Genomic DNA, 126425 nt, shown 5'->3' with positions numbered 1-126425 from the left:
ACCCTTCACCAGCTTTGTTGCCCGTTTTTAGACATGGTCCAGAAAGAGAATGCAAGGCTTGTTCCTCTTACACCAGGGACTGGAGCAATTTGTCCGTCACAGCCCTGGCTGTGATCCCAAGGCTCCCATGGGGCATGGGGCTCTCACTGATGCCTCTTGAGGAGCTGAGGGACACCAGCCCCTGGCCACCCCTCCACCTGCCAAGACCCACATTTTAAGCCCCTTCCAACACTGCCAAGCTCAGGTATTTCTTCCTGAGTGTGCCAGAGCCAATATCCATGTCCATGGTATTCTGTAGAGGAACTTAGGGGTGCTGATGGATGACAAGCTGTTCATGAGTTTCCTTGCGGCCAAGAAATCAATGGGATCCTCAAATGCATTTGGAAGGGCATTGTCAGCAGGTCAGGGAGGTGATGCTGCCTCTCTGCTCAGCTCTTGTGAGGCACGTCTGGAATGCTGTGTGCAGCTCTTGTCCTCAGGACAAGAGAGACACGGAGCTCCTGGAGCAAGTCCAGTACAAAGAGGATTAAGGGATTGGAGCATCTCTTTAATGAGAAAGGGCTAAGAGAGCAGGGCCTGTTTGGCCTCTAAAAGAGAGGACTGAGAGGGGATCTCATTACTGTATATAAATGTCTGTGGGAGGCTGCCAAAAGGATGGACCAGGCTCCTCTCAGTGGTACCAAGCAATAGCTCAAGAGGCAATGGGCAGGAACTGATGCATGGAAGTTCCACCTAAACATGATGAAGAACTGTTGTGTGGGTGACCATGCACTGGAACAGATTGCCCAGAGAGGATGTGGAGTCTCCCTTACTGCAGGAATTCCAGAAGCATCTGGATGCATTCCTGTGCTGTGTGCTCTGGGATGACTCTGTTTGAGCAGGGAGGTTGGCCCAGATGACCCCACTGTGACCCATTCTGGCATTCTGTGACTGGTGCCAACTTCTCTTGGGGCATTTCCACCCTCACCAGCGTTCATGACAAGGTGATGCTACTGCTGGGGCCTGTGCCTCTGCAACAGGTATGCATCCTCCTGGCTCTGCACAGCTGGTGACAGCTTGTCTGTCATCCATGTGATCAGAGGAAATTAAATGTCCCATGGCAGTTTGCTGCTGTCAGCAGGAAAACCAATTGGTCAGTCTTATTTTTAGTCTGTGCTGTGCTCCAGGCTTATGGAGCCTGCTGGGTGTGTGCCAGTCATGTCTGGCAGATGACTGGAGTTCCCCCAAACACTGAATTTTCCCAAGTTTCATTGAAAACTGGCAAAGGAAAGAATTTCTTGGCTGTACAAAGAGCCTCAAGATGAGCCTAGACATTAACAGACATGAGAAAAACACAAGTGAAAGCCAGCACACATGAACCAGTTTCAAAAAAAGAGTTGGTCTTGAACCTGCTATGGGGACCAAATCCAGAGGAAGTCAGGTTCCATTTTCTTTGTAGTGGTACTCCTGACCTCTTTTGGACAATGAAGTACTGCACAGGACTTACATTTTGCCTGACAATTTAATATGGCTTTATTACTCAGAAGATTATTTTTGTCTTTCTGTGCATGTTTCCATATTCTCTGATTACATCATATGTCCTAGGTGACCCGTGCCTCAGAAATTCAGCTTTCTCAAGGCTGATGCATAATGAATCTTTCATCCTCACTGACAAAATATGTTGCATTGATTTGTCAAGGCATTCCTTTTCCTACATTTTTAACTATATATTATGTTGTAATTTATTGCCAGGCCACTCTTTATTCATGCACAGACAGCTCACATGCATTTTGCATCCTATTTATAGATTTATTGATAACAGTAATCCAGCAGCATGCCAGAATGCAAGATAAATACAGCTGAATATAATTTGAGAAAATATTAGGTGCTTTTAGAACCCTAAGATTTGCATCTTCCTTGTGTCTAATAATGTAATTTGTTAGTCAGGAAAAGAGAGCTTTCCAGTAATGGGAAATTTCATGTATCTTCAAAGAGAGAAAATGTTGTTATTTGCCTTCTTCAATAATTCATGTCACAAAGCAAAATGTGAAGAGCATGTATTTTGCTAAACCCCATAATCTCAAATTTGGGTCAAAATAGTCATGTTACTTTTGCAAAATGTATGAACAGAATTATTATTTCCTGGTTTTGAAGTAAAAATACTTTCAAAGAATTAAAACAATATTTCAACAAAGTATAAATATCATAGTCAAGAAAATGTAATATTTAAAGAAATACCAATCTGCTTAATAGGCTAATCCAGCATTCAAATGCCAGCATTTTGATGCCTTATCAAAATAAATACATTACAACAAATATTTCAGATCCTCTCCCAGATTAATGTGGTTTATTATTTTATATTTACCAATTTGACTTTGAGTAACTGGTAAAGACAGTCTTCTTAATGTCTCAAATGTGAATAAATTAGAAACTCCTACCAAGGACTCTTCCAACATTCCTGTGTTGTCTAAATACCAGAAAAGGGAGGAAATCCAGTTTCCATTTCATGAATTTCACTTTTAGATCTCTGCATCATGTGAGCATCACTTACCAAACAGGAATTTGGAGCTGAGGGTACATTTTGTAATTGTTCTTTGTTTTGACAGTGATCCCACATCAGAGAACAAGCCACGAGGGCAGGCTTCACATTTGCAATGAAATTGAGCATAATGGCATGATTCACTGGAAATGCAAGTTCATATAGAATTGTTGCTTCCTGCTGAGATAATCTTTGTTAGCAGGTTTCCTTTCCTATCACTTTATATTAATGGATTATTATTTCCCAACCCTCAGCAAAATGAGCAGAATACAATTCCTTTAGCTGCCAGTCTGCTGTTGTCTTCTGATCCCCTCCCACATGCCATGAAAATGTGCCTTAGTGACTATAATGCACATAGGTAGCTTCTGGCTCTTTTGTAATTTGCAGCTATTGAGAATATTTATCACCACAGGAAATATCAAAGCAGCACCAGAAAGACTTTTAGACTGAGCTCATAAAGGTGGCTCTTTGTTCTCGTCAACGGAGAAAACAACCTGATTAAGGTAAGAACATGGCTTTAAATACAAAGCCTTTTTTGACTCTACAGAATAAAAACTTCTGGCCAGAATGAATTTATTCTGAGCAGAGAGAGCCTCCAAACAGTGCAAGTGACTCTGCTATGAGTACCCAGCACAGCAGCCCCTCCTGCCTCTCCCCATGCCATACTGTCACCACTGGGATCAGCAGAACTGAAATTTGCTCTGCTGGGAAAGATTGTCTGGGGAAGGAGACTTTTCTTCTGGAAAGCATTTTCCAGAGTCTCAAGGCAGTACAAAGTTGCTGGTTTTTCAGGTGTGTTTCAGTCCCATCTGTTGCAGAAGGTATTGGTAGGTGAAGAAAGTGGTTTCTGTAGTGTTTTAAAGATACATCCTTGTTGCTCAGAATCTTGGTGGGGGTTTTTCTGGTTGTTGGTTTGTTGAGAGTTTGGATTTTTTGTTCTTTTTTTGGCTTGGTTTTGTTTTGTTTTTTTTTTTTCCCTGTGTGTATGTGCTAAGCAATTCATGCAGTCTTGGTCAGTAGACAGCTTAGCCAGGCATGCTGAAATCTGACTACACAGAGTCTAGAAAAATATCTGTTCTGGCACTTTCTCCCACATTTCCATCATCTTTGTACCTGACCTTGGGCTCGTCATTTATCTTCCCTCTGCTGCCTTTGTACAAAATGAGCTTCCTTCCATCATTCTGAGACTAAAGCCACACAAGTGGATCCTTCTGTGTCTCCAGGTTTGTTGGCTGAGGAAGTTCCATCCACAGCACCTCCCCTTGAGGTGTAATTTCTGCCTCTTCTCTGGGGCTGCCCCAACATATTTGCTGAGTTTTTAATGTAATTTCTCTCTTTTAGTCCCTGAAATCAATGTCATTTGAGTCAGTGCTCACTGGTGATACTCTTTAAAAGAGATCTGCCATTAGTTTGAGCTCATTTAGGCTGTTTGATTGAGACAAATTAGAAAGTAACCATGAGTATTTCACATGAGGATGTCTGGAGCTTTCCCCCTCCTCTCCAAAAAAGCAGAAGATGAAAGTGGAAACCTCAGCTGGCAAAACTCAAGTAGGGAGAAAATACATATTCATTGATTTTAATCATTAATATCTTTTAGCTCATTGGAAGGAAGGAGTGGATACTAAAGGTTATTATTTAGATAAATGATCCAAAAGACAAGCATAAAAAAGACAGATATGCTGAGTGAAAGCAGAAACCCATTTCCCCAATCCATTAGCATTTTTAGTTTTAAACTATAAGGAGATTATCTAATATGTTGCACAAGGATGACTGAAAAAATGCAGTCAGATTACTTTCTTGCTATTAAAAGGAAGAGGTAAATTTCAACTAGAATGAGCTTATAAATTAGTGTTTTGTGCCCATCATAGTTAAAAAAAAAAAAATTGTAAATCAGAATAGAACCATTGATCAAAGTCCCACATCATGGCACTTTGCATTTTTCGCACAAAATTTATATAATCAAAACTTCTGTGCAAAGAATTGTTTCTGTGGGAGACTTAGCTAAACACCAACCTTATCTAATGAACACTTGTATTGTCATTTAGAAGGCAGTTTTCATCAAAAACCTGTACATGCATACCAAGGGATCCTTTTCCCTCTGTTCTTTCTCCTTTGCTGTTAATTACTTAGCTTTAACATCCCAGTTGAAATTCTGTTCCCTGAAGATTAATCTTTATTAGCTATTTCTTTAGTTCTGACAAGGCAACTTTAGAAAAGAGAACACTTAAAGCGACACTCCAGAACAAATACCTGGGAAGGCTTGAATTCAACAAACAAATTCCCTAAACTTAACAGGCACTGTCACTTTGTTAAAGTCACCTTTTACCTGATTGTTTGTTTATTTACTTATAAGAGTGAAGACAGTGACAATAGTGCTGTGCCACTGAAACAGAAGCAGTAGCAGCAGTAGCAGTGTGCAGTGCTACTGTTCATCCCGTCTCTGGTACATGGTGTAAGGTGATCATTTCCAGACAATCTGCACAGCTTTTTCAGCTCAGTGAGGTCCTCCTAGCTATTAACAGAAGTCTTACTGCATTTTTCCTGAGGCTTTGCTAAACATGCAAAATATGATGTGTGTCTGAGCCAAATACAATGAAACATTTGGAGGTCTCTCCAGGGCGTACTGAAACAATGATACAATGTATACATTTTGGCTGCCATCCTATATTTTAATCCCAGTTGTTATAAAGCATGATGTTATTATCTGTAATACAGTATTGATTTAAGGTACTGTTCCTGATCAGGAGCTCTACTTACATGACCATAAGCAGAGTGCAGCAGTGGACTGTGCCTGCCACATCTCTAGTTACAGACCCTTCTCTCAAAGTACTTTGAAATAGCCACACTGATCTAAGCCTGACAGGCAACAGAGACCTTCTCCCTCAGTTTAGACATACACCTACAGCTGAGCCAGTCTCCTTGCTCTGTTTGTAGTCAAACAGAGAGAAATAATGACTTTTAGAGAAAAAAACCCCGCATCTAATTAATCTTAGGCTTCTGCATCAGGACAAGACGATCAATGCTTTAGACTCCCTTAGCCCAAGGTGAAAAGGCTGCCTTCCCTGACTGGCTTAGCTGCAGGCAATGGCCTTGCAGATGCCTCATTAGGTGACTCATGCAAAGGTCAGAGCAGCAAAACAAAACCGTACTCACATGACCTTAAGTAACCTCGTGTTTACACAGTTTGTGTCTGGCGCTAAATACCACCGTGATCTACTCCTTCACTTGATGACTTCCTTTTTAAGTGACTGCCATCAATCAAACCTGCAGTTTTGCAGCTACTTTAGGTCAACCTCGACAACGAATTTGTCCAGGTAATGCTTATCCCCATGTTAACACTAGGAGTCACAGGATAATGCACCAAATTCAAGATTTGATCAGATAGAAACTAAGAAGTTTTTAAATTGGACTGGTTTTATTTTGTTATTCAGCTACACAGAGAGGTAGCTAGCTGTGGGAAAGGGAAGAGAACTTCTTCCAGCAGCAGCACAGAGCAAGATCACTCATAATCAGTTATGAAACTACACTATTAGCAGATTAGAGAAATTACTGTGTCAGAGTTATTTCCCATGCTGCTTTAAGGGAGAATTCATTATTCAACAGCTACAGCTGGCCTTTCTGTTGCCCAATCTGAAACAGGTTTTGAAACACAGGTCAAAACAATCACTAACCTCTTTTTTTGTGTAATTACATCGTCATGAAAGGGTTTGTCCTTGCTTTTCTTCATAATTTTCTAACAAACAAGTAAGTTAATGTTAAGAATAAAGCCTACACAACTGTATGTTTTCGCCTAGGGAGCTGGTTGAGTCTGTACAGCTTGAATTTTTGTTTCCTCAGTGGAAATTTCCTCCTTGTTTACTGGTGGCAAAGGTAAGAAATCTATTTTTAGGACATCCACATTTGTCTGGATGCACTTTCAGAATGTCAGTGTTAAACTTACTGCATATTATTCCTCTAAGTCATCATGGGAAAACACACACTTAAATTGAGGCACATGTTAGTATTGTTTGGAATTTTATGATTACAGAACTCAACTGAAGAGACAGTTCTATTCTTCATCTTATAATTGCAGTTGTAAGTTCTTAACTGCCGGTGTGATATTTTCATTAAGTGTTTAAATAAATCCTCCCAATGTGGGGCCCTCATCCCTGATGTGGGACTCCTGCAGCCCTGTAATGAAAAAGAAACAACAAAAACAAGAATAAATAACTGTGCTCTTGCTTTTAGGGCATGTCAAGATGTTGGTTTGAATTCTGAGCTTTTTAATTAGTCTTGAATCCTGCACGTGAGTGGTTCCAGTTCTAAGATCTGTTACCTTTGTGGTGACACTTCTACCTGCTTTTGAGCTCTGCAGATGAAAGAGGAAGCTTGAAAGGAAGAGAAGCATATTAGCAATTTGACCATATATATTTTTTTTCTTTTTCCTAGTAGAGGAGATAGTTTAATGTTTAATGCATGGCAATAGTAGTGATGATGATGTCTGTCTATGGATGAGCTGCCCATATGCAGGACTTGTTTTCTTCTCTGGCATTCACAGAAGGAGACACCACCAGCTGTGTCATCTTAATGTTCCTTTTCATGGTAAATTGATCATGCCTTCTTTCTGTTTCAATTTGGGTATTGAAGGAAACTTGATCTACACAGGACCAAAGACCAGATGTAACTGAGTTTCAGTCCTGATGTAGTAACAACCTTCTGTAGCCTTGGGCAGGTCACTTGATCTTTGAATTTTACAGCTTCATATTTTGTTATGCAAATTAATGATGAAGATGTTGTGGTGTTAACCTGAGCTGCATTAGTGATGGGAGAACTGTTCAGATGTTCTTCATACAGGATGGTGAAGAGGAAGTTGTGCTAGGCAAGAAGTGTTATGAGAAATACACCTGAGTAGCAAAAATTCAGATACTGAACCTAAAGATGAAAAAGCACTGTGAGCTGGGGTTCAATATAACATTGACTATTTTTTAACTCACAGGATCAAGCAGTTGACTTGTTTTGTTCAAGACTGGAATTTTGTATTTTCCATACCTTTCACATGCCTAATTTCAATTGCTTTTTCCCATCAGCAGGAAAGGTCATTCTCATTAGGAGACAAATAAGGCAAATTGGATGCATTCAATTTGCATGTTTGAATATGCGAATGAACACACTTCCCATTTTTCTTCCCAAGGACTGACCTCTCAGTCAAACAGAATTTATTCTACTCTTAGCTGAAAGTGAACTTCCTTACAATAACGATGGCTGGGAGTCACAGGGCATCTGACATATTTTAGCTAATTATGATTCCAGATATTTAATGGCAGACAGAAAACCTGCGGCCGGATTTCACAGGAATGAAAAATTAGAAGTCAGCCTAGTTTCCAGTTTTTGTGTAGAAACAGAGGTGATTAAGTGAAATTATTAGACTTGTTCAAGGCCAACATCAAAAATAGTTTTAGAGACTCGTGTATAAGATTGATGTTATCAGCAGCCTCTTGATGCAGACTGGGAACATAGCCATGGAACAATCCCAACCTCCAGCAATAAGGAAGCAGATTCAAGGTCACTTGCAAGCTGAGATGCTTTATATAGCACATCTTAATGCTTGCTTACATTCTGCAGTGACCAGAGGTTCTTGCAGTACCAAGGATTGTCCTTTTATTAGGTAATCACTATGAGTGATTGTCAGATGAGAAAAACCTTGCCATCATTATCTGTGATGGACAATACACCATTATTCTGCAATAGAATTTCAAAGTATCACCACACTTTATTCTTTAGTAACTAGATTGAATAAGGGTGTGATCCAGTATTACTCTCCAGTTCCTTCAAAAATAATTACACACTAAAAATTGTAATACATCAAAAATTTAATTACACTAAAAGTGCTTACTAATGTTTTGTTATTACTCTGTTTAATCTTGGCATCTGCATGCCATCCATTAATTTATTTCAGTAAAACTGTAGGTCACATTGTGGAATTATTATTATATTTCTATATAGTCAAAACTCCTATTTTTTTCCAGAGCATAGTTGAAGTGAAGACATTGATTTGAGCTACATGACTTTGTGCAAGCAGTAATGCATCTAACAGGGGAAGATAACAAAGATAATGATTTAGTTTGTGTATATTTCAGATTTGTCTATAATTTTTCAGTTTTTAACACTTTAGCTTATTAGTTCTTGTATTATATTAAGCAGCCATTTAAATATTTAAATATTTAGTCCATTTTAAAATTAAGAATTTATTTGGGGCACAAACTTCAATGCTCCTCTTAAGGAAATAAAATATAAACTGCAGAATAAAAGGATAAGCTGAAGAGGCACTGCATAACAAAATGATAAGCTAAAGAGGCCCTCCAACAATAATTAACCTATATTTTTCTTTCCTATAAATACTCATACAAACTCACATGAAAGAATAATATGAGCTTCTGCTTCATTGTAAAGGCAAAAATACCATTTTCACAAAAGTTGCTAGACCATGATTATGTAACAACACCAAAAAGCTCATACTCATACCTTTAGTGATGTTAACTCAGCATACAAATGATGTAATTTGGCTCTTGTAAAGAAATTCTCTAGGGGACACTACCCAATGATCTCTTCTGTACAAGCTTATTTTAGTACTATAGCAGAGTAACTATATCTTGGAGAATTTTAAGTAAAAATAAGCACACATACCACAAATAGACACATAAATACACAGACCCACACTATGTGTAAGTATGCATACAATATATAAATTCATTTAATTATGTGAAAATGTACACTTTAAAATCTACTGATGAGTGAATCTTTGAACAAACTCTTAAAAAATGCAATAAACTTGTCCTGCTGGCATTCTGCATACGTATTTCTTATTCCATGGCCCAGGGCAGGAAGAACTGTCTGAAATTTATTGGTCTGTAGTTATATCTGGACTCATAAATCCTTTATGAGGATTGTGATTACAGAGCAAAAGGACAATATAGTTCCTCACATTTTCTATTACTCTCAGTACTACAAATGTCATTGGCCAAACAGAAAAATATATTTGTGATTGTTTTACATGTACACTGAAGCTCACAAGCATTTCTCTCTGCAGCAGTGATGGCTGGAGTAGCTCTCTGTGCTCAGTTTACTTCACTCCTTCTGTTGTGTCAATGCAGAATGAACTGGCTCAGAGAATTCATTCTGATTAAATTTTTTATTTTTGCTCAGTTGTTTTCCCCAGGTCTGATCAGCCACCTATGGCTGTACCAGTGCTGCTGAGGGGTAGTGGGAATAAATTGAACAAGAACAAAGCAGGACTGGATCAGCACTACAGCCCAACAAGTACTTGCTTTTACAAAGTGCTCAAATGAAATTCTCACTTGGTTTTTTCAGAGGCTCTGTGGAGATTATTAGTCTGCAGCAATATAAAAATCAATTAGATGTAGGGAACTTGGAGTTGTACCATGTTTGCTGCAGGATTCATTCAAAAGTGCCAAATTATGTGAAAATTTTAGAACTTGAATAGACAAAATAGTTTTTGATTCAGAATTTCTATAAGATGCCCTAGGCCACAGAGAAGGAATCTCAGACTTCCTGCAGAGCTGTTGACAGGAAAGCTAATGTTCCCTCAAACCTGGCATGACTCAAGGTCCATGGAGAAAATATAAAGGGATGCATCAGCAGATCCTGCTGCATGGTGATGGTGTTAAATATGGGAATCATGGGGGGGCTGCAAGACAGAGAAGAAGGCAAGGAGCAGGGCTGGAATTTCATCTCACTGGGGTGCTGCTGGTATTTTACTGTGGGCTGTGGGTGAACCTGGAAAGACGATGAGCTCACTGGGGTGCTATCTCTGTCACTACAACAAAAAATCCAAATGTATGCCATAGCCCATAGTGTTATTTAGGATGAGAGCAATGTTCAATAATTAATTCCCTTACAGGTTTGCTAGCAGCCTGAATGCATTCCAGACTAACTATCACTTAGAGTCGAGTTGTTTTCTTACTTTGTTGATGATTTTCAGGTGTTAATACACAATGAGACAGCAAATGGGTCTGAAAGTATATTCTAATTATGCTAATTTTCAGGCATGTGTCTATAAATGCACCAAAAGGTGCTGCAGGCTAGGATTTAAAGGTGGGGATTATGTCAGGCTAGCATATGCCCAGGGTACTGGCACTTGGATACCCCCAGTGAAGACAGGACAGAGTTTGGGGTAGGAAGATGGGCTGTCAGGCTACAGAAACAGACATAACTGCATAAATAGCAAAGCTGTCATATGCTAGGCAGCATTAATGGTACTGCAATGAAAACTACTTCCTTGCAATGCTTTACCAGTGACTACAAACTGCAGAGTTATTTCTCATGGTTTGTCGCTTGTAATATTCAGGATGAAGTGACCCTTTCGTATTCAGGTTTTTCCATGTGCCTTATATGACTTCTAATGTACTCTTTTAATTTATGTTTAGCTATTGGCAATTTAAAAACCATGCAAAAAAATATTGTTTCTGTAAAAGCAAGTAAGTTTTGAGGTATCAATACACATCATGTAAAACAGTATGAATATATCCTATGAAACTTTGTTGACTTTGTACTATCTCTGCAGTTTAAGTAGGTAATTACAGAGTAAGATGAAGTATGTGGACAGTAGTGTTTAGACAAACCTTGGATTCAGAGATTTTGTAGAACAGCCACATGCTTTTCTGTATGTTGTGTAGATTGACCTTTCCTCTTGCCCAGGCCAAGGGCTACAACTCAATAAAATGGGAAAAAAAAAATCAAAGGGCACAGTGTGATAGTGACTTTCAAAGAGGTGCCTTATGGAATGGAATGAGGCTGTCGGGGAAATTCAGGCTGGACTTCAGTTAGGAAAAGGTTCTCCACTGACAGGGTGGTGGAACAGGCTTCCCAGAGAAGTGGTCATGACACGAAGCTTGTCAGAGTTCAGAGAATATCTGGACATTGCTCTTAGTCACATGGTTTAGTTCCAGGTACTCCTGCAAGGAGCAGGGAGTTATGGATGCCTTCCAACTCAAACAATTCTGGGATTCTGGGTGACACACTGCATGTAAAATGTGGTCAAATATCCCATAAGGGCCTTGTAGCACAGACAGAGATGGAATATCAGCATGCAGCATCTCTGCAGTTGCAATCACTGGCAGGGTGGGTATCATTTGAGTTCAATGTATGGTGCACAGGATCTAAAATTAGAAAGATGAAAATATTTCAAGGAGTTGGATGAATCACAACCTATTCCTTGTTCTGTCCTCCTACCATCAAGTGAAACGAAATCTCTGGAGTCCTCCATTCAGATACTTAGATACCCAAGTGACTAGAGATGGATTTTGCTTTTATATGAGGGCCAGAGAACTATATATCATCCCAGGGGCTGAGGATCCTGCCATTTTTTTTTTCTTACTTGCAGGTGTAATTACTGTAATGTAATATCTACTTGAGAAAGGAAATTAAACTCTCAAGAACAAATTAGCTAATTTCACATCAATGGCATGATTTTTGTTAAAAAGCCTGCTAGAGCTGAGTCCAGTTTCTGAAAATAAGAAACTGGACTGGTCTTATGTTATAAAATAACTTGCTCTCTTGATGTCAGCATTTTGTGATGGACCACTGGTGGAATGGATGAGTGTAATGTCTTTGGTGGATCAATTACTGGACACTGGAGCTCTATGAGGAGTGTAGTCTTTGATGGGATAACTGCATAAAATTCTCCTAGTCAGGAGATCACACTGACAGACCTTTTTGGTTTTCCAGGCTTTGGTGGCTTTTACAATGGTAATAATCTTATACAGCAACGAGCAACTGGCAGATGCTGTAAAAGTGCCTTTTATATATAACTGTTGCAGGAAGGAATACCTACTGAAATTTATTTGCTGTGTCCTTGAACAACATTGAATTCTCCAGATTAGGTGGTGCCTGTGGAGCAAACCTATTCATTTTGCTAATGAGACAGAGGAGGAAGATAAAGATTTAAAAAATGCCTGGCATCATATTTTATTAGTTACCCAATATAATTATTGACAGGGATCGAGGATGTTAAGTTCCAGAAAAGGACTACTTATTATCTTAACACTCCTGAGATGCATTAAACACATTTGAATTTAATTAGATAGGAGTATCCATGATTTAAGAATAAATCTTGCACCTATTAATTTAAGAAATTAAGATGATTAATTTCCTTTAAAATTTCTAGCATTTTGGATAAAAGTCCTTCATAAAAAGTGCATGGCTTACTTTCAAAGACTAAATTTATATGATGTGATTTTTGTCACCCAGACTGAAACACGGTTGTAGTTAATACTGGATAGATTTTTGAAATGCCTTCCATGTGGTATTTAACAGTACAAGTATCTTAGTCATGATGAGTCAGATGCTGAATTTAGAGAAAAAAAAAATATTTAACTAATAACAAATGTTTTTATTATTATTGTTTAGGCACTTCACAGTGCAACCTCTCTTCTCCAAAAATGGCAAAATTTCATTTCTCAAAACTATGTAACTAACAAAAAAAAAATAGCTTGAGGAGAGTTCAGAGTAAGCACAGATGGCCCAGCAGATTAATGACTTAATTTTTTTTAAAGGACGATGATTACAGCCATGTTAAGTAGTCAGGAACTGATCATACAGGTGGATATTTGCAATTTCGTCATCTATAATACAGCTAATGCATGATCACATCTTTTAGAATCAATAGCAGATTGGCAGACTCAGATATCTAATGCAAGCTGTTGACTGGCCCACAAATCAAAGGAGAATATTCTGAAAGGACAGAGAAATGCTGTAAGTAACAAGGTGAGTGATCAGCAAAGCTGTTGGAGAAAGCCCCAGGGGCAGAATCTGCAGCTCTGTGTAGATGTAACGTGGAGCCACGTGCACAACAAACCAAAGGGCAGCGGGGCCTGGGGTCACCTGAAATGGGACCATGTGGGCACTTAAGAGTGGAAACTAAACTGAAAAAAAAGCACAGAGCGAAGAGAGCATCTCTCCTGGAAGAAGAGAAGAATTGTTTGTGACACTTGGGTTTCAGGGACACATTTGGTGCTACAATTCAGCCAGTGGTAAAACAGCATTAAAGCTTCTAATGATTATTTGCTAACACAAATAATATTGACTACACTCGCAGATAATTCTTTTAATCCCCTTACGGTGTTGCCATGGAACCAACCCATGATCTTGGCAAACTCCTATTATATATGGGCAAACATAACACTTGCAACCTGTAAAATAATTATTTTATGTACTTAGTACATCAGGAACTTTCCAAAGATGAGGAAAAAAAGTAAGAAAAACTTTAAAAAACCCCACAGAGACAGTAATGACTTTTTTTAAAGGATGTATTTATTCTGGTTGACAAATCACTAATGCTACTGGCAGATAACACAAAAATGCTGGCAAATACTGGAAATAGGAGTGGTAAATTACAAAGATGAGCTAATCATACAGAGCAATCTGAAATATTTGGGAAGCAGAAAATAAAAGAGACTTGAATTCAGTCCAAAGCTCATGAATGCACCAGGAACAAGGGGCTGAGGTCCTTTCTGCAGAGCCAGGGCTGTATCTGCAGGGCAGTGATACAGAATAGAAATTACAGATTTCTGCTGGTTGGTATAAGTGAAGTTCAGAGGAAACCACTAATTTCTGTGTCAAGGAAATGATTGCTATAGCATTTGGATTAAAATGTCCCTAAAATTGGCTTTACTCTCTGTAAGGAAATAAGTGGACATGGCAATCAAATCCACAAGGGAGACTTTTAACTACAGCCAGGTCTCTGACAGCAGGAAGACAGCAGTAGATACAAGTGTCTTCAAATGCACATTCCATTTAATTCTGGGAAGCAATCATGTTTTTCTCCTCTGAATCTGTGTGCTGTTTTCCTCTGTAATGATTAAATGATCTGTAGCAAAAGCATAAAATAAGGTGATTTTACATCTCTTCATAGAATTGCTGAAACTGAGCCTAGAATGCTGCTTTCAGTTCTTGTGTCTGCATTTTAATAAGAAGGTTAAAAGTTTGGAGACAATTCAGGGATGAAAGGAAAAAAAAGAGTTCACGGTTAAGAAAAATCTTCAAAGGGTAAATTTACTTAGAGTAAATCTTTTTAACTGACTGAAAAGGAGATTTTGAGGAGAATTGTGATTAGCAGGAATTAAATATTGAGCACACCATAAGGAGAAGTAATGAATTTTCACTCTTTTCATCCATCTGCTCTAGCTGAACGCCTTTCAGAGGCTGAGTGAGTTTAATACTAATTCCTGAGCTAAAAGCAGACATGAACTGTTGAAAGGGATGCTTAATTTTTTTTCAAGTTGATTTAGTTCTTTGGTTCTTCTGTAACAACACTGACTCAGACAGCAGTTCCAGAATTTTACCAAGAAACACCTATTTGAAGAATGAGCCCAAACAGCCATGGGTACACAGCAGGGAACAGATGACCCTGGCCTTGTTCATATCTACACAGCAGGTGAACTTTGGCTTGCAGATGCAGCTGCAGATCCTTGAATATTACCTTTTTTATTCCTAATCAAGTTGAAGCTGCAATGTGGTGTGAGTTTTGCTTTGTTTTGATTTGAGGAGTGCTTTGGATGCTCCCAATGGGACATGAAAAACCCATTAATGGTGAATGGAGGCAAAATGAGCTTTTAGTCACTTCATGCTGCCTAGATATGGAAGAGAAACTGTTCTAGCTTCATAAAGTGACTTAAGCTTCCTTTACCTGACAGCACTGAACTCCTGCAGGCTTTATGCCTCTGACCATAATAAACTCTGCAGGTTTTCTGACTCTAGGCTCCTATCAGTGAAGGAAACTTAAGGATTAGAAGGGGATTTATTCATTCCTAAATCCAGTTCCTTGTTATTGAAAGCAATTTAACTTAATTTTTTACAAGTGGATCAAGCTTTAAGTTAGAAATAGTGCAGATTTTTACTCAAATATTAATTTTAAAAGCTTGTTCAAAATGATAATACTTTGATTGTGCTTTTTTCTTCTTTTTGGGGGAGTATATATTCATCAATACATTTATACATTTATATATATATATAAAATCCAGCACATACCTATGTGAGTCTATACTAAACTAGTTTATATGCTCTTTTTTCATGCCAACATTGTAATTTTTAATTTAAATTTCTTTCCCTTGGCTGTTTCAAAAAGTTAAAAAATATATATTGTGCTATAATACAGCATTTAGCTGGAGAGTTATTGTTACTGGGTTGACTCAATGGAAATTTGGTCTGGAAGTATTTGGAGGCAAAAAAAGGCCTTTTTTGTTCTTAAAAAAAAAAAAAGGCAAAGAAATAAAAAGTATAAGTTATGGATAGAAATGAAATGTCAGTCCACAACATTTTAAGCTGAATCCAGATCCAAGACTGTAGGGCGATACAGTATGGGTAAATCAAGGTGGTATAGAAGGTAATCTTATAGCCCCGTGAGTTGCATCTGGACCAATTACTAAAGATTAGAATCAGGCCTGATCTTAAAAAGTGGTATAAAATAGTGGATTGGTAAGATCTGGGGAGAGGAGTCAGATGACTGCTGCAAGGACCAGCAACAGTCAGTGCTTAGAGGAGCTGCCTGTGAGAGACATTCAGGAGGTTTGAAGTTCTGGCAATATGAAATCCTTGCACTATAGTGATGTTACAACTCGTGCTATCTAAGACAGCACAAGACTGATTGAGTTGGATTACTAAGGTTATAATGCAATTATTGCTATGCTTTAGCTTACCACATATAAGACACTGAAAAAAATCACCTAATAGATAAACTTTATGTACATAATGTACATAAAGTTTATCTATTAGGTGTAATGTATGATAGCATTATGTTTGTTTTATACCATGATCAAGATATTTTAACTTTTGAATCTTTCTTTTTATCTTCCATAACTGGCTTTTGAGTGTAAAGTGCTGGCTCTAAACCATGGCACATGTGTACCCAAAGTTCTCTTAAAAGTCAGAAGTCATTCTTGCAACCATATTAAAGTGGGCTTTGGGCTTCAATCTGACCAATTCTTTGGTAATATCTTGAATATAAGCATGTAAGTAGTCATACTAACTGGGAGAATAACTTCCTATTTTCTGTTTAGTCCAAGCTTCATTTGGCTGAAGGATCATTTGAAAAAAAGGTATCACCTACTCAAATGTGGTGAGATTAAATTTAGATTTAAAGGCATGGTGCAAATTTTGTATTTACAGTTAAAGAGTGCCTTAAACCCATTGGCAAATTCTGAGGGAACCTTCCTAGAGAAATAGTTCCTACTTTAGAAACTTCTATCTTTGACAATTTTAATGAATTTTATTAACTTGAATATCCCAACATTTTTTTCTGGAAAATCTCAGAGGTAACCCTGTGCACATAAAACCCTCCTTGGGCATTTGGGGTTCCAGTCACTTACTGGGTCATCCTGGAGATGAAAAATGGTGTTAAAACTACACTGAAAAGCAATGAACTGAGCAAAATCTCATAAATCATCTCAATTTTTATGCCGAGGGATTAGGGATCACCAAATATAAGTTTAAAAGAAGTCTGGGTTTTATTACTGCTTTTGCATGTGTGTATCTGTACATTACCAGTGTGAGAAAGTTTTCTATTTACACTTAAATCATGTATAGCTTACACCAGGTCCCATAGGGTTACTGAGGAGGTCCTAAGAATGGCTGAGAGCAGCACCTCCAGCACTGTCTCACTTGTCTGGGATATGGATGAGAAACACCTAGAGGTCTTTTAACCACTCTCTGGTGTAAAGTACCACAGACTTGCTTTGGTACTTTTACATCTAGTGTGCTTCAATTTACTACTTTTGTACTCCCATCAGGTCAATACATGCATCAGTTTGCAAGAGTTGCCTACTTTAGACTGAATTTCCTGTGGTATAAATAGATTTTGCTGTGCTGGCTACTCTGACCTTCCTTTGTGATGTAGATATCTCAGAACTGAGCATTAACTTCTGCCCAAGAAAGGATCAAAGCTATTTCCACCCCTCCCCTGCCTTTTCAGCAAATATAAATGTGTATGTTGTTTCTGATGATTCATCTGCTGGAGCTGAAGAAAAACTTTACAGTCCACAGTATGAGACCAATTATATATTATATCTCTTCCTTAGGTTTGCTTCAAATTCAGTAGATTAAAAAGAACACATACTGCCCACGTGGGATTGGAAACTTCAGATTTTCAAATCTCAATTTCTATAAGCTACAAAAATACAATTAATTTTTCTTACAATCTTCCAGTGTTTAACCTGTCTGCAGATAAAATTAGAAATGCTTGAAATTCTGTTTCTTGACAGTGGGTGAGCAATTTCTCAGGTAGCTGAGGAACTAACCCTCACCTCAGGCTTGGACTGCTGGCTGAATCTCTGCTTGTTCTTGTTCTTCCTCTTTGATTGGGCCATCTGATCTCCCAAGTTCTTAGAACAGGTTTGCTCTGGTGTCAGCATTTCTCTCCATCACAAATCCAGTGAAGGCCTAACACTCAGTTCCTAACAGCCTGGCTCCAATACCATTGTCATTTATTGTGTGAGTCTTTTATAAAATATGATGAAAGCTGGGATCCTGTCTGTTCTGTTCCCATACTTTTGTAGGCAGCTCTAAGAGAATTTAGTTTCCCTGGGGTCAGGTTGGCACATGCCAGACAGTTGTCTGTCCTTGCCAGCTGTGTTTGTTATAATAAAAGAGATTTTTGTCCACCTATAACCTTGCCTTCAGTAACACTGCTCAGTCTGGACCAGCTCCTGAGCAGAGAACAGCACTAGCCTAATTCTACTCAAGATTAGAACTAGGCTTCAACTAAAAGCCTAATTCTTTGTCAAATTCATCTTGGAAACCAGGGATGCTTTCATCATTTTCAGCATCTGAAGTAGAAAAGGAGATTGAAGATAAATGGGAATAGGCAAAGAAAAAAACCCCAGACAAGTAATAATACCAGACAGAATCAAGTGCTGTGCAGAAAACAGCTGTAAAGTAGGGCAGCTTTTCCCAAGAAGCACCTCAGAGACTGTGCTCCCTGCTCCTTCAACTCTGTATTTAATGGTATCCTGTTCCTACAGCCTCAGTGAACACCTAAAGTCTCCCTCCTTGAGCAATGGGCTTCAAGAGGAGAGAGCACAGGAACATTTCTAGTATGATTCCTGTCACACCCCTGGTATGATTGTGCCTGCAAATACCTTGTCTGTGTCTTCACAACTATCAAAAGAGCAAGGGTGGGACTGTGGCCATACTGAAGCTGCAGGACCTTCTGCATCCATTCAGGACTACAAGGAACACATCAAAGATTACTTTTTCTGACTCTAACTAATTTCATAAATACCATCTGCTTTTAACCAAGAAAATGGGCCAGAGACTGGGGAATTAATATAATTGGAATTATAATTGGCATTGACAACATGTATAATGTATCAAGAATTGTAAATAAGCAAAAAATGATGATTTTTTTTGAAACTTCTTTAGACTAATGATACATACCTGGATTGAAATAACAGTTTGAGTTGCTAAACCACAATCTATAATTTATAGTGTGTCCTAGATTAATAGTCTTCTGTGTGTATTTAGACAATTGATCTACTTGCAAACTCAGAAGAAAAGAAGATTCCCAGGGCATGTAGAGGGAACAGGGAATAATAAAATTACACATTGGAATGGGCTGCGCAGGGAGCTGCGGCAGTCACCGTTCCTGGGAGTGTTTAAGGAAAGGCCACGGTCCCGTTGATGGTGGTGTTGGGACATAGCCCGGACTCGATGATCCCGGGGGTCTTTCCTGCCTGAACAATTCCCTGATTCTGTGACCCTGCCCGGCCGGTAAACCCAGCCCCACCCCAAGCCCCGCCAGCCCCGCCTCTTTCGCTACCCGGCCCCGCCCCATCACGGCACCGCCTCACTCCTCCCCATAGCCCCGCCCCCTGGGCGTGACTTCGTCGCCATTCACTGAGGCCTAAGCCACGCCCCCAGTCTGACCCCGCCCTCCCCTTTGCCCGCCCCCGCCGGGGTCGCTGCGCGGTGACGCAGCAGGAGGAGCTGGGGCGGCGCTTCCCGCCCTTCCTCCTCCTCCTCCTCCGCGCCCGCCGGACGGGGACAGAGCGACGGAGCCGGGGCTCCTCAGCCGCTGTCGGGGCCCGGGGGAGCAGCCGGGCTGCCTCCGGCCATGGTGGCGCGCTCGTCGCCGGCGGGGCAGGAGCAGGCGCGGCGGCGGCGGCCGCCATTGCTCGCGGGGGCCGCGGTACTATGAAGGATGGAAGCGGACGAGGTGACGATCCGGGAGCAGAACTTCCACAGCCAAGTGCGGGAGTACACGGTAGGTGCCTCCGAGGACCCTCGCTGAGCTGTCACTGCTCTCTGCCCCAGCCCTGTCCCCAGGCGCGGGCGGGTTGTCCCGCTCTCTCCCGCTGTCCTTGCCTGCCCCTCGCCCCAGTATCCGGAGGGACTCGGGGGCCTGTCTGGGGTGGGCAGAGAGGGGAGTGCACCTTCGCTGAGGTGCCCCGGGAGCTGGAGGATCGCAGTGCTGACCCCCTGGAGGGTTTTCCTCTTCGTGTGCCTTCAGCGGAAGATGGAGATGCGGTGTATACACGCAGGGCGCCGGTGTGTTCCATAGAAGTGCTCTGGGTGCAGGTACCGGTGCCACAGCCTCGTGAGCAGTGCTCAGCTTTGCTAAGGGATGGCTGCGAGCGGACATCATTTATGTGCACAAGTATCTGAAGGTGAGGCACCAAGAGGATGGACCAGGCTTCTCTCGGTGGTGCCAACCACCAGGAGATGAGGCAATGGGCAGAAACTGATGCTCAGGAAGTTCCACCTGAACATGAGGAAGAACTTATTTACTGTGCAGGTGACCGTGCTCTGGAACTGATTGCCCAGAGAAGCTGTGGAGTCTCCCTCACTGGAGGTATTCAAGAACGTCTGGATTCAATCCTGTGCCCCGTGATTTGGGATGACCCTGTTTGATCAGGGAGGTTGGACCAGATGACCCACTGTGGTCCCTTCCAACTGTGACCCATTCTGAGATTCTGTGAACACCTCAGTCCTCAGGTGCAGCCTGGTTCCCGTCAGGTGTGCATGGGACTTCGTGGTATCACTTGTCGTACTAGGATTCTCCTACCTTGCTGGGCTGTTTGCAGTGCTGTGTGTGCTTCGGTGTTTCCCTGACTCCTCATGCTCAGTGCTCTCCCAGTGGAGCACACGGCAGTGCCTGTGCTGTCCCATCTCAGCCCTCCATAGGCAGGTTCAGCACTACACCCTGCGTGCAGACAGAGCAGTTGCAGTTTCCTCTCTGACAGCCTCATAATTGTTCTCAGGACTGTTCAAATCTGATAGAGGTGTTTTGATGGGGCTCGTGTCTCTCCTGCTTCAATTCCAGGAAGGAAACACAGTCTGCACAACGGAGGCATGCAGCATGGTGTCCTGTGAACGTGCTGTCCTGCCTCAGCAAGGGAATTGTGTTTTCTTTGCCATCCCTGTTGTCTGGGGGGGGAAAAAACAGATTTCTTGAATTAAAATAAAATTTCACAATTTAGCTTTAAGTGTTTTTTAGCCTTGTTGGGAGACTCTAAAATACCGTGGTTAACTGGTTTATGTGACACTATGGCTAGGTCATTTGGTAGCAGACTTGCTTGGAATGTGTTAGTTACTCTTCTATAGTATACAAATCCATGTTAAGACCTTGTGAAATATTCTATTCCTGGGACCTTTTTTTCTGAAGAGTGCAAAGCAAGCCTGTATGAGGAGAACAGCTATTTTATGGGATTTTTTGGAATGTCTCTTCTTTGTGCATGGATGTAGTGTTTGTCCTGGAAGCCGTGACTAGTGGAGGGGCACTAAAAGTAAAATACTTCTTTGTAAAGAAGGCTCTAAGTATTATGTTAATCACCTTTGTGGTATGGAAACATGAATGTATGTACAAATCTTCTTTCTTTTCCCTCATGTCTGTTTTCCCATTTGTATTCCATTGTGTGCCAGTTATCTCCTACTTACTTTCACCAGAGTCTTGTTCCAATAAATTGGATGCTACATATTGTGGTTTCGTTCAGTAGGAAACAGATTTTTGAGTCTGAGGAAATGGCTGTGTGCAGCCTCTCTGGGTGCCATTACAAGTTATGAAGTCTATTAAATTCTTAAAGAAGTAGTTAATCTGTATTTCAGGTACTTCTCCAAAGTTAGAGGGACTTTTTCAGCCCCTTCAGAGCAATTGGTAAATCTTCCTACTGGTGTAGTCATGTGAGAAATCACACAGGACATCAGTAACTCATATTTTAGAGGTGCAGTGTTGTTTTGTTTGGACAGTGGACTCAATATTCTTGCTCTTGAAACTTCACTTTGATGTTAATATTGATCACAGGCCAGCTTTGTTATTGTTTATTTAGTAGAAGTAATAATAATAACAATGTTGCCTTCTTAATCATACCTTGGTATAGTTGTGATCTTGTCTTTAATTTATGTTGGAACACCATAAGGTTTTATGAGTGCCTGGAGTGCTGCCACCCCCATCTGAGTGTGCAGCCTCCTGTGGCTCCCATGTGGCTGCAGGAGAATCTTGCAGATGTGAGTGCATTTGTGGTTAGTCTGAGCATGCTGGAGCACCCAAAGGATGTTGCTTCCATGTGCAATTATGTTAAATCCTCTCCTTACCAGTCCTGCCCTTGCTGCTCATGAAGTTATATGGGAATAGAATTTCTTAAAATATGTAAATAGACAGTTGTGTGGGCAGTGGGTGTATTCATCAGCCCCTCAGCTGGAGCAGGGAACATATTCCACTCTGACACATGCATTGAACCTTGATTCCAGCTGCAGGTGGGCTGGGGGCAGCAGTGCAGTTAAAAGAGGTGTTTGATATTTAAAGGTGTAGTGGCTTTAAATTGGGGTAGGGTAGGTTTAGATTAGATAACAGGAAGAAATTCTCTGATGTGAGGGTGGTGAGGCCCTGGCACAGGTTGCCCAGAGAAGTTGTGGGTTCCCCATTCCCTGTCAGTGTTCCAGGCCAGTTTGAATGGGGCTTTGAGATACCTGCTCTAGTGGAAGGTGTCCCTGCCCATGGCTGGGGGTTAGAAACACTTGTTATTTAAGGTCTCTTCTGACCCAAACCATTCCATTCCAGTTGTGGAATATTACAACAGCAGAGACCTCTCTATGCCTGTTAGAAGCAAGAGAAATTTATGTTGTCTGTTAGAAGTACCTTTGAAGAGCTAGTTGTGTGGCACAGCCTTTACTGGAAGATAAAATGATACAATCATGAGAGAAAAGAAATCAAAGTAAGCTGATGTACTTGAAAAGAAAATCCTTTTTACTTTTCTCTTAAAAATTTTCTTTGAATACATACAGAATTTCTATATTGTGCTCTCTGATGGAATCAGAGTCCTAAGGGCACACTGAGTTTAGCTGCAGTGTAACGCTTTATTTCTGTTTCATGTATTCTCTGAACTGGCAAGCTACAAAGTTTTCCATAAAGTTGTGTAACATAAAAAAAATTCAAGGCTTGTTATGCTTTTCCTGGTGGTGTCTGTCTCTTTCTGCAGGTGCCAACTTCTGCTAATTCCACCTTCAAAAACCAAATATTTTTGACACATGTTTATAGATTGAGCAAGGGTAGTAAAAGATTATTTTTTAAAAAATACATCCTTCATCTGCTTTTGAGGTGACTCAGTGGTTTAATGCTTAATTTAACTCAGGACTGTTTGCTCTTGACCTCATTTGGAGTGTCTGTATGGCACCTGTTTTTCAAGAGAGTGCCTTTTGTTGCCTTTGCAACAAAATCATCTGCCTTGGGTTTTGTTGCTTCATGAGGATGATCTGTGCTACTAGAAGGTGGTTAACTCCCTAGTCAGGCATGGCTCTTTCAACATGAATCTGCTCTGAAGAGGATCTGTTGTTTTGAACAGTTGTTGAAAACACCAAGACTCGGACTTGGTCTGATCAGAACTTTAAAATTCAGATGCAATGAGGTGAATGTGGAGACTGTGAACTGGTGACCAGTGTAAGAGATGGCACAGCCAGGAGTTTGCTTGGAGTCAGTGAGATCCTTGACTTCAGCAAAGCCAGACTTCAGCAAAGCCTTGACTTCAGCAAAGTCATCCTCAGTTCTGGCTGAAGGGGGGTGTCTTTCTGAAGAGCAGCTTTAGTTGATAGCAAAGTACAGAAAAGGATTTTGTTCTGCACTTGGTCAGTATTTGTATGAAAGAGTTGAAAAAGCCAGACAATATTCTGTTAGTTTAACCTTCTTGGTCCTTTAGATTCATTTATAATTTGCTGAGATCTTGCACATCCCTGGAAAATATTTGAACTTCTAGGGAACTGCTTTTCCCTTGGGTCCTGTTATTATGCCTGTTTATAAAGTGCTCCATGTTCAGCTGGTATTGTTGTGAACTGTTTATGCAAATGGAAATGGAGCAAGTGCAACGCTTGAGGCTCTCTGTGGTCCCCTGGGTTTACTTTTTAGCATATTAACTTCCTTTTTTTCCAGTTTGAGTCTTCTATTCTGCAGTATTAGCTTGTATTTTTAAAAATTCAAGCTTAATTTTTTGTTCTCTTTCAGCTTAAAAAAGTAGGCTTTTGAGTATGTTAAAATATATACATATACCTGGTTATGAGGGTTCTTTGGCAAAATAAATATTCTTGCATTTGTAATGTGGGGAAAACTCTGGAAGAACACAACAGAACTACTAGCTTCTATTATTAGCACCATAGAACTATTAGTTAGGAGTAAACATAGTATATTTGGAAATAAGTTTATTATATTAAATATGTAATGAAAAAAAAATCAGTCCTGGTAGAATAAGTTCAACTACAAAAGTGCTGGTATAACTTTTGAGTGTTCTGTGTGAGTTCAGGCAGATATTGAAACTGGTGTAATATGGAGTTTTATGTTAAATGTGATATGCTTCCGTTTGAAGGACTAAATGTTTTTAGGGGTGCAGGCTTCAGATGCTAAATGTTCTGAGAAGCTTAGTTTCTTTATTTCTTCTCTTAATTCAGTGTGCCTTCTGCTGGTATTTGTCCTCTGTAAGGCTGTAAAATGAGGGAGCTGCTTTGAGCACTTGACTTCTGTTGGTAGTGGACTCTTTTCTGTGACCAGCTGTGCATTCTTCACAAACTGAGATTTTCAGACTCTTTTTTTCTGCCAGCAGTGATGATATTCTGTTTAGAAGCGTGGGTGATTTGTAAGAACAAACCTATTAAATATTGAAATGTTTTTGTTTGAATGCTTATGCAAGTTTATATTTTATTAAAAAAATGATGCCTTTTAATTTTTTTTCACCTGTACACTGAAAACTTGAGGGCTACTTTATATCTTAAAGGGCTTCTTGTATTTCAGAAAATAACTTTGTTTAGATTTCTCAATATTGCTTCTTTTTTTCCCCCCTTAAATATTTTGAGAAAGATTTGTGACCGAATAAAGAAGATTTGCAGCAGTGATGTGAGACATAAAGCTGAAAGATTGGTGCACATTTAACATAATTAAATATATAAAATGTTGGCATAATTCTGTCTTAAAAGTTTACCTTTACTTGTAAACAGGGGTGCTGTACTGAACTTTAAGAAGTGATGAATCATCTTCTGGCTGTTGGTCCTGGGGATCAGCACTGTGGATCCATCTGGAATCAATAGGCATTTCAAAATACTTGGCATGGACAAGTGCAGAGAGATACTTATTCCCAAAACAGAAACGGCTTTTGGAGAGTTCCACTATTTCTGTTTACATAAAATAAGCATGAAAAGCTGAAGTGTAAAAATTTGCAAATAGTTACAGTTCAGAATAATTCCCTTGAGTTACTGGTGTGTTTCTTTGGAGGAGCAGTTGACCAGAAGAGCAACAAACTTCATGGAGGGTACAGGCATATGTTTAAGAAAATTTAGTATTACGGTATAATTAGACTTGAGAAAATCCAATGAAAAGAGGAAGAACTGACAGTAAACAAAACCACCTTTTCATAATGTGACCTAAACCAGGCATATCCATCCTGGGTTTTGTTTGAGTGGCTGGGCACGGAGTAGAGGGAATGGGTAAGATGGGGGTGCTGTAATAACAGCTCAGTCTTTGCTGTGAGGAGGTTGCTGAGTCTTCCTGAGTTTATTAGCACAAGACCCCCTGGAAATAGGTGTTTTCAGAGAGGTTGAAGAGAGCTGAGGGTGAGCAGGTGACCAGAGTAGCAGAGGAGATGGTGGTAAAGTCAGAGTGAGAGAGAATATGAAGCACATTGCCAGTGACATTATGATAAATTCAGGGCTCAGTTCTGTAGACAGAGATGGAATTTTGGGTTGAGGAACACTAAAGAAAGCGTTCCATTCAGTGTAAGTTTACTGGTTGTATGTGAAGATGATGCAAGTGTCTTTTTCTTTTCTTTCTTTAAAATGAAGTGCTTTCTCCTTTCCAGTCTTTCAGTCTTTCCTATTTAATTTGGTCTTTATTCTCATTTAGGAGGGCAGTGATAACTTTTGTTGAGAAAGTCTTAACTTCTGCATCACTTTCTACTCCCACACTCTTCCCCCTTACCTTGAAAACCACTGACTCTTTCGTGTGTGCTGTCAAATGACTTGGGGCCCTGCCTTCTTAAGAACAATCTTGCTCAAGAATTTAAACAACTTCTAACACAGGAAGAGGAGAGACTTTGAAAGTCATGACTGGAGTTTGTTTTTATGCATCTAACGACAAGCAGCCTTGGTTGTTGTGTTGCTCTGAAGGGTGAGCATAGAGCCAGGCAGAGGTGACCTGGAATGAGCTGCTGCTCTAACCCCCTGATTAGGTGTGACAGGTGAGATTGCTTCATGCTTTCAGCAGCTTTGACCTGTGCTCTTTGGGACCCAATTGACTCTCAGAAAGATGGTTTCAAAACTCATGTTGTTCTTTTATCAGCTGGGTGTTGAATGTTCATATATAATAGTGTTGCTCCCCACACAGAGGTTTCTAGTTTTTTGGTTAGCTGGATGTGTTAAAAGCTGTTTCTAACTACCATCAACATGATTTCAAGAGAGAGCCCTGGGCTTTGTACGTTCTAATATTTGAACACTTGAATAATATTTGAAAATTTTGATTAACTGGAAAATACAGAACTATGTTTCAGTTTCTCCATTTCCAAATCATGTGTGCCCTGCAGCAGGTAGTGTGCATTGATGGCACTGAAGTTGGCTCATGGCTGGGTTAATGTACACAGGATAGAAGCAGTGTACTGTGTGTTATTTTCCCCCTTTTACCTTCTTGTGTGGTTTCCAGGATAGGCTTCACAATTGTCATCAAAACATGGTGCTTCAGTTCTACTGATGTCTTTAAGTGCCTGTTTAGGCCTTGATTATCCAATTTTTCCCATTATCTAACTATAGTTTCTGTTTTTAAAGTGGTTGTGGGAAAAATTGATGCTGATGTGTTTTAGTTGAATTTGATAGTAGGAACATGTCTCAAACATTTGCTGAGTTTCAGACTGTGGTAACTTATATCCAACAGAGAGTCTGCATTATTGGTAAGAATTGTGAAAACATACAGCTACTGCTGTTTAAGTATGTTTGTGTTTTGGGAGTGGGGGTGCCACTTAAAAAGGTTCCAGGATATATATGTGAGAAGACAAGGAAGAGTATTTTTATGTGTTAGGATGAGAAAGTTTATTAGCTCTGTCTTCCAAGATTTTCTGCATCTTGCCCTGAAAATTAATATTATCAAAGAAGCAGTTTTAAATAAATTGTTTACCAAGGAAGCTTTTTGGGTTATTTTTTCAGAAGTGAAATTTTTAATGCTATGACTCTGGAGTTTTAATATAACAGATTATTACAGCCTGACTTTCCAGTGTTGAATAATGCCTCATTCAGGGACAGAATGTTAGAATGATCTAGGTTGGTGCTACTGTGTTAATTCTAGAGAGTGTTTTTAAATCTTGGACCTGTGCTGAAGAACATTTTTGACTAAAGGGCTGTAGAAACTGGTTTTTATCTTCAGCAGAATTTCTAGTACACAGAAATATATTTATAATATATTTATGACTTATATTTATGTTTGTAATATATTTATAAAATATAATATATTTTTGAGTATTTCTTACTTTCTGTTGGATCCTGGGTGTTTATTCTGGATGAGCAAGTCTAGGCACCTGCCTCTGAACCATTTATAATTTCTTCATGACTTAGGAATCAAAAAAAGTGGGTCAACCTCTTGCAAATGTTTTAAGCCAGGGAGGAGTCCTGAGAAGAGGCTTTACATGGAGGGGAATCATAGGTATGGAGGGCAGTGTTAATGAGAAAAATTAATCTATGGTCATAGACAGCCATAGAACATATTTGATGTTTTCTTGTAAGATTAAATTTAGTGTGTCATGCCAAGTGTATAAGGCTGGCTGGTTTAGAGTGAACTTAATCTAATCACAGCAGAGTTAATGTCTCATTTGAGAAAAATGAGATTTCTGGAGCAGATGATACAATGAATGCCAAGGTCAAACTGAGACCATAGACAAAGATTTCGGTTTTCTTTAGTGTGCTTTGTTGGTTTGTTACTTACTGTTGACACATCCAAAACAGGTGGAATGCCTTCTTTGCTTTTTAGGTGTCAGTGGGATAATTTAGTTATTAGAAATAGACCAAACAGAGCTGTTTGTCTCCACCTGTATTTTCTTGCTGTTTATTCCTGCCATCTTTTCTGTGAGTAAATAAAAGCAGTTGCCAAGTAGGACAGTAGGAGGAAGCTTTTTAGTTGCCCTGTGGTGTTGTAATGCACATTAAAATACTTCAACAGCATCAAGAGATAGATGTATGATGGTGTGTTTGTTGTTCTCTATTACAGAAATTAAAACCCAGAAGGGCAACACTATTATTTTCTGTAGATAGTAATCACAGGCAAAATACTGACTGTTTCATTTTCAACACTTAAACATGTAAATAGACATATTCTACATGGTGATATTACCTAGAGTGATCTCTGCCTTCTCTTTTCTCTGTGCTGATTTTTTTCTGTTTAGAGAAAAGGACAGGTTCTGTAAAGTAACAGCTAGAAGTGGAGATCTTGTTATGTCTGTAGCCTTGTTTTGTGTATCATTTGCACAGAAATGCTTGTGGATGTAATAGCAGTGACTTTATTTTAATACTGACACAGCCACTTCATTTTAAAATTATTTCCTTTCTTCCCTTACATTTTGGAGCTACTTTTTGGAGCTTCTAGATCTTTCATTTCATATATGGCATAGTAAAATGTTGTTAGCTGCTTGTCCCTTGCTCCTCCAGATTTTCCCTGTTCTACTGATGCTAGTATGCAATCAAGTTGGAGGAAACAATCACTTATTTGCTTTGATGCTTTTCAAGTGGAAATGAACCTGTGTTGAATCTGTGTTTAGTGCTTGGAAGTGTTGTTAGATTAAAGAACATTACTAAGTGTGGGACATCTCTCTGTGAAGTAGTTCTGTGGTGGTTCCTTGCTGCTAAGAGTTGTTCTGCAAGATGTTTGGCTCTTTCACAGTGGGAAGACATCCCTGACACAGCCCTACAGGGGCCTGTGCTTACACTTAATAACACATTCATAAATGACCTGGAGAAGGGTATAAATTATGAAGTGACTAAGTTTGTAATGATGCTTGTTGGGTCAGGAAGGTTGAAAATAAGGCTGAGTGGGCTTTAGGCTCCTGCTGAGGGGAGGGTCAGCTATGGTATCCGACTGCTTGGGGCTTAAAAGCCCCTAGGAATGGAGATTTGTAGCCTTGCTGGGCAACTTGTTCCACTGCTTGGCTCTCCTCATGGAGAGGATTTCTTCTTAACTCCAGTCTCATCACCACAGTCAAGAGCTCAGCTCTGTGTTTTTACTGACCTCGTCATAGGTACTGGCAAGCTGCTGTCAGGTTGCTGAAGCCTTGTTGTCCTCAGACTGAACATGGTGAGGTCCTTCAGCCTGTCTGCACCAGGCCAGTGTTCCAGCCTCCTCACCACTGGTGATCATTCCTTCTGTAATTGCCACCTCCTATACTGGTGGCTCAAAACTAGACACAGCAGCTCCATGTGACAGGGTGAATGCTGCTTGGAGAGGGAGAATTACTTCCCATGGGTTTTTACTTTGCTTCAGGTAATAGAGCCAGGGATGCTCTTTAAGGTGTGTGCTACCAGGGCACACTGACTGAGGGTGATGAACAATTACTGGACAAGGCACCTATATGCTTTTTTCTAGAGTGAAATACAGCTCCCTCACAACTCTTGGGAATAATTCCATGCTATATAAATAGAATCCTGTACATAGAAATGCAGCTTTTAATGTGCACACACACAAATTGCAGTTTTAAAAGATGGTTGAATCTTGTTTGTAAGGGGGGGGAAGAACCTAACACATTTTGAGCATAGTCTTTCTTAGCATGAAAATGTAGCTCTTACACTTGCAACAGAAGATGCTTTCCCAATCTGAGCATGAATTTCAGTGCCAGAGTTTTAAAGATCATCCACACGGACAAATTAGTGTCAGCTGATCTTCAGTAATTGCCACTAGGATAACTACAGTGTGATTTGACCTGGTTCAGACTGTTACTGCTCTTGTGACCTTCAGTGCTGGCCCCTTAGAGGCACATGGTATGCAGGTGATTCTCACAGGAGCTGGGAGATGTGTGGTACAGATCCAAAAGTATGGTGTGGATCGTACTTGGATGCCTTTGGATGAAAGATCCAAGGGTGTGACACTGTGGAAGAGTTGGTTCCAAGAGACATAAGAATGTAGTGCAGTATGTCTCCAGAAGCAGCCTCTCCTGGCATGTCTGGTGTGTAATCTAAGCAGGAGCAGAAGGCACTTCCTTTCCTGAATAAAGATTAAGGGCTTCAGGGGAAGACAGGTTTCTTTTTGCTTGTACTACCAGAAGTTGTGTTTAGTCTGTGGGAAGAGATGTAAATGGATTATATGCTTGAGGTTTGAAGATTTCTTAACGTGCCGTCTGTTAAAAAGGAACCCTGGGATGTGGCACAGAGTCCATGTGTCTTGTTTTCAATTGCACAAAGACTTTACAAATTATTAAGTATTGCTTTGGGTGACTGTTTGGCTATAACCACGGACAAGTCTTGGGCTCCTCGTAATTTCCTTTATATTTTGATCCACCTGGTCAAACATGGACAGTGTATTTCCCCTGTAAGGTCAGGATGTACCCTAGTTGTGTTTAAAGTAGCTTCCCAGTCTGATTATGGCAACAGATCCACAACTATTTTGTCCCTCAAACGTTGAAAGAATTTAAGGAAATAAACTTTAAGATTGAAAAGTATTATTTCTTGTGAAGTGGGGTATGTCAGAAATTCTTATTCTTCACAGCTGGGTACATTTTCTGCACAGTGTCTTGACTGTCTTCTCAGGTAAAACCTGGAAAAAGCTTCATTTGAGCTCCAGTGAAAAACTTGCAGAGAACTTGGGGATCTGAGGAATGCAGCTCATCCTAGATTTGCTGTATTTGCAACATCCTTTTGTGAGCTGTTATTGTAGAGATGGGTGATGGCATTAATCACTGCTTTTTGGTTGGGAACAACTTGCAATATAATTTGCATTTAACATTGTATTCCAATGTTGCTTCCAATACTGACACACACAGTAGTTTCTGAAGGAGAGATGGAATTAATGGAATATAGGCTCTTTTAAATTTTTGTTTTTACTGAAGGTATCAATGTAGTTTTGTGTATGATGTTCTTTTGTGACTAGTGCCCTATTTCAGTATGACTACCTGTGCTTTTTAATAAGTGGTTAGAAATGGAATTGATAGATGAACTTGATTGTATGTAGTGTGACCATTAAGGTGTGGTTTAAAAAAAAAAGAAAGACATGGTCATGAACTTGAACCCTAAAACAAAATTTCTGCTGAAACTTGAGAGCTACTCTGCTGTAAGCAATTGGGGAGGACAGTGCTGATGGATCCAGTGGCAGGAGGTTAATGCTGACTTACCAGCATGGTTCTCAGGCTCATGCCTTAAGCAGCCAGAATGGAGGCTAGACAGAGTTAAGGGGAATAAGGTGGATATTTACTGAAGAGCCTTCAAAGGCCACACCACAGCGTGGCTCTGCCTGGATGGCTCAAAGTTGGAAGCAAAAGAGGGCTTGGTCACAAGAACTCACATTTTTATAAGTTTTGGTCCATTAGCTTATTGGGCTAATTGTCCAATTACAGCCCCAGCCCATGAAGTCCCATCCTTCTTGTTTTTCTCTCCTCAGTTCACATTGTTTATACTCTTGGGCCTGAGATCCAGATTGGCTGTCCTTGGGTCCCTGGCTAGAGAAGGAATTGTTGTGTCTACCTACTCTGTGAAGAGAGCTTGCCATCCCCTAGTATGAAACCCAGACCCACACCTTACCATCCCCTAATATGAAACCCAGACCCACACCTTACCATCCCCTAATATGAAACTCAGATCCACACCTTACCATCCCCTAATATGAAACTCAGACCCACACCTTACCATCCCCTAATATGAAGCTCAGACCCGCATACCAAAGCAGCACAAAATCAGAAAAAAAGAAAAGATAAAAAGCTAAAACCTGAGGTATCAGTGTGAGTGTGGAGAAGCATTTTAGTGCAGCAAGAAGGACTTAGTGCTGTTACCTACAGCTGTAAAATCTTACCTGGAATGCTGCATACAAGCCCAGCCACTCATAACTGAGAAACATGAACTTGAAACTACAGCAAATACAAACAAGGCTGGATGGTTTCTTTTCCTAATATAAAAATATCCTGAAACAAACAGCAGTATGAGGAATTGGAGCTCAGGGTTGCAGTGCTGACAGGACAGTGGAACCTATTCTTCAGCTATCATAGGCAACACATTCCTTTTGCCCAGCTTAACTGAGTTCTACTCTAAAAATAGTTGGGATGCTGACTTGAGCTGTTTCCTTTAGAAAGCTATTCAGAATGCATGGTTAGAAACAGTTCAGGATCAGAGGTTTCACAGAGTGGAAATTGAGACTGCAGTAATGTTTCTGAGTTTGCTGTTAACTTGTTTTGGTCAGTAATGAAGGACTTTTAATCTGAATTCTTTTTTAAGATCATAGAGCTTTCACTTAATAGATTTTGTTTAATTTCTTGTCAACAATTTCAAAGTTTTGTGAACTGTCAGTAATAAACAGTTTTATCAAACATTTATGAAGTTGTTCTCAAATCTGACAGAAGTAAAAGGGGAATTACACCAGGCTGTAGAGTTACCCCTTATTGCTGGGTTGCAGAGTAGCTGTTATCTAAAACCAGAACTCCAGCATTTGACAGTTTGTGTTAGTGGACAGCTTTCATCTGCTCTGCCCTCAAAATACCTGTTATCTCAGTGGTGCCTTGTGAGTACAGACCCACATTTTCACTGTAGCCTTGCTATCACAGATAGAATAAAGGTCAGCTGTTGTATTTGAAGGTGTAAACAAGACTGCAGTAATTTTTATTCTTGTTTTAAATGAAATTAAACAAAAAATGAGCTTAACTTTTCAACTATATTTCTTTTACACAGGTCACACTGTGTTATTTGCATCTGACAGATTTTTAAAGAATTCACTTACCCTGTATATGTGATACCTGATTTTCAGAAGTGGGTGCCTAAAATTAGATGTCTCTAGCTGTAGCCTTGGTCTAGTTTTCAGAGGAACTGGAAGCTTAGAGAAGGATTCACTTTCAGCACTGGCAGTGCTTTTTCCAATACTGACAGGATGAGCTGTGTCAGAAGACTCTGAAAAACGAAGGCTGTTCTCAGTTTGTTTTGTTCTTCCTGTTTCAAAAATGTACCAATTTTTAAAAAATTAAATCTTAATAACATTCTTTAGAATTACTTATTTAAAGGGCTGAATTCTTTATCAAAACCATTTCTTCTTTGAGGCATCCTTAAGAAAGTTGGGAGTGGTAAGCTCTATTCAGATTAAAGATTGGAATTCAGAGATCTAGTTATGAAATCTCATTTTCAGTGCCTGTGTTTTGGGTGTTGCTGCTGTGTTTCCTGCACAGAGAATGAGCTGGGTTGCCACTTTCAGACTTAGAGCACTGTTGTACTTCTGGGAGGGACCTGGAAGTCACCCAAATGCCATACTCAGATACTTGGCTATACTTGGGTTTTTAAAATCTGAAATGTCTGACTATACCAGAAAAATAACCCTTTCAGTTTATATTTATCAGTATTTCTTACAAAGTCTGTCTTTCACGAATAATACATTATTTTCCACTGTGATTTGCTGTTTTGGATGCAGTATTGTTATTTAGATGCAGATTTGTCAGGGCTACGATCACTACCTTCACTTTCACTTTTCCCTTTCTCTTAGGGTAGCCTTTCTGCTCTTGATTTTTTTTTTAAGACAGTGAGTCTTAAAGGTAACAAATCTACAAATGATAGCTTAAAGAAATGGGTGAGCTATTGTCCAGTGGAGGAAATTTCCAAAACAGAATGGCATGCTTGCTTCTTGTTGCATTTCTGACTGACTCATGTGTTTAATAGGCATAGGCATCCAGGATTAAGGCAGCAATGTTGAGCCACTGATGCTTCATTCAGGAGCAAATAAAATATGTGGGGTTTGTTTTCGTGTTTTGTTTTTTATTTTTACCACACAAGGGCTTGGAGGGTTAGAACTTTCCTGCTGTTTAATTCCCTTCCTATAATATTTCCAGCATTTTTTTAGGTATTTTGGTCTTATCTTATTGTATTGTTCTTGTAGTGCTAACTCTTATAAACAACTTGGTCCAAGGCACTGTGGGCTGAAGGTGTATCTGACCTAAATAAACCACCAGCCTTGTGAGAGGGGAAGTTGTGCCCTTGGCTTCTGACTGTGAAGGAAACACAGTGTTTGATGAGCTCATGCTTGCACATCCACTGTAGGCACGAGTCTTTCTGTGTGTGTTGTCACCTGGAATTTGTTTGATTCAAGACAGGATGCAAATAGTAAACATGTTTGTTTCTTTCCACATGTGCTGACAGCATAGCCCAAAATAGATCCTCAAGAGCCCATTATATAAAATACAATTACCCTTAGGGTATTTTTGAAGGGGATACAAAGCCTGATAACTTTTACAAATCAAGTGGATTCAAACTTCAAAAATTGCCCAATCCCAGTCCACTCACCATCCCTCAAACAAAAATCACACTGTGAATAAGTCTTTTCTCTTAATTTTAGAGTAAAACTTGCTGGCCATATAATTGATGCAATACCTGTTACTCTAATCAAGCTGTTTAAATGGGTTTAACTTTCTATTAATAAAGATATAACAGTCTTGAAATTTGCATAAAATATGCTGATGTTGATCTGAATTCAGTTTTAAATTGTTTAGACTAGATTTACTGCTTATTATAATCCAGGCATTTTTTCATGACCTAATAAATGTAATTTTTTTTTCTAGATCTGTTTTCTCCTATTTGCTGTTCTCTACATCGTTTCCTACTTTATAATCACAAGATACAAAAGGAAAGCAGGTAAGCATAGAATTTTTAATATGTAAAAAAAAATGTTTTTCAAATAAATAGATGATTCTTTTCTTGTCCATCTCCACAAGGAAAGTGGAGAAACAGAACTGTTTGTTAGGCTCCTGGTCTATGGCAGCCTGAATTGACCTGGTTGTGTATGGCAACCTACATATTAATTGTTTTGAGATGGAAGAAAGGGGTTAATGTCAATGTAGGTGCTTCTGCCTCCCTTGCCTTGAGATCCTGTTGTTCTCCTTTCACATCAGCTTTTCCAGGAAAAGTATCTTCAGCTGTGTTTTAGCAGCAAAATCAGGTTCTGAGCTTTTGCTAGGAAAGTGAAAGGTTGCCAGTGCTACAGAAGGGAAGTAGCATTGTTTCTCTCAAAAAGTCCTGCTCTGATCAGGTACAGTTATTATTTCAGTTGTCTTAACCTGTCTGACTTCATCACTGAAGTTAAGAAAATACCTTGAGATAATAATCTGTTTTTTTCCCTTTGGGAGCACTGTCTAGTTTCCATTCTAGAACTAGTCTGTAGGAAGCTCTCTCATTTTCTTTGGTATTTTTTCTAAAGACAGCATAAAAATGAGTATAAAGTCACAGAATCTTTGACTTTTGACAGCTTATCCGGAACCTTGGTGCTTGACAATAGTCAGGCTTTAAAAACATTCTTGTGTATGGTGATTTTGGTGCTTTGAACTTTATTGGAAAGTGTTTATTGAGTGGCCTGTGCTATGATAGAGCTGCTGTCATGGGTGGATTTGTGTTTGAAAAAGTAAACTTTTTGTGGAATTTAATCCCTTGGAAAAAAAGGTACATCTCTGTAAACAAAGGAAGTGAGACAGATACTATCTTCTGATCCTGATATGTATTTTGGACATTAAAAAGCTGCTACCATTTGGAGATGGAAAGAACAGGAAATGGAAACTGGTTTGGCAAACACTGTGGGATGCACAGACACTTTTATTACCTTTTGTTGGCAGTTATCTCCTCAGCTGGGAAGAGGAACTGCTCTGCAGCTGCCCTGACTTTAGGAAAGCTTTGTGAGCATGTACTTAGGCACACTTTGTAGCCTGCTATGATCTTCCTCATGAGAAATGTTTGAAGACTTAACTCAGCTGCAACTCTTTCAGGACAAATTGTTCACTGCTTTTCCAAGAAGCTTTTTAGCCAAAATGATTCATAAGAGACCTTTACTTAGTCTTTCAAAACACCATGAGGTATCCATCAAAAAACCAACACCTCCAGGTTCTTTCACAGAAGAATTTCAAAATAGCAGGAGGTTATTGGCTATGTGTTTATTTCAACTGTGTGCATGACTCTTAAGAACTTAAATTTATTTTAAAATTTAAGAATAAGTAAAGTCAGTTGTTCTATCTCCTATGGAAAATAGGAAGACCTTTAGAATGCTGAGTGTAAAATTATTTCAAAATGCCTACATTATTTCAAATTTAGAAATGCTTACATTTGTGTACTGATGTGCTTAGAGAAGGGTGTAAAGAATAAATGAAGGATGTGTTAGTGATTCATCTGAATTAAATGTTGATGTTGTTTGAAAAAATTGTTTTAGTGAAGTATTAAGTGAGGAGTAAGTGAAAAAAAAAAGGTCAAAAATGTGAAGTATCGGAAGGAAGTCATGGCATCTTATATGCAAAACAAATAACAAGAATATATCCACCTCTCCTTCCTCCCCTCCCCTGAATCCCCAGGAGCTGGAAAGAGGGGTAAGCAAATGGAAGCAGCTGAGTAGTCATCACTATTGTTCTGGCTATGCTTTCTTGTTTTTAAAAGACATTTATACTGCAAATAATTTCTAGCAGTATGCTAGCTTAGTGTGGACTCAGCCTGTCCTGTAGCTTGCCTGCCCTCTGTGGTTCCAGAGATGCCAAAGGGGCAGTTTCTAGCAGTAGCTGTGGCTGTAGTAGTCTGAAAGCATGTTTGCCATTGAGCCCTCTGGAAGAGGTCTCAAAGAAGTTCTGATCTCCATATTTAAGTAAAGTGAAATAACTTTGTTACATTGATTGAAAAGAGTCTGACTACTGAAAAAAACAGGGAGAGAATATTTTAAGAAGGTTCCTTCCAAAAATGAATATTGATGCTCATGAATTGTATCAGTACATCTGAATTTGAATTGTAAATTAAAATTAATCCTATCTGTATACATTTTAGCCTGAAGAAAGACAAGTGAGTATTGAATATAACCTGATGTCATTTAATTTTCAGATGAGCAAGAGGATGAAGATGCCATTGTTAACAGAATATCGTATGTATAGCTCTTCTTGGCAGAACTTCTTCTCCTGAATGTATTGTTATGATAGGAATCTTCTGTGCCTCCAAATAAATATGAATCTATTTGAAATATTTAAATGTTTCTTAAATAGCTTGCTAGAGGGTCAGGGAAAAAGATTTGGTATAGTGGCACCTTGAGTTATGAAAAGTGTTGTGAAAGTTTGGTCTAGGCCTTTTTTCACCTGTAGTTCTGCTGGTAGGTATGAAGTTGGCCAGACCATTTCATGAGGACCTGATGCAAGAGGTGGAATTGAGTGCAAGACCTTCATTTAAGGGCTCCAGACATGGGTGTTTGGATAGGAGGTGTTGTAAGTGGCCACAGCAGTCAGTGGAAGGGAGGCAGTGGATCCTGTGAAGAAAGTTAGCTCTCTCTGAAGAAGGTCTCTTTGATCAGTGTAAAAAAGCTGCAGAAAGGTTACAAGTGGAAGACAAGCACTTGCCAGACCTACAGGTCTGCCAGCAGCTCTTTCCTTATCCTCTTGCTGTGTAAAGTTAGATATGAATATCTCCTTTTGAGTATGCCTCAGGATGTGCAGAGCTGCTGTGGCTGTTGCTGCCCTCTCAATTGGCTGAACTGTGTGAATTGGCTCCTTCTGTGTCCCAGTGTTCTTGGCTTCCCTGGTGCTGCTGGCATCCCCTTGGAAGAAGAGCTTGGAGAAAAGCATTGTTGTAAATAGAAAATGTTCTTTTTTCTTTCAGCCTGAACTTCCTTAAATGTGCATGTTATTTTCCTAAAAGCAATAACTCTCAAATATATGTAAATAGATTTTTCTTCATGTGGCGTAATTGTCAGGACTTGAGGTGTGGAGGGATGAGAAAACAAAGGCAAATGGCTGGAGCACTCTGCTGCAGTTTGTTGGGTTTCCCAGTTCTGGCTTAGAATACCTAAACATCCTTAAATAAAAGAAAAAAGATCTCAGAAGCCAACAACAACAGAATATTTTTAAAGTTAAAATTACTTACTCATGCTTTCTTTTCAAAGTATTGTATGAGTGAAAAATGGATTTTTTGACTATTAAGTAAAAGTAAGATTGCTGCAAGGAGCTTACAGGTGCTGCTGTTGTAGGGATGTTCTGTTTATTTTGTCATGCAGTTTTGCATTGAGAATTATTTCTAGTTTTATTATAGCATTAGATTAGTTCTGTAAGAAAGTTTTGTTGATCTTATTTTTTTTAAGGACACAGTTCTTATTAATGCCACAAGATGGCATTTGGTGTAAGTTGTATTTGGGATCTGAAAAGAATAAGCTTAAGTATTTGCAACATTTCTGACAATTTCTGTATTTTGACTTTACATCTATGAGATGAGAACCTGAATAACTCCTTTATGAAGAAAACCCAACAACTCCTTTGTGAAGAAAACCCAACTTCTTTTTTTCAGTTTGGTGTTCAAATATTTATGTATAATTGTACTCACTCTTTAGTTGTTAGAATGCTGCTCTGCTTTTAAAAATTGTGCTAAGAATGTAGAAACTGAATATTTTTTTATTGTGTATGTGTCTGTGTGGGAAATTAAGACAGAGGTGAAAAGATATTTAATGAACTCCAGTAGTTTAACTTCTGTATTACAAAGGAATTGAATGCATGCATGTGCCAAGAGACTAATCACGGTAGTTGGTAAAAGCAAATTATTTATATTGGGTCCTGTAAACTATTTTAAATTTGCTTTTTGAAAGTTAAATGTTTTGGAAATCCACAGTTCCTCCTGCCCATTTACAACAGAAGAATGTATTGCCTTTAGATGCTGATTACCAGGTAGTTTAATTACTTTTTTCCTGCTGTTCAGAGCTTGTTGGTGGTAACAGTGGTACATTTCTTTAAATTTCAGGCTGTTCTTGAGCACCTTCACTCTAGCAGTTTCAGCTGGTGCAGTCCTGCTTCTACCTTTCTCAATAATCAGCAATGAGATCCTGCTTTCTTTTCCACAAAACTACTATATTCAGTGGTTAAATGGCTCACTAATTCATGGTTAGTACTCAGCATAATTTAATTAAAATGAATGTCTTCATTATACGTGCACAGATATGTCCTTATTTTCAAACTGATAACTCATTTTCATTTAATATGCTAATTGTTAATGTGCTGTTGGCTAGTTGGTTTCACTGCTGTGTGATATATCACAAAAGTCTGTCTTAACTGTTCTGTTCTTTTTCTATAGAATTATGCAGGCTTGATGGAATTAAACCAAATTCACTGCTTTGAATAATAATGTAAATAAGAGCTACTAGAAGCTAACTTGAAACATGCTGTTCACACTTCTTTATGTTAATGCAAGATTCATATGCCTTTCTCTTTATGGTGATACCTATACATGTAAAAACATGTTTTAAGAAACTTGCTAGCTGTGGGCAGCTCAGATGAGATAGTTATATTCAGCTGTTGGTGATTTATATGCAAACAATGAAAATTGTGGAATATAAGTGTTGTGATAAAGATGTGCAATAAAATAAATGGTGAAAACAGGACATTCTTTTCTAGGTTTGTCTGCAGAAAGTATGTTCACTATATGAAACTTTAATCTGGTACAAATAATTCACAGGTTAACTGGTGTTCTCTTGAGTCTTGTGAAGAGAGCAATTTGGCTTTGGAGGCTTTTTCTCTGAAAAGTGCTTGCTTTTTGCTAAATGTCTAATAATATTCACACATAGCAAATTCATGAATTTCCATATCCCTGGAATTTCCAGATCCCTGACTTGCAAGGATTTTTTTTTGGGGTTTTTGTTTTGTTTGGTATTTTTTATGAAGTGAGAGGAGGTGAGAAGTGATGTTTGTAGGACATAATGGAATAGTTCTTCATAGCAGGGATGGTTGAACAGTGAAAAAGGCACTGGGAGATCTTGAGAGTTTTCCAAAACTCAGGTGGCCAAAGCCCTGAGCAGCCTGATGGCACCTGCAGTTTGGCTCTTTAAGGGCAGGTCAGGCTAGGTAACTTTACAACTGAACTCTTTCTAGTTGAGTTATTTTGTGATGTGTTTTGTGACATGTCATGAAGAATTGCTAATTTGGTATGTCTCCTACATGGGAGGAAAAAACCCCAAGCTAAATAAATGTTTTTACATGTATTTAGCTGCTCAGACATTTATGTTCTTTATTCCCAAACATGAGAAAAAAATTATCGGAAGACAATCCTTCCTTCTGAATCATCTTTGGGAAAGGGCCATAAAGTCCATCAGAGGCTGAAAATTATATAATAACCACTTCAAAAATTTTTACTGTCACTTGTTGCTTCAGAAAATTTGGGTTAGTAAGAAATCTGGAATAGTTGCTGTTAAATAGGAAAGACTTTGGATTTGCCAGTGACTATATTTTAGTGTGATGATGTTGGAAAATACCTCTTTATGGACACACACTATAGTTTCTATTTGGTAGAACAGAAATTCTACCCCTTGTTAGCAGTTGCTGACAAGGAGGGGAGTTGAGGATGTTGGCGTGTCCAGGTGTGCATTGCGGAGGGCGAGGTGCGGTGGCGGTCCCTGAGCCCCGGGCGGGTTCGGGTCGGGGCCGTTCCCTGCGCTCGGGCTCCCCCGCGTGGCCCTGGCCGGGATCGCCGCGCTCGGGGATCCCGCGCCCCGCCCGGCGGAGGAACCTGCGCGGCTCTGAGAGATCCCAGCAGCGGCAGCCGAGCTCAGAAACGCTCCCAGCCCCCTCATACTCTGCCTGCACAGCCTTCACCTGTGGTTTGTGTACTGCAAATTGAAAATGTTGTCAAATCGGAGCATTTGCGTTGCTTTAAAACACTTTATTTTTTCTAAATTTATTGTTTACAGCTATCATTTGATGTAATTGAAGCTGACACTGAGGGGTTTTATTCTGTAGGTTGTTGCATTACATCTGGCAAATAAAAAAGCGGAAAATACATGCCTGAGACTTTTGAAGCTAGGCAGAAAGGCCAAACCTGGATCCAGTACAAACACACTTAGCTAATTAATACATGCTGAACTAAACCCGGACTAGTTCTGACAACGGTGTTCCCTTGTGCTGCTTTTGGGTACAACCACCAGGTGGGGGTAAAACGTAATGAAACTGCCACGAATAAGAAAAATGGAAAATTGCTTAGGGTCTAATCTGTTTGCCAAAGACTGAGAAATTTTTAATTTTTGTTTTATGAACATGTTTTATGGGGGACAGTCTTAGGTCACTAAAAATGCAAATGAAAAAATTCTAATTGCTTACAGATTTTCTATATGTTGATGTCAAGTGTCTTATGCAATTTTATGATGCAGTCAGTATAGTAGAAAATAATTATTTTTCTGTGTCTATTTTAATTTGATTTCTGAACTGTCACCTTAGGATAAGAAGTAGAGAAGATCCTTACTTTGAGGAAAGTGCATGTGTCTGTCAGCAGCAGAACCGCACTGCTCTTGTCTTAGTCCTAACTTTATGTGCATATTGTAACTCTGTAGTTTAATATTCTGTAAATGTGTTTCCTATATACTACTAATGTGTAAAATTCTGGATTTTAACTTTTTAAAAATCACCCTGGATGTGCACCAGTCTCCCCTCCCTTAAAATGCTCAATGTTCTCTGCAGCTCCTAAGCACTGTTTTCTGATGTAAGATACTCATGTAAAAGAGCTGCTGAAATTAGGACAAGCAGGTATTCAGCTTTGCATTAGGTAACCGAATGCACTCTGTCTTCAGTTAGAGAAAACTGCTGAAATAAAGACTCCTACCCCCATCAAGTTGTATTTCTACTCTTCCTCTGGTGTCTTTTTTAGGGGGAAAGAAAAAAAGTGCAGACTGCTGGAGTTAATGTCCCCTTGTAAGGGCTGTTAATGACATTCCTGCTGATGTTGCTATGCCTGAATGTTTCTCGAATGGTAACAGGAGCTTCCTGGCAAAGCAAATTGAAAAGGAAAAATCCCCCTCTTTGTTAACTGGAGTTTAGCCACCTTTAGGCACTCTGTTTTCTTTAGCAAATGAGTGTTATATTTCACGCATCTTTTGGAATTTTCTTGTTTTGTTGTCTCTAGCCTGTTTGGCTGAGTTTGCTTGCTGGTGTCCTGCTGCTGTCAATTGCTGAAGTTCACTTGGCCCCCTGTTCCCCTCCACCTTTTATTTCTACTTCAAATTTGAATGCTGTCATTTAAGAAAAAAGGAAATGTATGGTGGAAGCATTTTTCAGAGGGTATAGGCAAAACTCACTGCTTGCTAAGTTTTTTACACTTGGATCTAATTAAGAAATTTCTCTTGATAATGAATACCCCAGACATCCAGTAAATGTCTTTTTCCTTCCCTATTCTTTACAAAATGGCCAGTTTCAAAGAGGAAAAGGAACTTGCCTATACATGGGAAGAAGTAAATAAACAGGGGTTGTTAGTTCAAAATTTTTTATCATTTTTGAGTGATATTTAGGTTATACAATACAGTTCTGCAGAATTATGGAAGTCTGTGTGGTTTGGGGAAGGAAACCTGATTTTCTCTACAGACGTTTTTTTATTTCAGATGCAGAACATGTAATAGTAGTTAGACCTGTTAGCCACTAAATTGCAGATAAGCTTCTGCTTTTATGAAGAAGAAACACTGCATCCTGCACAACTTCTGATAGGATGATTGACGATGGATTCCTGTTTAAGCACCAGAAACTGGCTGTTCAGAAAGTGTTCCACTTAGAAAATCTTAATAGAGCAGATAACTAATCTCTGTTAGGCTGTCACTTCAGCTTGTTTTCTAAACCCTTTCTCTTCCTGCAGATGTCACATGTGTCTTACAGATGTCCTTGTTGTGGTCAGTTGTTGATTTTTCTCACAGATTGCAGAATGGTTGAGGTTGTAAAGACCTCTGGAAATAACCTGCTCCAGGCAGGGTCAGTCAGAGAAGGCTGCTCAAGGCCCTCCACTTTTAGATTTGAGTACATTGAATGATGGAGATTACAAAACCTGTGGGCAACCTGTTGCACTGCTTGAGTACAGTGTCAGTGGAAAATATCTGGGATTTTTAGTTTGTTTTTTTTTTCTTTCCTTTTATGAGTAAGCAAATTTTCCGTTTTTCATTTCATGCTCATTGCCTCTTCTCAGTTCAGTGGATACCGCTGTGAAGATCTGACCCTCCTTTCCTTTCTTCCTCCCTCATCAGATATTTATATACATGGATAAAATCTAAGTCCTCTCTTCTCTGCTCCCTGTCCATTTGTCCCACTTGTTGAGGTTCATCAGAGTTGCAGGACACTGCTGCTCCCCATTTTGTCTCTTGAGCAGGCTTGCTGGGGATGTGCCACCACCCAGGTCCCTGATGAAGGTGTTTCACCGACCATTAGCCCCCGAGGGTGTCCATTCCACTGCTGACACAACCCTGGGAGCCCAGAAGCTCAGCCACTGTTCAGTCCACCTCAGAGTCTACTGACCTTGCCCATACCTCATTAATTAAGCTATGAGGGCGTTCATGGGAGATGATGTTGAAAGCCTTATAAAATCGAGATAAAAATATCTGCTGCTCTTCTTTTGCCTACTGAGGCAGTCATGCCATTGTGGAAGGCTGAGTAACATCATGCTGTTACCATGATGTCTTCTGATTTGGAGGTGATGATGGCATTTGTATACTGCTCATGCTGAAATCCATGGTTTGCTTGGAAAAATAGGGAGAAAGGGAGTATACAGAACTGGATTTTGTGAGATTCACTGAGAGTAGTAAAATACTTCTGTCCTGAGAACTTCTGCAGTGTTCTCTAAAGAACTTTCAATGAGATTGTGGATGTGGTACAGCTGAGCTTGCAGTCTGTCTCCCAAGGTTTCAGACATTTACTATTGAAAGGTAAGTTGTATCCAGGTTTTGTTTGAAGATCATTATGCAGAGAAAAGGATATTTTTCAGCAGTGACCTATAAATAACTATATCCATAACCCCCTGGCACTTGTACATATATTATATTGTTATATGTGAGGGAGGAAACTGTAATATATTTAACTGTGAAACTTTATAATATAAACTTCTTATTTGTTGCAGGTTTGTGGAATCTTGCCTCTCTTTTTTCAAATCTGTGTTTATTTGTGTTGATGCCCTTTGCATTTTTCTTCCTGGAATCAGAAGGATTTGCTGGCTTAAAAAAGGTAGGAAAACACTATTAAATACAGAGTAATTGCAGTGTACACTTAATTTTCAGCCCTTGTTTCTGATGAAACTGAAATTACAGATTGGGGAGGAATTGGTGCTGGCATGTGTGTGCTTATGTGAAGGTCGTTTACAGCTGCACATTCTGGCACAGGGCAGGTATACAGGGGGAAAACCCACTCCTTAAAAGCCATGTGCACTGAAATAAAGAAAAATACTTTTCTAAGAAATGAAATTATTCAATCAAGATTTATTTTTTGGAAGATGATTCTGTTGGAATGTTAAAAGGAGAGAAGTTTCAAGAAATGCACTAGAAATAAAATAAGAAGGAAAAGGAGGACATGTTTCTTGCTAATGGGAATGGTGGTTAATAACAGATGACCCTGAGAATACAGGCTTGATTTGTGAATTTTAAAGATTACAGACATCCCAAAAAAGGTTCAAATATGATCAGTATTAACAATAATATGTTAAACATGCCTTAAAATATTCAATTTAGTTGAATATATTCAGGTTGAGAGTGCTGAGTATTTCAGTGAGGCAAGGAACTTGGTAAAGCAATTTTTGAACAATATAAAATGATAATGATTGTAATAATATGTGAACTAAAGAAATACAGTGAAAAATTACTATAATGGGAGGCACATCAAAATTAATTTCAAATCATAAATATCAAATAGAATAAACTGGAATGACTGTCTGGGGACCAGTTGTAGCACTTTTCCATTAATCTTTATCATCCACATGATTACACTTTTGTTTTTAATGATACTATACTTGAGGGAATTCTGCTCCCTTTGGATGACAATTGTCAGAAAGCAAAGGGTCTTGGAAAGTGATCTTGAAATCTGGAGAATAAAGTGAATTAAAAATGGATGCAAAAGACTGTGAGTCACTGAAGCATGGCATGTAATGTAAAGTCACAAAGGAATAATTGTGTTTGGAAGGAAAACATCATTCCTGGTTGCGTTGACAGGAACTGGCATGAAGGCAGTGAAGTTACCATTTTGGTTCTTGGTGGGATTAGGAAAAAATCAACTCAAGTGATGCTTTCAAGCTGGGATTTTTGGGCTCACTTCTAATATTTGTCTTCTTAAAAGTAGTTTAACTGATTCCAGTGGGGTTTGTGTTTCCTGCAATCCAACAAAACCAAGGATTCTCTCCATTAGCATACTGGGTAAGGTCCTTCTGCTGGTAGAGTTCTCTTGGCTCCAACAGATGCTTTGTGTATCCCAGCTACATGAAACTTGCACTTTACATCAAACTTTTAATAGTTAATATGTTACTGTCTTATGGTAGTGGCTAACAATAAACCCCATTCAAGATCAATCAGATCATCCACCATTGTACATTTATGCTTGAGAGCATTTGTGAGATAAGATGGGTAAGACAGAACCATAGTCTTCTGCAGATGCCAGGGAAGAGATGATTTTTGGTGCTTTGAAGTTTGCTTCTTCATGGAGGCAGATGAGATCAGATTTTAGTGTCAAAACCTACCTATTGGAGGGGAGGAAATTCCACTTCGCATTTTTTTTTTCTTTGAGTTTGGGATGTTTTTTGGAACATCCCAGAAGCCAAGTGTGATTCCTGATACAAATACTCCAGGCCTTTATGTAATTTCTCTTCTATCTCACTGCTCTGTTTAAAATTATCCAAAATGGATGGAATTGTTTTGCCAGTTTGGAGTGAGCCTTGAAGCTGCTGGTTGATTCAGGCATTGTTGGATGCTGTAATATGAACATCCCTTGTCTTTGATTTCTTTTCTTGTAAAAGTAAGTGGCAGATGGCACTTCTGGACTAAGGTGATAGTTAAAATTAAATGTGCTGTTACTTTCAGATGCTGATGTAGATAAAGGATTCTACTTGTAATAATTTCTAGATATGTTTTAAAGAATTACATCACATAATTGGGTGATTAGAATCTGGGAAAATTCAAATTCATGATTACATGTAAAGTTTTCAGTTCTAGCATCTGCAAAGGAAGGGTATTTCCCATCAAGTTTTACTTTCAGTAGTTTGTCATGTTTGTTACTTTTTTCCAAGAAGATTTTGGGACCATGATTACTTAATAGAATTTTGGTATTTGAACAAATTATTTTGTGTACATTTTTAGAAAAAGTCTAATTTTGTCATTCATCGCATCAAAGTAATGGACCAGAGAGATAAAATGTTCAAATGCTATTACTGTTCACTGGAAAAATCAGATTTTATTGATCTCAATTTAAAAGAATATTTCAGAGATTTGGCAAAACTTATAACATTTAAGAGAAGAATGATCTACTGTAAATGTGAAGACATTCAGTAAAGAGATTTGGCATGGATCTTTAATCTTTCAGTTGGGAGTTGGGAAAGCAGTTGGTTCTAGATACCCAGCTCAGATAAAAGTTTGGATAAAGAGACTCTTCCAGTGGAAGCTTTTATGCAGGTCATTTTGTCATTGAATTGCCTTCATCATAATGATTAAATAGGTCACTTGGGATATAGGTGTGTGCACTGAAGATGTCTATTTGAAGATCTTAATGTGTCAATTACTTGTTGGACTTCCATAAGAGTTTTGAAAGTGCATAATTAAAGTTCATTCCTGAAATTGAAATGATTTTTTCATTTTTAATGGATGTCTTTGTTCAGATTAAATGGCAACAGTAATTTTAGTCATTATCACATGTGGGTCTGACTCCTGAAGGTTTTAGCCATCTGTTTATCACAGACTGTGCTATGAAAGTTGATTTTATGTATTGACTGTTATGTGATTTTTTTTTTTTTTGCAAGCTCTGATGTTTCAGATAGCTCACAAATTACTATTGTGAGCTTTGTATAACTTTTCATCCCATGTTCCTAAGTGGTAGCATTGGTCCCTTAACTGTTTTGAATCAGGATGGGCTTGATTAACCATCTTCCAATTTCCCATGCCATTTTCCCTGCCTGCTGGCATACCTGCTAAATGGCACATGGCCCCTTTTAGAGGCTCACTTGGCTTCCCCAGGGCAGCAGTTTAAAAAAACCAAGGGCTTGCATATTGTGCAGAAGAGAGAAATAGGGAAATGAGTCAATGGCCATGGATGGATGCAGTGCTGCACTGGAGTTCAGACTGATTCTCTGCTAGTTGTTCATGAAATCCACTGTGTGAATTCAGAAAGGGCATTTTGGGCCTGAGAGGGCTGACCATGCCCTTCTAAAGAGTTTAAATGCTGCTCTTTGCTCTTGTTCATTTCCATTGAATGGCACTTGAACAATTCTGATGTCAGGACAATAATAATAATAATCCAGCCAATACTGGGGCTGTATAATATACATATGTATAGTTCTGTATGTCTGTGTGTATCTGCCATGTGTGTATGTATGCACACACACGTTTTTGGGTGCACATGTGGATTGGATTTTTCAAGACTTTGAATCATTATACATTGCAGCTTAGCCAGTGCTGTTAACTGAGCTGTTGGTGTACCTGATATCACTTAATCTCTTGCATCAGTATTAAAAACTCTTTTACATCTTTTTCTGTTCTTTTTGTCTTCTTTTGTAGAGACTGTGCATAGAGTTATGTTTCTTATTTAGATAATCTTTTAGTTATTTGTCACTGATGTGCTCAGATTGTAGTTATGAAACAAAGTTGTCAACAGTGTTTCTTAATGTCAGAATTAACCTCATTCTTTTTCATTCCCTCCAAAAAAGAAAATTTGTGCTATTTGCAGTTGAGTAGGTCACAGTGCTGATGTTTCCATGTGTGGTAACAGACTGCACAGAAAATTACATGTGTGCTGCTGTGTGAAGGAGGCAAACATTTTTGAGGAGATAATTGCCATACCTTTTCTTGACCTTTAAAATATGACCTTTCTCTTGATGTAACTTCAATGGAAATTTGTATTTATTTGAAGTTGACAAAGAGAAGGATGTTTTGGAGTAATTTCCTTTTAAGAAAATACAAATAGTGCAATTTACTACTGTGAGAAACTGGAAGAACTAGGTATTGCATAATCACAAGTGTAGAGTTTTAAAAAGGCTTTATGAAGTATATTACCTTAATACTGATCTTTGAACTTGTAGTCATAGCATAAAGTTTAACATGAGCGACAGCAACATCCTGACCAATTATCCAAATTATCCAGACATCCCAAAATGTTCAGAACACAACACACAGAGTCTGTGGATTAAGAGGTTAACTCCTGGAACATCAAAAGAAGTGCATGATAATAAAAACAAATAGTAGAAAAATTTGAGGTAACTTCCTTGCTTAATTAATTAGGTAGACCAGGTGGAAGCGAAGAGGCCAGAGCTGGTGCTCAGAATGTCTATAAAGCTGAGCAACATGACAGCACAATGGAGGAGGAACAAAGATTTTTTTAATATACTTCTATCCTGTGTCACAGTTTGAAATTGTCCTGGTTTATGTCCCTTTTGGCAAACTTACATAAAAGTGACCCTGTACTGTATTTTATGACCAGATGACTTTTTTCCCAGTGGCTAATTTGTATCAGACCCCCATCTTAAGAGACACAGAAATGAGTAGGAAGTCCAAGCCGGTTTGTCTCAATGAGCTTTCATTGCATGCTTTCATTATTTTTGCTCGTTTTTGCCACTGATCATCCATAAATTGTTGGAAATGAGTGATTAAGGAAGTGCTGCTTAGTGTTAGTGGCACATGCACATTCTTGGTATGTTTTTTGTGGGTGAGAGGAAATCGTGTACTGCACAAACAAAAAGGAAAACTCCTGCTGGGAACCTTTCAAGGAAATTTAACTTGCGTAATGTTTTGATCTTGGTGTTTATTACAGAAAATAAGAGTAATATTTCACCAGCTATTGTTATGTGTCAGCTAGCCTCTCCATCTCCTTGCCTTTCCTTGAGTGCTCTTCCCAAATTCTCAGTTTATTTTAATAAAAACACCACTTTAAAATGTAGCAGTTTGTTCATATGCTGAAGGCAGGTGAGCTGGACCAGTGGTCAGAACATTTATTGTGTTGTGCTTGCTACTGTATAAAGATTTGGCTGTTGTGGCTGCAAAGCCCTGCCTGTGTCAGCAGCTGCAGCTTAACCTGTGCAAGTAAAACATGGGGGTTCAGGTTCCTCACAAAATAGTGAAATGCAGAGGTTTCTGCTTTTAAAATAGATTTCTTCCCTTCATCTCTTTTAAAAATATGTTTTGTAAGTAAAATTACTTATTTGGGGAGAGGGTGAAAGTTGAAGCTTTGCAAAAATATTATTAACAATTTTCAAACTGCTTTTTTCACTGCACTTTGTTGTTAGCTTGCTGAACAACCATAGTGTGTATGTCTTCCATCTCCTCATTATTTTATTTGATCCACTTTATTAATAGTGATGGCTTTTCCTAGTCATTGCACTATTAAATAGGGCTGAACTAAGCTCAAGTTTCTGATGTATTGTGTTGCAGTGCATTGTATATGCAAAATTTGAAGTAACTAAACACAGTAATAAATACAGTGAAAAGTGAACATGCTGCTTTTTTGTTTCTTTATGAGTATGGAAATTTGAATTTCTGTATTTTTCCTTATAGAAAATCTGTACTCCCAGCTTTGATGTTTGTACCAGTAGAACTCTGGTACATCTATAGGTGTAGACTACTGTAAAAGACATTTTACAGTGTGTGGACAATGTAGGAAGTATGTTCAAAGTTACCTTTGAAGTATTTAAATTTAGAAACTTTTTCACTTACCTCAAGCAGATTTCCATGGAAAGAAATTGTTCCTGTGTTGCAAAACACTGGAAAATAAATGGCTTGGAAATCTTTTCCAATAAGAAATTATCTCTAATGAAGATTAGTTTTTAAAATTTGCCTTGGTTTTTCTGTAAAATGGATTTGGAGAGTTCAAGAATCTTGAACATTGTTTGCAAACAGTATTTGATTGTGCTTTATGGTTACTTCTACCACTGGTTGCAATACCCACAAGCCCCTGTGTGTATGGCTCACAAAATACTCTTGAGGTGCCCTGATGACAGTGGATGTTTATTTGGCATTTAAGCTCATATTTATTTGTCTATAAAATCATTTAGCATGAACTGAGACTTCAGTGCTCTGATCTCTATGAAATGTTTACTGGTATGCAACTGAATTATTGTACATTATATTACAACCCATTTACTCATTCCATTAGTAATACCAGGGACAAAAGTTGTTTAATCAGTCACATCAAAGGCAGCTGTTTGGGTGTGTATTTTTGACAAAAGTTAACATGTTAAGTTCAGATATGAAGTCCAGTTTTTAAACTGGAGTCCTTTAAAATGACACCACCTAAATTTTATTAGAGTTTGTTGCTATATAGAAACAGATCCTGATGATTCTGGAATTTTGATTTGGAAAGTAGCATGATCATAGTTTTTACTTCTTCTAATTAAAAGTATACTTAGCTGACAGTTGTATAAACCCATAACATAATCTGTAGGATATAAGGTGCAGAGTTAAAGACTGTATTTAACTGTAGATCTTGTATTAAGGATGAACCTTTGTGTGCCTGCTCTTCCACCAAAGTCTCAGAAGCAGCTTGTGCATGGCTACATGTAGAATGTGTTTGTAATTTGTAATGCAGAGGATAGCCCCATCTAATACTGACAATGAGAAGAGCTTGTAGAACAGCTAGGAAGGGAAGATGAGAAGGTTTATTATAACTTGTTAGCATGTAGCATTGACAAGTGTTAACTAAACTCTGAGAACATGTTAAAATTACAGCTTTACACTACCGAGTCCTTCACTTACACTTCTGCAGAGAAAAAAAAATTCTTACCTTACAGGTGTATATATTAGCAAATTAGAGTGTGCCTGCTTTTTTGAATCTGTGACTGGAATCTGTAACTCTACTGTAGATTAGTGTGAAAATGAAAATACCTTTGTAAAAGTAATAATGTCTGCAATGATGTCTGCTGTCCTTTCACTATGGCTGTAAGAGCATGAAAATTACTACAGGTAAGTCAGAAGAGGTTGGGAATCCTGGTTGTGTTATTTTTTTTTGTATTTCAAAATCTTGACTTCAAAACACAATCTTTTTTTTTTTTTGCCTAAATGTCTGTATTTAAACATTTAGTATCAAAGGCTGTGCAGGACAGGTAAGTAACATCCATGTATTTGTCAGCTTAAGGTCATACCATGTTTCACTGAGAGTGAGATAAAAAGAAATTCAAGAATCAGTGGCTAGGAGAGAGAAACTTGCTAGGTGAGGAATAATGGCTTAATGTCAATTTGGTTTTGTAGATATATAAAATATTTTATCAGGTTTTTATAAGACTTCTTGCTTAAATCAGTTGGGGACATTATATACAAAAATCTGCCTTTTTTTATATTAGCATAGGAGATTGGTGGTTTGTTGAATATAAGTAACAGTTCTGTATCTGGGGACAGCTGAGGGGGAAATAAGGGAATGTTGGTTGTTGCACACATTGGATCAAGATGTGATGAGATGTGATCTGTGCTCCGTTTCATTGAAGTAGTTAAATGTCAGTTGGTTGCTTCCATAAATTAGATGGTACTTCGTTTAAAGAGGCCTCAGTGGAAGGTACACAAAGTAGGCTACCAGGAGATAAGCTGATGGTAAAGTTTATTTGGTACAGCTTTTCTGCACTGGCTGCCTTACTGCCACTTTGTTATCTGGGCAGGGGTTCAGCCTTTCTGCAGCTGTCAATGGAGATTATAATTACTTTTTGTGACCAATTCTGTAATGTCGATATAAAATCAAAATGTGTCATGTTAGTTTGTGTTCTGGCAGTGTTTTAATGTATTTGAGCTATGGAAATTCATAGTTGAAGTGATGATGTATTTTTACCCCAGTATTACTAACAACAAGATGAACTGAGTGTTGCTAGTAATACTGGGGTAAAAATGCTGCACAAAGAAAATGGTGTTATTTTGAAATGTGTTTTTCTGACTGACTTCTCTAGCATGCTGTGAGAAACTGCATTAGGTGACACATTGTGAGTAAGTACAGGCATCTGTAAGACTACTCAGATTTGGAAGCTAGCACTGGAGCATTAGTTGTTCCACCTCACCCCAGGCAGGAATGGGCTGCTTTGCTGAACTTTTGTGCTTTCCCCACGCCTACGTTGCCCTGAACTTGCACATTTGTGCTGTATGTAGCAAGGTTATGCTTTGTAGAATTTCCACAGTTTCTGCTAACAGCCTTAACATGTAGCTGGAAGCCTGCAAATGGAATAAGAGGAGACTATTTTCCTTTGCTGCTCTCTTAGTGGATAAATTGAGGGTTTTTTTTCAGTTTTTATTTAGTTTTAGGATAGTTTACAGAGTTCTGCACGAGCATAAATGTTAAAACATGTTTAAAAATGTTAAATACTTCTACTACATGTAAAGTGGTACAGCTACCAATGCTAAGCTTGAATCTCTTATTTTATCACTGATGTAAACTGAAGCACTGGCTTCTAAAATATTTTTTCTTCCTAAGACATTTATTTTTAGGCAGAAATAAGTACCTTTTAAATTTTGTTTGGAAGGAGCATTCTTAATACCCTCTATAGACCCTTCTGTTTGTCGTAGTTGATAGCTGTATTCCAGAGATGTATTTAATTTTTTTTTTGTTTTACTTGTCAGTTTGTAATAGAATTCATGTAACAATTTAATTTAAAACTGAAATGTTTCATGGAAAATTTGCCATCCTTTGGGAAGGAAGTATTCACACATGCAAGATCCCTGAAATAGCTGTGATTCAGATCCCTTTCTTAGACAATGGAAACAAGCAAAGAATTTGGCATATCTGAGAGTCACACTGACTTCAAGAGGCAATGTGAGCATCTTCCCATCTCAGTGTGTTTGGATTTATTTCAATAAATGGTCAGAAACATTAAATTGATTTTCTGTTAGTTTTAGCTGGATTTAGTTTAATTTGTTTTATAAAAGTGGCTGGTTTATGCATGAGGACTGTCTTATTAAGATTTGAATAATTAAATATTTCCACATTAGTCAGTGTCTTCATTTGTGTCTCCATTGACATCAAGTAGTGACTGTTCAGAACAAGCAAAACTTTGTCTCTATTTTAAATCTATTTATGCACTTTTGTTGCTTTATAATAAAATTTAAAAATACTTTACAGATTTACTATAATTGTAATTTTAATTCACAGAAGAAAATTTCCAGGGAATTTTATATTAATAGTTGAAAGGTTTAATATAATTGTCTTAATTATTGAAAGGCAATAAACATTTTTCTAATGGGTTTTCATTTATTAAATGAAACTTTACTAGGCAGACACCACTTTTCATTCCTCCTTTTAAAGCAGGGGCTTTTTGATACTGATAACCATGTGATATTTAGACCTGTAGTCTGTATTAATTATTTAATATTACTAAAATTACTTCACATTATGGATTTCTCTGTGTTAGGAATCACTTACTCTGAACTGACAAGGAAAGAGCTTACACATCTGTAGTGAAAACCTGTGAGGCAGACAACAAATTTATTTACAAAGGAGGGGATGAGGCAGAACCAAAGAATTTCTTTCATCCCTGTCTTGGTTTTTTTTGTACCTTTTCCAAGAGTTTCCCAGTTTATTAATAGGAACTTCCAGCATTCTGGTGCTTTGGCCAGTTCCTAGAAGTGTGCTTTCTTCTTGGGCTTATTCACCCTATCAGGGCATTAGTAATAGACATGACTTCAGGGGATTTACTTTTGTTTTCTTTATTTATTTTAGAACATTAAAAGTGACCTTTGTGCTTGTACATGTCATTTGCTTTTGGGAACTGTCTTCAGGGTTTCATTCTGCCAAAACACCATCACAAATTCCAAGTCTTAATGTTACTTATCTTAATGCTCTGCCAAGCTACAAATAAGTTGGAAAGCATCTATTTATCTTCCTATCAGGCCAGTCTAGCAGGAAACATTCTTTCTGATCCAAAAGTGAATGATTAGAGGGAGACTCATAGTGTCAGAAATCCCACAGCTCCCATGCTGTTGTTGCAGGTGTCATTGGAAAGTCTGGGAAACTTGGTAGGTGGAGGGAATGGATCATCTGAGAGTTGGGCTAGTGAATGGAACAACAGAGCAAACTTGTGGGGGAAAGGGATAGCACTGGGACAGTGACCATTTTACTGTGATTATCCTTTCATTTCTCCTTTCCCTTCTCCCCAGAAGGTTTGCATTGGATGTCCACAGATCTCCATCCATCCCTTTTAGGGCAAGCTGAAGCAGGATAGTCATGTGGATCTGACAGCTGTAGGCTGTGATTATTTTATTCCAGTTAGTGTCTGCTTGCATTTTGGCTGCTATTCTGTCTAGCTTTTCCTCATTTTAAGAAACTGCTGTGTATTCTGTATTCTGATATGTATTCTGATACAAAATTTGTAAGGAATAATACTTCAAATGTACTATTTCTCTGGCAAATTTACAGGAGTGATGCCTAATGTGGAAGAGCCAGCTCTTTGTTTCAATTATTTCAATCCATGTATTTGAAACAACACCTTAACTGCTAGGCAATAAATGAATCCTGCCTTATCATCCTCACTGGAGTCTGTCTTGCACTGGACAATTAAATAGATCCTAGGGGAAAAAAGTGAGAAAGAGCTGTTTTTTATTCTGGTCCCAAGGACTCAAGTCTGCAAGGAGTCCTTCTTGGTTCTTAGGTTATTTCACTGAGTTAATTGTGTGCAGTGGTGTCAACAGGATAGTTTGATGGGTATGGGCCCCAAACTATGCTATGACATTGTGGTTTGGATGCTCCTCTGGGACACTGAAGAAGGGAGCATAAGTTTTTTTTTGCAGAGTAGTCACTGCAGAGAGTGTACTGGATCTTGAATAGGTGGCCTCCTCCCCAGGCTGTTAAGTAAAGACATCTTTTTCTTGAGCTCTACTTGAGGGATTTTTGGTCCTTCACTTCCAACTTGGCAGGCATAACCCTAATGCATATTGTTACATGTCTTTAGCCAGTACCCAAAGAAATAATTTTGGTTTTTTTCCAATAAAAATTTATTTTTTCTGTATTTTTAGAATTTTATGGATTTTGTTACTTAACAGTGTGGCTGCTAAGTTTGATACGGTTCAGTATTTTGGCTGCCTACTCTTGCTCCATTGACAGCATGGTAACAACTGTGAAACCATTTGAGAAAAGCTGCTAACAGAAAGATCAGCTGAAAGTTGCTGGGAATGTTTTCTGACTGAATTTTTCATGTTTGTATTGTGTAAAAAATAAATATAAGCTTTAAAATACACTTGTGATGAAAAGTGCTCATTTTAATCTTCAAATGCCTGTAGGCTGTGAAGATTCTGTGAGGGAAGAGGTGATGTGGGGGAAGACACAGTCAGTGCTAGTTATAGTCTGAAGTATTTGATTCTCCTATGGGCAAGGAAATGCTGGTTTTCTTTTTCCCCTACTTGAATCTGATGCCTGAATATATTACTTCTTGATTAAAATTTTCTTAGCTTACTTTGTGATGGTTCTGAGTCATTAGCAGCTCCTTTTTTAAAATGAACTGAGTTTTCCTAACACTACAGCATCTGTTTTTGACTTAGTAATTTGTGTGGTCTCAGGAGGTAGTGACCCCTTGACTAAATATCATTGTGCTAAATGTAGGATGTGTTTAATGTTGCCTGATGCAAAATTTTCTCCTTTACTTATTAAAAACTTGTTTGTGGACTGCCTTGAATAGGTCACAGCAAGGACTGCTCCAAGTCTGGTGTCAAACCATAGAAAGGGGTGAAAGGCTTTACACTCATCTCTAATGCTAACAAATTGAGAAAGAGGGGGTGTCACATGCTAAAAATGTAATTGGGGTTAATATATAACATCCCCAACCTCATAACCAGTGTAATTCTCCCTTTTTTAGTGCCTCCACTTCTCCTGCAGATGTTATCATGTGTGTTTGTTGCCATCAGCCCCTCAGTGAACAAATGTTGAGGTTACTAAGGCTCCTTTCTGTCACGTGAGAACAATGGGCGTCGTGTGTACTTTAAATGTGCCATGATTGCAGAAATGTTTCCCAGGCTTTCACCATGGGTCAGGGCATGGTGTAAAAAGTGATGTTTGCCTACCTTGCAAGAGGTCAAGTTGTCCAAGCAGAACTGTGTTCACATATTCAGCACCATAGAAACTTAGTTAGCACTCTCTGGTTTTGTGTGTAACATACAATTTTTATTTCATTGATGATAGGGTGTTTCATTATTTTTTTTTCCCTGCAAAATTTGCTGCCAGATTAAAATGTGTAATTAATAAAAGCCATTCCATGTCCTGCATTAGCACCCAAAAATGTCAATTTTGTAGCAGTTAGTAATATGTTCATCAGAATCTCTGTAGTCAGGTAATGTTTCAACAAAGAAATGCTTCTTCTTGGAGTAAGGATGGAGCTGTAGTTCTTTCACTTTACCAGGAATTTTGCCTCTTGCAAAAAGAAATGCTAAGGTACTGAAAGGTTTTCTGATCATTCATCAGCATTAAAACAACAGAACTCTTGGCAAATATCTTGATGTATATGTTAAAATCCACATACCATCGGACAGCATTAAAAACTATGCTTAAATTTCTGAAGAATAAGAATTGTGTTTTTCCTCACAACTGACAAAGCAAAAAATCAGCAACAAATGGCTTGATTGCTTTAATTTATTTAATAATTCTTTCCTAGAAAATAACAACTTGTGATTTTCTGGCCCAGGATTGTGCCACTGCTTGGAAGATAACATTACCTTCCACAATGTCTCTCCTGGAACATGGTGCTTGTCCTACTTTAGCATTGCTAAAATGGCAGTTGTCAGAGATTTCCTTTTAAATTTTCCAGAGTTTTCATGTGGCTCTTAATGGAGATAGGAGCAGGCAGGGGGTTTCTTGCACTGTCCTTGTGAGTCAGGAGAGATCCCTGTGCCCTGCTGGTTGTGTGAGAGGCCTGAACCTGGTGGACAGCCCCTGTGCAGGGCAAGGTCTTCACTTGGTACTGGTGCCAGATTAGTGGCAAAGCATTTTGTTGTTACATGTGTATTATTCAAAGTAGTTACAGAATTTTAAATGGAGAAAAAAAGCCCCAACATTTTGCCTCCGTTATCAAGAAATTTTCCTTTTCCTTATTGAAAAGCTGTAAGGACCTATCACCACACATTATCTTCTAAAGTAAAACCAGTCCCTAGGTGTTACGGGTTGGCACATATAGCAGGAAAAGTCTTAGTGTTTTGTAAGTGGCATAATAATCATCCCTCAACACAAATGTACTGCAGGGGAGAGGTGGTTTCCTTGGTAATTATGCTGAGTTCTTGTATGACATCTGTTATTCCTTCAGGACTGTTGTTTCCATTTGTACTTCATTGGGTTTTTCAGATGAAGAATTACCTTTTATGGCCATGTGCTGTTCTATAATATCTTTTGGCTATTTGTCATCTGAGATGACTTATCTATGTTAATCATAAGAAAAGAAACATGGTAAGATTTTGATGATACAGAGTAGCAATTAAAAATTTGTCAGAACACTTCTAAAATAATTAAAACCTTTCCTGCTAAAATTAGGCTTTTCTGGAAACATGAACCCTTAGGCCTGGTGCTCCAGGCAGCATAAGTAGCTCAGGATTAAGCTATAAAACCTTCTGATTGTCTTGACAATTGAATTTTAAAGAATTAGAAGTCTGAGAGTCAGGTGTCTCTAAGGCTGTACAAACCACAAGATACTTAGGATGTGTTTGTAGGACAGCTTTTATTTGTAGGCAGGCCTTGAGAGCTTCAAATGCTCTTTTTTTTCCACTCCCCCCATTAGTGCAGAGAGAAGATGACAGATATTACTGAGCTCCTGGCAAGTTGCAGTCTGCTGGGATTGATGTGTTAAATATCTTTCCTTTAATAAAATACTTCACTTGGTTAAGTGCTCATGTTAAGGATCTAGGTGGATTTTGAAAATATGCTGGGAGTGAAACTGTAGGTGAGCTGTGCACTCATAAGCTGTGAAACTTTGAAGTATAAAAAAAAAAGAAGTTGGGGGGTTTGAGGGTATAATCTGTCAGTTCTTTCCCCCAATTTTCTTGAGAAATAGCTAAATTACAGTTTCTATTGGATTATAGTAATTTGCTTCCAAAAGTTTTTGTTTACCATATTTTTTTTCATCTTCCACAAGAACCTCCTTTAATGTGTCAGTCAGCCTGTAAGGTGTCAGACTTCTGCTTAGGGACAGTGGGGAACCACTCAGGGCATTGACTTTCAGGAGTGGCTTTTGCTTTATGGATAATCTGAAACTCAGCTGGAAGACTTTCTAAGGTGTTGGGTGTGTTTTGTTTTCCTGTTCAGCTGTTACCAGAGTGGATTAGCAAATTTGTAGTGCAATGACAGTTGATGCTTTATTCTAGATACCTCCATGGAAAAAGACATTAAAGTGGAGAGTTACTAAAACCAAAATCACTGCTGAGGAAGGGAAGTACTGCCTTCCTTCAAACTGGCTTGTGTCCATGCTTCCTAAGCACTGGTCCTGAGTCCATTTTGGAACGTGTCTCTCTCATTTACTGGCATGCAGTTATGTATGAATTGAAGACTAAAGATCAGACTCTTTCCAGCACTTCCACCTTTCTTTTTAGCTTGCATTAGTTTTATGATTTTGTTCTTTGTGGTCCAGGTCATTTCCTTCTCCCTCTTGGCACACACAGCGTTTCCTCTTCTCTGCATATCCCTGGAGAGTAGGAATAACCCCAGTGTGTTCAAAAGTGAGGGTGCTTTCTGAGACCCCCTTCTCTCTGTTCATGTCACTCTTCTTTTCTTTTTATTTTTTTTCCTCTGATATCTTCAGGGAGTGTTTGAAGAACCAGCCATGCTTTATATTACTTCATCTGTTTCCATTCATGAAAATGTGTTCTGGTTACAGATTCAAATTTTCTGATCTTAGAGTGCTGAATAGTCTTTCTAATAGTAGGCTTTATTTAGACAAGAACTTTTTAAAAGGAATATATTTTTCCAGGTCTTCTTACTTCTCTTATTTCTTTCCCGCCCTTTTCCCCTCATGCACAGAAATGTAACCTGAAGTTGTAGCAGCATTTGTAGTGTACAGCAGGGGGTGTATAAAAGCCCACCATCTTAATATGCATTTCCAATGTCCACTTAATTTTATAATGTCAAGTTTAATTACATTTTGTGTATTTTGTGACTTTTTTTAACTCCTCCATCTTAATCAGGATCTCAGCATTATTTGGCCAATGAAAAGTAAATGTCAAAGGAAAATTTGACTGCCTTAAAATAGAAGTACTCCAGGGGGCAGCTTGTCTTACTGAAAATGAAGCTAGAGGTTGTCCAGAGAGGTTTTGGAGTCTCCAAGCTTGGAGGTACTCAAAGATTCCTGGGCAGCCAGCTTTAGGTGTCTCTGTTTGAGCTGGGGATGGACCAGGTGACCTCTGAAGGTCCTTGCCAACCGCAATCATTCCATGATTCTCCAGAGATTTTCTCCATGTGCACAGGGGGAAAATTCTGTACCTTTCATTCCTTTCAAATAGCAGCTATTTGGCAGGTACTCTAATGTATGTAAGTATGAACTAATGTGCCTGGAACATTAATGTTTTCATAGGGCACAGCCTTATGGGTGCCTAATTGAGATTAAGTATTTACCTATGTGCTTTAAGTGTCTTAATTTCTTTTTTATCCTGGACTTTTACCAAGTATTCATTAGTGTCTATGACAGAATATTTCTATTTGTCAGTTCACCAAAGTTCTTTAAAGTATTATGATTTCACTGTATTTAAATGAGTGTGAATCCTAGTCTGTGTGTGCTGTGCAATATAAAAATTCTTCTGCCCTAAGCAGAATGGAGTTGTCAGTGGTAATCTTCCTGTTCTGCAGAGGACTGGTGGAGGAGGGAACTGGTGTGCTACAAGAGATCAGTGCTCATGGTTAGGATGCCTGGGGTCCTTGTCCATGGCTGGATGCAGTGATTATGTAGAGAGCATAATTTTTAGGGTAAATGTCATATAAAGATTACCCTTAAGTAAACCTCCCCATCCCAGTTAAGCAGCGAGGGAAGATGTGATAAAAATAGAAAAAGTAATACAGTAAAACAAATTTTCTGCTTTTAACTATCAGGTAGTCTTTGCAATGAAGTATCCCCAAGCTGGGGTGAACCTGTATGGAAAACGAGTTGGGTTTGCTCGTGGAGATGTATTCTGGCAAACAAAGAAAAAGTAAAATTGTTACTTAAACATCAGTCTGATGGTTCCTTAATGGTGTGGATGCATGAAGAGAGCATCCCAATCACTCTATTGCTCAAAATTAGTTAAATTAGTGATACCAGTGCAAAGTAAGTCTGATTTTTTGGTGTTATTTGGTGTACGTATATTTGCGAATGTAGCATCAGCTGTCGGAGCGTTGTTCCTTTTTTCCAAGGTGTGCCCTGCGTGTACCCGGCGGGGCCGGGGCCGGGCGGGAGCCGAGCGGGAGCGGCAGTTCCGCAGCCGGGCGCTGGAGGGCTCCGCAGACTGACGGCTGCCCAGCGATTTCGGGGGAATTGCTGCATTGTACCTGCGCAGGGTTTAATGCTTGCCGGGCCATTTGGCTATTTGCCATAATTGGCTTTCCATTCCCTTGATTGGAATCATAGATAAAAATTTGCTAATCCACTTTCTTTGCTGAAAGTATTAGAAAAGTAATCCATCTTTTAAAAATGCTCGAACAAAATCATATGGTATAAAGAGTACTTTGTGGAATAATAAGATTAATGAGAACTGTAAGGCATATGCAATTTAAAACGTTTTTCTATGGGTTTAAGGGGAAAAATGCAATCTGGGCACTATAAAGCTATAAGTACTTCCTTTTTTTATGCACTACCTTTTAAATGTGCATTACATGTTATGCTTTTGTCTACATGATAAAATGTGAGTATGTACTTAGGAAGAAGGATCTGCTATTTACTTGTAATTTTAAAAGGTTTGAAAATGCCTGATTCAAACTTCTTGGTTGTGTTTTTTTTTCCTCCCTCTCCCCTCTTCTGCCCATAGGGCATCAGAGCACGGATTTTGGAAACCCTCGTAATGCTCATTCTTCTTGCACTGCTTATCCTTGGAATCGTATGGGTGGCTTCAGCACTCATAGACAATGATGCTGCCAGTATGGAGTCTTTGTATGGTATGGAATGCAAAAGAACCTTCACCCAGTTTCATTGTAAATACAGAAATGCAGGTTTCCAGTTACATGTGTTTCTAGTACATGTTATGTGAGTATTGCACAGGTTGTGAAGAAGGTGTCAGTGGTGTCAGCACCATTTTGATGTTAAATTCTGTGACATAAGTAGCCTCTTGGTAATTAGCTAAAGCTGTGCTCAATGTTTTTTCTACAGACCTCTGGGAATTCTACCTCCCATATTTATATTCCTGTATATCACTGATGGGATGCTTGTTACTGCTGTGTAAGTATTTTCCTCATTATTCCAAAAGATGAATGGTGTTATGGTGTTTTTTTTTTTTTTTTTTTGTGTATTGTATTCAATTTTTTTTAACGGTTAAATGAAACTTTTTGATTGTGAAAATTGAGTGGAATTTTTTTTCTGATTAAATTTAAATTTAGGTGTGAATTTGTTAGGTTTGGGTTCTGAAGTTTATGTAAATGGTACCTTAGATTTTCAGTTTTTGAGAAACTTTCCAACTCACACAATTTTGGCTAATAACTTGTTAAAGCAGGTAGTTGAAAAAGAGGGACTCCATTCTGCAAAGAAAAGCACAAATTTTAAATGAAATGTCTGCAGGAGGCCAGTAGTATGGTGAGAAAATTATTTTGGAACATTTTGTCCTATATTCAGTAAACTACCATTCTTCCTTTTGTAATTGAAAATGTTGCTGTATAGGCAGGAGTTGGAAGACAGTGCAGCCAGCTTTCATAATCACACAGCTGGGCTCTGGCCAGTCTGCAGGTCAGTTACACAATTGCCTCTGAAACAAATGCAGTGAAAACCCAACCTTACATTGACTGCTCCCAGCCAGAGTTCAGTCATCCATGTTCAGGGGAATAAGAAACACGATGGAAGGCTCCAAATCCCACTTATAATCTCAGCCCCCTCCTTTAATAATTTTTAGAAAATTGCTGAGAGGGACATATCCCTTTCTAGATTATTATGGTTTCATCTCTTCTCCAAGCTTGACAGGTTCAAAACTTACATGGGGCTGTCACTGTGGAGAAAGGGTGGAGAATGATAATTTGTGATATCCTTTAAATAGATCTATGAAAGAGACCTCAGTGAGTCTCCTTAGATTCTCTGTATGTGCAGATTCTCAAATGCCCTTTGGAGGAAGGTGGGAGGGTTAAACAATGGGCTTCTCAACATCTTGTGCAGGCTGTTCTAGAGTGGCATTCACAGAGGTGCTGAGCACTTTAATGGGAAGTTGGTTTACAAAACTTCAAATCTACCCTGCAGTTTGCTTCAGCAGAGCTGAAAACTCAGCCTCTGTTCTGGGGCTGTTGTAAACCAGCTCACTGAAATTATTGTGACTAAATGCCAGGTTTTGGAAATGTGTAACTTAAGCAAATCCCTGAGGTGGAGGCCCTCCAAGCTCTTAGTTCTATATAGCTGAAAGGGCAGTATACAGCAGTGGGGCAGCTGCTGGGGTAGAGCTTTAGATCTTCAGCTGGTTTAATTGCTGAAACAGTGTTTGAGTAAAGCCTATTGCAGTGATGAATTGGAGCTTCATTTCATTTGTCTTTTCTCCTTTTCCTGCAGGATTCTTCTGCAGTAAAGGCAGACTAGCTTAAGCTAGATTTTTGAATATTTTATTTTTCCTATAATATGCAGTAGCTACAGTGAAACACTGGTTAATAAAAATAAATGCAATCCTCACAATAAAATCTTGTATTGTTTTTTTTGGCAACACTGTTTTATTATAATGGAAACTATGGATGTACATGCTCATCCATATAGTTTTAAATTCTTTCATCTCAAACATATTTCAGTATTTGAAGGCTGTTTCCCCCAAACTGTTGTTTTCTATTAATAATTTTCTATTGTCATGGCTGAGCCTTTCTCCCAAGAAGCAGACATGCATCATTTCTGAAAACCATCACAGGCTAGGATCAGAAAGGGCCCATTGTTATTTCACAGAAAATAATCTGAAGTCTGGTATCTGAGCCTACTACCAATGGAAGTTGAAGGATAACTTTGAGAGCAAAGCAGCTTCAGGATCTCTTGGCCTTGCAGCTACACCTGTGCTAAAAGATGAAATGTGCCTGAGATGTTCTCCAGTGCTGTGGCCAGGCAGTGTCACTCCATCAGGATATGGCAGTTGGCAGATGTCTGTGCAGCTTTGGCTCATGATAATGGTCCCTGGGCTGCCTCAGCTCCAGAACTTCACTGAGAATCATTTGGAAAAGGGTTAACTGGCCCAGGGCAAATCATGTCAGGAATAGTTCTAACAACTCACTGGTGTAGGCAATGCAATCTTAAAGCCCAAGAAGAATGCATCCTGGCACTGCTGAATTTACTAGTGAAGACATAGCCTCTGGTTCCACATGCTTTGAATAAATAATTAATTAGTTGAGCAAGTTTAAGATCTCTGATCATGTGGTGTTCCTGGGTGACCAAAAAAAAAGTCTCAGTTAAGGTCTTGGAGGGGAGAGATGCTTGTCTTGTTCAAAATCGTGTGATTACAATGTGCTTGAAAGTTCATGTTGGAGCTTTAAGCTCTTGCAATTCTTTTCAAAACCAAAAAATGGTTATATGTTGCATCCAAATAAAAACAGCTGGTCTTTCACTTACAAATAACTGTTCTGCATGCTTTTCCTTCCCCTGCAGTGTGCACGCCAGTGGGGCTCTCAAGGATGTTTACAGTAATGGGTCAGTTGCTGGTGAAACCGACGGTAAGTGCTGCCCAAGTCTGTCCTCCTGTGCTACCTGTGAGAAGGTGGAATGGTATTTGGGTACTTTCATCTAGAATGCTTACACTTCTACAGAACTCTTCAGTTCATCAGTTTCTAGAACTGATGTTCATCTAGAATGCTTACACTTCTTCAGAACTCTTCAGTTCATCAGTTTCTAGAACCACTGTTTATGTACTTATTTCATGTGTTTCATATAGCACAAAAGCCTGTTTTTTTCTAAAGTTTTTCTAATAATAATATAGACTTCCTCTGATTTTTTCAGTTTATGTCAATGCTACTAAGATTATTTATTACCAGTATTTCCTGATGTGTTTTACCAGTGCCTGAAAAGTGTGGGCATATTCTGAGTTCAGTAGCAAAGAACACAAGAGCAAACAAAGTATGGATCAACAAGAAGGGTACCTGGGGTACACACAGATGGGTGAAATGTGGGTTGTTGTCATCTTTAAGCTTGTTACACACAGATGCTCTTTGGTTTGGTGAGGGAAGGGAGAAGTTTGTACCACATACAAGTGCTCTAGTGACTTCAATGTCACATGTCCTAGTTTGTAGTTACTAAAATTTGGGTGCACTAAGATCTTGCTTTCCTTTTCATTAGTTCAACTCTGGAAATAGAAGGAAAATACCTACTGTTTTTATCTTTAGTTTCAAAGCACCTGGTAGCTGAGATAGACTGACTTCATTTATTTGGTTCTAGCTTCCAATAGCAATTTATATTTTCATGAAATACTGGCTTATGTGGAAAGTTGCTTTTTAATACAATTTCTCAAAATCTTTAGTTATTTTTATTTAAGTTGGGTTTGAGGTTTGATATGATTTGAATGTAGGTTAGACATACTGTTCTGTCTCTTTAGATTGAAACTGAACATAAAAGCCTTGACTCAAAATAAACACTTCAACTTTGCTTACAGTAAAGATACAATTGTGTAACAGAATGGAATAATCTGTGAAGTTCTTATTTGTGTCACTGTTGTAAAGTTGTAGACTGTATATTTAAAGTACAGGTTACAGGAGCAAAGTGAATCTGATTATGTAAGTTCAGTCAGGAAAACAAGTGCCTCTGATACTCAGTTCATGTTTCTGTTTACAAATACAGATCCTGGAAGATCTAGATGAGCAGATGTATATCATCACTTTAGAGGAAGAAGCCATTCAGAGGAAGCTTAATGGTATGTATGCTATACCTGTAAGGTTACTGCTTCAGATACAGTATTTAGAGTAGAGTCATTCTGGTCAGCAGGCTCACTGTTGGTCAGCTTCTTCTCCCAAAACAGAAAATTCCAATATCTTAGCCTGTAGCAATTGTTACAGGTGTACATTTCCTCACCAGGTTTTTTAAGATTGGCTCTTGTGTGTGTGTGGTTTGCTTTGGTTTTGTTTTTGAGTTGTTCATCAGCTCTCTAATGTGGGACTGTTCTGAGCCTGGTCATTGTCCAGACCCACCACCCTTACTGCAAAATAGCTTGGATTGGTAAATTACTCTATTTCAGCCTTGTTTGGAGAATTTTCATTAGCAAGAGGCTTGACTTCCTGCAATATGAGTTTTTGTTTTTAATTTGGAGGATTTTTTGTGTTTCAGTTGATTGTTATTTAAAATCTTAGGTAGTAATCCATTAAAAATCAGAGCACTCCATTATATTCTAAGAGTTATTTGGTGAATTTAATAAATAAAAACATTATATTAATAAGTAATGAAAATAATAATTACAAGAATGTTTTTAGACTTACTGTATTTAGTCTTAAAATTTTGCATTTCTTGCTAAGGTGTTTTTGTTATGAAGTGTTTAAAACATGAAGTATGAAGTAAAGTATGAAGGTTTAGAATAGAAAGGTGTAGACTTTCTGTAGTTCTATTCTGTAGTTTTAGAAAAGACAGTATGAAGACTTAGAATAGAAAGGAGTGTTGCAACAGGCAACCAGTTATGGAAAATTTAGTGATTATATAAACCTGGAAATCGTGTTGTACAAATCTTCTGACTTGCTTTTAACTGCAGGGATAAGCCATCCATCCATAATTTATGCAATTACTGCACTTTTGTAAACCAAGGAATTTCCATGTAAGACAGCACAACAATATATGTGCATGATGACTTATTTTAGCCTTAATTTTTAAAATTTCCTGGTTTTTCTCTCCTGCTTTTCAGTCTTCTGTCATATATCTTAAGCTTTCCTTCTCTGAGGTCTCATTAAGTCTTCTTTCAAAGTTGCTTGGTCTGGGGAAGTACTTTTGATAGCAGAGATCATCTTTATTCCAGGGCTTAAAATTTGTGGAGGAGTAGTGACTTCTTTGTGCTGAAATCAGTCTAAAAGTAACATGCACCTTTTCAGGTATTTATAGCGATGCACTATGTGTGCATTTACACACAGGCACGCAAAAAGGTGCAGGCAGTGAGTGTCTTTGAAGCTGTGATGGGTAATGATAATCATTCTGTGTGTTTGATGTTAGCTGGGAACTGTAAAATATTTGTTACTGAATATTTTATGTTGTCATGGTGATTCTACTTGTGTACAACACAGAGCAATGACCCAGTAGTTGTTCAGGAATCTCTTGGAAGTAGTGTTCAGATGGGGAATGTGATTATTTAGGTGATGCTTGGCTGCTCTTTTTCTTGCAGAAATCTCAACAGTTGCTTATATTGCAGTTTGGTATCACTTGTGGAGTGGACCTAGGCTGTTTGTAGGTGCCTACTAACTGGGTATGGATTTAGGATTTGTGCTGGGGGCAGCCCTAACCATCAACCTAGGCTGATAGTAGGTGCCTACTAACTGGGTATGGATTTAGGATTTGTGCTGGGGGCAGCCCTAACCATCAACCTAGGCTGATAGTAGGTGCCTACTAACTGGGTATGGATTTAGGATGTGTGCTGGGGGCAGCCCTAACCATCAACCTAGGCTGATAGTAGGTGCCTACTAACTGGGTATGGATTTAGGATGTGTGCCAGGAGCTCCCCTAACACCAGCCAAGAGACTGGATTTGCTTTCAGCACATGGCTTGGTATTCAGTGAGAAGTGGAGCTGCTGCCCACCCATATTCCATGGAGCACTCACCAGCCTGCTCTTGAGCAGTGAAAGACATGGGGCTTAAATGTCCTGAGACAGGAGAGGAACTGAATTCCCTCTGTTTCCAGTGCTGAGGGAATGGCATTGACACCCCCAAAAGGGGGTGCTTGAAAACCTCTAGGTTGGTTTACAGAGAAAATTAACAGAGTTAAACTGAAAAATAAATGAAAATCTAAACTTGCATATAGCATGTAGCTGGGACAAGATGCTATATGTGCAGGAAGATACTTTGCAGGATTTTTGTAGTAGTTACTTTAGCAAATGTAAGCACAGTTCTCATTATGGTGAGCAGGGAAACCTTCATACGCTCTTCCAGAAGCCTTTCTAATGCATACAAATTATGCCAGAAGCATTGACATTGTCATTGCCAGAACTATGAAGGGTCATGTTTACCATGTTTATTGCATTTTAAAAAGTGTGTATGAATGGGGGTGGTGCTAATTACATCAGTAAATGCAGTGCTGTGGTGTTAGAGGCCAGAATCTGTGTTTTAGCACACAGATTGTCACTTTGTTGCTGTGTCACTGTGGATATATTCAGCTGCACACTTCCTCTGCCATGGCTGTTGCAACTCTTCCACCATGTTGGTGGTGGAATTCGTGGTGCTTAAGTAACCTTGCTGGGCAGGTTTCCAGTAAAGTGCTCTGAAATTATATACTTTATTTATATGTATAACTAAAGAGTTGAATTTTGATTAAAATGAAGAGGACCAGAGCAGAGGCTTAAGTGATACTTGATGATTGTAAAGCTTTTCATATTTGAAAATAAATCTATCTGTGAAACTGTAGATCTTCTTTGTGGGAACTAATTTTCTTCCTCCTCAGGTGTCTGCAGTGTCTAACTGAAAATTGGAGGAGGAGGGAGGGGAAAGTTTGATTGTGTTATCTACCCTAGTATTTTTATCTATTGAAGAGATACTGGGCTTTGGGAAAATGTTTGTTTCCAGTGTGTTATATTTCAGTACCCACATCACTCCTACAGTTGAAAAATAAAGCTGTGACTTTTTTATATTAAAAGAAAAAAGTTGCCTTCAGCTATTAGTTTTCCTGAATCCAAAGAGACGGGTGGGGTAGGATCAAAAATACTTACTTGATCAAAGTTATTGGCTCTGAAGGTATCCTTACCTATGTAAGAAAGATGAAAGGTGTTGTTTTTATTGCACACTAGTAACAGTGTAATTTTGAACTAATTGGTGGTGAACTGCCAATCACCTTGGGGGAATGCAAATAGATACTCTTACAATTTCCTTTGAGGTACTGAAATCTTATGTCGGGGCTGGAAGAAAAACAGAATAATACCGTTAAATTGACCTTAAATGAGCTGCTTTGTGGCTTTCTTGGAGAATCCCTTCTAACTTTTCATTGCTAGTCCAAACAAGTCTTGTCTACCAATTTGATTTATTGGCTAGACAGCGCTGACATTGAACTTTGTGCGTGTTTGAAATAAAGCTAATGTTAGAGAGCTTTTAAGAATTTAGCTGCATCCTTTCCAAATACTCTTTTGACTGATCTGAAACCTTGCCTCTCTCATAAAATATCCTTTTGTATAGCAACCTGTTGTTTGCAACTATTTTTAAGGAGGAACTACAACAGGATTTAGGTATGATTCAGAATTTCTACTGACCTGTGTTTTAGGGATCTTCGGTGATGATGCTGATTTGTTGGATAGACTCCTATGAAATCAGTGTTTAGAGCTCTGGATTTTTATGTTGAGGGGAGAAAAAAACATAGATATATATTGAACTGGGCTTTTCCTCAAAGACTCCTAAATCAGTTGCAGAAAAGAAGAAAACATCAGATGCTGACTTGAGTTTTCCGTCTTGTTCAACTGCTTCCATGAAAGTTCTTTTCCCACTGAGGTCTATAGCTATCCTTTTTCCCACCTAATGGTAATTAGTCATTCCATAAAACAGATGTTTTCATGTTTTTTGGGGGGGAATGCATCATCACAAAAGCTTATTTTTATAGTGATAATTAGCTCGGGTTTTTTAAAGACTTTTTCTGAAAACCTGTGTATTATGTTTAATTTTTAGAAAACACTGAGAAATGGAACTGACATTTGTATTTCAAGTACTTCAACTGATAAGATGTTGTAATAGAACGGTGTCTGTAGGTCTTACTGGATAGTCCTGAGGTTAGAGATATTGATATATTTGAAGCCCTGTAAATATTATCCCATACTCATTATGTCACTGATATCCAAGATAAGATAAATGTTTAGACAAAGCACAGAAGTTAGGTGTTATATGCAAAATGTGTGTGAAAGAAACATTCAGTTAATTTGATTAAAAAAACATTCAATTAATTTGATTAAACATTTAAAATTTTAAACAGTTGGATCTTTCATTGATGATTTGACTGCATTGAACAAATCAGTATTTAATAGTCTGCAATAAGAAGAATCACCTTTTTTCTTGTATTGAGGTTGCTGGATGGATGAGGAGACAACAGAAAATAGGGAAATACTGAGACTGGACTACAAAGTAGTGTTGCTGTGCCAGCAGCCTGAGTGCTGTTTAGATTTTGTAGGCAAGTGATCAAGATATCAGATAAAAGCCATGGACAAGAATATTAATCTCATATAAATTTGAGACTGTTTAAAAAAAGTCCATGGAGCATGATGCTCTTACAAGTTAGCCCATGGCCAGAGGTGGGGCTGAGGGTAGGGAATGGCCAGCAGGTGAAAGGTGTGAATGCAAACCAGCAAAACAGCAACAGAGAGGACTTTGGGTTTAAGACCTTGAACTGTCACTGCCATGGTGTGTTACTGCAGAGTGAAATTGGCTTGGAATAGGCAGGGAAAATATGAGCCCTTAACTTATTTTCAGGTGAGATTGCCCCACTTTCATCCCTTTTACTTCTGAACAAAGGTGAGTGGAGTGTGTTTCTAACTTATCTCAGAATATTTCCAGGTTGTGATTGCAGAGAGTGAAAGCTAAGGCAGAAATAATGGAATGAGAACTGAAACAGCAGATTTCTAGTCAGCATTGCCGAGCTGTGTCAGTGCCTGGACATTGAGCAGGGTTTGTAGAGGAATTGGCATCAAGGAGGGAAACCCCAGTGTGCTTGCACTGGAGAAGAGTGGTTGGAAGAGAATGGAAGGTTGAAGAGGAAAAGGATGGAGAGAGAAAATGGTCTGGGTTTCCTCAAGACTGCATAAGGATAGGAAGAAAAGTTGATGAGCAACTTTTAGGCAGAAAATTAGTAGGAGGAAAGGAATTAATATTATGGTTGTCAGGGCTAAGCTGATGTACAGGAGTAAGTATGAGGAATTGCACAACAGTGACACTGTGAACTGGACTGACACGTTGTGTGTGTTGTGAGCTGGAAAGTGGAAGAGGTTGGTCTCACAGGTGGTTGTGGGAATTTCTGACTGTGGCATGGATGGACAGAGCAGGCAAACTGGTATGAGCAGGAGATCCAACAGCAAGCAGCTTAGCAGTGTGGAAACTGAGCTTGCTGAGGAAAGGAAGGAAGGGAGGGAGGGGCAGAAGCTGAATCTGGAGCTCTGGCCACTTTAAAGGCAAAGGTCCACTTTTGCTAGATAATAATGCTCCTGAAGGGCATATGGGGATTCTTTACATCTTGGTACCAGAATCATATAGGGATTTAAGAATGAGGCATTTTAGGCATCCTGTCTGTCACACTGTGGCTGGTCATTGGACTTGTGTGGAAGTTCAGCATCAGCAAACAGGCTGGGATTGCAGGAGATGATGCTGAAACCTCTGTGCGGAACTCTACTGAGTAGACTCTGCTGTTTTTGAAAAGTATTTGAAGAGTCTCAAAGAAACACCTGCAGTTTAAAGTCACAAGTGCTTAATGTGATGCTTCCTAAATCCAAATTGTCACTGTGTGCCTTGCAGTCACATCCAAAAGAAAATCATGTCTTTTGTTTTAAAAGGTGTATCTTCCACAGTGGAATACCAGACGGTAGAGTTGGAACGGGAGCTTGAAAAAGTGAGAAGCAAGAAAACAAATCTAGGTAATGAACCTTCTGGTGTTTCATGTAGATTGTGGTTTACTAAATGATGTTAAGGTGCTGTGTTTAGTTTGGAGCAGTTGCTTGATTGATTCCACTTTGTTCTTAAATAAATTTGTACGTTTGCAAATATGTTAGATGAAATCATTGCACCCCTCCAACAAGAAAAAAAATGAAGTAAGGAGTCTGATTTGGATCTTATTTTTAACAGTATTTTAGAGAAATTGTAACTCTTCTTTGCATGGAGCTTTTGATGTATAATATGCTTATGAATATTTGGGCTAATCAATGACATTATTTCCTTTTTGTATTTGAATTATTTCTGTAAAATTCAAACAGTGTTTTCTTTTCTTTCACATGCTAATGATGTCCAGTGAAGTTAGTTCTGTCTTTCCTGCCTTACAAGAGGAAAATACTATTAAAATATCTGAAATTCTGTTCTGTCCCTTTAGGTCATGCTAAAATATACATGTAAACAGTGTATTTGTAAATTCAGCAGATTTTAAACTTTGTGGAACTGCTGTGTGCTAGGGGAAGAAAAAGGTTAAGGGGAAATATGCCTCTTGGAAAAATCTGCTTGTCTCTATCTCCCCAGCCTTTCTCTAGAGAGGTTTCATGTTTTTGCCATTGCTTTTTAGAGCTGTACAGGGTGGATGTTCTTATGAACTGGTGGATGTTTGCTCCAGATCAGGATGCTGTTGTTACTTATATTTCTAGTGAGCTTATGGGTAGCTGGAATGATTCTTACTTGTTTTATTCCAAGGTGATCTATGGTATTAGGCTTATGTTTTTTTCTCTTCTGAACAGAACGGAGGAAAAAAGCATCTGCTTGGGAAAGGAATTTAGTTTATCCAGCTGTCATGATATTGCTCCTGACTGAGACAGTAAGAATTTTCTTTTTTTTCCCCAGCAAAAAAGTATAAGAGTTCTTTGGTTATTTGAGGAAATAGAAGTGAAGTGATTGTTTAAGCAACAATCTTGATATTTTTTTCCTGACCATTTAACAAAAACTTAACTTTATAGAGTCTGGTAAGGATAAATGTGAAGACTTCAAAAATGTGGGATACTTATCAATAACAAGACTGTTTCCTCTTTTTTTTATAGTCCTTTTCAGTTCTTTTAGTCGCTCTCAACATTCTTTACCTGTTGGTTGATGAGACTGCAATGCCCAAGGGATCAGGGGTAAAGTAATCTTCTCTTACAATTTTTATAATTTTAGTATAGCTTTGGAGGCCTTGCAGAAGTGCAAGTGAGGGCATTTGCTTTAATATCGTGGAAACCAATGAGCCTTGACCTTGACTTTGCTTCTAGGTTTCATTCCTGAGCCCACAGAAACAATTGTTGCATGTCATGTTGCAGCGAGTTCTTACTAAAACAATGCAGAAGCTTTATGTAGATACAGTGATGCACTACAGCAGATCAGTAATCTGGAGTTTGCAGTTCTGTCTTTGCAATGCATTTCACTGCAGTTTGAAAGCTGCTGGTGCCACATTGCATGGGGGGGGGACTTGGAAGGTGGGATATCAGAACCCCCCTGAAACACTGAATTAAAAAAGGCTGTAGTGCATATAGGATGTTCCAAGTTTTGTTCTTGGTAGAAGTTAACTTTATGAACTGTTGCATGTATCTTATTTAATTATGCAAAGTATCTTTTTCCTTGTAGGGACCTGGAATAGGAAATGCCTCCTTATCCACCTTTGGCTTTGTGGGAGCAGCACTTGAAATCATTTTGATTTTGTATCCTTTCTGAAAGAATTCTGTCTGTTAACAAGTATTCTGTCTAGTTTTCTGGGACGCTGATAATACACTAAGACACTAGCCTGGAAGGAAGAAAGATAGGTCAGTCCTTCTCAAACACTTGTTTTTGTTTCTTTTTTCTTTAGTTCTTAAGACTCTTAGGAGACTGCTGAGAACTTGAGTGAAACTTGCATTCCTTGGAGGTTCCTTTTTTCCTTGATTCTCACAGCTATCTTATGGTATCTTCTGTCGTCGGCTTCTACAGTCTTCGTTTTTTTGAGAATTTCACTCCCAGGAAGGATGACACAACTATGACAAAGGTAAGGTGCAATCTGGGATGGGCATGGCCCCCTCCTGTCTTTCTTGCCACCCAAGACAAACTGACTCTCTTAGTTATTGCCCTGAATGGCTCATTTGCAGTGGTCAGTATTTGTTTGTAAGCTGGGTAAACACAAACTGGAAGATTGTCAAAATGCTGAATGAGTGGGAAAAAGGATGTGCTCTGTTTAGTTTGGATGGCATCCATTCACTTGTAAAAAGCCAGGAATGGCAGAGCTTGTTAACTGGCTATAGAAAAGCAAGTGAAAGAACTTCCTTCAAAGGGAACTAACTGCTAATGAGTAACTTAGATTGTGGTAACTGTACTTCAGGGAGCTTGTTTGAGATCTGAACAACGTGGTTGCTAGAAGTAATACAGACAAAGTAATTCAAATTTGATTAATGAAACTAAGACTGAGGACAGCTATTCAGCAACATTTTGCCATCTGAAGCTAATTTGACTTTCTACAATTTAGCACTGGCTTTAGAATAACCAGTGCTGTTACCTAATTGGGAGGAACATGCCTCGGTTTTTGTCAAAATATTCCCCCAGCTGAAGTGATCAGTAACCAAGGAACAGATGCTGAATTTAATTATTTTTTCAATATGTTTAATTGTTTTTTTATTTAAGTAATGGATTAAGATACTTTTACTACAAATTGTTGGAAGTGAGAAAGTGGGTATGCACACAGAATGATTAGAGGAATAAGTAGCAGAGAGTTGGAATGTTCTTAGTGTTTCCTGTTGATTGTTTACAGTACACCAGGAATAATGTGGAAATAAGTGGTGAATGTGCAAATGTCTACCTACTTTCAAGTTTACTTTTTTTTTTCTTTTTGGCTTCTGATAGAACTAGACCTGAAGAAAATGATCCCTTGTGAAAGAAAGTTTCAATTACTCTTTTTAAAGGCTTTACAAGAACAAGAAGAAATCTAACAGCTGTGAATTTTTTGGTATTATTTAAAGTAGACAACAGGCATTGAATTGAAAGGAAGCTCTTTGTTGTAATTTTTTTAAATAGTGCTAATCCTGCAAGCAGTTACATCCAAGGCTTAAGCTGATGTATCAGTCATCCATTCTAAGCCCATGGAATTGTTCTTTTATAAAACATTCATAGGAATTAAGTAAACAGTTGATGCTTTGCAACATAGTTGTTTTGAATAATTTTGCATCTGAGCATACCTAACACTTTGATTAAAAGCACATGAAAACATATTTGATTTTTTTTTCTTGGATCATTTTTGTCTTGTGTAACACCATGTGGAGAGGAGTGACAGAAGTCAGCAAGACTAACAATATGTTACTGTAAATTGCTTTAGGTTCAATTTGAAGAATGTGCCTTTTAAGAATTATTCTTTTTCATCTTGACCGCTGTTTTTCTTTGTGTTCCCTTCAGCAATCTCATTTATCATTTAAATGCTGTTTGTCATTTTCAAACAGATAATTGGAAACTGTGTCTCAATCTTGGTGCTGAGCTCTGCTTTGCCAGTGATGTCAAGGACATTGGGTAAGTGAAATGGAAGTAACATCATAATAAAGGATTTTTAATTGAATTTAAAAAAATACAAGGAAAAATAAGAGCCTGTAGCTGTATTTTCCACAGTATGTAATTTGCCATCACTTTCAGATGAAGGAGCATGGATCTGTGGCCTTCATTTCTACATGAACTGTTGAACATACATCTACATACATGAACTGCAGAACATACTTAATAAAAAGAAAAAGATGCCAAACTTTTTTAGAGAATATATTATTTTAAGAAGATCAGATTTGAGACTTCTTAAAACAGGAGATTGTGAGATGAAAAGATGGGAAAACTGATTGTCCGGAGCAGTCTGAAATAGTTTCATGTTCACTGTGAAATTAGTACTTAGTTCCTGTCAAGAAATGCATTTGGGATTTGGTGTCTGAAATTTGAGGTAACGCTGAGTGCAAATGGCTTTTTAAAAAGAGGTAATGACTCTTCATTTATTAAGTTTTTTAATCAGCAGTGATATCAGGCTACTTTTATTTTCCCTACAATAATATGCTTGTATTTTTTATTAACTTAAGTTTTCAAATTTTACAATTTGGAGTCTACCGTAGCAGAACTGAAGAACTCCTGATTTTATTGCTAAGGATTGGGAGTAGCATTTGAAGTAGTTAATCTGTTTTAACCAGTTAGAAAAATGTGTTGTATCTTCACTTTAATTAGGTAATCTTCAGCTTGAAATCTTGAAGTTAAATTGCAAGGCTATTACATGTTTTAAGTAGTGCAGAATCCTTGTAACTGATGTGAATTTCATTGAGAACATTAAATAGAACAAAACAAAAATCTTCACCTCAGGCTGTACAAGTCTTAAGTACAAGCTTAGAAGTTTGAGCTCAGGCCCACAGACCAGCAGTGTGTGCTCAGTAGTTCTCTAGCTGGTCTTCCTTTCAGGGAGAATACTCTTGAATCAAGAGTAGTTCATGGTTTTGCAGTATTATTCTGTATGTTCTCATGCTATGTATATCTACAGAGGGGACATTTTAATAAGTTATAAATCATTTTTATAGCAAATGAAAAACCCTCTGCAATGCATTTTGAAGAGTTGAATTTTAAAATAAGCATTCTAGAACTTACTTAAAAAAGTCTGTAGTAAAACTCCACAAAAATGCAAAAGGGTAATTCAACACTGCTACTTAAAGCAGTGCAGTTTTAAAATATAACCAGTATAATAAAGGTCTAAGAAGTGAAAGGGTTCTAGCATGTGGAGCCAGGTGTTACACAGCAAAATCACTGTTTTAGAATAGAATTGTAACCTAAGTTTGTGTCCACTAAGTTACTGCATTCAAGACTTGTTTAAAAGAAAATAAAATTAATTGTTAATGATCCATGAGATTACCAGCTGATAATAACCAGATTCTGTGGGAGTAAGTGTACACGCTGGGTCCATTGTTGTCTCATAGGAAACAGATTAATGGTAAAACTCACTTAAAAACCAGACTAACAAGTGAAATTCCTGAATAGTTTGCCATAGAGATAAATAAAAGAAGAAAAAAGATGGAACAATTAACACACAGCTAACAAATGCACAGTCACAGCTGTCCAAACAGGATTAATAGAGTGTATTAGAGTACAGTGAGTCATGTGGTGCTTTTGCAGAAATATCAATGTGTGTTGCCCTACATGCCACCTCCCTGTGGCACTGAATAGATGAAAAGAAATAAATATGTTAAGCAGATTCATAGTCTTTTCACTTTATTAAAAAAGCGAGATTCTAGGCTATACAGAAAAGACTAGACTTTATCCTTATGGGAAAGGTGAAAAAGCAGAAGTTATCTAATACATGCACTGACCTTTTTCAACTTTTAAAAATTGAAATGGTTTCTTCTTACATGTTTCATAGCATTCTAATTAGATATGTAGGTGGTGGATATGTCTAATCTGTCATTCTTCTAGAACTCCAGGAAAGTTTTAAACTAGAATAAGTTAACTCATATTTCCCCAGAACTTTTCAGCCTTTTAGTAGCCCTTCAGAAATGTTTCCCACCAACACCGTGTTGCTAGTCACAGAAAAACAAATTAGGGCCAAGGCACTTAACGTCAAGAATAAAAAAAACAATTCCAGAGAAAATTGAACCTTCTTGTATATGGAAGTTTTCCTAGAGTTCTACACTTGAGTATTATGTACAAGTAAATGGGGATTTTAAATTTATTTGTGTGTGCTGTCTAAAACCTACCATTTGTTTTTTATTTAATAGTTTATTTGGTAAAATTTCACCAGCTTTTGTGTTTATATATTTGTGCTGCTAGATATGCAAATTTTTGTTCAATTACTGAAGAGTTATTAAAAGTCTTGTTTTTTTTCTCTGTGGGCTGTCAGATACTGCTTCTATAAGAAAGACATCAAAACCTTTTTAACCTTTTTCTCCCATGAATTTACAGGCTGTTACTGTGTCACTTGTCTGATGAGCAGTGACTTCTTCTGTTTGTAAAAAGAAATTGAATGTAATTTATGGACAATAATTTTCCCACCAACTCTAATAGAAGTGTCAGGGTTCATTTCTGTTTGTCCTGGTAACACTGCTCCATGGCTCACTGTTCTTCTAGACCTCTCTGTGTCAAGGAATGTTTTTCGTATTCCAGAGAATTCCTGTGCTCTGCCTGTTTTGTTCCTTTTCCTTTAAAGTTTTGGGAGCCTCTACGTTCAAACCTGACTTTCTTAGTTTTCATATGGCTTCACACTCTGGCCAAAACACTGCTGCTTTGGAATTGCTAAGGACACTGTTTGCCTTCAAGTGGGAAAGCAGCTCTGTGTTTATTGTCCTTCATTTCTTTACCACTTAATTCAGTTGTTTTTTTCTTTCTGTGCTAAGAACTTCTGTGCTTTTTTTAGTATTTTTCCCTGCCTCTTTTGCTGTTTTGATCACTGATTGTTTTGTTTCATCCTTTGAAACTTCTTTTTATTTCAGTATTTTTTCCTTAGGTACCAATTCAATTCCCATGTTTTAATTTAAATGACTGATGCTGAGTATAAAGAGAGTGTATATCTTTCAACATTGTGATAACTGGCTTGCAAGTCTTGGGTATACAGATACAGTGAGATTTTTAAGTGTCAGGTTTACCCTTGGAAGAAGTGTAGCTGACCCTTAATTCTGTCTCTTCATTTATTATCACTTTTGAAGTCAGTTTTTAAAAGCCCCAAAACACTTTCAAAATAAGATGATAGAAAATCAGGAGCTTTCAGGAGTTTCAGAGCCAGAGCTACTTTGTGATTGCCTCATTTGCTGCTGCCATTTTAGTTCTGGGGCAGGGTCAGCTTCCTGCTTTTGCACTTCCCTCTGACATCATCTGTGCCAAAGGTTTTTTGGGAATACAACAGCTTTTGAATCCTGGACAGTGATCATGTGGCTGTCATCTCAATGTTCTGCCATGTGTTCAGTGCAGTATTCCATGACACCTGACAAAGGAACAACCTGTGGTTCTTCCTCTTCTGCCATGGGCCCAACACCTTGTAGGGCCTTGTAGATGTTTCCATGTTTCAGAAAAATGTTGTTCCCTTAATTAGTGATTGACAGGCCTTTGATCAGCACAAAGCCCAAGTGTCAGGGTTGGAGGTGCCCTGTGAAGGAGTCTTGTCAGCACCATCTTTCAGCCTCTTTTCCTTCTGTGCAAATGCTCCATGGCTGCAGTGCTGGGTGTATCCAGGAGAAAAACTGCAGTTGGAAAGATGTCTTTAAACTTTGGTTTCAAAAGCAGTGCTCTGGAAGAACACTTTAAAGGCTTACTGTTTACCATAAAATGTTGTGGCTCTCATAGAAAGGCTGTTTGCTACCTGTGTTTTTTAAAATGAAAGCTCAAGGTGCATTTCATTCTTTTCTGGAATCATTAAGGATTTTATAAAAACTGAGTTTTCAAGCAGTTTTCACACTAAAGCTGACTTTTTTCTAGTTACATTTCCTAATATTATAAAAAGAGTTCTTACCTAGAATAGACAATTCATTTCAATTCCCATGATTCAAGCATTTTACTATGAAATTTAAAAAACATTTTGATAAAGGTGTTTTACAGTATTATAGTGACCAACAAACTTTGTCTTGTGTGTTTAACCATGTGTCCTCTGGTGTGCTGTCTGTAAGAATTTTGCATCCAAATGTAAATATAATAGAAAGAAATTTTTGCATTTCCTAAAAAGTGTTATGAATATTTTGATCTAAATCTTGTATGAAATTTTACAGGAATCACCAGATTTGATCTCCTTGGAGACTTTGGAAGGTTCAACTGGCTGGGGAACTTCTACATTGTTTTATCTTACAACTTGCTCTTTGCTATCATGACAACGTTGTGTCTGGTCAGAAAGTTCACGTCTGCTGTGCGAGAAGAGCTCCTGAAGGCATTAGGTAACACAGCCCTGAAAATTCCCTCTGTGCTCCACCACTGACACCTTGATGTGCTACTGGTAAAGTTCTGCCCCAGCTCACAGAATACTTTTTATTTTTTGGTGGAAATTTCTCTAAGTTAAGGTGTGAGGATAAATAATGGTTGTTTTTTGAAGAGTCCAGAGCTAAGGTACAAAGTTGATTTCAGGGATATGCCTGTGGTACTTATTAGTCTTCAGCTGGATTTTCAGTCTTTGGAGAGCACAGAAGCATTCTCATTGCTATGAGCAATTATTCCACATTAAAACTTCAGCTTGTGTATGGGTTGTCTTTGTTTTTTTTTTCTAAAGCTATGTATTAGTTCCCTATAAATAGTTATCAGAGATCTCAGCTTTGTTGTCATACTTTTTTTTGAATATCTATTCAGAAAATCATTGTACAGAATGTACAGAACCTTGGTAACTGGCTGAGTAAAACCTGTACCTGATATAATCAAAAATTTGATCAAATTTGCATTGATATTTCTTGACCATAGATGAAAGGATTGAAACACATTTGATACTAAGAGGATAAATTTTTTTTTTTTTTATTATAATTTTTGATTCTATAGTTGTTGCCTCATCTTCTCTTCACTAATTAACAAAGCTCCCCTTTCTTTAGATCCCTAGAGTAGTATTTGCTTAAATTGAGAGGATTAATGATGAAACTTTAGTGTTTCTTTGTAGCTGAGGCTTCAGTTTGCATCATCTAGAAGTTAGTTTTCACTGCTTTGAGTTGTGGTGCTGAAACAAAATCCAAGCACTTCCCAGAGTGCTGGTGGAAGATTAGTTTAAAATTGTTGTAAAATTAGAAGTAGAATGTTTAATAAAAAATTACAGATGTTGAAGGCAGATTAATAAACATGAAAAGGCAGGCATAGTAGGGTAATGGTCACTGGATTTAACACAAGTAGGGAGTCACAAATCCTGAAATGGGCAGGTTCCTGGAACAGTTTGGGTTTCTTTTCAGTGATGTACATCACAAACTATCTGTTAAAAACTGTCCCATGGAATTCAAAGAATGAGAACCCAAATCGGCCTGTGACCAAAAAATTGACATATTAGGACTGCAAATAAGGCAGTATTAAGGAGATTTTGGTTTTTTAGTAGTGGAATTTTGGAATTCCAATTCCAGCAATGCAAGAAATTTAACTTGTACATCTCAGCACTTCAGGGTAGTCTACACAAAATGAATAAGAAACTTTTCCCAGGTTATCCTTATCCTTAACTTCTCAGAGACTTGATAAGAGACTTCAGAGAGAAACTGTAGCAAGCAAGGAAGGACTGACATCATGCCTCTTTTAAATAAAATATGGCTAAATTTTCCATCTTTCCTCTTCCCCCTCCCCCCCTAAAAAAAAAAGAGTAATTTAACTACTTGCCTGGGGCAGGATGTGAGACTTGAATTAGCACTCACAATAGAGAATTGTGCAATAAGAACAAGTGGCTGGAAACAGAGATAAATCAGTAATAGTGTAGTATTAAAAATGTAATTAGACATAAAAATGGTTTAGAGGCATGATCTGGTCATCACCAGTGACATTAAGATCAGCAGTGGGTGATTTACAATAAGATGTTATATTTTAAAATAAATTATTAGTAATTAATTATCAAATTAATAAAATTAATCATTTTAGGTAATTATTTAGGTATTTGAACAACACTGAGGGAATTTCCCAGAAGCAATTCTTACAGGAGGTAGAACTTCAGTTCTGGTCTTCAGCAAATGTGAAGTCTGCAATCACAAAGTAGGATTTGGGTTATCTGTGTTCTTTTGAATGCCTGTGTGCATGAAACAAGGGGGAGTCTAAGTTTTTCCTTATTCTGTAATGTTTTGCAGGATTAGATAAACTTCATCTATCAAACAATCCAAGAGACTCGGAGACAAAGCCTTCTGCAAATGGCCATCAGAAAACACTGTGATAACAGTCACCTGCAGTCAGCAGAGCTGAAAACATCAACCTCATGGCATTCCTGTCATCTCATCAGCATTTTTATATTGCTTTTAGTTGTTACTTTGGGTTGAGCCTTGTCTCATTTTGATGCTGTGTGCTTCTGAGGAAGTTAGGTGTGTCAGATTCTTCTCTTTCCAGTGAACTTTTGGTCTGCTTGTTTATTTCCCAGGAAGTTAATGCAGGAGGTGCCTTGAAGACTGGAAGCTGAAGAGCAAAATGCATTCCTTTTTATTTGTTGACAGTCTCACATCTTTATTTTTAGACTTGCTACCATTTGAATGCACAGTACCTCCTGTGTTATACAAACACAGCTATAAAGAATAACTTTGGGACTTGATTTAAAAAAAAAAAAAGAAAAAGAAGAACACATATGCTTGAAGGCCAATATGACCCTTACTGGAAATGTAAAGTAGCTGGAGTAGGTACCTGTGACAGGAGACAAACAGCTCTACTGAGAGTGAGTTAAAAAGGACAGGAGAGATCACAGTGCTGGATGCAGTAGGCTGTGTCATGGTGCCTTCTCAGAAGGCCAGTGTTTTCAGCTCTCTGTCCTTAGCTCCAAAAGCCAGCTGGCTTTACTGGTGGTCAAATGATGTCTTACAGAAGTCCAAGATGAAGATTAACTTCAGTGTTAAATCTGAGCCTAGTATGCTTTGTAAAAAGCTGTGTAGACCCTTTGTCACAGCTCTCAGTTCTGTGAGCTGTTGTGCCCTGGAGGTCCCTTCCCCTACCCAAGTCCCCCTGTGAAATTTTTGATGAACTACTGTGTGTAAGCAGTACCTGGAATCAATGCAAGGAGCACAGGCCTAGGAGGCTGCAGTTGCAGTTTTCTACAATCTTTAATTTGAAGTAAATTTCTCTGAGTTTATACTTCAGTTACCAGGATTTCTGTTCAGTGGCATAACCCAGTTATCTGTCACTAGCCTGTTTTTTAATGTACACATGAATATGTAAATAGGCCTATATGTGTAGATATCATAAATTAAATTTTAAGGTTGTAGAGATGACAGTAGGTGGTTTGGTAAGTAAAACACGTGTGTGCAGACTTGGTAGTTTGAATTTCTGAACTGTTAAACTGCTCAGAGGCCTTAGATTCAAGATGGCATCAGTGGGTGATAATGTCCTTTCTTGTAGCATTTCCTTGCAGCCTTAGGGATCCTTTAAGCAGTTTATAGTAAAGAAAAATACCAAGTAAGTATTCAAAATCTGGTTGCACTTTTGTCCTGCTCAGCCACAAGTAATTTCCAAACAGACTGGAATGGGGACACCTTCAGTGAGTGCCCTTCATATAGGGAGCCAGAAAATTTTCCTGTTCATTTCCTATTTCTGTGAAACGAGTCTGCCTGTCTGTAGTTTGAGGTCTTATATTAATTGGTGACAACTTGGTTTCCAGTGTGGTTCCAAAATAAGGTAAACCTTGTGTCAGAAACTCTTTGGATGTTCTCTTGAGATGACTCCTTTGGGCTGTAGACCTTATTGCTGTGTGTGTGAATGTCTGCTTGTTTTTTTTTTTTTTTTTCCCTAAAGTGCTTCAAAAATCATGCTCCAGTGCACATGAGGATTTATCTTTTTTCAGCTGCCTTTTCTGACTTGAACTGGGGCATAATGTAAATATTTCTGTAGTAAATATGATGCTAGAGAATTACTTTTTTTGTATGTGTGTGTGTGATAAGTATAAATTCAAGGTTTATTGAGCTGACTATTGATGTGTTGTATCAAGTCTTGGAAGAAAAAGTAAAATTACTTGATTTCACCAAGATGTACAAGCATCTTTTCTCTTGTTTAGTGCTGACACTTTAGTGAGAAATCTTTATCTGAGTCAAAGTTCTGCAACCAATAACAGAGAACTATAATTAAAAGTTGTTCTAAAATGAGTTTATATTTAAAATATTGGGAGATCTATTATTAGGGGCATCAGTCAGGTATTCTCAGAGCTTGTAGCCTTATGTATTGGCATCATAGTTAAAACCCAGTGAAATATGTCCACTTTTCCATGCAAGTCATTGTATGACCAAAATTGCCCTCATGTCTTAATGGGGTGGTGAACTGTGGTGTGTGAGGCCAGTTAGCTTTTAGATAAGAGATATTTCTGTTACAATGCTAAGACAGTTAATACACTCTGAAGAAATTAATATTAGGAATGAATCTAGGAGTATGAACCAGCATAGGTCTTGCTCTTTGTGCCTTTGGAGACATGTTTGTCGTGGCATCAGTGACCCAAGAACACAGAAAAAGGTGGATTACAATGTGTGTGTGGCTTCTGCAAGTGAATTGGGCAATTACTTCAACTGAGCAGGGGCAGTTCCTGCCAAAAAGCACCCAAGCTTCAGGCAAGACTTTAAAATTATTTTTGCAAAACAAATGTTAGGGCCTCCACTGTCCCCACCCCTTCTGCTGGATTCTGCAGGCAGATGTGTGGGTTAAGGCTATGTTAGGGAAAACTTTACACTGGACTCTGTGGGATGGTTGAGGTGCTGTGTGGTTTCCAAGATGGATGAGAAATTCAGAACTACCCTGTGCAACTACTGACAGTGTTGTGTTTTAAAATCAACTGCTGATATTGTGACACTGTCTACATTAAAATATGCCTTTGGCCTTGAAAATGACGTGCTTATGCAAAGCTTTGTCACTGCATGCAAGATACAGGTCACTGTATACTTCTCACAGAATCATATGGTCACTTAAGTGCGAGCAACTGGTAATTCATTAATGGATATTGACAATACATTCCTAGTATTTTGACTCATGTAGAGTCAGGTGGTCTATACCTTCAAGGTATATACAGCTGATCTTAGTAACATTAACATCTGCCTCACTTCTTATGAGGCAAAAAGCACATCGATGCTTCCATCTTCAACTAGATACCACACAAGACCAAAAAATAGATGTAAACTGAGTGTTTTAAGTTAGCTAGTTTTTGGCTTTTTTTCTGTGTTGGTAGCACAATATTAAATGCAATTGCAGAACTGTAATATTTGTGGTATTTCTGAGCATAAAGCACACATGCTTATCACTTTAAGCTAAAAAATAGTAGTATTGGTTACTGTACAAGTAACAGTTTTGCATTCATAGGGAGTTTTGTTTACTGTCTGTAACGTGTTGTTTATCTTTGGCCCTGTTCCTCTGATACCTTTGACCCTGTTGGCTGTTTTAGTGTCATAGAAATGAAAAGATTTGACAAGTGGTTTTCCTTGTCTGGTTCCCAAGTACCACCTGGAGCGCCAGTGGAGGGAGGGCTGGGCTGCCCTCACAGGCAGGAAGGAGCTCCTGCAGCAGGTGCTTGGCAGGAGGGACATGGGAGCAGATCCTGGGGACACATCCTCCCCTGTGTCACCAGGAGTGTCACATCTCCCCTGTGTCACCAGGAGTGTCACATCTCCCCTGTGTCACCAGGAGTGGCGGTTGCCAAGGGACTGCAGCCCCTGTCCATCCTACCATGTCTCTGCCACTCACCCTCTGAGGCTGTGCAGCAGCTGATGCTCCTTGAGGTGCTCCCATGTGCCCAGTGCTGTGTAGTGAAGACATGATGGCCCTTTTCTGTAACAATTTACAGTCTAAATTACAAAGGAATAAGGCAGAAACAGAAAGCAGTTGGCCTCTTCCTGCATGTGGCTTTCCCTGAGTTCTAGAAGCATGCTCTAGCTTATTTCCCATCTCTTCTTCCTCTCCCAGAAGTGGGGTGGTGGTGTATGTTCAGCAACTGGGCCTTTCCCTTAGTGGACTGGCATCTCAAATTTTGAAATAACAATTATAGGAAAACAGCTAAATCCTGTTTAATGTATTCTCTGATCTTGAAAATAGCATTTTTTTAAAACCAGAGTGAAATAATCTAAGCAGAGACAGGACATTAAGGCCACATAAATAACCTCTTCAAAAAGAAATATGCTGAGTTTTGTTTTAAAAAGTGTTGATGTGAACTGTGAAGCTTTAATTGCTTTAATGAAATAAGATTCCCTACCTCCTAGTGTTAGGATTTTGTTGTTATTTTTGTGCTGAGTTGAGACGATATTGATTACACTGACTTCCCTCCCCAACCCATGAACACTGAATTTGCTGTTGGTAAGCTGGCAGGTTATTTCAGTCACATTGTCAGACTTGAACTTTACAAAAATGCTACTTTTGAATTTATCCCATTCAGCAAGAGCAAACTGAGGCCACAGCCACCAGCCACACAGTGATACAACTTCTGCCCCCTTTTCTACCTTGCCCCCTTGAGACAGACAAAACATGAAATAGGAGAAGAATCCAAATAGATTTTATTTATGCACTGTGAAAAAACATACCAGAAAGCAACTTTAATTAAAGGCTTTTGAAATATTTCACAATTGAAGCGCCTAGAACTCTTCTTTCAAAGAGAAAGAAATGTGTCTCATTGGTATACAAATGTCAATTGTATGCTCTCTAAATGAGCCAATAATTCACTGGCACTGAAAAAAAATTCATCACTTCTTAAAATTTCTTTTGTGATTCACAGTGAAACAGTATCTTGGACTTTTATAGAAGCCTGTGGACTTCTGAAGGTATCTCTGTCTTGGCAACAGAAACCTTAGGATGCTTGCTAGTTTTGTGCTAACTACCATATTTTGTTAGTAACTTTTTAGCTTCATTTATTGCTCATGAATTTTTGTTTAATATACATAGCATTAAATGTTTTAACAAATACAGAAGGCTACTCCAAACAGTCAAAGAGATGGTGTGAGAAATATCCTGTTAATTCTGATATTCTTGACATACTGAATTCCAAGCTATTTAGCAACTGTATCTGTATGAAGGCCTTACATCAAATAGAAATTGGGAAATCCTAATTCTTAAAGGCTTTTAGGTATCTGAATGTTGATATGTATCTACTTGAGCACTTTGGAATGCTGCTTCTAGATGTTTGTTGATCACTAACCCCAAGCACTGCTGTTGCTTTTCTCCCTACCCCCATAACATTGAGTTTTATAGTCGGCATCACTGGATGAAGCTCATTTCCTGATCAGGGCTTTATTTTGCATTCCTCCTCTATTCCCTGCTTCCATAGATACCAGCTACTGAAATACTGGGGCACTTGCTTTGATTTTAATGGATTTCTTTTCCCACATAGAGAGATATTCCCTAGTTAGAACTTCTCTTCCACTACAAAAACGTTCACATTATGACTTTGTTTTTTACTACTAGATTCCATTTAAGCAATCTTGTCACTAGAGGGTCCTCTAACAAATTACTCAGAGCTCAAGTCAGTTTGAATCATGAGTGATAGGGTTTAGTCATGGCATATATTTGTGCTTTTAGCTTCCAGTGGTATGAGGGTAAGCCCCACTTCTCAGTGAGGGGGACGAGCTGGTTTGGCCACTGGGAGCCCCTGGGGTGGCTGTCACTGCAGGGTGGCTCCTGTTGTGGACCTGCTCTGCAGCTCATCTGCTGTGGGATGTGCAGAGAGACCTCCCTCAGTGGGAGGTGGACACATTTTGTGTCACCTCTCAGCAGGGTCAGGCTGTGAGAGATGCTTAGGTCAGGCTCTGACCTAAGACCTTCCTCTGGATTTTTGTATTTCATATGAGCATATTTTGGGCCTTCTCTCCTCATGTGAATTGATCATTCAGAGAAGTGGCAAGGTGGTGATACCTGTGCAGTGAATTCAGTGGGTGTTTAAATGTTTAAGAAGAAAATTGGCTGGTGCATGATTTCCTGTTTCCCCCTAACCATGAGTTTTTTTCAGTCTGGACCAAAATTCTTAAGAATCACAAAATTTCTCTGAATACTTTCTCCTCCTTGGCTTTATATAACAAAAAATTTCAGTCACTTTTTTTTTCTTAAAAGTAGCTTTCAAAGTATTTTTGCCTTATTTGGTGTGATTTCTGTTGTTTTAAGGAGAAGTAGATAGAAAAATAAGATACATTTAGGTAATGGGATTTGAAATCTTGGTGTGTGTGTATGAAACACATGTACACAAAAAAGGGCATAATTCCTTTCCTGTGGGGTTTGGGCCCAACCCCACATTACCTAAATAGAGATCATGTGTTGCTCTTGTCTCCACTAAATTTTGTCTTTAAAATTCCCAGTGAGGAGACTGAGGATGCTCTCAGGGTGCTGCTGATCCCTGATCCCTGGCACATGGAATTGGCTTCATGTGTGCTTAGGTGGCATGACCATAAAAACACAGTTTTGAGCTGACCTGTCCATGGCTGTTGGTGCTGCTGGCTGGGCTGTGATGATGGCAGCAGGTACCTTCACTGTGCACATTCAGGGGTTCACTGCAGTGTTCCTGCTTAATATCACAGTTTACAAAAACAATTCTAAATTACGCACAATCTCTGAACTGTGTGAGGCTGGGAGGTGCTGGATGGAGCTGGTGGTCCCCTCTTGGTCTGATTTGTGCTTTAGGATTTGTAAATTTCACAGTCTTGAGCAGCTCAATTTTCTTTCACATTGTTGTATCTGACCAAGGTATAACACAGCTGAAAAATTGTGCTTTGAGTGTTACTTTAATCCCAATAGTTTTTGGTGTAGACACCTTCTCCCCATCAAATCCTTCCTGGTTCATTTTAGGTCATTCAAAGTTATGATTTATAATGTTCTCTGTTGTGGGTATTTTGTTGTGTTACAAAAAAAAAAAAAAAAAAATCTGCTGCCTTAGCTAGGCTTTTTGTTTTGTTTTGTGGAAAGCAGTGGTAATATGTTTTTTTCCTTTGTTTGAAATGTTACACTGAATGTTTTGTAGGAAAGTTTTTTTTACTGTGTTTTCAATAAAGTTAAAGTGTGATTTATAGCAGAGTTTTGTCTCTTTTTTTATTATAAGCAATGAAAAAATAATCTCTGTCATTCTAAGTTATCCTGTCTGTAACTGGTGTGAATAGTTGTGTTCTTCTCTCTTTCTTCTCCCAATTTTAGCTGCTTTTGGGATTTTTAAGTGGTTGCATTTCTGAAATAGCTGAGGTAGGCAATGTGATGGAGATTCCTCTACCTTCAGAGGCATCACAGCCCTGTGTTTTAAGACAGGTGTGCAATTAATTGGAACTCTCTGCTTTAGGCCAGTGGGGATTGTTTATAGCAAAGTATGCTCATTATGCAATTTGTCAGTAATTTGCAATTCCTTAATGGTTTGACTGAAGGGCAATTTTTACATGTTAAACCCCTGACCACCATGATTCCTAAACTGGCTGTAACCTAAACAGCTTCAGACTTGAAATTCCATTTCACAGGAGACTTTAGGCTGTTTTTAAAGTTCAAGGATCACGTGTCTGGAAGGGACCTGGAGATGTTTGATCCATCCAGCTGCACAGGATCAAACATAGCTGCATTATTCCTGGTATTTAACCAGCCTGGCAGGGGCTATCTGTGGTGGGATTGCTGTGCTGTCTCTAGGCAGTATATTCCAGTCTTTAATTGTCCAAGATTTCATAAATGTCAAATGGGAAGGGCCCTTGCCATGCTTTAAACTTTAATTTTGTTCTCAAACATCCATAGTAAAACAAGTCTTTCTGCTTGCACCAGCTTTTTCCACACCTGAAAGGTTACATTTCCCTTTACTTTCCACACCTGAAAGGTTACATTTCCCTTCATATTCTATCTGAGAAGTGACCCCCAATTCCCTCAACAGTTTTATAGGGGCCTCTTATCATCCTTTTTGCTGACTCTGGGGATGCTTATGTATTTCTGGAAATGCAGAGCTCAAGTGGACACAGAAACCTCCAAGCTTGATCTCTGGCTCTATATCATGTCTTCAGTTGTTCTTTCTTTGTATTTTTTTGGGCTTGTTTGGTTTGGTTTTTTTGACAGACAGTGGGAGAAGAGGCATCTCAGGTGTTGTCCTCAGTATGGATTTTTATGCTTTTTTACTGCCTTGATTATGTTTCTGTATATTGCATATAGGACTGGGCCACCTCATCTTCATATCTGAAGATGCTCCCCCAGGGGCTCAACAAAATAAATACCTAAAAGGATTGCTTCTCTTGAATTTAATCATCTTGAGTGCAATCCCAGCTCACTGTGACCACTTCCTCCTAATGTACCCCTGTGTCTGAAGCTCTGCAGGGATTCACACAAGTTTTAGTCTTGTCTGTGTGCCTGCCCATAGATGTGTGCAGCAGTTTTAAGGGACATTTTGACATCTGTATTAGGACCAGGCAATGTGAGCCTTTCTCTCCATTTATTTCCTGTGACAGAAAACCTGCTAGGAAAAGGAGCCCTTTTTTCAGGGAGTGTGGGTTGGGCAGTGGGAGGTGAGGTGGCAGAAGGGTTGAGCTCAAGGTCAGACAGTTTCATGGCACCTGAACACTTTCTTACTGTTTTATTTCACTTCCTTTTCTTTTGGTAGCTTTTCTCTACCAGCACATCTGCTCCCTTCCAGCTGTGAAAGTGGCCCTCCATAGCATATACCAGAGTATTTAAAATGAACTTTTCTAGACCCAAAGAAATTGAGAGCCCAAATCTCACAAAAATCCCTCAGCAATGATGTGGAAAACTCACTAAGAATTTATATAAACTTGGGGTTTCCTCAATTTTCTGCTAACATGATGTCATATTCTTTTTATTCTATGGTCTGATTCACTGCTAACTGAGAGCTGTTATGACTTAGTGTGTTCCCAGACAGAACACAGATAACAGAACAGGATATTGAAAGGATGTATCCATTTGTCAGCAGAAATAGGATTCATTTCCTTGTTAGTAAATGCTGATTTAGTAATGTAACATAAAAGAAGTTCCCTGAGAGCCTTTGCATTGTGGATGTAAATCCCAAAGTGGTGGGAAAAGCAGCAGCCTCTCCTGTACTCTCTGAGAGAATTCTGTGTATCAAAGAGCAGGTGGGGAACCTGGTGCTTCCCCTCAGGACTGCTCAGTGTCAAGAAAGAACCATCCCAGTCTCCCAGGCAGACGTTCACACTGACCTTCAGTGGTATGTGTAAAACAAAATACAAACAGCAGTCCCCCCACAGGCCTCCCCCAATATTTACACTTTGTGCTCTCCAAACAATCCCTACTGGTGACACCATGTGCTCTCTGACTGACTCATGGAACATTGCTTATATCTGTAATATTTTCATGTGACTATGTATTTCATCAATGACAGCCCTGGTAAGCTGGACCTGACTGTTGTTAGCTGGGTTCCAGAACAGAATCTCTGCATTGCAGTTTTAACTGCTCTTACTGATTTCATATTAAAACCTTGATCTTCCTGGAGCCAGAAAAGATTACAACCAACTCTTACATAATTTGGGGTTTCTGTTCACCATCCAGTAAAGGTTGATCACTTTAAAACACTTCTGGCCCTGAGTTATGCTTGTTCTTCATTTATAGTGGTGTCAGACTTGACCAGACCTGACCTGGTCTAAGCAAGTGAGCATCTTGAGCTGGAACTGTAAAAAGCAAAAGAAGAAAACTCTTTTCCTGCATGAGATAGGGATCTATGAAGTTCCTCTGCTGCTAAGATACTATCTTTGAACTACTCTTGGATTTTCTGTAGTATGACCTGACTCATAGCCATCAATCAGTAAATAAAGTCTAAGGTTGGGAAGAAAGAAAGAAGTGTAACTAAGGAAGTGTAACAAAAATCTAACCCAGAATTTTTGCTAACTGGTAAATCAGCATGAACTATCAATGTGAATGGAAAGGAAATCAGCATTTTAAATAATTTGTTATTGTCATGTTCTAGGATGTAAAAATGAAATTTTAATGCATAATGCAGAATAACTTTTTAAAATCCTAGAATAACTGAAAGAGAGCAACTGAATTTATTTCTGAAAACACCATACCCTGTCCATTTTATATCTGAGACTTCCTAAAGCTTGGACAGAGTGGCAGAGAGTGACTGCAATCCCCCATCGGTATGCAGAGCTGCATCAGTCATCTGTACAGCAGCCCAGGACTATGATAAAATGAAACCATGAAACAAAGCACTGAGGTGAACTTTGTCCATGGGGAAGCCTTTTTAAGTGATCCAATGTCAGCAAATTGCTTACTAATGTGTTGACTTATGGCAACCCTCAAAAGTAAAATGAAAAGGCTGGAATTTACAGCATATCAATGAATCAGTTGATAAGCTTTTACTGGTTTAATATCCTCCTAGTTTTGCTGCTTGGAGCCTCTTCAGGTTAGCAACAGAATGTTTACCATCTCTGTGTGATAAAGGAAGTCAAATGACTAAACAAATTCCAGGACCATTATGCTGTTTGGTGAGATTTAAATTAAAATCGTTGGGAGAAATCATGTGGAGGGGGAGGAAGAAACTGAAGTCAGCTGCATCATTTCCCAATGACTTACCTTGCTTCCTAAACAATGGCAGGATTTTTAGCAGAGCTGGAGATAATGTAATGCATTAGAAAAGATTTAATTGCACCAATAAAAGGCTGTACCACAATTAAATGACATACAGAGTGACATTTATAGGGAGGATCAAAGAAATTCACTACCTAACATGCTGGAGCAACACCCAACTCTCTGAGGATAGGGGTGCTAAAAAGTGGCCTACTTTGGTTTCAGTGACCTTTCTTATCTCCTTTGATCTAGATTATTAAAAACTTTAATGCCAGGTGGAATAAGGGCTACTGTAGCACCCTGAAACAAGCAATATGTGTCTTTCCTAGTGCTAATATTTCAGACCTTGTTTTTTTATTTTGTGATATTTATTTAAGCATATGAAACTTGACATTTAACCTTTGTGATCCTTCCAAAGGTGGCAGGGTTATTAAAAAATTTTTTTTTTTTTTTTGCTGTTGTGATGCCATTTGATTATGCTAATGTTTAGGGAGTGACATTTTAAAAGCACAGTTCAATTTGGAGAAGCAAATTCTATTTTAGAAGAGCTTTTTAGTGCCTGGAAATGGATAGCTCCTTGTGGAAACTTTCTTTAATGTTTTAATTAACCAACACTTTAAAGTATAAGAGTGAACAGCAGGAAAACTCATCTACAGTTCCCACTTGAAAGCCACTAAGAAAAATAAGTGCAGGTCCTTTAATCATGACTTGCACTGAATTTATTCCAACCTAATCATTATGAGAAGACTTTATAAATTTATTCTTATTAGAAGGTAGAAAAGCAGTGCCCATTTTTTGTTCCCTGTAAAACCCTGAAGTGTTCCATGTGAGAATGAGTTCCTGCTGCTGAGGCCTCTTTGTGGACACTGTTGGATGAAGATCTTCCTGTGGCTTTTGAGATGTGGGCAGCCAGGTGCCCAAGGCAGGGATCCTAAAGCCAGCCCAGGGCAGGCAGCCTGGAGCCATCTGAAATTCAGTGAGAGAAATTGTGACCAGGGACATTCAGCTGCAGCTTTCAGCATGTTTAGGAGCCTTCTCCAACCTCCTGTGGCTGAGACCTTGTTTCATGGCTTTGCAGGGTGTCTTGGGCCCATGGGAAACTGGCAGCCTCCTTGGGAAAGATGCCTGCATCTGCTTCCCCAGACTTTCAAACAGCAGGAAAATCCAAGTGTTGTCTGTTCCAGTCATGCTTCTTGAGGACAGTCACAAGCCACTGACAGGTTAATTTATTCCAAACTTCAGGGCTTGAGCACTTTTGAGTGGAACATCAGCATTCTTCAGCCACTTTCATATTCTTTTTCTCTGCTACAGGGAAGGATTTTGCATTGGTTCTAAAGAGGATGGAATGAACAGACTGACAAGACAACTGGGTGGCTCCAGTGCTGCCTGTTCAGTGTGAATGAGAAGGAATGAGTGAACAGGGAGGGAACTGCTGATATTCAGGAGTTCTGGTTTGAGGAAGCTGAATTGCCCCAAGGAAAAAGACCAAGGAAGCAAATACAGCAAAACATTTTATCAAATAGTTGCTTTCTTGATTTTCTATCCTTAGGAGGCACTGCTTCCCTTAAGTCTTTACACTCTTTTATAACAATACATCCCCTCTAGGAAGCTTAAATTCTCTAAGAAACAATTGAGCTCAAGAGCAGGAAACTTGAATTTTTATGATTTGGTTATTTATATGAAACAATGATTTATTACAGTTTTTTGAACTTTAACTTTTCTAGTGCATGCATTCTGTCTAATTTCTTACTAAAAGTGTAATGCATTTGGAACATTATTCAGAAATAAATGTTGTCTGGTGACACACCTGTAGCAGAAGTAAAGCTTACCTAATTAATTCAATTTAACTAAGCATGCCCCATCATGTATTACTCTGCTCTGATACTGTTCTTTTCTACACATAGGACAACTTTTTACCTGTAAATTTTTCAAAAGTTTTCAGGCATCACTGAAAAAATAATTATAATTACAATTACTTACAATATATTTCATCTCGTTGGTACAGATGAAACAGGCTAGATTACAGAATGTAAAAACAGTTAATTAATCAATTCATGAACACTCTACAACATGCATGTTTTTTAAATTAAAGTGTTAAGAGAATTTTGTAAGTCTTTACATATTCACATGAAATTTCATGGGTTAAATTATTCCAGGTTAGTATATTCCTCTATAGCTCAGTTACAAACTATGTTTTCCCATATGCTTTAAAAAAGATGATAAAAAAGAATGAAGTGCTTCATCATAAAAGAGCTTTAAATTATATTTCTTACCATAAAAATCTGGAATCAAAATTACTTTTCAAGATGATTACATTTAATTCATTAAATATTTCACTTAGGTAGTTTAATTAAAAGACTCATGTATTATGTGCTTGTATAGTTCTATAAAAATGTACTCCCTTAATGGACTACATGGGAACATGAATGCAGCACCTGTTTTTTCAAAGGAAAGAAAACAACCCCAGAACCAAACCTGACTTTAAAGCATTCTAACAGCTGAAAAGGAAAAAAATGCTGACAAGAAAAATTCTGAAAGGTCATCAGTTTGCTTCTGTGATTACTGCACTCTTTTGAGTGAAAACAAAATTAGTTTGTGAAATTGTGAATTTTGTGTTAACAACACATGGGGTAGCAGAAAGCAAGAAATGGCAACTGCTGCTGGCTGGAGGAAAAAATTATAAACCAACCATTTAAAATGAAATCTGATTAATTTTTCTCCCCTTTCCCAGCAGAGACATTTCCAGAGGTGATGCACATCAAATGCAGCGTTTCTCACATACAGTAAAACAAGAGAAAGGGAGTTGACAGGCTACAAGAAAACTTCACCTTTATCTGCCCTGCATTCCCACCCAATGCTGATGATCTCTGCCCTGACTAAAGATCCAGAGTTGGACAAAATAATGCAGTTGGCTCTTAGGGGAAGGGGAAACTGGGGGAGGAGTGAAGCCCAGAAGAAGCAGAGAGCCCTCTTGAGCTGGCAAGCAGCAGAGGATGGATGGCCAGCAGGCAGCTGGAGGGAGAGCTTTCACATCCAGTGGCTTTTCCCTTAGGGAGGAAAGCTAAGGAAACACTGAGGACAAAAAGAATTCCAGAGGCATTTGCCTTTTTGTGCCAAATCTAAAGTAACCTTTTTAATGAGTGCTGACTTTTGCTCCTTCTTGTGAAGTTTCAGACTTCCAGGGTAGCCAGAAATTGGCAGATCTTTCCAGAGCTCTCCCACCTGTCTGTGGACAGTTGTTCACCTCCAGCTAATGTTGATGTAAAAAGAAGCAACAGGCCTGTATCTAAGGATATTCAAAGACTTTGATTCACAACACACACTTGGCTGTGAAAAGTCTTCTAAAAAAATTTAAAAGGGGAACAGGCAGAAAAACTACCCTAAAATGCACTGTGGAAAGAAACTTTTAAACAATTGGGATAATTCTTCTACTTACCATCATCACCTCTCCATCAGGCACTGGTCTCTTTTTTCTCTTAATATTTTCAAGATGATGGCCTAGAGAATGTAATAAAGCAGGATGTGTTTATGGCCATGCTACACATGGGCACTGAGCAGGCCAGCAGGTGAAATGCAGGCATTTCATCAGATAATCTGAGGAAGTGACTGTCTGGCATTGGCTGTACACATTTCTATTTGCTGTGTCTCCCAAATTGAAATAGCTGTGGCACTCATCTGAAATTAACAAAGCTTTTGAGAAGGCAAAAATATCTTGAATTGTACAAACAGCAAATGTTTTCCTGATGAAATGAAGGCCAGGATGATAACTAACAGGAGTTTATTTGAAGCAGAAAATAGCCTATACCTGCTTTGCAAGAACAGATAAAAAGGCTTCTCTACTGTCTTGATGTCAGAAGTGCACAAATGCTGCCAATCTTCCTCTACCATGTCATGTTCAAAATAATATCAGCATTGGCCACTGAGTTGGTCCACTTATTAAAAGCTAAATGGTGTCTAAAAGTAAAATCTTTCCTTCATTTCTTCCTCCAGCTAGCTGATGACTTTCAGCAGTACCTCAGGAAAAGAAAATAAATAAACACAATTGTGAATCCACACAATTATTCAGTTATATTTGTACCCTGGGCTGAATTGCAAATTCCTTCCTCAATATTGGACAGCCCTGTATGGATTTCCCATGCTGTGTGGATCTCTTTACCCTTTCTTCAGCAGGAAATGACAAGGAAGGATGCTCAGCTACTCCTGATTTCTGAGCAACAATAACAACAAATCACTGAATAAACCCCACTGGCCTTCACAGACAATGGATTTTCTTCATATGAAATTCATTAATAATGCATTTGCTTAGAAATAATTTGTACAGATACTTCATATAAATCCATCATCAGACAAAGCACCACCAGGGAACACATTTCTGACTATTAAGTAACTCAAGGGGCCACAAGAGAGCTGGAGAGGGGCTTCTGACAAGGGAGATAGGACAAGGGGGAAATGGCTTCAGACACCAAGAGGGTGGGTTTGGATTAGATATTGGGAAAAAATTCTTCCCTGGAAGGGTGGTGGAGCCCTGGCACAGGTTGTCCAGAGAAGCTGTGGCTGCTCCATCCCTGGAAGTGTCCAAGGCCAGGCTGGGTAGGATTCTGGAGAGCCTGGGGTAGTGGAAGGTGTTCCTGCCCACTTCAGGGAGTTGGAACTGGATGATCTTTAAGGTCCCTTCCAACCCAAACCATTAATGATGAACTATTTAGTAATTATCAGAACCTCTTTTACATACAGGATTTAAACAGGATTTTTTTAATGCATATTTTTGTTTGCTGAGTAATTTGAATTTGATACTTTTCAGAGCCTTTAAAATGTGATTAACTTCAGGATGTAAGAACAACATAATTTCAAATAATCAGTATAAATAAAATCTCAGAATTATGAAGTTTTCCTCAGCATTGCATTTATGCATTCTTAAAAATAAAAATTAATCAAGTAGTGCAATAAAGAACTGTGTCTGCTGCTGCAAAATTCTGAAGTTTAATGAGGCTGTGGCAGAAGAAAGGGAAATAAAGAGCATGAAGAGACAAAGAGATGGTCACAAGATGCCAGTGATTCTGTAGCTGTTACAGCTGAGCTTGTCCATCTCCAGCAATGAATGTGAGGTGCCTGCTGCATGTAGATGTGAAATCTCTGCTTTCTTAAAGAAGGAATCAGTGAAATTCCTTACATGTGAAATATTTACTCTATTCCTGCCTGCCCCAAGTGCCAGCTAAAGTGCAGTGTCAGTGCCTCAGCAGTGAAAACCAAGTGCAGAATGGAGAGATTGATCATCTTTGAAGATCAGAAGAAGCTGCTTGTGTTGATTGACCAGAATCCATGGAGCAATGTCCAGGGTTTGTGTCACAAGCCAGTAATTGAGTCCATGGTGAGGCTTTGATGGTGCTTGACAAAACAAGAGAGAAAGAGCAGCATGCAATAATTGCAATAATGACAATGCAAGCTGATGACACCTGGAGGAGAGCTCAGTCCTGGATGGGAAGGAAAGGGTAAACTCCTTCATTCATACCAGAATCTTTGCAGCAATCTGACAGTGCTGTGCAGCACATATCCTGTGCAAGCTTTCAAAACCCCCATCAGGCAGCTTGTGCATCCAAACCCATTTCTCATGAAGAAAAAAGGAATCCTAGCAAGTCATGGGGTTTTGGTGATCCCCTTGCTCAAGTATCTCATTATTCTAGGCAGGATTTGTTAATTTTGGGGGCTAAAATTCTCCTTCTGAGCTCATCCATCTACAGATGTATATCGTTAATCATCTAAAATTTGCACAAACTGCCTTTGATCTTTTAAAAGAACTTTTGAGAGGTACTAAAGGATCTGTCAGGAATACTGTCTTCCCTTTAGCTGAACTATCTGCCTAACCCACTTCCTTGTGAGGTCATGACATCCTTCAAACATAAATCAATTTCAATCCATGTTTTAGAGCAACAGCTTTGAGGTTTCAGCTGGGTCAGTTTATGCTTTTGGAACAATGTGGGGAGAGATTTCCCTGCATGTGGTTTGGTTCCCCTAGACCCCACCTGGTTACTTTTGTTATCCTGTTTTGGTGGCCAATCTATGGAGTGATGGTTTCTGTGATGAGAAAATCTGGGTACAGGGGGAGTGAACAAGAAAGCAAAGCAGAGACAGCATGAAAGACACTGTCACAACCTGAAAAATGCCTGATCTTGGTTTCTTTCCAAGCACTGTGGTCAGAGACTGTTTTAAGGAAGAAAATGAGGTGGCTTTGTGGAAAGCCTTCTGTGTACCCCCAGGGTAAGAGAAAATTCTTATTTAAAGCCTTCACAAATGGATTATTGAAACTGCCAGACAAGAAGAGATTGGCAGCAAAGCTGAACTTCTAAATAATACAAACCAGATGGGACACTTGTGAGAGAAAGGTTGTGCAGGTGTTTAGAAGGAAAACTTTTATACAGCAGAGTTTCTGAGGGAAAAGTGGTGGCAGGACACCAGGGAGGGACGTGTGGTCAAAGCAAAAGGCTCTGTGGAGATATTCTCAAAGCAGCACTTTGAAAAGGCACAGGCAATGAAAACCTACATTTATCACACTCCAAGAGTTCTCATCCTTGTGCATCAAGTTTAAAAGCCCAACCCCTTTACTGACACACCCATTTACAACCGAGTTATTGATCCTAAAATAAACCTCATTGAAGTGTTTACATACATTAACCTTTAAATTATTACTGCTGCATTTTAGGAATCAAACCCCTATTGAAAAAAATGAATGACACAGACCTGTGAAAATTTATTACCCATAAACTCAAGAAGAAAATGTTCCATTAAATGACATTTTCAAAGTTGTTTTGCAGTTTTAATGTTTAAACCACAAAATTCTTATTAAGGGAGAGAATCTTTGACAGATGCATTTTGAAATAATATGAGAATATTGGTGAAAATACTACAAAATAAAACCCAGGAACAATTGAAAATTCAAAATTGTATTTTAGCACAGTCTTTTGAATCCCTCTCACCAATATTTGTGTGGAAAAATTCAGTCAGTGCTGTGATTTAAAGAGAAAACACTTAGTCTTTCTAATAGCAGCAGAAAACATGCTCACACCTGGGCTGCATTTTTTCACCTCAGCCTTTACCTTCCATAATCACTCATTACTGATGTTCATTTTAACCCCAATAACACTTTTCTGCTTTTCCCTCTGCTACCCTCTCTTCAGAATGAACCAAAGAAAAAACCCTGCCCTCTTTAGAACTGTAAATGTAAATATAGAGCTGATCACCTCATCTTATTGCCTTAGTCCTGGCACTGGTTACATTACACTCCCTCCTTGGGCACTACCTGAAGTCTCCCTCTGAATCTCTGCTTCCAGAGGCAGATGTGCTTGGCTGGAGCATCCCTGGTTTAAAGGGTTCCCTCTGGAGCTGGGACTGCTGTGACAGTTCCTGTGGCAAAGCCAAACTGATCTTCAGGGAGGCCAAAGGGTGTTTGCATGAAAAAGAATAAATAAACCAGTGATTAACTGGTGATGATGAAAGTTTATTGTACTCAAACCTGCAAATTTTGGAGCCAGAAGGTTCCTTAAGTAGTGCTTAATCAAGGCAACAGAAAGGATGGACACAAGTAGATGCTCATGGCAAAAATAGTGTTGAAATCTTTAGAAAAGGGAAATACAGAGAGGCAAGAAGCACATTTGATCTCCTGCTCTGTTAAGATGCTCCCTCTCTTTGTTTTCCTAAGCAATATAATCTGTCACTGCTCCACAACTGTATTATTATAACACTATTTAAAAGTGAATTTCTTACCAGGCATCATTCCAAGCCCTCACATCTGTGACTTTTATCTTGCTGCATGTTTGCTTCTAAATTTGAAAAAGGTATTTAGCTACAGGTGTTAATTCTTCCCTGGTTTAGCCCCAGGACCAGTGTATAAACAAACCTTTTTAACTCTGAGCAAAGCTGGGTATATATTAACAATGACTACATTACATGCAGCATTATTAAATGTCCTTTTACAGAATAAGGAATAAACCAGACTATTTCAAATAGACTTTCAAAAAAGCTGAATGCTAGAACCTGTTCCCAGCTAAATACAGTAGGAAAATTACTGATGCTTTCTTAAAAATAAAATGTAAAGTTATGACATTCAATAGACATTAAAAGTACTTATTGCCTCTAATGAAGAATATGTCTTTATCAAGATGCCCTAGTTTCACATTTTTACATTAATTGCCACAAAAATAATGTTTTAAATGCATTTCAGATATGAAAAGACACATTTAAGCCACGGATGGCAATCCCATTTTTTACCTAATGGCTTAAACTGCTGAATTTTGATAAATTTTAAAACAAGATACCATGCTGTTTAACATTAAATCATCTTCTGAACAGAAAGCTTCACCTCCACATTTTAGATTATTTTAAATAAAAACAAAATTACAAATCAGAATGGTTTACCTAATGTCAGCTGAGGAGCACTGGGGTCAAGAAGATTCTCCTTTTTTGCACCTTCCTTTCTTTTGAGCTCTTTTTTCTTAGTCCAGTATCTGCTATTACTCTGACTATTTCTTTTATTCATGGGATTTGTAAAAGTTCTTGGTATTCCTTGTCCTTGCCTTAGAATATGTTAAAAGATGCTGCAGCTGATGATTGTGCATTACATGATTCTGCAGAGCAACTGCAGAAACTGCTCTTGTCTCTTGTTTGGGGGAGCAGCCCTAAAAAGCAAAAAAACCCCAACCAATCTTGAATAATTATTGTTCTAAATTATTAAAAACCATAGATATTATAGTAAATTAAATGAAACTCTGCACTTAGCCAATAAATTTGAATTGTTAAAAGCTTTTGTACACATACAACTCCAGCAGTTGAAGCCTAACATGCAATTACTGTAATATGAAATTTAAGATTGATGTTTCTGACACATCCTAGTTTTAACTTTTAAAAAATCAAATGAAATCTTTGATTTATCATTTATATTAAATAAAATAACAGTAATTTTAAAATTTTAATTACCGAGCTCATAATTATTGTATTCAATAAACTCATTATGAACTATAAAAGTTTGGCATGCCCAAACACATTTTAATTTCATATAATTAAAAACAATCCCAAAGGCTAATTTTGCCTTCCAGAGCCCTGAATATAAACAAGAATGTATTATTTTTATACAGGGAATGGGCTTATCTACCTGTTCCTCCATTTCTCCCCATGCTTATGCTTTATTTTAGGAGATGTAGAATAGAACCCTGTAAAATCATGATGTTCCATTGCTAATCTTTAGCTGATTTGACAAGAATAGTGTTCCTTTACATGCAGACATGCACAAGGACTTCAGTAATATTCCTCAGGAGAAGCAGCTTCCTCAATAACAGATAAAAAACCTACAATTTCTGTGGTTTTCTTCTCAGGATCCCATGGGAAAGAGCTTGGATCCCATGGGAAAGAGATGGGAACATCTGTTCCAGGCCCAGAAGTTAACTTTGGATCCATAAATCACCAGGTCTGTTTCCCTCCTGTCAGCCTCCTTCCACCCTCAGTGGGCTGCCTGCAGTGCACAGGGGATGGACCCAGGACAAATGGCAGGAATCCCAAATTTCAGGCTGAACTGACAAGGTGTGGCTGCAGCAACCAACCCCAGAACTGCTCAGCAAGGCTGGCTGGATGTAACAGGGAAGCCTGAGATACACAGGGCAGGGATGATGCTGGAGCTGCTCCTCTGAGGTCCCAACATCCCCCCTGGTACAGCAGGGGGATGTGACTTGGTCCCAGGAGGCTGCAGGGATGCAGTGAGAGCCCTCAGCTGTGACAAACAGGAGCCACTGCCCACAGAGCTGCTCTGATCCACACCCACAGCAAGGTTTAGTTTGGAAAGGGCCTTAAACATCCCCTTGTTCTGCCTCCCCTGCCGTGCTGGGGACACTTCCTGCTGTTCCAGGGGGCTCAGAGCTCCATCCAGCCTGTCCTTGAGCCCTTCCAGGGATGGGCATCCACAGCTTCTCTGGGCAACCTGTGCCAGGGCCTCACCCCCCTCCCAGGGAAGAATTTCTTCCTAATATCTAAACTAAATCTATCTTTTCAAGCCATTCCTCCTTGTCTGTCACTCTGTTCCCTCTCCTGCTGTCCCTTAAGGCACTCAAAGCTGCTCCAAGGTCTCCCTGGAGCCTTCCCTTCTCCAGGCTGAACAGCTCCAGCCCCCAGCCTGTCTCCACAGCAGAGGTGCTCCAGCCTCCTGATCCTCTCTGGATGCCATCCATGTCCCAGATCTGGATGTTCCAGTGAGTTCCACAGCCAGCCCTGCTCTTCTCCACTCACAGCTCAAGATGGGGTGGTCACAGGGACTCTGTCTGGGCTGCAGAGAAGCTCTGGCTGTGGCACTTGGGGACATGGCTTTGTGGTGGACCCAGCAGTGGTTAATGGGTCAGTGGTTGCACTCATTGTTCTTACAGGTCTTTTCCAGCCATGATGATTCCTTTTTAACCTTTTGTCCCTTTTCCCCCAGCCCTGCCCAGGCTCTGAGGGAAGGGTGGCAGTGGGAGGTTTTGCTCCCTTCTCCTCACAGGGTGGAGTGGGGCCTCTCCTGGCTTGATAGCAGTCCCTGTCCATAGGGAAGCCCCTGGGAATGATTCCTGTCTGGTTTTCCCTGTCAGTTCCTGTATCCCTCTGTCCCTAGGCAGTGTTTTCCCCTTGAGCTCTCTGTCTGTGTGGTACTGGAGGGGTTAGTGAGCATTACTTGTGTCCCTCCATGTGCAATTGGATTTGAAGACTTTTTTTGCTGTGTTTTTCAATTTTTAATGTGCATTTTTAGCCTGGCAGGTGGTGAGATGGAAGGCAGGCCCTGTGATTGTCACAGATTCATAGAATGGTTTAGGTTTGAAACAACTTGAGAAGTCCAGCCATTAACCCAGCACTGCCAATCCGCCACTCAACTGTGTCTCCAGCAGCCACATCTACACATGATTTAAAACCCTTCCAGGGATGGTAATTCCCCCACTTCCCTGGGCAGCCTGTTCCAGTGCTAAACAACCATTTCAGTAAAGACATTTCTCCAGATTTCCAATCTAAACCTCCCTTGACCCAACTTGGGGCCATTTTCTCTCATCCTTGCTGCTTTTTACCTGGAAGAGGGGACAGACCCTCCCCTGGCTGCAGCCTCCTTTCAGCTGCTTGTGGAGAGCAGCAAGGTCCCCCCTGAGCCTCCTCTTCTCCAGGCTCTCCATCCCCAGCTCCCTCAGCTGGACTTGTGCTCCAGAGCCTCCACCAGCTTCCTCACTGCCACCCTGGGTGACCTGTGTCACCCAAACAGAGCTCTGTAACAGAGTCACCACTAAAAAAAGGTGATTATTGCCCTTACAGAGGGCAATTCTACAATAGAATCACCACTAAAAAAAGAAGAAATCTTTATAAAGAGGACAGATGGATGGTATCCATATGGATCAAACAAAGATCTTTGTCCCCTGGTTTCCTATTTTTGTGCAAGGCAAGACAGAAAATGGCTCAGGGACATGGGAAGGATGTGTTTGGTACAGCATTGCTCCTTCAGGGACTTCCCACATTTTGAAGTGTGGCTTCCTGAGCCAAAGCCCTGCCCATGTCTTTGGTTTGCACTGCTGTGTTTCTCTCAGATGCAGAATTGTGTGGAAGTCCTCCTAGAAGGAGTGTGGGATTCCTCTGGCCATTTTCCTGGTTATTCTCACTTGGTGGCCCTTTATGTATCACGAGGAGGACAGGCACAGATGGTGCCTCAAATCCAGGTGTGCAATTTCTTTGATTTTTTGGGTTTAAATACTTGTCAGAGTCCTTCTCAGCTGCTGCTGACTTGAGAGATTTGTTTTCCTGGGGAAGTGACATTTTCTGAGCAAAAGCAGTTAGGCTGTCCTGAGAGTAATCCTTTGAGCAGCACATAAATGGAGTGATTAATCCACTGGATGCACTTCTCTGTAATTACAAGTAATTACTTTAAAGTCAAATCTGCAAATGAGAATACCTCTCTGTATGGTAGGGGAAGATGTAAAAAGCAGCTGAAGTGGCTATCTTTAAAATGACATTAAATCACTGATTGTTTCCAAAGGCAGGAATTAAAAGGTAAAATAGCAGTTTTTAAAGCAAACTTGCACTTTATCCTGACACCAAATATGATGAAGGGATATTTTACAATATAAGGTTTTAAAGATTTTCAGTAATAAATTTTAATTAGGAAATAAAGTAGAAAACTCAATTTTCTGCTGTCTAAAATTTAAATGAAAGGGTAAATGCTGAAATATTTTCAAAACCTAAACCACTGACGTGTAGAAAAATCACTGAGATGTATCATTATGGATATAAAGATACTGAAAATTACCTCTCTTGTGCCTATTTCAGTTTCAGTTTTATGCTTGAACATGATTCAGCATTCTTGTGTCTTTTCAGTATTGCATTCAATTTTTTTTTGAATCTATGACTGACTTTCCTGAAGTGGCTAATAAGCTTCTTTTCAAATAATGCTTGCCATCTCTTCTATTTCTGTCATACCTCATTAAAGTGATCCTATACACATGTATGCTTAATTAAGGCTTTTCCTTAAAATAAGCCTTTAATCCAGAGGTGCTGGGCCTTAATTGAAACTCAGAGAAGATTAGTGTCCTCTCTCATTTTGGTTTTCACTTTTACTGTACTTCCTACTGCTTCTAAAGTAAAATGCCTGTGTTTGTCTTAGCTGATACATGGCCAGAAGAAATTAAAATTCATACTGCAGTCTTCTGGAGGGTAACATGCCTTAGTAATTGCCATTTCTTATTAAGTGCCACCTTTTACCAAGAGCCTCCACTTCAAATGCAAAAGGTTGCTTTAAACACTCCAAGAACATTACCATAATGAACACGCTGCCTGTTTGGAAGGTGACTAATAAGTGACAAATGATACCTGGTTTTATCCATGTGTGTAATTTTTAAATGTTAATTGTATATTTAAATAGTGCTGAAACCTCACATCTGTCTCAAATGACTGACTTTTACAGAATCCTTTTTAAGGAGACTTAGGAAAAATGAGGATTTTTAGCCAAAGGCTAGCTGCACTCAACTGAGGTACTGTACATTGCAGTAAATTTTAAAACCTTTTTGGAGGAGCAAGACACAGATTCAACAGCTTCTGGTCTTCTAGAAAGAAATGCATCAGCCAGAGAGCATCTTCTTATTTTCTTCTTGCAGAGCTGCAACTGGGCATGGCCCTGCTAATTAGCAGAGGCAGGTGGCCTGCTGTCATCAATGGCAGGAGAGCAACTTTTCAGGAAGAGCTATTAAATTGTGGGGGCTGAATAAATCTGATACAGAAACAGCAGTGCTGGGGCAAACTTTTTAGTGTAGCCACTGCAATGAGCTTCACTGATATTGTGTCTTTACAACAAGAAACTTGCTGCCTGTAATGTGTTTTTAGACAGAAATGTGTTTTTACTTAGTTGTGTTAAAAAAGTGTGATAAAAATAAGAATGTAAGTGAAAGGAAAGCAGTGCTATTGTGCAGGTGGGTGGTTCCTAACAGGATGTGTTACCAAAGTGTGTATTGACACAATAGATAAACCAGTGTGGAGAGCAGTGAGCATGGTGAGGGCTCTACCTGCCCTGGGCTTATCCCTTAAAGGCTTTGTTAGGTAGGGATGGTCCCAGGGATGGTCCCAGGGATGGTCCCAGGGATGGTCCCAGGGATGCTGGGCTGTGTCCCTCCATCCCAGCCAGGCTCCAGGGTGTAAACATCGAGTGGAATGGGCAAACCTTTGCCTGTGTGAGCAAACAGATTTTTTCTCCCTCTGGAAATCAGGACATTTATGCTCCTGGAAGCCCACAAGCCAGAATTTCTTCTGAGAACCAAGTGCACTGCTGTCACAAACAATGAGAGCCCAGGCTGAATGCATTAAAGAGGAATTCCAGCTTGAAACAGTTCTGCTGGCTGAGGAGGGCAGGTTTTGGCAAATCTGCACATGTGAGCCCTGCCTTTGACTCAGCAAGGAACTCTGTGTCACAGACCTTTGTAGTTGCCCTGTTAAAGGTTGTTTTAAGAGGTCTGAGTCAGACATCCTTAATTACAAAAATACAGAGTCTGCCCTTTCTTCTCAAGAGTTTGAGACTGTTTTACCTAGTTTGCTCTTTGTTCACATTTATTAAATATATATTTGTTTGTACATGAGTATACTATGTCTTTGTCATTGCTGTGTTATTTTCTCACTGTTTGCATTTTCTGTGAATTTCTCTTAACTTTCAGGCATGTGCTTCCAACTCAGTAGGAAAGCTGAGCAATTTTAGTTTGTAGGGGTAGTGGAGATGTTATTAGGTCTCATTTAAAGCCCTTACAAGCCAGTGAAAATGTTGTCACTTGTTTGTAGCTGAATTAAAAATCTGCTCTGTTAAGTAAATATTACTTCCTCCTCAGGGAGAAAAAGCTTAATTTAAGGATAAATTTGTACATATACACTATTGGATCAAATTAGATTCCAACCAAAACGTGATTTCACATATGACCATTGATTTTTATTGAGCATATGCCTTATTGAAAATCTTTTTTACTCCAGTAGTGCACATTTAGTAAAGGATTTATAGATCTAATGTGCTTTATATTTTTGAAAACATTAAAATATTTGATAAGAATGCAATGGCAATTGCTTAGGTAATGTTGCTGTTAAAAGAAGAAAACATCTTGTTTGCAGTATTTCTGAAGCCTGTGCATTAACCATGTGTGGTAGGAGGGTGTGTAATGTGGTAGAGGCAGGAATGTTTGGTTTTGGATCTGTTTATGAAGTGCTGAGAATGTTCTAATCTGTAATTTGCAGTCAGATTAATATTTGCTGAGTGGAGACTTTGTGGGATATCTGTTGAATTGTGCAAAGGGAGAATTTTCTGCAAATGTATCCCATAGAGTGCAAGCCTCAAATTCATACCATTGTCAGCATTTAATGCACTGAAATTGTTTCTTCCTTTCTGTTTGTCTTTGGAGAGGTCCTCATTCCTTGGGGATGAAGTAAAGCTCTGGTTCCATCACTGCAGCCTTCAGAATTAGCACTGAAAACACAGGATTCTTTCCCTGGATTGATGAAAGTAATTTCTTGTTTGCTGTGTCAAACAAAGCATGCTATTTGTCACATTGTGGTTTGTGTGTCTTTAAAGAAGCTTTCAACTTTGATCTGAGCCAAGGTACACTCAGTAGCACAGATGACAGAAGTAACAAACCAGGGATGTGCATTGTCATTCATACAAACTCTTTAAGTCAACAAATACTGAGACTTAGATGTAGAAAACCATCCTGCTTTTGAGGGGGCTTGTGCATTCTTGTGAGAAAATGAAGACCTTTGCTTTTCTTGCTTCAGACAAAGGTGTGGAACAATTTATTAGTTAAGGATTCAGTTCAGTGTCTGCAATCAAAAGGTGCCTCATCTAGTCCAGATTCTGGCCCTTGCTGATATTTTCTAGGTAAACAGTTGCATTTAAAAGACATTGTGGAGATGGGTTCAGTAGCACATAAAAGCTGCTTTCTTCAAACTGTCATCACAGAGGTTTTCAGAGCATGCTTTTAATACTCCCAGAGCTGCTGTTTGTGTCTTTTTCTCCCTCTTCCCCCTCTCTCTCTTTATGTTAAATGCTATTTGAAACAGGAGTGTTTTTTTAAATACAACTTTCACCTGCTTTTTACCTGATATGTCTGAAGGGAAATTAACCTTTTGTGTAACAAGATTGAGGGCTAGAAAACTGTTCCACAAACTTAGCATTTCAAGAAAAATTAAAAAAAAAGAGAAAATGATAAAAAGCTAGCAGTAGTTATATATGGTTGTATGGTTCTGGAGGCTGCCACATATTAAAACTTCCAGGTTTGAGGCACTGTTTGATCACATCACCCACTTTGGCCTTCTAAGATTGTGCAAGGAATTTTATGCAGTTGTTTAGAAGTTAAACCATTTGTTTAAATCCTATTTCAGAAAGACATCCAGTTTTCATCTAAAAATTTCCTAACGTGGAGGAGGTTGTTTGTTCAAGTGATTAATCATCATGACTGTTACTCTTTATTATATCTCATTTGAATTTGTCTGGCAGCAGCTCCTCACCATTTGCTCTTTTTATGCCTCTCTCATCTAGGCTGAAGAGCTCTTTATTAACTGGTATTATTTTCTCCTTGAAAAGATACATTAACGATGTCATCAAGTCATCCCTCAATTTCTGTTGTTAATCTGAATAGATTGGGTTTGTCAGACCACTCGAGACATTTGCCTAGGCCTAGAATATTTTCCTGTCTTTTTTGCACCCTGTGCATTACACATCTTTTCAACTTAATAAAATTAAGATATTTGAAAAATATGGAATTCTCTTCTTTGTTTCATCAGCTTATATAAAGCAAAAAAAAATTCTTATTCTTGCTTAGTGTTACACATTTCCTCATAGAGCAAAAGTGTATGCAGCAAAAAACAATCTTTACAAGAAAGGATTTTTTCCTATAATTTTGCTTTTCTTCTCTTGTATTTGCAGATTCAAGGCTGCTCAGACCTCTCATCTTTGCAAAATACCCCCAAGAACAGAAGACATGATAAACAACTGCATCTGTGGCACAGCAAGGGGGAAAAAACACCTCTAGAGGAACATTTCAGTAAAAAAATAAAACTTGCAAATACTGATATAAAATAATAAAACTTGCAAATACTTGCAAATACTGATATAAAGAGCTTAAAGGAAACTCTGAGTAGGGCTTAATGTCTAGCATCAGGATAATGTAGGTATAATTTATCACTTGTGAAATATGGTGTTAAGTTAAAAAATCAATGAGGTGCGATCATTCATTTCTCTAGACTGTGTAGGAAAGAGGTTGGGATGTGGAAGTGGGAGGCTGCTCTATAAATCCCATAGGTTTTCTTTAGCTAAGAAAAGTGAAGAGTTAATAGGACCAGGGGAAAATGCATGGGCTAAATCCTACCTTGAATAGGTTATGAGTGACAGTAAAGAGCACAAAGCAAAAACTGTTCTCTTCTCTGACGGGGTTTTAAGGCAAATATGAGTAAGGATGACAACACTGGTGTGCATTGTTAAAAAATAGGGGTTTATTATTATTTCAGAGCCATTTGCTTGTAGTGCAGGTGTAATTAAACTCAAATACTTTAGAGGGAATTTGAAGAATGTTTATAGTGATAATGTGCTGAAAATGCACGAGGAGTCACCAAGGCACAGAGAGAACAAGCTGAAAATACAAAGAGCTTATGCAGAAACAAAATGTTTTGGTGGCTTAGAACTTCAGCAGAGCAGATCATAAGGAACCACTTGCCTTAGAATTTGCTATTTACAAAGGGCAAGTGTTGCCAAAACCAGTGATGTACATACAGGGTTTGCAACAAGCCATGGAATTAAATGACAGGGAAAGTCAGAACTCGTGGCATTGGTCCAAGGAATCTGAAGGAGCTAAAGAATTGCTAACTGAATTCCTATTAAAACTTAGGTAATTAATCAGGAAAATGTGATACAATAGAGGAACACTGGAGGTAGCCAGCTTCATACAAAACCCTGTTGGGATAAGTGGTTCTGAGAATGCTTCCAGGAATTACAATGGTGAACTTTTTTGGTGTCAGGAAACTTAATTGATAAAGTCATTAGAGATAAAAGACTCAAATCCACAAAGAGCCTGGATGGAGTATAATTCTAAGGAAAAATAACCCTGACTGTTGCAACAGTGCATCTTGCTGCTCCAGCCTTATGTATAATTCAAAGATGAACAATTTAATGCAGAAGTTTACAAATACATATATAGTTTTATCAAAAAGACATGGGTTCCACAAAAATACTAAACAAAGTTTTTCTAGAGAAGCTAGAAGTACAGCTCAGCATAAAAATAAAAACCTAATAGTTAAGGTGAGACAAATAAAGCCAATGAGGGGGAAAAGTAGGTTGATGATAGAAAACAAAAGATTTCCTTACAAAAATACATCAGTGTACATCCGAGGGTCATTGTGGATGTGTTTAAACTGCCACAGGGACAGAGCATGTGCCACCTCTGTTTCTGACACAGCAGGTCTTACTCCCTGAGCTGCTCTGTGTGTGTCCATTCCTGCACCTTCCCAAACCATGGAGGTGTCACAGAGTTTGCTGTGCTGCATCCTATTGTGAATCTGATTTTGGAGGGGAGGCTAGAAGTGGTGACTAACGACATCCCAATTTGCTGATGAAACAAAATAAAGCATTTTCTCACCATGTTTCTAGGATAAAAACCCCACCTCAAACACAGGAAGGGTCAAGGGGGAAAATGGAAATGATTAGAGGCATGTGGGGAGCTTCTTTACAAGTAAATTAGCAAGAATGGTCCAGATTTGCAGCTGATGAAAATTGGCACAGCTCCACGAGAATCAGGGCACGTTGCCAGTTTACACCAGCAGAGAGCCTACCCCAATATGTTTTTAATATGAAAACCAGGGTGATTATAGCAGAGACCTAGAGCAAGAGACTGACACAATTATGAAAGCAGAGCTGTGCAAAGGTTACAGGGTGAGTATTTAGAGGCGTGGGGTTTTTTGGGTGCTGGTTTGGATCAGTTTTTGCAAAGTTGTTTTCTGATTTTTGCTGTAGGATGCAGATTTCTTCTGTCACATCCCAGTCTGCTCCAGTCCAGTCCTTTCTCCTGCCAGTTCCAGTTCTGGCATCAGTGAGGAGTTTTTAGCTATGCCACATAGGAACCACAGAGCAAAAGGGGAGCTCTGAGAGTGCAGTAGGCAGTTCAAAAGTCCCTACAGCTGCCAGGGAGTTTCTGCTCCTCTGCATCTGCCCAAGTTGCCTTCAAGGTGAGGGACTTGCCTTCTGCCTCCAACTCTGCATCACACAGATGTAGTGGGAGCTAGAAAATCTTTCTGGAAAACCAAGTTCATACTTGTTTTTCACACTGAGCTCAAGGCAGGCTTGGTGATGAGGATAAACTGCCCTGGTTGTGCCACCAAGCTGTGGATGCACAGATCTCAGGCTGTGTAAAAGCCACAGTTTTTCTGACCTATGTCTTCCTAAAGTGGTGCAGAAAACATTCTGTGTAGGCTACTAGGATTGAGGCTGGCCACCTTCTGGGGGTAAAATATGGTCAAAGTGGTTCCATTTCAGAGCTCTGGGAAGATGGAACACATTAGCCAAAGGCAGAGGCTTTATATCTGCCAACTCCACCAAGATTCCCTTGAGCACATGAGTAGGACATGCCCCAGTTTTATCTCTTTTTCTGCAATTAACACACAGCAATATCTGAGAAAGGAGTAGTTTCTTGAATGCAGACAAAACAGTTTTTCTACTCACATAGAAGGCTTTCACAGAAATTTTCCAGAAGATTTCTTCCAGAGACAGAAACCTGGCATGGAAAACAGCTCAAGTTTGGCAAGGTTGTGAGCAACTGAAAAGATGTAATAAAGTGGTGTTAAACCACTTAATTATAAACACAGTTACCAGAGAAATAATTTGTGCAGGGAAGATGTGCTTGATGCAGCTAATTGCACTTCCTGATACTACCTGAAATAAAAGGTGAATTAATGAGAGGGAAACACAAAGTTAATGAGAGTTAATGAGGCAAAACCCCCCTGCAAATCGTTCCATCCACATGGGGGAGAGAGAGAACCAAGCCCTGTTGGTTGTGTGGGGCAAGCCCCTGCATGGAACAGTCAGACCTGTAATTTTGGGAGGGGTGTAACAAAAAACAATTTCAGATGACATCATTAATATGTAAAATTATTTGTTCCAAGTCATAGTGACTACAGTTCCATCCAATTTCAGATAAACCCAAGGTTTTCTCCTAACACTGGATTGCACAATAATAGATCTTTAAAGGGATTATTTCTTCTAAACCAGAAGTCACTTAATGTTTTAGATACTGGTCACTGGGTATTTGTGCATGTTGATGTCCCAGTATTTCTCTGTTAAAATTAATTTTTCTCCCTATTTTTTTATTTTAAATGCCTGTGAAGTGTCTGTTTAAATGTGCATGTATTTTCTAGTTTAATTTTTCATTAACAGAGAGTAAAATTTCCTAATAACCCTCATATTTCTAATTAGAATTCATCTCAGAGGTGGAAGAACCAGCTTAATATTTGTTGAATAGGAGACACAAATGCTGTTGCTAATGTGATGTAGCTATTGTGCCTGTGTGAGGCTTATGTGCATGAGAGAAAATAAATATTTATTCAAAGTATATCTGTTAATTTGACAAATATTATTAAATCTCTTAACATACATCATCTCTCCTAAGTAGAGCTTTGTATGTTTTTTTCTAAAATTATACTTTGGATTTGGAAGAATGAGTAAAATCAGACATTCTGTCAAAAATATGCTAACTTTTATGGTAGTCCATACAATTAAAAAGTAAATTGCCATTCAGGTTTAGTGTTGTCAATACTGATGGAAAGGTTGCTGAGTAGTTCTTGTTGAATGAGATTTTCTCTAATGTTTAAGCCACCAATAAAACCTCCAGTTAAGCCCTTCACAGGAAACTTAAGAATTGACTGATGGGAGTCACATGGTTAAATCAGTGCTTGTTATTCATAATTTATTCAATGGTTGATGGAAAAAAATTGTCCAATTATTTGACAAATACTGCTTGGCAAGATGATTTACAGAGAATAATGCAAGTATTTGTTGAAGAATTTAAAGTGACAAAAACTGCTAAAATTACGGCCTTTATTCTCAATGCAGTGATTAGAGCTGATTGAATGATATTCAGACAGTTTGACTAATTTTGAATAGTCCTTACACAGGCAATATTCCCATTGACTTCAGCTGGAATTTTGCCAGAGTAAGGACTGCAGGATTGGACCTTTGAGTGTAATGTCTTGAAAGGGTCCCTTTATAAAGCAGCAGCTTAAATTCTGAACTGCAATGAAAACCCATTTTCACTTTCCTCTGTTGCTTTGCCTGTTCTGTGGAATTGCTCTGGATGAATGTTAATCCCATTCCCCCTTTAGCAGCAGAGGGTGCTATGGGAGTTTTGTGCTCTCCAGTAGCCTTTTGTTTATGCACAGTTCAATCTAATTTAAGTTGAACTGACCATTTCAATGGGAGTCAAGTGTGTATTTAAATGGTGTGTGGGAGAGCCATAGTTTAATGGCAAACCATTTCCCTAATTGATCCAAGTTAAAGAAGGGAGACATTTTAAAGTGGATATTTTCAGATTCCTGGCCTCTACCCCCATACTCTCCTAAATGGGTCACTGAACGTGGTCTTACACCTTTGCTTGATAAATGATAGCATTTGCATGTGTTTTTGAAAGGCATGTTCAGTAGTCCAAATGACTAGAAATGTATAATAAACTAGCATTTTTGAATATAAGGTTTTGTAACTTTTTAAAGGTCTTGATTTTTCTAAGTGTTAGTAGGACTTCAATACCAAAAACCAGTGTTTACAAATCCCTGATATGGAAGTGCCCAAAAGTGGGAAAATGTTTTTTGCTAAGTCAGTATATGATATGCTTTATTACAAGAGTGTTAGGGTTGTAAAGTCAAGTGTAGAGAAAACAGAAAATACCTAAAAAAATCTTCATTCTGGTTATTTTTTCAATCAGTCACCATCATCCTAACAGGGATATTAAATTACATGATTGCATAGCTACTTTTTTCTATGAGATGTCTGTGCCTTTAACATATACAAAAGAGATGGCTGAGTAGGAGCTTTATGAAATGTTTCTTTTTATCTGAATTGCTCAGTGTATGACACTGAGTTATTTGCTGCACACCATTCTGTCCAGCCTTGAATGCGTGATTATCAACTTCCTCAAGCATCTTTCTACATAGTGCTACCATAAGAGGGTAGTTTATTAATCCTTTGGTTAATCACTGTTTAAATGGTTTTTTGCTATTAAATGCGTGGGGGCAGAAAAAAAGGTGAAATGTGTGGTAAAAGTGATCAATTTCATGAATTCGAGATGCCTTAAACCTCTGACATTTCAGAATACACTTATTGTAGGGAAAGCAGGTCTGTGGTCAACTTCTGCAGTTCTGGACTCCCAGCTCTTTCAGAAATCAGACCTGTGATTTCAGGCAATCTGGACTTTCAGAAAGTTAGGGCCAGACAGAGTTCAACAGTGCAAATTTCAGGGCAATCTTTGCAGTGTTGTTTGGGTTGTGGCCAAAACTGACCTGACTGCAATACTTGGGGATTATATTCTTTTATTTAATGACCTAATTTTAAACTTTCCTCATGCACTGCTCATCTTTCAACTCCTGCTGGAAGTGAGAATGGGTCTTAAATATGGCATTCTCATTTCCAGCAGTGGTGGGCTCCCAGCCTGATGGTCTCTTGGCACACAGAATGAAATGGCTTAATGTAGATTAAATGTCCAGAGCTACTGAGGTGCTGGAGCAAAGTTATGGAGGGATTCCAGAGTGCTGGGATTTTTCCAGCCTTATTTTTCATAATGCCATCCTGTGGAAGGAAGTGAGACTTCAAATTGGTTGGGAAGGTGATTGCAAAACTGCAGATGTTGATTGCTTGAGACACTGGCAAAGGCAAAATCCTTGGATGCACTGGGCAGTCTGCTGCCATTTGTTGTTCCCCATTATGTGGCCCAGTTTCCACTCTGAACTTTGTAATTGAACTTCTTTATCCAGTCATGCTTAAACTTTTCTGCCTGATTCTCATTCTACTGGGATAATTTGCAGTGGTCCTTTCTAACCATGATCAAGGAGAGGGGGATAGCAGACAGAGCCAATAAAAGGCACAAGAAGAAGAAAATGTTCAGCTTTCATTGCTGGTGGGCCTGTTGGGTGCACACAGACAGAAAGGCTCACCAAGCCCTGCCAGGGGATGCTCCTGTGGTTCAGAAGGACGAGGTACACACACACACATTCTGCCCCAACAGGTTTCAGTGGGTCCAGCTGTGCTTCTTATTTTCTCTACAGTCAAGTTTTCCACTCGGTCTGTGTGGGCAGATGTGCAGAAAGTCATCACTTGGCTGAGTTTGTGGACATTTTCACAGGAACAACAGAATATTGATGCTATGGCAACTGCTGTGCCATGTTTCCAAATCCTCATCTGAGTCATGGAGGGAGCAGTAGCATCTCCACCAAGCAGCTGTAAAAGGTATTTTTTACTTAAAACGTAAAAGGTGGGGGGAGGAGGGAACAGGGAAAGAAATGTGTTCATCCTTCCACCCTGAGAAAGAGCAGAATACTTCTAGGTCAACATTTGCCAAAAAGTTTCAGCCTTGGCACTTTTCACGTCTCTCAGCCCCAATCATTACAGTTTGGGGAAGCTGTGAACTCCTGTGAGGATGGTGTTTTAGTGAGACAGCCTTGTCTAAGAGCACTGCCCACTGTAGATAGCATCTCCCCTGCCACAAACCATGGTTTTCAGCAGGTCAGGAAGTTTTGTTCATTGTTTTTGTTGTGCCTCCTGACCACCTTAGAAATACCTATTTTGATTGACTCCAGTCCTTGCACAGATAAATTATGTTTCCTCTGGCATCATCAAAATAATTTTTAGGTTTGTTTTTTGGTTTTAAATAGTGCTTTGAAATCTGAAGGTGATGCCTGCATTGTTTGAGGCTGTTGCTAGAACAGGTGTAAGATGATGAGTTCCCTGAAAATGGTTGTAATAATAGAAACAAAGGTTGAATTTCTAAATTGAAGACTGCCCACTTTTCTTTTGTTCTTGTTTGACACTGCAACTAACCAGGGTGCTTCACTTCCAAATGTGTTTCCCTGGAAATTTTGCTCATTGTTCATATTCACAGTTGTGCTCTAAGCACTTCCAGGGGTAGAACTTTCTTGTAGGTCAAATTAATGTAATTCCTCCTTACTGATCTCTAGAAGGTGGAATTGCTCTCTAACTGATAAGGAATAAGGATGTTACTGTTAAGGATATTTTTACTATGGCATGTCTCTTAAGTAAAAAAATGGACAATTCTTGTACTTAGGTGTCTCTTTAAGAAAAGTGATATAATACTCTTAAACCTAGTGCTAGAGGAAAATATTTGACTTGCTGTTAATTTGTTCATTCTGTCACTGAAACAGTATTTTAAGTAGTGGTCTGTACTAGAACAAAACAGATTCAGAAAAAGTTTTTCTTATGTCCACTGAAAAGGTCAAGTGTAGCAGGAGATTTTTCTTTGTATGTAAATATTAGGATGTGTATGCGTTTTTCCTACTGCTCTGACTCTCTAAAAGAGAGTGTTGCAGAGCACTGAGACCAAAGCAGCCAGGAGAGACTAAACAGATGAAACTGTACTTCTTCATCAGGAGGAGCTTTCTTGCCAAGTTTTCCAGCACATGATGTGTTTTGTTTGATTAGTTTTTACTGTTGTAAAAGTCTTTTTAACCTGCTTTTATGCTGATTACAATAAGGAAGCTAAATGCTTTCCTAGTTTGTTCAGATCACTTGAAAAATTATTGGTGCCAAACTTAATATGGCTCCAAGTTTTCTTTATTTTAATTACTGCTAAGCTCTTCTGCCATGCTGTGTGTTTTTATTTTATGTTACACCCAGTTTGAGTGAAACTGTCCTTGCATTGATGCTTGTGGTGACCTACCAGTCACTTCACTTTGCCCACACTTCCCCATCTGCAAGGGCCTCCTTTCTTTGATATCCTCCCTGTTCAATCAACAGCTCTTCCCAGCTCCTGGGATGTTTAACTTTTAGATTAGGCTATCAAAGGGCTTTAAATCTCAGGCAAATTTCATGCAAGGATGTTTAGTATAGATGTTTCTCAAATCCACACTTTTTTACTATTCTGTGTCTCAATTATTTCTGATTGCATCCCACTGATTTTGTTTCTTCTTCATCCCACCAGTAAAGAAGATCCCCTATTTTCAAGGATTTTCATGATTTTTTATATTTATTCTTGTATTGAAAGCATTTGAGCATTCTTTCCAAGAGGGATGAAAAAGGAGGCATTACAGAAGGGAAGACTTACATTGGAGAAGGAACCTGAAGAATAAAAGAAGAAAAGAGAAAGCCGAAAATTCTATTGATCTCCCACAGAAATATGATTTATAGCTAGAAGTAAGAGCTCCATGTGAGTATTTGGTCCTTCACTACATAGTAAATGCAATGTAATATTCTTTTTCCAGGGCAGGGCACAATATCTAAAGTCTACCTGTGAAGTATTTATTTATCAGGTATCAGTGCATTTGGATTCAGGCTTAATCACCAAAGTGACCTAGAATATTTTGTTCATGATGATCCAAAACCTGCAGGAGGGCAAATCTTCCCAGTCTGAGCCACTTAGGTAACACAAGAAAATCAAAAGCCTTGTGTGTTCCGAGGGCAGAGCACCTACAGGGTGAACTGGAGCAGTGCAACAGTGAGCGTTCCCCTTCTGATAAATCTTTATAAAGAAACACTTTGCAAATGAAACAAAACAAATTGGAAAAATATTTTGGAGAAAACAAATTGGAAAAACTTGTGTTTCTTCATATGGTTTAGTGTGTTCATTAGTTACTTTGCCATGTTCAGTCAGGAGAAACATATGCAAGTGTTTATTTGCAATAAAGAACCAGGACTTAAAATTCCAAATTTCACGCATCTGCTGTTTCTTTGAAGCTAAAGGCAGACTGATTGGGATATACTAAAATATTCCCCATTCAGTACACAGTATGGGAAATTCCAGTTCCTCCTGCTTATGGAAGCTTATTCCTGGTCTAAAGACCAGCTGAGGTCATTCTGTATTGCATTATCTCTCAGAGCCTTTATCCAGGGAATTCCAGGAAGTCATTTATCTCACGGTACAATAGCCTTTGGTCAACAGCTTGTACCCTTTGTGCAAAAAGTAGATAATGGCCAGTACTAATGATATTGTCCTGGGAGTATGGGCTGTAAATCCCTTCCAGGAAGGCTGGCAAATACTTGGGTATTTGGCATGAAGAGTATCTGAGCAAGCTTCATTCAGGACAGGTTGTGGATGGCTCTGTGCATGGCACTGACTGTGTGTAGATCCTGTGGCAGTGCACATTATTTTGAACAGCACACTCCACCAGTTTGCCAGCATAAACTCCACTCATTTTGGTTACTGACCACGTTTCTCAAGTGTGCAGAACTGTGGAGGAGAAGATTTTTCCATGGAAAGATGGAATTTCCATTGGCAATTCTATCACTATTCTTGAATGGTAATCAAGGACAGCTGACACTTGTCACTGTGAATGGAATTTCATAATGGTGATGTTATCAGGTGGCTGCTTAATTCCTCATCTGTCACCTTCAGCCTTATCCTACTGCTGGCAGAATAAATACACACCCTCCCTTAGGAAGCATTTTTGGAGCAGTCCAAGAATTTTCTTATTTTCCATTTTTCTTTGCCCAATATCATTCTTTAAAAAGAGCCTGTTGATGTCATGGTGGTATCATTGATGTCATGGTGGTATCATTGATGTCCTGGTGGTATCATCCATGCAAATGAAAGAACACAGCTGAGATTTTATGTCCAAAAGTTTGGAGCGTTTTTATGCTCACTTTTCCTTGTTCTTACTTTATCTAAAACCCCAAACCAGTTCAGTTTCTGTCACTTTTTATTTATGCTTGTAGACCTGTTGGGAATGACTTTCCTGGAGGTGTCAGTCTCAGCTGGAGGAGTTGGGGAGGAAAATGCTGGTGCTGCACTGCACTATCACTTCCCTCTTCCTCCAAGGCTTTATGTTAAAAAAGCCCTGGAGAGACACAGTATGGATCTGGACATGGAGAGCCTTGAATCCCACAGCCTAATCTCCACTTATTTGATGCTTTCTGTTAATTGAGATTCCTTGAAAGCCCAAAGAGTTGCAGTTCAACTTCAGATGAGTTTGGGCTGTAAGAATCTGGACCATGAGACCTCAGGAGCTGAAGAATGACCACCAGAGTGTTTCCTAGAGATGTTGGTATGAATAGTCAGGAGTAGAGAAACTGGGTTTTTTTGTGGTTTTTTTTTTGTTTGTTTTGTTTTGTTTTGTTAATAACTTGAGGTATGTGAAATACTTGAATAGTAAGATAGCAGCAGCACTTGAAAGCATCTTGTGACTTTAGATTGGAATGGCCAGCTTAGAAGAAAAGCTCTGTATTTCTTCAGACTTGGGGATGTTACAGGTATGTCCTACTGACTCAGTCTGCTCTTTATCAGATCTTTGCCACTATGTTCCTGTTTATCTGCTCTAATGAAACTCTTAAATGAATTGAATGAACTGGAAGCCACCTCTGAATAACATACCAGTTTTTCTTGAGTATCCAAATCTAAGACTCCATGGGTGGGAAAATGCTTTTTTATGTTGTCATTAGGAAGTGGTTACCACTGTGCAGTGGAAGAACTAGGGTACGGTGTTTCATGGTAGTTACATTCTTTAATGAAATACAAAATAAATATTTTGATGTTTTTGCAACCTGCCCAGCACCTTTAGATGGATTTTTATTTTTTTTTTTTGGGTAATGAATATTTTCTATATCCAACCTTTAAGCAATGACATGATGTTACATACTATTACATTTTGTTGGCAGCCCTAAAACTTTTCTGTTCTGGGAAGAAACTTCCCAGACCATATTCCCACAAGAAGTTTTAATATGTATCTCCCTGATCCTTTTTTTTTCTTCTGTTCAAAGAAAATGTCAGCTCTCTTTACAATTGGCCAGGAAGCATTTGCAAGAGGTTAAGTGATACTACAAATATTCCTTAATTGAGTTTAGATGCATTCCATGCATTTTTACACCAGCATCAAAGAAAACATCTTCCCAAAGATAGGCAGCTTCTTCTCATATTTCAAAAAATCATCACATATTTTCATCAAGCTTTCAGGAATGAAAGCTGCTGGACTGCAGTGTTGTCACAATAAAAAAGAAAGGTGCACACAGGGGTTCTGTGATCCAGAGGTGACAAGTGCTGAGCAAACAGCCCGTGAAGACATCTTCCTACCTGACAGCATCCATCTCCATCCCTTGCTGCTCTTGTACAGGCTCAGATAAGTTTGATCAACTTTCTGGTGATTGTCCTGGCAGCAGCAGGTGAAAGCTGTCGTGATACTTTGATTCAGAGTGAAGTACAAGGCAGTCTGAAGGAACCTTTCATTAGCAGCTGATACTCTGCTGACAGCGAGATTCGTATGAGGAAGCTGGGATGAAAACAGGTTTCCATTTCCCTCCTTTCTGAGAGAGGTTTGGTGAGGGTAGTGTGGGTAAGGAATTTCTGCTCTCTGACTTAGATATTAACACATTTGGTATTCAGATTTAGTGCTGCAAGATATGAGTCTGGTTTGCCTGCACCTGATATTTCCAATTAAGTGACTGGGTTATTCTTTCTCTTGGGTTTGGCTTTTTAAAAGCTGTTTTGAAACACACCCATTCCTGTGGCAGAACCAGTGCAATTCTCTGGGAGAAATTTGAAATCACTCCAATTTGAAGCAGCTCAAACTAAAACCTGACCTGAACTCGTCCAACAAGGATTTGGTTATATTTGTAGCATATATTGGTTTGGGATTGGTTACCTGATGATGGCTTTGCTCTCTGCATAGACTACATGGAATTGTTGATGCACATCCCAGGGTGCTCCCATCAAGAATGACTCTTTGAAATATTCTCTGTTCAAGCAACTGAAAATGAGTTCAGGTAAATATACATGAATGAAGAATAAAAAATTAGAAATCTAGTTAGTCTGAATAGATTTTGGAAAATGAATGCTACTTTTATTTTTCCTTTTCTGTATTCAACCAGTTCTAGTGTTAAATAATTTAATTTTATTGAAGAATAAAATTTAAACTCTCACCAGCACTAAGCAGATGAAGTCATGCTAGTAAGTCCAGTGGGGATATGGATTTTTAATTTTCTTTCATTCAAAGCCACATTAAACAAACAGAGAGGTATAAAGACTCCATAATACAAATGAGAATCAGGCCAGTGGTATATTTTCCTATTCCTAATATCTGTGCCTCTTTTCAGCATTCTTGTACCTCATATCCTACCATTTTTGTCTTTTAATTTGTATTTTTGTCTTCGTCACCTCTGATAATTTATAACATTATTTGACCTTAAACTTTGAGTGCCATGACCTGGCTTAATTAGACATTAATTAAATATTAGCTACTAATGTTATCTGCTGACAGTTGTTATCCTGTACACATTTGATAAAAGAAATGCCTTTTGGATTATAGGTGTTTGCATTTCACTTTAGCATTTTATCAAATCCTCATATTTTGTCACTAATATAACCCATTAAAATTCTCTCCTCTGCTACAAGGAACAGTGATTTTTAAAAGTAAATTGATGCTTATGCAGGCTTTAGTGATTGCAACCTTTGCATTTCTTCCTCCCAGTTTCCTCCAGGAGAAAAACTCTCCAGTTAATCTTCCCTGAGCCCTGAACTGCCCAGGGTGAGGTGAGATGGAGCCATGCTGGTGCATCCTGAGAGCTGAAGGCTGGTTGGAGAAACTGAGCTAGGAAGGGTACAAATGGCAACCTAAACAGTGGAATGGGTTTTTTCCTGTGCCAGATTTAGAGTTGCATCAAAATAAGATTAGCTCCTCACATGAATAAAAGATCATGAGGTAATGAAATAAGATTCTGCATATCTAGATTCTACAGGTCCTCTTCTGCATTTTTATAATAAAACCAGGAACTCATGTGAATAATTTACCTTTTCTGCAATACCTTCTCAGCTCTTATTGCAATTGAACAAAACTTACCATAAATCAATGTTTAATTACTTATAAAATTGGAAAAGGATTCCATACCTAATTCTGGATGCCTTAGTATCACATTTTTTGATAGGCCTGAGCAAATGGAGTTCTCTCTGGCAACAATAGATAGTTACAGTGAGCACAATTAACTAAAATGTTCTCCTGCACACAACACCTTCAACCAACCATTCCCTCAGAGACAGAATCAGGAGCTGGAAGGTCTCAGGATCCTTGGGACTGTTTTGGGCTTGCACACCCAGGTTCACTGTGAATGCCTGACTGAGCCCTGATGTGCTCAAAGTTTATTTTCTTTGGCATCCATTTTATGGTCTTTGTTCAGTGCACTTGTGAATACCCTCCTATGTCCTTTAGCAAAAAGAGAAGGGTACAAGAAAAGGTCTTAAGCAATTTGTCTTGTATTTGTTGTAATAACAAGCTGCATTTTTGACTTTCCTTTGTTTTTCAGTGAAGAAACTTTGTTCTAAAATTGCCTGGTTCTATTGTGGTGCTCAGGCCAGGTGCTGTAAATTAAACATACAGCATTTGCCTCAGAAGGGATACCTGGTTCTTGATGCAAAGGACATGAATAAATGAATAATCTTTACTCTAACTGTTGATAATTCCTGACTACACTGACAATGTTTTTGAAGATAATGAAAAGCTTCTTAATAATAAGAAGAATGTGTGAGGCACATTATGTAAGGACATTTTGGATGTGAAATGGATTTAGACACAAGAAGGTGTACATTGAGAGTGGAAATTTTTAAATTCCAACCCAGAAAATCCCACCAGATGCCTAATCCTATTTACATGTCACAGGGTTGGGTTGGTTAATTTTTCTTACACGGACACATTTCAGAGAAATTGAGAGTCTTTGATCCATAAATTCTCCATATTCACTCTCAATGCTAAATAAAGAAATAATACAAAGTCCAAAGGCAGCAAAAAATGCACCCATAAAATTTCCACCTATAAAAAGGCTGAAGAAGATGGAGTGTTCTCAAAGAAACAGAATTTTTCATTCCCACAATGGATTTACTGGCTGTCTTGCAGGTTGTATCATTTCAAATGAAACTGAAGGAGCACACAGCAAAATGCATCACAGATTTTGGGACCCTGGCTGTAAGGGGCACTTTCCTTATGGTGACTTTATTTCTTATTGTTTATTCCTTATCCATTATTCCATCTCTGTTCCTGCCATGCAGAAACCTGCCCAATTTCAACTGATTTGGGCAATGGTGACACATTACAGTGAGAGCGTTGTCATAGAAGATTCTTGAACTAAAAATTTGTAGCAAAAAGCTGTTTTCTTTCACCTACACTTGCTTCTGGCATATTCTTTTGCCTGCACAGCTGAAATGATTATCCTTAATTAAAACCCAATAAAACATGTCCCATTTCTCAGTGTGACATCCAGCACTTCACTGGCTTTGGGAGAGGTCATGTTTGGAAAATGCCTGGTTGCTCCTGTGCCTTTGGGATAGTTACATACTGCAGAATTCTTCATGTTTAACTTCATTTTTTTCTTTATTTTATTATGTCTATTTTCCTTAACTGAGTTTGCATCCAAGGAACTTTATGGCCTTCCTCTGAAAAAAAGGAGGACACCCAAGGCTTTTCTTACTGTTTATATGCATGAAAGTGTGAAGAGAGATAAGGAGAAAATTTAAATGCCACCACTTGCACAGTCTAAAACTGTAAATCCCCACAAAGAAAGGTTAATTAAAGTCGCCAAGAGACTATTCATACTCTGTCTTACTCCAAAAATGCCATGTACTGGGGGATTAGTGAGTGTCTGCATTATCAGATATCTGGCATCAAGTAACCAAGCAAGATGTCCAAACTTCTGTGATTCACTGGAGCTGTTTCTATTTTTCCAGCTGGAGTAGGCATTCATCAGCTCTGGGAAAGCAGGGAGGGAACACCACACCTCCAAATCCCCTTTACTTTCTCCTTTCCCACAGGAGAGAATCACTTTGTTGAGAGACAAGGTGGTTAGAAGTTAATTGCAATTTAATTGCCCCCTGTGTATACTTTTGCAGCTAAAGAGAAAGACCTCTCAGTATCTTCATGCTTTCCAAAACAGCCCAGTGAGGCTTTCAGAAGAGGTCTGCAAAGCTGGGATGCACATTTTACACCTACAGCCAAGTGGATCCCTCATCCTGATCCCACAAATGCCTTGAGGCAGCAGATTTTAGTTTGTTTTTTAAAGATGTTCTGTCTCTAATTAAAATGGTAAGACTTCTGAGACCAAGTTAGAAGTGTCCATCAATCAATGAGCACAATATTAATGAAAATATTGTCAGGATTTTTTTCATTATTTCTAGGATTTTGACAGATAGGATATAGTGCTATAAAAACATGAAATAAAAATCAGCCTTCCTCCAAAACCACGTAAAATCTTAAATTATTTAAGGGGAAATTTTCAGGTAAACCTTCGAAAATCTAACCTATTCTCTGGCCATGGTCTTTTTAAAATATAGCACAATTGCTAGGTTGATAAAGACTACCTTCTAGCAGCTCTTTATTTTGCAATTAACATGAAAATACAATTATTTTCATATGGTTTTTATTATTGCTATCAAAGATTGTTTTTACAGGATGGGGTGTAATTGGGTTTTATAGAATCCTCCACAGTGAAATTCAAATATTTGTCTGATTTCAAAAGCATGCATGTTGCTATAAAATTGCAGTTTACTCAGCAACCTGACACAGAGGCAGAGTGAAATTAAGTGTAACAAAGCAAGTGTTAAACCCAACATTTTCTGGAGAAGATCGATGTGTAGTAAAATACAGCAGAAGCCTGAGACTCAGGAATCAAGGGTTGCTTTTTTTGTTGTTGCTGTTTTCTTTTTAAAATGTTTTAAATTCTTGTGTGAAAAGGCCCATGTAAATGCTTACTATTGGCTTGTTCCCATTTCTTCCATGAGCTCCTTGTTTAACCAGGACTAATAATCACTTAGCTTTTGTGTGCCTGCATTTACTCATGAGTGTAGTCACTATGAGTATTTTGATAGAGGTGTCTTTACACTACATTCCTTTTTCAATCTGAAGATAAAAGGCTTTATTTTAATTACTGTCTAATTCCTGAAGCAGCACTGATGTGTTAAGTAAAACAGTACACAAATTTTATACTGCCTTCTTTTAAAAGTGCTAAGCCCTGAATGCATTTTTCAAGTATATATTTTCTCCTTCATATTTAAAGAAGAGGAAAGATGGATGCTGCTAGAATTTCATATTTAAAGAAGAGGAAAGATGGATGCTGCTAGAATTTCATATTTAAAGAAGAGGAAAGATGGATGCTGCTAGAATTTTTGAAATACAAAGAGAGCTGGTGGTAACATGGTACATCTACAGTGTTCTGCAAGGCTCTGAACCCTGTGGACTAATAATTTTAAATGCAAACTACAAAATTTAATCTTTTTCACCTTGCAGGATAGTTTGACATTACCTGAACAAAGTTCTCAGGCAAAGTGACAAGAATATTACTTTGTATTTGCAGTACATTTTTGCTGGAATTGCTCTTAGTGCATTTTGCAGATGGAGAAATTGAAATGCAGAGGAAAGGCAAGGCTTCAATGCAATGAGACAATAAAGTGCATCTTTATGATGAATGATTTTTCTTAAATATATGCCCACAGGTTATGCTGACTTGGGGCTGAATTGTTCATTTGAGCTGGTACAGCAGGCAGTTCCAGAATTGAGACTATTGGAATCTGTAGATTCTCATTACTCTTTTTTTTCCCCACTGGATTGTGATTAACATCAACAGCAAAGATGAGAAAATGCAATCAGAAAAGAATAAACCTGACCAGCAGGTGGTTAACACTTCTACAGAATAAGACATTTTCTATCTTTATTAGCATTAAACAACCGAGTGACACCAGTGGTGATGGAAGAGAATATGCTAGAAAAAGAAGCATTCCATATGCAGTTCAAGCTTATATGTGCATTGAAAAAAGACCATTGAAGTCTCCTGAGTAGTTTTTAGAAATAGTGTGACATTGAGAGATGTTGCAGTGATTGTGCTCTTTGACATTAATCCTCATGAATGCTAACTAAAGTTTTGTGCATGCAGCTCTGAAATAAATTTGTGCATTTGCCATAGAACTCCTACAGATCAACAGAATTTTTTCCCAAAAAAAGCTTCTAGTGTTCACCAGACACTTTAAAAATAACAGATTTTTCCTGCTTTTATAAAGAAGATTTAAACTGTTCAGTGTGTTTGTCCAGCTAAGATATTTTATTGATATCACGTTCCACAAGGTCCGGCTTTGGGCTTTGGAAGGGACCAAATGGTTTCTGAAGGTTTGTTTTGGTTTTCTTCTTATTTTTTTTGAACAAGATTAAAGAATGTAAAAGCCTGTTTGTATTAAACAGATTAAGCTGTTAGTAAACATGTCCCCTTTAAATTAAGTGGTGGTGAAGACAAAGAAAGTGCTTTGTTGTTGTCAGATGGATTTGTCTTAAGTCAAATGGGCAAACAAGTTAAACATCAGTCCTCTTTAAATCCCTAATGGCTGTGCAGATTAAATCTCTAAAGGTCTGTAAAATGAGTAAAAAAATTAAATTGCTTTACTTCTTCCTGTCATTTACTTTGGCTAAAGCATTTTTTCTTCTTCCTTTTCTTTTTTTCTTCTCTTTTTTCTTCTCATCCAGCTTTTGAGAACTTTGTTTTCAAACTGCATTAGCATACAGACCCATATTAAACAAGAATTTCACTTCTCTGCAGTCTTGTCACTTGTGATGAATACATCCTTGCTCAGTAAGTGCTGGTGACACATCATTGTGGCAGCTTCTGCCTCTCAACAGAAGTATAATTAATCTTGCTCTCAACACTCCTAAACAGGGGTAGCTGGTTCAAAGTTTTTATTCCATAGAGCTGCTTTGTGCAGGGTGGGATGCCTTCATCTGAAATGTCTGCCTGTGAATCGTGGCTTTCCTGTGATTAGCTTTTCTTTAATGCTGGGGGTGTTGATCTGTGTGGGAACAACAAAATGGGAAGGTTTTGTGCTGTTCTGACCTGGCACTTCTGTGCCTTAATAAAGAGGGTGCAGAAAATATAACAAGTGCTAAGGTGGCCTCACAGGAGTGTGAAAGGGAATTCAAGGTATCCTTCACAGATTCTTCTTCCATCCCTCTGCCTTCAGTGGGAATTTGGGTGGTTGGGTCTCTGCCAAGAAGACATCTGAAGTATGTTGCTTATACAGCCCAGATATGAGTGTGAAAATATTTTCTGTGCACATCCAACAGCTGTCAAGCATCAGAAGTATTGGAGAGGGGACAGGATGCTAGCTTGCTATGCATTTAAAACTGACTATTCACCAATATTCCCCCCAAGAATTTCATCATCCCAGCAGCTCTGTAATGATGAAAATCAACCAACAGAGTATTTGCTCCAATTGGATTTTCATTCAGTTTATTAATGATAAAGCAACTCAACTTCATGCATATTAAAAGAGTGTTGATTGAAGGTCACAGAGGTGTTAGCTGTGGTGTCCTGGCTAAATTCCAGTTGGCTAATTACAATCTGCCTTCCTAAAACTCCCTTGTAGTTTCATTATTTAGATCATTATCTTTTTATATTTAGTTCCAAACTCCTGGTAGAACGGCTCTATTTTTGTTAAAGGGCTCTCACTCTTGAGCATGCTGGGTGCTGGGAAGGCAAAGGATGAAGCCAAATTTCTGCTCCTTGAGTGCAGTATTGGTGTATGGATACGGGATTTAAATGGGAACATATCTAGCTCAGCACAAAGGAACTGGGCACATTTTACAATATCATGTCCCTCTGTCACTGTCAATTGTTGTTCTAGAATCAGAGGGCACCCTATGGAAAGGTGTATTT

At 38.7% G+C, this 126425-nt stretch overlaps 2 protein-coding genes across 3 annotated transcripts; one reads left to right on the top strand and one right to left on the bottom strand.

Moving 5' to 3' along the window:
* Window positions 1–19462: 19462 nt before the first annotated feature.
* LMBR1 (limb development membrane protein 1) lies at window positions 19463–87566 on the top strand. 2 transcript variants are annotated; one of them, XM_009085806.4, is made up of 17 exons: window positions 19463–19769; window positions 34741–34813; window positions 37025–37064; window positions 38918–39057; window positions 44030–44133; window positions 61020–61146; window positions 61358–61426; window positions 63800–63864; window positions 64982–65054; window positions 70846–70926; window positions 71731–71807; window positions 72028–72105; window positions 72587–72660; window positions 72890–72980; window positions 74419–74485; window positions 78682–78843; window positions 80701–87566. In XM_009085806.4, exons 1-17 carry the CDS (start codon window positions 19707–19709, stop codon window positions 80781–80783), a joined length of 1467 nt encoding a protein of 488 aa, XP_009084054.2. In that variant the 5' UTR covers window positions 19463–19706; the 3' UTR covers window positions 80784–87566. The 2 variants fall into 2 exon arrangements, with proteins under 2 accessions (XP_009084054.2, XP_050826483.1); XM_050970526.1 differs by lacking the exons at window positions 19463–19769; window positions 34741–34813; window positions 38918–39057.
* Window positions 87567–92490: 4924 nt separating this feature from the next.
* RNF32 (ring finger protein 32) lies at window positions 92491–100215 on the bottom strand. Its single transcript, XM_050970447.1, is given in 8 exon segments — window positions 92491–92650; window positions 92859–92960; window positions 92962–93026; window positions 93463–93486; window positions 95130–95212; window positions 99461–99532; window positions 99535–99570; window positions 100194–100215. Coding segments are annotated over 8 exon segments (564 nt in total).
* Window positions 100216–126425: the final 26210 nt, after the last annotated feature.

This window comes from Serinus canaria, chromosome 2 (assembly GCF_022539315.1).
Source record: "Serinus canaria isolate serCan28SL12 chromosome 2, serCan2020, whole genome shotgun sequence".
Taxonomy (NCBI): domain Eukaryota; kingdom Metazoa; phylum Chordata; class Aves; order Passeriformes; family Fringillidae; genus Serinus; species Serinus canaria.
Note: the sequence above shows the minus strand (reverse complement) of the source record. Positions and strands in the feature narration are given on the sequence as shown.

Excerpts from the sequence above, each read along its gene's own strand:
- LMBR1 (XM_009085806.4), top strand. The coding sequence starts at position 19,707 with ATGGAAGCGGACGAGGTGACGATCCGGGAGCAGAACTTCCACAGCCAA. Across the intron at positions 39,058-44,029 it reads AAATGGCTCACTAATTCATG|GTTTGTGGAATCTTGCCTCT; the intron begins GTTAGTACTCAG and ends TATTTGTTGCAG. Across the intron at positions 61,147-61,357 it reads CAGTATGGAGTCTTTGTATG|ACCTCTGGGAATTCTACCTC; the intron begins GTATGGAATGCA and ends TTTTTTCTACAG.